Source organism: Centroberyx gerrardi, chromosome 1 (assembly GCF_048128805.1).
Source record: "Centroberyx gerrardi isolate f3 chromosome 1, fCenGer3.hap1.cur.20231027, whole genome shotgun sequence".
NCBI lineage: Eukaryota > Metazoa > Chordata > Actinopteri > Beryciformes > Berycidae > Centroberyx > Centroberyx gerrardi.
The window spans coordinates 7,533,554-7,659,115 of record NC_135997.1 but is presented as its reverse complement, the minus strand read 5'-3'; the positions used below and the strand labels follow the sequence as shown (position 1 = coordinate 7,659,115).

Here is a 125,562-nt window from a genome sequence, read left to right as displayed (position 1 = left end):
CAGCTTTATACGTCAATACTGTTTAATATAATTACAATTATAACAATAATGGATGAGTCCACAGAAAAAGCGTCATGTCAAAATTATCGACATGATCTTTGTGTGATAAAGATGGAGCTTTCTCGCACTGGGACCCCAAGGCTCTTTTCTCTTTATTTCCCATCCATAGAGGTGTGCATTAAGCTAAATGAAATGGCTGTAAGTCCCGCTTAATTTGGATTAATCCTCAGCCTACTAGTTAGTCTATTTATGTTCAAGGTAAGACTGTGAGTGTTTTGACGTTTTAATAATGTAATGTTGCCAATAAGCTGGCCTTGACCAAGATGAAAAATGCACACCCCAAGTGAATTGCCAAATGTCAGGGGAGAGCTATCAACCAACCCCCCACCCAAAACCACACACATACACACACATCACATACAACTGTCCCACAATCCTTCCCTCCTTCTGTTTTTCCCTCTGTTTTGTTCTCAGCAGGCGCTAATCGTGGGGGGGTTATTAACTAATAGCTGATGTTGTTTGATGAGGAAGTGTTTTCAGCAGGGGGGCACTAAGCTTACCTGAAAGACTCTGCAAGTCTCAAGTTCTGCACATTTCAGTGTGTTCAGCAGCATTTGTCCATCTATGTCTATACACATGTACTCAGTGGCACTAAGATGCTGGCAATGGAAAGGCATGTATACCCTGTTATACATACATGCATACATACATACATACTGTACATACATACATACATACGTACAGTACACACTGTACATACTGTACATGCATGTAGCTCCACAGACACTGTTGTAGGCCCAGTATAGACTCAGGCTCCTCCAATAATTTTGTGAGTAGTTTTTATGGCTCGGAATCAGAAAAAATAAAGGGACAAGAACATATTACTGAGGAACGCCAATTTTTATACTGAATTCGTCGTATACGTCTTAACCCTAATTGTGGAAGGGTTTGGCACTGGTCAGTAACTATTCCTTTCTCTTTACACAGTTGGCGCTAGGCATGTTCCCCTATCCACAGGTGAGTCATTTTCTATGTTGCAGTGTATATATGGTTTATTTTGCATTGCATTATGTATATAATGCAAATAAATAATAGTGGAGGTAAAAGTAGAGGTTTCAGAGTTTTGTAATAATGGCAGATTGTCATTTAAAGTTGAGAAGGTGAAGTTCCCCACTGCAGTAGAAATTACATTGTATTGTTTTAATTGATCAATATTATGTTTGTTTTAACCATGGCATTTCTTAAGAGTTTCTTTTGTTCTAAATGTGTGGCTACCATTGACCTCTGTTTGACTTGTTTTGAGGGGATTTTGTCAATTTTGTTACTGTTACATGACTTAGCAACACTCAACAAGTCATTACTTCGGCATTTTGTCTCAAGTGTAAGTGCAAGATAAAAGTTTTTTTTTTCGTTTCATAAAATGTGAATAAATGCTCAAACCATCTCAGATTATTAGATAACATACTAGATAAGTATTCTCTTACTAATTTGGCTGCCTTCTCTGCCCTGACATTGCTAGCAACATCTTGGCACTGATGAGTGAGACTGGCAGATAGTTTTGGAGTACTGCCAGATGACATTGAAAATCTGAGTGTGCACTGTCTGAAGGTTTCAGTTTGACACAAAGGCAGTGAATGAATGACCACATTCAAACATTCAGGCTAAGTGGCCACTTTGGCAGATACAGAGATAATGATAAGTTTGAGCTTGGGCCAATCTTAAAGATATAAAACCAGATGAAATCAGGTCCCTTCAATGCATCTTAATGAGTTTTTAGGTGCTGAATGGACCCTGCTTCATAACTCACACAATACTCACACACAGCCCGGAATATGTGGTTAAGTATGGGTGTCAAAGTTGAAATCATGGGAACTCATGGGAAAATATTCATCACCATCCTCTCTAAACTAAATCCCTAATAGGATTAACTCACTGAAAATGTGTCATGTTATTTTTATGGATTATTGTAGACTTCTCTAACTAATACTTGCTGACTTGGCACTAACAACACAGCACATAAAGGAATATTGGAGACTATAATTTGTTTTCATCTAGATTCGTTTTTTGGTAAAGATACACAATTTTGAAATGTATGAGGCCTATTTACTATTTGGATTCATATTTTTTCCATCTGTTGCTGCTTATCCATTCCATGTTTACATGAAGTTAAATCCTGCTCAAATGTAATTGCTGACCATAGAAGTGACTTCCCAATCCCATCAACTCTTAATTAGGCCTTTAAAACAGCTAATCTCACTAATCCCTAATTGAGCAATCCGAATCCGGTTACCTCAGTTTACCCTCCTGGCTGCCTGCCTTCATGGGATGTGATGGGACAGATTTTATCCCACCAAGAGTTTTGTTCTTGGCAACAAGCTACAGTGAGCTTGTGAGATATCATGCTTTGAAAATGTTCTTATACCATGGAAAAAGATGATGGATGTGTGGAAGTGTTTTAGTTTGCTGTACTTACTGGAGCATGCCACTTTTACATGTCAACCATGGATGCTAGCTGCAGCCTTCCACATATAAAGCTAGATAAAAAACATAGTAAGGTGTTGACGCGGTGTTTTGCATATTACTCGTTTACACTTGTAATCATTTTCAGTGTAAGTTTAATGCAACATTAATCTGATGCAACAGCAAACACTTGTACAGCTCTCTCAATCAGATGAAACTTCATCGTAGTTGATTAAAGGAGCAGAGTGTGATGTAACCACGGCACTATCTGCCCAGGGATTGCTTAAGTGACTGCTTTCTTTCAGGATGCCAATTACCCTTTCTGGGAAAGAGGGAGCCAGTTTACTGAACATTAGTCAAGGCTGTCGTCAGTGAGTTGCGTGTCCTCCGTGTGACACTTTAAATTCCAAGCAATACGCACTATAATTTTGTCTTTGGACCACAGTTGTTTTGTACTGTCTTTTACTATAGTACTGTGCAGCTGAAGATGGCATCCTGTTATCTGCGAAGTACAGTGAGAAACCCAAATGTGTATTCACAGTAATTAATGAGTAACACTGAGTTGCCTTTCTTTAAGGGCTTCCACAGTGAATCGCTGTCTCTGAGACAGATTACGATCATGACAAAGCCCTCTGGTAATTTCTGTTGTTGATCATTGCTCCTTAAGACATGAAAAAATGGAAATGCAAACCTGTCTGCAAGGGAGCAAGCATGAGTGTTTGTACAACACTTAAAGTAATTGTTCAGTGTTGTGCTGTTCACACAATGGTCATTCTTTGTGTGTGTGTGTGTGTGTGTGTGTGCGCGTGTGACTACAGCCCAGGGCATGTCTCATTTTAGAGCGCAGTCCCTTCCCTCCAGCAGCATCTATTAACACATTCATTATCATGTTAATTGTCAGTGTATGATCGCTAATGAATGGTACACAGAATCGGCACTGGGCTCTTCCTCACCATCACTCTTGTATTTTTTACAATCTTGTGTGAGTGTGAATTCATGAGACAAACATTTCTTTCTTGTCCATCATCCATTACTTTTTCTTCCTAGTCTACTGTTAGACCTGTTTGAAAATGTAAAAAAAAATATATATACTGTATATATTAGGGTTGATCGAGCTGGCTTAGCACAAAAAAAAAATCTTGTATTTAGATATGTGTTCGTGTGCAACACTTTGAAACAAACAAGAAAAATAAGTCTTCTAGTACTTTATACATATTTTGCTCATCTTTATAATTTCTCCAATATTATCCATAATGGCACTACTTCAGACCAGCCTATATGATGCGTATGTGTGACATAGATAATTCAAAGTCACATTACCTTCTGCTTCTCTAACGGTTTCATTCAGTTTGAAAGCCGACCATGAGTCTCATTGAAAGGTATCCTTCTCAGTCCAAAGAGTAAGAAGCTACGTATTTCTGTATTTCTCTTTGTATTTAACTTTGACTGTTGAATGATGAGCTCAGCAGGGAGAGTGCGTGCACGTAGTATCTGAAAGTTTTATTTACAGTGACCCCGCTATTTGGCCCCAAATCCTTGTTTTGTAGCGCTGATCAGTGATGTCAGCAAGAGCATTTTCCTTTAACTCCAAATCAGATAAACAAACAGGCTTAAATAAGAAGAGATTTGAATTATGGAAGATAAATATTCCTGATTCTTAATATTTTCAGCCAGTTGAGCCACATGCATTGTGCTGGAGAATTAAATCTTTTCTTACACCAGTTATTTGTTATCTTCATCCTTCTCCATCACTTTCCGTTTTACCATTTTCCCATTTTCATTTTCTCCATCTTTTATCCTCAGTCCTCTCCAGTCTTCTTTATATTTAATCTGACACTGCGTATATATATTATAGAGGGATAAAGTGAAGTAAAAAAGGTTTGGACTCCCCACTGCCACAGCTCTTTCCATCTCAGTGTTAATTTTCCCCTGCCTCCATATGGTGTCGCAGACAGTTCACCTGCAGGCTGTAGCAGAGCGGTGTGGCGATAGCGCTCGGATCCAGCTCGCCAGGCGCAGCCAGCCAAAGTCCTCGGGCCTAAGCTGTCATTTTTGCAGACGCCCGCACAGCTGTCTGCGCCAAACCCCCTGCTACACTTCACACAGAACATTTTAGTACGGGCTGAGGGAGAAGTTGTGGGGGGAATAAAGGAGGGCGAGATTGGGGAAAAAATTGGTGTCACCTGAGATTGTACACCAAAGACTAGCTTAAGATAAGGGATCTGTTAAAGAGGATTTTGGCTTTGAGGGCGTTGCACTTTGCAACGGGCCGGTGTAGCGCCATTAGGGGTCTTTGTACTCACCCCTTCCATTCAGAGCAAGTGTGTGTGCTTGTCATTTGCTTTCATGCGGAGATGTTGTTTAGTCAATGGGTTGTCTTGCATTCATTTATTTGTGTGCATGCACACAGCGCAGTCATCATCTCATGTTTGTCATTGATTAGAGATGGTCCCTTTAATTCCACTTCACCACATGTCGTGATTCATTTGCATTCTTTGTCAGGAGTTAATGGAGTTTTTGCACGGCTCGCTCTGAAAGTCTTTGAAGACACCAGACCTGATGTGATGTGTATACAGCCGCCAGCACTATTGCTTCTGATTGATTTGTTGCCTTTTTTGTTTGCTCTCTGGTTGTTTTTGTTTCTCTTCATTTTGTCATATTTTCTCAAATTTGAATGGATTTCTGGATGAAAAAGCATGTCAGTTCTTTGAGTGTAATGTGTGTTTGTTTGAATAGCTTCCATTACACATCAGTACATCCATCAAACAACACAGACTTTCTTTCTTTGTTACTTTCTTTATTTCAAATGAAATTGACTTTGATATTAGTACGGACATGACCATAGTACTATACATGTGTGTTGTAATTTTTCGTTGCAATGAGAAAACTAGATTTTAGATGTCCATCACGTCCATCCTTTTAGAGATAAAATCTTCATTTCAGTATTCATGTTAGGTTCTTCTTTTAGCCTAAATTTAGTCCATAAATGATACGAAGGAAAGATTGCTGCCGACTCTGCCCACTCAGGCAATTATCTGTTCCAGAAACTTTCCTCCAGGAAACGATAATGACTCAAGATCAGGACCGCCCGTCACCCCAGCAGCTTGTAAAACATGCTTGTGTTACTATTTATTACCATGCTATTTATTATTACTCAAGCATTTTTTAACAGATTACAATGTCCGCACAACCTTGTACTGTATATTTAAGACTTTGCACACGTGTGCCCTAGGCTGCCCTATGCAGCCGCAAACGTGGACAGCACAAATGATTTTGAAGGAATGATATTTTTACTTGCAAGAGCCTTCTCTGTTTTACATGCGCGTCCTATATGGGACCTTAAGTATAGGCAAACAGGTGTTGAAAATCTGAATTCATACCATATAGGTAATAGATGCGGAGCAGTATTTATTGGTACTGAAGCTCAGAAATATATCCCAAGGATGAAAAGTTGTCAATTTGGAAGACAACCTTAACCTCAGAGATGAGCCGCAGAGTGTTTGGGTGATTTATCTTATAATTTCAGGGCAGCACATCTCAGACCAGGAGAGTGACTTGGTTGCTGTTGACCTAACAATAAAGAAAGGAATGGAAAAGAAGACCTCCCAGTCTTATTCCCCCTACTTATGGTTATATCTCCATGGTGACAGAGAGGGACTGCCCTTGCCCACAACCAAGACATGCCTCTTCGTCTTTGTTGGAATTGAAGGTTTTGATCAAACAAGGAATCTTTTGTCAGAGAGTTGTCTGATTCCTTACCCTTGAAGAAATCTCTTTGAAAATCCTGAAGAAGGGAAACTGCCAACTGATCTCTCACAAGTGTTTATTGAGCTGCTCTTGATGGCAACAGAAATCATTTGACATCTAAAAATTGATCTTCTTATTTTCATGCTGATCCTAGTGAGATATTTTTAAATGGGAAAATGTTTGATGTGCTAAGATTAGCTATCAGAATCAACAAATGCCTCCGTGGGGGAAACCTTGTTTAAGTATGAACATCATATTAAACAATGTTTACCCTCAGGACGAACATGCAGATAATGATATGTTAACCAGATAATCAGTCTGCAGTGTTCAGAGTCTATGTTAAGAGGGAAAGATAGGACGGGATTATTAAACCTCACTTTTTTGATGTCTGGTCAAACTACCTAGTACAAGAAGAATAAGTGCTCAATTATGCTTGAATAAGTTAGTCTCCCACTATCCAATTTCAACCCCTGGAGCAGCATGCAATTTTGTCCTAGTAATTATTTCTGAACAAATTAGTTTTCCATAGTCGCCTTTAATGTGTCTGAATCAGGCAAAACTGGATATAGAGGCAGTTTAGGAGTCTCTTGGTATTTACAAAGTGTGAAAACCTGTATTTAATTGAGTGAATCGATAAGTGCTCTAATGCACTGTCAAAAGACCCACAGAAATGAGCAATTCATTTACTGAACATAATCAGGCATTTAGCCAAGCTAAAAAGACCTAGAATGATTCAGCCTGTACGCTGAATTTGTAAATCTGTGTTTCTGGAAGTTAAGAACGAATGTGTGTGTGCTGCTAAATTTGGCCATGGCTATTTTAAAGAGGGAACTTAAATAATTGATATTTTGCATCCTTGCGTTGTCATATCTTTTAAGGCAATGACTCAATAGTGTGATGTGTAATGAATAGTGTGATGGATAGTGTAATGAATTGATAGTGTCTGCATCTATAAAATGAGGAGTTCCTGTTCTAGCTTAGATATAATATTTTCCTGCTTCATTCCCTTTGTATGTTCTGATTGTGATAACACCAGACAGACTGCAATGAGACAAATATGTCCTGCATCTCCTTTTCAGATTTTCCTAGTTTACCTAATCCAGGAAAAGGCTAGTTTTAAGCCTACTGTCATCGTGTTGTATCATGGCAATTTACTACACTCTGTCCCGGCCTGTTCATTGTCTCTGTTGCACCTGTGAATTAGATGAATTGAACACACTCGTTGCAAAGCTTGCAAAAGCTGTTTGCAACAATTATTCTACATCCCAGCACATCTAGATAACCTGGAGGGCAGGAATAAAGTACTACTCTGAAAATTAGCATTATTGGATCTTTTCCCCTCATCTCCACAAATGAGAGCAAGGCCATTAACATTTGTGTGTTTTCATTATGTAAATGGTGTTAACGCATACTCACAAATTGCCACCAGGAAAGCAATAATTTTCTCCCAGTGATCATAATGTGTCCAAGTGCATCGTTTTGATTATGACACGCTAATTACATATTGCCTCTTCTCCTCTTTCCCTCTCTGTCTTGCCCTGCAGATTCAGAAAAACCAAGGATCTTTAATGGTAAGCTTTATGGCGTTAGTATAAAATAAAATAAAATAGAGGTCCCCCCCTCTCCACACACACACACTCTAGTGTGTCACTCTTGATTGGCTCTCTCATTTGAAAATTCACTCAAATTGCATCTTTGCAATGAAATATTAGATCATGCTTTAACTGCTAGTATTACATTAGGTGCCATTACGGAATAATAAAAACATTCAGGAGCTGAATGATTGCTTCGCCAGAGCTCGCTGCATTTGATTAATCTAAGTAGATACTTTTTATTACACTATTGATTTTCCCTATTGCCAAGACATTTCATGTAGGCTAACATGTTTTTTTTTTTCATCTCTCTGTCTCCCTCCCATCTTCCAGCCTCTCCAGTTACTGCAATGCATCGTTGATGAGGTGAGTCGTCGTCTTATGTGCTTTTGCATCTAAAGTCAGTCCTAATGGCCCGGAAAGCTTATATTTTGTTTCCTAATGAAGCAAGCCACTCAGGCGGCTTTGCTCCCCGCTCACTCAACCCTCCACCCTGTGCAACTGCCTCAAGCTATTCACATATGCACACGCACATTACTGTAGAGGTTGGACCTGCCATGAGTGACACTGTGTACCAAAACCAAACCAGACTGAAAAAGGGATTTAACCAGGATTATCTTGGTGACTGTACTGAATACATTTTACTTTCAACACTGACACACAAACGCATACACCAACAAACATACCAGTAACTATACATGACCGCCCAAGGCCACAGAGAGTACTTGGCTGTCTAATAGGTGACATAAACCTTCACCTCTGACTCTCACATGCACCTTAAAATGTCTCCCTCCCTCCCCTAACAGACAAACACAGTTTATCAGTTGAAATGAAAACCAGGCCACCGCATACTACCACTAAAGAGCTGTTTGTCACCGTTTTGACCTGGCTCTTTGTTTGTTCATACTGAACTGTATGCCAATTGGTCTTTGTTTCTCGTTCCCAGATGTGTGCACACACAACTTTCGCTGTATCTGTGCACATGTATGTGCATGCTCACACTATTTGTCTGTATTTTCAGCACAAGCACCAATCTCGACTGGGGACCTTTCCCTTATCCCCGCTCTCCTTTCTACCTCAGTTCTTTGCTGACATGCACTAATAGCAAACATGCCGCGACACCTCACTAGCCTAACCCAGTCCTCCAAAACCCCCAACACCATCCGAGCCGCACATTAAACATAGCATGCCACTTGTCCTTAAGTGCCTATAGATTGGCCGTAATTAATAATTAAACGCTTTCGGTTGTAATGGGTTGACCCCAGCTGAACTGTTCATTAGTCAGCTAGACGGAGGCATCACTCAAACTATTTTTCCTGTGCCCTTTACCGTCTCCCCTTGAGGCGAGAGAACGCTCCCTGTTTGTCCCAGGCGAGCCAGCACCGCCTTGCTGTCCCAGCCAACCCAGGGCTTCTGATAGGGAGAGGAAAAGAGAGACGAGGATAACCACTCTTTGGATAGATGAAGTCACTCAAGAGAATGCAAAGGTTGAGGACTGCATTGTAGATCGAGGAATATACCCATCAGTGAACCATAGGACACCCATAGAAGTGCTGTAGCTTATAATGCCGCTCTTATGTTGCCACCCAAGTAAGACCGATATCAGCAACTCTGCTTATCACTACTAATATGATTCAGTGGCATCATGGAACCTGGAAAGAAAAGCAGTGGAGGACAGTTTTATCATGTGGAAACCAAACTGGTTGTACATCACAAGTAGTGCCAGGTTATGACATATTAGAGAGCATTTGCGTTCTCAATGTACGTGTCGTATCACAACCTGTGGTACCCCGTGACGATATTGTCCTCTTCTGCTCTTCCTGAGATAAAACCAGTGATATTATCCATCCACTGCTGCTGCTTTGTAAGTTCCCCCCTTCAGTTGGGTTTTAATTGTTCTTTTTGAAAATACCTTGTAGCATAGCTCGGATGGGCTAACTCTGATCCCATGGGCCGATTACTTTAATGGTACGCTATTTTTAAGTGGGCTAGACATGGTTTTATATAAAGCGACGCATCAAAATCATGTCAGGTGTGATAAATTATAACTGACTCTCTGACATTTTGTAAATATGGTCCATTAGTATGTAGATGTGATCCGAATACTTTTTGTTTTCTTTGCTTGTGTAGGTTTGATATTGTGTGTGACTTATCCACTGGGGATCTGAAAGTTGCATTAATGTTTGTGTGAGAAATATGTTCTTGTGAGTGGATCATTAATATTATTGTAGCTAGAGGTGTGTTTGGTGGGGGGTGGAGTGTGGCATTCTGCCCCTCGCTCGCTTGCTCTCTCTCTCTCACACACACACAGTGAGGCATTGCCATGGGATTGCAGAGATAAATAAGAATAGAGAGCAAATATATAAGGAGATAAACATGGATGTAGTCAAACTTCTTCCAAGGCTTCCCCAGTCACCAGAGCTAAACATCATTGAACCTTTATGGGAAGGTTTGGAGCACAGATTGGGAAGTAGATTTCCACCTCCTTCATCCCTCAAATAACTGGAGGCTTTGCTTCTTGAAGAATGGTCCAGTATCTTTCTACACACAGTTCAGGACTTGTATGACAGCAATCATAAGAGGATTTAAGTTGTTCTGAAAGCAAAGGGTGGCTCTACTACTTATTAGGTACTTGATATTCCTATATTGTTAGGTTTTTGTGTTATTTTGTCTACCCCTATTAAGTGCATATAAGTGCATTTACACCCCACCCCTTTCACTTTCTCACTCTCCATCCCACTATCCAGTACTTCCTTTTAAATAGTATTGGGGCAAAGAAGAGAACATTTGTGCCTTATTGAGCTTATAGGTCTTGAACGAGAAGTTCTCTGTCACAGTTGTTCCTGCCATCTGTCCTCTGTCCATCCTCATTAATGTGCCTCCCTCCTCTCCTGTTGAATAGCAAGTGGCTCCACTAATAAAGAACTCCCGCTTCATTTTCAAGCCTGTAATTACTGATCTAATTTTGCCTAATAATTGCTTTATGCCAATGACATTTATATTTACTCGTACCCTTGTACCCTCGTAGTGTGTGTTCTGTCTCAGAGTGGAGGGCATTGACAACCAGAAGAATAATTCACCCAGACTAGCCACTTTCATCAGCCTGCTTGTCTTTTTGCACCATCGCCTGCCGCCACATCAAAGCCACAGCAGCGTTCCTCTCAGCTGGAGATATGAATACATGCATGAATGTGTGTGTGTGTGTGTGTGTGTGTTTGTCTCTGCAAAATGTGCATGCAAATATGTTAGGACTGTGCGGAAGAGAGAGAGAGAGAGACATTTTGGATCAGAATCAGCCTATACAACACAAAAATAGGTTGTGTAGCCAATATTTTCCAGGATCTATGTGTCCAGTTGATCCTGTTTTTCCGTATGTGTGTCTCTATGTGTCTGTGTGTGCTTATTTATTTGTGTGTGCGTGCACCATAGCCCAGTGGGGGGAAATTGTTTGATACTCTCCCTCTAAACGGAGTGTACACTGAGGCGTATGGCTTGCAGTGCTCGAGGGCGTTTGTGTGTGTGTGTGTGTGTGTGTGTGTGTGTGTGTGTGTTCGCACGCGCTATGATATATTGCTCATCCAAGCGGCGGCAACACTCTGAAGCACAGCGAGATTAGAAGGAGCCCATTCCTTTGTTAATTTAAATGGGTGCATGCATCATGCTTTGCAGGAGCCCGCCGATCAGAGCATTAAGGAATGGGGAATACTGCCCAGAGGTGTTTTTAATAGCACAGCAGGGCTCCTAATGTAAAGAGGTTTAATCCCCCTGCGTTTGACTGAACGGCTGTTTCTGGACCCAGGCTTTGTGCTTTCTGTGTGTGTGTGTGTGTGTGTGTGTGTATTTTTGTGCATATCTTTGGATGTCGCTGCTGTGCATATTCTGTGCATGTCTGTTAATATTTCAACTAACTTTAAAATATATACAGTATATATATATATACTATTAAGAATAAAGCAAGGTCTTCTTTTAGTATGATATACAGTATATTATGCTATTATGCATTCTTGCACTGTCTTCCTCATTTCATTATTTTGAATTTATCAAACTACATGTCCATTATCCTCTTTCTTCCATATCATCAAAACAGGTTGGCAGTTTTCTGACTCATTTGAGAACTAGAAAGATTTTTTTCAACACCAGAAAGCATAGAAAACGCTCGGCCTTTTGCCTTTCATACACAGTCCCATAGATGACTCTTTATTGTCTTGAGAGAGAAAGAGAGAGAGAGAGAGATGATGGATGTTGATTTAATATTGCTATTGCTACACAGTGGTCAAGTTTGTACCTTCAAGGATACAGAGGGCGAAAATGAATTTAAATGTTCAGAGCTTTTCATACCGACAGTCAAGGGTAGGAAAGGAAGGAGAGAGCGAGAGTGGAGAAAGGGTGGGAGAGATGGAGTAATGAGGGGAGGGGCAGTAATAGAGGGTCAGTCTGGCACAGCTGTTCTACATGACATGGCTCATAGAATCTCAATTGACAACATGTACCAAGCCTGAACACACACACACACACACACACACACACACACACACACACACAAGCACACACACAGGGGCTCACACTGACAGTGGCCAAAAAGACATTTGCCATGAGACTAACCATTGGTAATAAAACACTTAAACACACAATGTTGTTTCCCTCCTCCGTACACATGAATTCTTGTCTCCTTTGTGTGAGAAGATGCAAACGCACACAGTTCACAAGTGCCGTGTTATGGGCACGCAGATGGCATGTACCTCAAGGACTGGGAGAAAGCCCCAGTCAGTGTACACATTCATCATGTAGTTTGTAAATGTAAACATTGACTGGTTGATGTACAGTATGCGCCAAAACATTTCGCAATTAGGCCTATCACTTTAAAGGATCTACCAAAACTACCATAACTAAAACCAATGAACTGTTACCAAGTCTGTATTCTGTCAACACACAGTCAATATATTAATATAATTCAGTCATTCATCAAAAGACCTTAAAGCTGGAATCTGGGACTTGTTTCCACTAATAAATGGTTATTTTATCCATTTGGACCGTGGAGTCAGGTTACCAGTTTGCAGTATTACTATGGTTGGAGACGCTCTCCATAGACCGCTACTGAAATTTTTGACCGGGTAGGACGAAAGTCTGCTAACTATCCAAACAATGTTAGCCAACACAGGTTACCTGAGCTGGGTAGCAGAGTGCTGCTAGCTAACCAGCATACTAGCCTACCCAAAGAGCTTATTAATCATGAGTGATGTTATTACCTAATTTCATTACAGAAGTTGCAATCATTGAAAGTCAAATTACCTGGTCTGGGAATGCCATTTTTAGGGTTTGAACTGTTTACTGGTGAGCTGACAGCACACAAGCAACACTGGCTGGTACACCTTCTTTGATAATATACAGTAATACTTCTGTGGTCCGGACATCGTTTCAAATACTCTTCACCACCAGAGCGGGAGACAAAAGGGGGAAATCTCTCGGATTTCAGCTTTAAGGTGCAGAGCCACAGGGCTGTAGACGCACACTCGATGTTCAGTTACTGTGCCATCAGTGCACAGGCGGCACGCAGCTCTAGAGAGCCTTGCACCGCTGTGATTAGGTTTCCACCTGGTTGGTCATTATTGACCAGGTAGTGTAGGTTTTGCCACCTTCAACAGAACATGGAGATATAGAAATTGGGATACCTCTTTGAAGTTTTCTTTGTATGTGCAGCAATTTTTCTTCCATTCAAGCTTTCATCGTTTGAATCACTGGATTTGTTGACCCAAGGAGACTCACTTTATCACCCAGCAGGTGTCGTCTGAGGTTAACTTGACAGTCAATTAGCGCTCAATGCTACCACAAAAGCGAGGGCAAAGAGTGCAGAATGTTGCCTTGAGGTCTTTATGCAGACGTTAAAGTCTTCATACAAGAAAGGTGCTTAACGTTTGACCTCACTGAACCCTGGCTCTTCAAAATAATGTACTTTTGAACATAAGTTGTAAAGGCAGTTGTATAATGTCATTTCATTTTGTTGATATCAGAAGTGAGCAAGTAGCTAAAAGTTGCCACTTGCTCTTATCCAATGAACACACCTTTCAGGTTTAAATTTTCACATCTACATTGATTCCAATTTCCATTGTTGCTCTGTGAGATGCTGCTTAAATTAACAGGCTAAAGGCTAAATAACAGGCTTAAGAATTTCGTTCTACAACCTTGTAATGAACGGTGCAATATTTTTGCTTGGTAGCAGTGATGTAGCTCTCAAGACCTTTCTTGGTTTCATCCCAAGTCCCCTTTTTTGTCTTTTTTTTTTTATGTATTCCCTCTCCTGCCAATGATTACCTGAATATCTCAAAAACCTGACCAGATGGGAATTGGTTGAAGATTTTTTTTCTTTCATAGAAGTAGGCTGGCAACTTTTGATGGCATGAGCCATGTATTAGGCTACTTTTACTGAATTAGGCTGTGTCAAGGAAAGGAAATAATAATATCTGCCTGAGAAAAGATTTGTTCTAATCTTGGTTTCAGTCTATGTAGCCTTTATTCCAGATCATGACTTAATCTAGGACAGGTTTTTGTCTTATTCCCATGACCCGTGTTGTATGTCACGCTGTCTCTGTCTTTTACTTTACTTTCCATAACCTGTCACAAAAAGCATAAATTACATTGATTCATTAGTCATCCACATGTTCATGTACCCACAGTTGATAATTTCACGTTTTCTTTTTCTCTTCTCCTCTGTTTCTCTGACTCCCCTCTTCTGTCTTCTTGCTCTTGTCTGTGCTTCTTGCCCATGGCCTTGATATCCTCTTCGTTTGTCCTTTCCATTGTCCTGTTCTCTATACGCGTGCATACAAGGTGATGATGCTCTAAAACAGTTCTGAATCATCATTCCCGAAGTATGAACTTGCAAGGACGTTAATGAGTTTGCACATAACTTTGACGAACTGACCAAGAATTCCTTCATTGTCCTATCACCTGTGTACTTTTAACACTTTTAGTACACATCAAGGTGTCATTCAAGGGCAATAAAAAGGTCCCATTCCAGAAGACTGTTTTTATCCAAATCAAATTTATTTTCAGCCAGTATTCACTAAATGTTGAGTTTTTAGTTGTTTTTTTTAAAGCAATTGACCCAGCCTATCACACTTGTTTCTATCTCCAAGCCTGCCCCCATATTGAAACTAGCAGTTATTTTGTCTTGTGTCATTGTGTCCCTCCAATAAAAGGTTCAGGTGCACTTCCTTAACCGAGGAGACTGTACAATCTTCTTTTGCATGCCTAAAATCCCCTCATCAAGGTCGGCTTTTCTTACCAAATACATCGCTGAATGACCAATTTTTTTATTTATTTTTTTATTTTTTTTGTTTCAGTTTTCTGGTATATGTTCTTGTTACAGAGTTCACTGGTTTTATTTAGGGATTCTTTGTCATCTGTGTAATTGAAGGAATTAATGTGTTATTAGTATTATTTGTTCTATCAGTGGATTGTCTTTTTTGCAGAGTAAAATCTAACTGTTCCCCTCTTCCTTTCCAGGATCCTCCTGTTCTTCCTGTCGGTCAGTTCAGTGAGAAGTTTGTTCACCTCGTCACTCAGTGGTGAGTCTGTTGCCATTACAATGCAGTACTCAATACACGTTGTTTCAAAGAGACAGACACCAAACTGATTTCAAATAAAAAATCACCTTTGATGGATTTTGAGTGTAGGTTTTATCTTTCTTCATCGTTTACTTTCTAGAGCAATTGTTTGCAGTTCTAGCATTACTAGCTTAACATGGTCAGCACATCCAACCATCTGAGCCCCACAGAGCCAGAGCAAACAATTAGAAAGGCCACACACTACATTTGACATAGATGAATCACATTATTCTAGATGAATTAAGGGTATTATGGTACACAATGGGATGGATTAAAGTCTGCATTTATTTGCTTGTGCGTGTGTGTGTGTGTGTGTGTGTGTGTGTGTTAATGGACTGTGGTTGCAATGGTTTTAGCTGTGATGTTCAGCGCTGCTCAGAGTGAATAAAAAGCAATTCTTTTTGCGGCTGATTTATCTACTGCAACAGAACAAAGACAATGTTTACCCTGCCTTTGGCCCTGATTAGTTAGCCTCTTGTAACCTATACAGTTACACAAACATCTGCATATACACACCCAAAACACATGCAAGTGTGGTGTATGTGTGTGTGTGTGCGTGAGTCAGTGTGTGTGAATGCAGCGAGTGCTCACTAGCTGACTATGCCAGCTGTTGTTTACCCCACATCCCTGCCTTATTTACTCAAGCAGGGCACCTCTCTCTCAGGACAGAGTGAGGTACGGTGCCCTGCCCAGCCTGGCGCAGGGCCGGCACTGGCATCTCCCAGGCTATTCTTAGAGGGTCATGCCCCACTCGCTGTGATACATCACCCAGTAACATGACTAACTCCAGACGGGCCCCAGCACTAATCCCTCAAAGTCCCCTATGTAGGTCGTTTTGACAGATAGTGCACATATACACTCCATGGAGGAGACGCACGCACGCGCACACACACAAAGACACACACAGACGCATAAATCCACCTGGTGATCTCTGTAGGCAACTGATGCATTTTTAGCGAAGAAGAAATGAGAGATATGAATTAAATGATGCTGTGTGAAGTTGTGGCACTGTGTGTAGTTGGATGCTGTTCTAAACTGTGATATTGCTGGAGTTTGTTGTCCATCAAGGCTTCTCTTCTCTGAGATTTTTTGGCATGAAAGGAGTTGTTGTAAACCTCCTCTTGAATACTTAATTGTAAATGAAAATTATGCCATTGAAATGGTAGTTTTTATAAACGCATCTCTTGTGCATTTAAAAACACTGAATAGTGGCTGGATAAAGACTGCTTGTATCTCTTTTTTTCAGTATGAGGCGGCACCCAAAAGAGAGGCCTGCCCCTAATAACCTCATGGTAAGTTAAACCAAGGCTTCCCTTAAAAAGTTCCAAGGACCACAAAGTAAGAATTTTGAATAACTGTGTACAGAGGGTGATCATATTCATGCATTCCAATAAAAATTCCAATTAAAGATCATTTTATTATCTCCGTAGCCCTTGGAATATGCGATTGTATTTTTTCAAAATGATTGAGGTTTTTTCGGGTCATGGACCCTCAAAGTTGGCATTGCAACGTGGAAACAACAGTAATGAACTTGTTGCTACCAATGAAAGATGTCAGAGAAAGGTCAGACAGAAACCTTGAGGTAGGATTGAGACCTACTTCAGCTCTCTAATTCATTGCATTGGTGCCAATCTGAATGAATCTGAATGTATAAGAGTCAAAGAATTCTGGTTCACAAGTTTTAAAGACTAATGAAAATTTAAGCAAGGGACAAAGGAAATCATTATTTTGTGTGTGTGCGTGTCTGTCTGTCTGTCTGTCTGTCTGTGTGTGTGTCTGTCTGTCTGTCTGTCTGTGTGCATGGGTATGAACATGTGTGCCCAACACCATATGGACTTGTGATTTTCACATCTTAAGTGCATTTTATACTTTAATGAAAATAGCGTCTCTGCACGTAAAATGACGCTATTTGCGTACCTGCCCAAGAATCCCAACTGTCTCTCGAGTCTACGCGGAGTCGCGCACTCTGATTGGCTGATCATGGGCGATCATGACGGCATCCAACTCCAACACAAACCATTCCGCTCCAGGTGCATTGCTATAGTCGGGTCCATGTTTGTTTTTACCGGTGATTATCATCACGTCTGCTTCCCGTTCTTCTCTTCTTCTATGTTTTGTTTTGGTGCGATATGATTTTTTTTTTAAACACTGCCACCCTAAAAGTGCGGGATTTCAACGACATACTACGCACACATCAACGCAGAAGTAGAAAAACCTAAATGTAAGCGCCGCTGCATTGTTTACATTCTTGCTTTACATTATGTTTCCATTATGTTCGACTACAAAATGCGCTTTAATCTACAGAACATAGTTTGTTCTTAAAGAAAACACCTGTAGTTTGGCTCCACCTAAACAACCTAGTGTCTTGTCTACAAAGTGGAGAGACATAGACATTATTCATGAAACTCACTTGAAGGTTTAGTGTTACATTATGGGCATCATGGTGTTTTTTTATTCATAAATATGAATTACTGGGTCAGTTTAACCATTTGCTTTTTTGTGGCACCACCAATCCCTTTTGGTAATTTGCATGTTCCCTATGAGCAATTCAAAAAAGCAGGTGCAGCAATTTTTTTTTTACCCGCAAGCATTAAGTAACATTCAAAGATTAAGATAATACTGTATCCAGATAATTCAATTTTATTTACAAAAAACTCTGAACCTTATAATTCCAAGGTCATGATTTTTTTAGTTTTATAAAGAACAGAAGTGAAAATAAAGAATGCATTCAAGGAGGACTCTGTGTCCTATATCCATTTCACAGATATATTAAAGAGAAAATCCACCCTAAAACAGTGATTGTTGATGTACCTTGCAGTCCACAAAGTTCCAGCTCTCCCCTTCACCACATGCCTTCTTCCCAGTGTGGACTTGATGGTTTTCTCTGATCTGGTGTTAGCACACAAGGCCACAGCAATTTGCACAAGCTGCCTTTTAAGAGTTGCAACACACTCTGGTTTCTGTATCAGGACCAAGGACAGCGACAGTTAGGTCCACAGAGAGAGGAGGGGTGTGGGTGTCTGTGTGTGTGTTGTGGGGAGGGAGGGATGGAGGGTGTAAATGCAGAGCTGCTAACAGATTGTATGTTCTCAGTCTCACACCAGAAAGGAGGAGTGAAGGGAAAAGTTAGCTGGACAGTTAAAGGGAATTCATGCCTCCAAAAAAAAAAAAAAAATGTGGTTCACTTGAGGGAAAAGAACATCCACTATTTCTTTTTGGGCCATTCAGTACGTTGGGTTTTTTGATGGTTTGCTGCTAAAAAAAAATTTGTGACTTGTTCACCCTTCTTTGAACACAACTTGACACCAACCGTTCGTACCTGTTCAAGACTAGTCTATTCAACTGTTGCAGTGGAACGGAAATTCGATTTAGTGTAATACAGGATTCTATTGTACATCCATTTCCCAGCAAACGGACAAACGTCTGAATGCCCAATCAACACATTTTGTAGACTGCTCACGTATTATTCATGCCCTGAAGGAGAAAAAGTATGAATAGTTAAAGAGAGCGAATCGTGTTTTTTTTTTTTTTATTATTTTGACGATCAACTTTGCCAGGAAGCATCAATGTAGCCATGATCTTGCTTTCCTTTTATCAATATATTTATCCCCCTCTCTTTTCACCCGCATACTGCTTTTCTCTCTTTCCTCTCTACTGTTTTTGATGGAAACGACCGGGGTCATCTGAGCTCGCATGGTGCCATTTTTCAGCTTTGTTCCTGATCATCGCTGATCTCTTTTGTTTCTTTTTCCTCATCTTCCTTCACTTTCCTTCTCTTTCTCAAACTCTCTAATGCTCTCTCACTCTTTCTACCTCTTTCTCTTCTCTCTCCATCCATCTTATCATTCCTCCACTTGTGTTTTTGGTTTCGCTCTTCCTGTAGGACCTTTCATTTTCGTCTTTGCCCATGATGAGCTGAGATATAAGGTCATGGACGCCTGGCTTTGTGGCACCAGCCTACTGATTGTCTTTCTGTCTCCTCCTCCTCCTCCTCGTTCCCTCATCCCTCCCTACCTCTTTCTCTCTCTCTCCACCTCCCCATTCCCCCAGCCTCCTGCGTACATATTAAAAGTCTGTACCTATTCTATCTGTATGTTAATACACCTAGCCACAGCTGGAAATCCCTCCCCCCTTTCTTTTCCCTCTCCCTCTGCTTCGCCGAAAGTGCCACCAATGCTAATAGTTTTTATCTTTGCAACTCATTCCTCCTGGAAAGTAATGCTGGAAACTACACACTCAAGTAGACGCTGAGCAAATTATGTTATTTTACGACCGTACCCCCCTCACCCTCTAGCTCACTGGTTAGCTCATCAGGTTTCAGCGTGTGGTTTCTCTAATCATTGGTATGGCTTTTATTGACGTCATTATTGTCACTGGGGTTTGATCCTATTAGACGTTCTTTTAGGTCTGCTGGGATACCCGATGCCCGTTTGATTGCATGTGTGCTCTTGATACGTTCCGACTCTGAAGCTTAACACAATGCGTTACACGTACTTGTACTGAATGTTTTGCTCATACTATTAATATTTTATCCTATTTAATTCAACTTTATTGTCATTCCACCTTACAAACGTGCACAGTGAAGTGAAAACCTTTTTCTTGGGGTCAAGGTATTTTTTTTATTTTCCAGACAAGAATAAAAGGAGAGCAGCATGGACAATAAAAACAAAAACAGTGGAAGCATGGACAGAACAGTGCATGCATGGATAGTGCAAGACAAAACAATGCTAAGAAAACAAAACAGTACAATGCAGTGTTAACAAAAGTAGTATAGAATTGTCTGGAGCATAAAATTAAAGCATAAAGGCTCAAACATATCACACTTCAAACAGGAGACCCTGGCACTGGCATTTGCCAGTGTCACAATGGGTGACATATTTTATTGTCACATAAGTTCTGTAACCTGGTATATAGCCTCTTTAGTCTCCTTAATTTTATAAATTTATAGTTTATAGTCATACATTACAGTATGTTTTTAGATTTTGTTAATTTGTTTTTCCTCATCCATATCTTGGCGACTCGTCAAGTCAGGTTTGTGAGGTTTCTCAGACTAGTCTGATGTCAATCACAGGTGTCAAGAAATAATGGAAGGACAATCCCAGTGGCCTGAACACCTGTTGAGAAGCCTAGTTTAACATCATAAACATATCAGGATTCTCCATCCATCAGTTTTAGACTAGCTTGATAAAACTTTACAAGCTAGTGGACTTGACAAGCTGCCAATGGGTGCTAATTAACAAAATCCAAAAATGCCTCCTAATATATGACTGCAAATTAGGAATTTATCAAAAAAAATATGCATAAAAACACGGACATTCCTATCAAGACAATTATAAAGTCGAGAATTCTGTCTTTGCAGTGTTAACAGTCCAGGACGTAGGTATAAAGGGACCAGTGCAGAGAATTTACGTGTTGCAGTTTTAACTGTAGTAATGTAATATGTGAATTAGTCTGAAGAAAAATAATGAAACAGAAAATTCCTCCTTGCCCCCTGTCCTTTCCACTGCATTCCACTGTACAATGAGCATGCCCTGGAGACACCCTTTCTCCTGCCATTAAATACCACAGTCAAATAGTTTTCTGGCTTCGTAAATCACACGGATGGACTAATTTGATTCATTTCCCCCCAGTTTTGCACTCTGCAACTGACACATCTCAAATATATTTTAAGTGCAAAAAGTCTGCGCCCCAGTTCCACCTATATTTTAAGCGGTAAAATGTTTGTGTATTATCAGTGTGTCTTATCAATACGTATCAATGTACAGGCCACTAATTTACTGTTGTTACAGCTCATAAACCTGACATTTTATTTCTAATCTCACATTAAGGACACAGTAAATGTCTACAATAAATAAAGCTAAGGAAACTAGGATATTAGGATATCTTAGTAACTTTGTTTACTAGGAATTACTGAAGTTTACTTGTAAAGAAACTTAAATGAGAGTGGATAGTTTGTGTCAGAAGGCAGTTCAATAATTCAATAATTTCTAAGTGCTTACTGGTTTGTTATTCTGAAACCATGCTGTATGGAGACATAAAGAATTGATTTAGTGTCATAATATTGTAGGTTATTCATATATATTACCAGTCAGTATTGGTATATTTGTCTATAAGGAAACAATTTATGATAGTGAAGTTACAAACCTGAAAGCATTCCTGTCAACTCTTTGGAAGTTCATCCCTGAAAAAGCCAGAGACCAGACACACTGGCTGATCGTCATAGCTGGGGGGCATAATCATACAGAAACCTCATCGTACTTGTGTAAAAACTTAATTATATCATTATATAAAATTTGATGTATAACTTTGGGAATCCGTCATATTGTTTCTTGTCACAGCTGCTCATTCAGTCCTCGTAAGCACTGAATCCTCAGATATAGCCTGCAGTCAGTCCTGAACATCAAATACATCAGTTTGACTGTTGGACTCGCTCCTCAACACAGAACGGAATAAAATTACTAAAGGGGAAATAGGCCTACTTACCTGTAAATATCTGAATAATCTACAATATTTTTGACACCAACTAATAGATCCTTTATGTCTCCTTACAGTTTCAGAATAACAAACCAATAAGGACTTAGATTATTGAGTAATTGATTATTATAACTGCCCTCTGATGCTGAATGATGAACACATCCACTCCTTATTGTCTCATTTAAGTTTCTTTACGTGCAAACAAATCAGTAATTCCTAGTAAACTAAAGTTATTTACTATAATATCTGTTTCCTTACCTTTATTTATTGCACATGACTGTGCCCGTATTGTGAGGTTAGTGATAAATTTCAGGTTAATGAGCCGTAACGACGGTAAATTAGTGGTGTGTAAATTGATACCTTCCCAAAAACCCTTAACACCCATGGAAACATTCAGTTGATCTGAGCCCAGATGGTTTACACTATGACTCATATCTGTCAATCACTTTGTTGTCCACTAATCAATAAGAACAAAGATCTAGCTGAGCTCTACATTGTCCATTTCACATATATCAATAATATATCTTTCCTCTTCGCTTCCCATTCCTACAAGTCCCCACTCCCTTTGTAAAGAATGACATGATGATCCATCACATAGGAAAGTGACAGTGTGTTTTTCTCTCCCCGTACTACTAATGCATCTTTTATTGTGGACACCCTATCCTGTCATCATAAGCTAATGACGTTGGTCAGTTCAGGAGACTTTCCATTGGCCTGTTCCCAGGACGTTAGCTGCAGGTATTTGGTGATGACCTATCCTGTCTGAGGTTTCTTGCTTTTGATTCGATATAGGCTGTTGTTTTCCTTCTCCGCCTCCTTGACAACAAGGCCAGGTCTGTCTGCAATTAATTGTCTGCACACATAAGTTTATTTCTAAGGCTTTAGGGCAATAAAGGAAGAAAATATTGTCTTTGTGGTCCATTGCACCATGCCTAATTTTAGTTGATATGTAGGATCAAATGCCATTGGTATACCATTATTTGGTATGTGTGTGCATGCACATGCACTTTTGTGGGTGTATGGGAGAGAGAGGAAGAGAGAGAGTGATGATCCCACACCCTTCCATTCTTTGATTGTGATTTGATGGACATTTCAGCCTCCCCTCCCCCCTCCCCTCTTCATCCCCTATTCCCTATCCAACGGCCTTCACACAGCCTTTTAGCACCTTTGTTAATGCAGGCCCCCCTTCTGCCTTTCTATTCATATGCACACATACACGCACATGCGCTCCCTAGCCCCTTTCCAACCCCAGAGGCACCAGATGAGCCCCTCAGTCTCTCACAAAGGAGCCGCTCCTGTCTCCGACTGTCCCCAAATCTAGCTGCGACCTACACACATGCACAAACACACACACACACACACTCACACACAATGCACAGATGGAAACTGGATAACACAGGGCAGCGTTGTACATTCCAACCACACACACCACCTATCCATAACCGCTGTCAACAGAGGATCTTAGATATCAACAAGCCAGTCAACACTATCAGCCGAACACCTCCTCCTGTACAGTTCTGCAGCATCAACCAAATAATCACACTCTATTGGTCCATCTACAATCTCAACATTCTGACTAGCAGAAAAGTCCTAACTGATTTATAGTACATCTGTTACAATCCAAGCCAACATAATAACCCATGACCCTCACCACCTACACTGTTCCTTGATTTAATACTTTAATGTACTAATTCCATTCACTTGCGATAAGACAATATGCTTAACAGTACACTTGGGTAAAAGCTTTATCCCACTCACCATCACCATCATAGTTTTCCAAAACATGTATACCCAATGTGATATTTTTCCAGCTTAGTTATATGGATTTTTGTTTATTGTGTGATGCCTTATGTGGGTGATGTCTTGTACGATTTTTATTTGTTATGCATGTCAGGCTGTAGAAAGTATTTTACTCTCTGAGGATAGTGAAGAGCTACATTTCTATTTATATTGCTACTTGTGCAAAAAGGATTCTCAGATGCATGCTTATTTATCATTGCACCTCTTTCTTGGCTCTCTTCCTCACATCTTCTCTGTCTCCTCCTCCCCAAACTTTTTCTGTCAGCACCTTCACTTTGAATTTGTTTTTTTTTGTTTTTTTCACTTTTCACCCCTGGGTCTTTGTTGACATGAAGCCCTTTCACACATGCAGTCTTCTCTGTTACTGTGGCAGAACTTTTACATCTATTTGTCATTGTAAATGATAGCTGGAGTCCAAATTACAAAAAAATAAAAAGTGTTTTTTAGTGTTAGACCATGTACCATTTCTTAAGCATTGAAAGTGTTGTATTATTGTTAAAAATGTCTTCAGATTGGACGGTGCAAAAATACGATTTCCTCAGTGTTCTGGTATAAGAAGAAATTTGCTGGCAACTGTCAGAAATGGTTAGGCAGCAATCAGACTTAAAACATATGTAGAAATACAAGAGCTATCTTCTGTTCTCTTCTTCACTGACTTAATTTGGTGCCAAATCATGCATGTGTGTTCTGCTCATTGTGAGAAGTTTGTTGTCCACTGCTGTGTCAAGTGACACATGTTATCAAGGACTCTGCTATCACACTAAGAAAATTCAAAAGTGACTTGAATTTCAGTTCATCCTGCACTACCACTGTCTCCTTTGTTCCAGAAAAAATCTCAAGACATCTGTTGCACTTTTGTATACCTGATAGAGCCATTAGGCCCTGAAGCTGATGGTGCTCTTGCATGCCTTACTGCCTTTTTTTTTTTTTTTTTACCTTTTTCCATTTTGGTGGCTAACATTTAGTGTTCTGTGCTCTTTGATTGGTGGGATATCTGGAGGAAGCCCTGCCTCACTACGGGTGATTATCAAATCCAAGAATGCCAAGTCGCTACTTGTGACCTTGTGGAGAATGTTCTTCCCAAGTCGTCTTGGAGAGAACGATCTTCTCATGAAAGTGAGCACAGAGACGCTTCCTTACAGTTTGAGATGGGCTGTGTGCTTGATGTCGCTCGCACAATCAATTAAGACACACAGCTGTTCGTTTTCCCATCTGTTTAGAATGGCTCTGTACTAAAGACTATAGTGCTGCTCAGACGTGATGCGTCGTTCATGCAGTGAATGTTGGAGCTTCCCATTTGTTCTCGGCGGTTAAGTCACCATTTGATGCATCCTTGGCTGGCAAGTAAATTTCCGGGATCTTTATCCCCCATCCTTGCGTTCTTTTGTTTTGGAATGGTGGTTTCGGCGGTTATATATTGTGTAAAACACATCATGGAGGACACAAGAACTCATATTGAGAAAGAGCCTAGGTCTTTCTGTGGCAAACAGTTTCGAAAATATGCTTGGATCAGCAAGTTTAGAGGGGGAACAAGATTGTAACATTCATAAGTGGAGATTTCCCCCATTCCCTACGCACTAAGATTGGCCAAAGTGCAGACATACACACACACATACAGTATATGCATACACACACCAACCAATGCCAGCCAGTTTCCAGAGGGAGCTAGTGATTAGCATGCAAATCTGTAAAGACCTAGTTATTCTACCTACCTCTTCACCTCTCTCTCTCTCTCTCTCTCTCTCTCTCTCTTTCTCTCTCTCTCTCTCTCTCACTCTCTCTCTCTCTCTCTCGCTCTCTCTCTCACACACACTGACACACACATCATGTTCCTTCCAACACTATTCTAATGAGGTGATGACCAGTCTCTTGTTATAATTGCCTCCAACTCCTTTTAATTTCTTCTGAGCTTATTAATCATACATAGAGTTATTTAAAATCGCATAAATTAATCTTCGATTAAAAAGACCCATCAAAGGCTCCAAACAATTAAAGAGTTAGGTAGAATTTCCCCTGGGTTTAGGCCATTTCTATTTGAGCAGAGCATTCAGGTGATTATCCCGTTTTGATGTGGCCAGACGGTGATTAATGTAGCCATACTTTTAAATGAGTCCCTCCCCCATCTCACCTCTATCCACGCACTGCTACAGCAGTAAGCCAGAACACCTTTAATGACCTAACTAAGGAGTATTTATTCACTGTAACTCTTTCCTTACACTTTTCATGCTTAATTTAGGTTGCAGGTAATTTAATTATTTGAGGATTATGTTGTTCATGGTGTGTATGTTTGTGTGTGTGTGTGTGTGTGTGTGTGAGAGCGTGTGTCAGAGAGAGAGAGAGATGTATTGGTATTGTAGTCAATGTCAGGTTGTGTGTGTGTGTGCCTGTTTGTGTATCTGAACCAGAACAACACTTGAGGCAGCTTGTGTCTATGATCAACGGGGAGTCTGCAGATAACTTTGTCCAAGTTAATCTTGTGTTTCTACAGTGTTTTGGCGTGTGTGTGTGTGTGTGTGTGTGTGTGTGTGTGTGTGTGTGTGTGTGTGTGTGTGTGTAGTATGACAAGCCAAAGCCATGCACCCTCATCCGGGTCAAATTCCATCAGACATGGCTGGTGTGTCAGGGTTAGTTTCTGGAGCAGAGGTGGAGAGCTGGATATTAAAGACATCACTCTGGACTTCCCTCTTTATTTGTGTCTCTCCCTCCCTCACTCCCTCTGTACTAAGGCAAGGGGGAATGATTGATGAGATGGGTATTCAGCGCATAGGGGCACCCAGGAGCGTCCACTCCACCCCTCTCATACTGACACAGACGTACACTGATATGAGAGTAATTAACCTCAGACTGTGTTAACCCCAGCTGCCCATTAGAAGGACAACAGGATTGATGGGGCTCCCCCCAGTCCTTCACAATCTCTACAGTCTGGGCAGGATTAGAGCACACTGAAATGTATTACCATTTTCTTTTGCAATATAAACTACACCGGGCTAATCATGCAGTGCTTGAATGCTTGCAGTTAAGAGTAATACCTTGCCACATTCGAGGTGTGGATGGATGGTTGACCCCGAAGGGCAAAGGAAGGATAGAAGTTAGGCAGCATTCAAACATTCTGATTTTGGTGATCTTAAGTGAGAATCACAGTGCTACAGTAACACTATATACACCTTTTGTGTGATTTTGTGTCTCCCCTACCTGCTGCATTGCAGTGTAAGTTATACACAGCCTTTACTTTAACATATTTGCCTGTCTAGCTACAAACAGACAAGGAGAACCCAAGGAGGAAAAAGTGGACATTAACTGCCAGTCTGTCCTAGTTTGTTACTCATCTTACAGTACATTGTCTGTACCAGTTTGGGCGTTGCCAAGGGATTTGTCACGTTCTGCTGTGTCACTTTCTGCGTCAGATCTTAAGGAGTCAAACTAATAATGCCACCTTCATAGATGGACTTTGTCCCTCTTGAAGTTTTAGATATTGACAACATGTGCTTATTTGTAAGCAAATAATTTGCAGGGCTGCCAAGCATAGTAACATAGTTGGAAAATGTGTTTGGGAATTGTAATAGTGTACAACAAAATAGTTCTCTGTGGTGTTGTGAGCATGTGTTGCAAAATGATGTGCTGATCTATCGATGCACCTAGACACCTACCTGCTTGCACTTACCTGTAAGCCTTTGTTCCAGTCTTGAACTGTATAATGTATTAGGAAATTACTAATAGAGCAAAAGCCTTTGTCCACAACGTCTTCTTTTGTGAGTCAACTTCTTAGTTAGGACTCCCATTAACAATGTGCTACTGTGGTAGTTTCTCTTTGTGAAGAACAGATATCATCGAAATCAGTGCTGACAAGTCCATTTACACAGGCTGGCCACAGCGTTGTTTATCTAATTGTACCTCTAGACACGACAAATGGAATTCATGGGTCAGCCTCAGTTGACGTGTCTCATTTACAACCTCTTCCACTCTGATCTCTGACCTCTGGGACCTGGCTCAAGTCTAGAATCTGGTCCCCCAGATGAGGCTCGGTGTTGGGACTCTTGTCATTGAGATATCACGTGTGACATCTCTGTTTCAATCCGCAGCCTTAGTGTTGCTCTGCCTGGAATTGTAACAAGTGAGCACTGCCAATATTTGGTAAACCTGATGAGCTTCCAATCAGCACAGACTAGACAAGTCTTTGTGTATTGTCTACAGTTTATTTATTGGCACCATTGATAAAAATCAGTCAAACGTTGCAACATAAATAGCACAAGGAATTGACCGTATTCTTTGCTCAAAATTTGGAGAAAATTATATTATTTAATTAAAAAGACATTGTTTAGTAAACTAGGTTATTTTTAATGAGTGACAAACAATCATTATTGCTGGTACCTTTTGTTGCACAGCTCATTTTACCTCCTGCTTAGTTTCAGTAGATTGGCACTTATACTCAGTGTAACAGCTTCATATATGACTAGGGATGGGAATTGATAAGATTTTATTGATACCAATGCCATTATCGATTCTGCTTATCGGTCCGGTTCTTTATCGATTCCCTTATCGATTCCCGATCAATTTTCTGTGTGAAAAAAAAGTAGGCCTACTCAGGTTTTCAGCGTCAACGCAGCTGTTTTATTATCTCGAGTCTGAACACAGTGTAGAATGTCTGCCTAATAACATTTGAACATGTTAAAATAAATTACAATGGTCCTTTTCTTAAAATTATATAACTTGGAAAACAAATAAGATCTTTAGATGGTTACCCTAAGATGTTTCAACATATTGCTGGTGTTTCCACCCTTAAGGCTGCGTTCACACACAGCGTTTTTTCCCCAACCACCAGCGCCCTTTTCTCATTAAAAGCAATGGGAAGCGGCCGCAAGGCGCACAAAAGGCGGCCGCTCCCAAAAAGCGCTGCAGCGGCGTTTTTTTCGTCAGAGTGGAGCGCTTTCAAAAGTTGAGAAATGTTCAACTTTTCAGAATAGCGCCGGGTGACGTGAACCGCTTTTTCCCAGCCGACCAATCACGATGACAGAGACGCTGGCCGTTTCCCATAGCAACAACAAATATGGAGAAAGTGAAAGTGCCGGTGGAGAAATTGGAAGTTGTAATAAGTGAATTTCCGTTACCGCAACAGCGATCTTGAACCAGCTGGTTAGTGAGCTAGCAGCTGCTCAGCTAACGTCAGGTGACGTTGCCGTGATCCGCTTCTTATTTCTCCTCACAAAAAGCGCTCCAGGTAGCGCTTTTTCCACATCAAAAAACGCTATGTGTGAACACAGAAATGATAATTTTACAGACGTTACAAGTAGCACTGTTGTCATCTTTCTTCGTGAAATGAAGCCCGCTTTGGACCGTGTATTCCTCTCCGCCATGACTCCTTGTTGCAAGTTTCCAGCAGCGTAGATGCAGAGTTTGACGTCATGACGCATGAGTTTTTGCAATGCGCATGCGCAACTGTCAGAAAAACATGCCGGCATCGATAAAAGGAATTGATAACCTCGGAGGCATACGATTCCGATGGATCAGACAATTTGGAACCGGTTCTCAACTGGAACCGGTTCTCGATTCCCATCCCTATATATGACCCATGTAGGACATGAAACATTTGTTTGAAATGGTTTGACAAGCTGTTACAGAAACTTCTTGCATTTGAACACAAATCTGTGGTGCTTTCACATTTGAGAGCATAGATGCTACTGACCCAGGGTGTGGGTTGAGCTGAGTTCCTCATGGTTTTATGATTATTTCATTACTGTCATGATCTAGAATAGTTACATAAGTGGGATTAAACAACAAATTTTCAAAGACTTTCAAAGGCTGCCAACAGTGAACAGCCCGCCCCACTGTTCACTTTGTCAGCCACAATCCATGTGGCACTGTGCCTCTCCTCAGTCTATGATCAGGCCTTATAGAGTGGGGCGGACCCACTGTTGGCAGGTTGGGAGGAGATGGCCGCCTTCCAGTCAAAACTCAGGGAATTAAAGTCCCTTGTACCTTGATCCCCAATGAAATGATCCCCAATAAGATTATTCTGATCCTGATGTGTGTCTCAGGAAGTTCAATCTGAATTATGAAAAATTCACCTCGATTTTCACATTTCAAATTAACCTCTTTTCATATCTATGTATATTTCTACAAAACCAAAGGAATTAATCCATATCAAGATGGCAATCACCTTCAACTTTTGCATTTTTTCTCAATTCAAATGACATAACACTTACATTCTATTGTATGTCTCTCTTTCTTTCCTCAGGATCATTCCTTCATCATGCAGTATAATGATGGCAATGCGGAGGTGGTGTCAATGTGGGTTTGTCGCTGTCTGGAGGAGAGGAGAGCACAGCAGGCCCAGGGACGCATGTGACCCCCCGTTTCAGCTTTTCACCCCGACCCTCGAACACTCACCGAGGGCTTTGGGGTCAAGTATGTCCATACGCACCGTACCATTGACTTGATGTGGATGGACAAACATCACCAGACATTCATTTAGATAGTTAATGGCCTGTGAGAAATTCTTCCCTTCCAAGCGCTCTTAAGCCAAGACAGTGGAGAGCTTGTATCCTTTGAGCTGTTGTTTGTTGAAATGTTCACCTGTGCCCCCAACACTCGGACAGACGTCTGCATATACTTTCCAGTGAGCGTCTCCAGCCCCAAATTTACCCCCACGTTGTTTAGGAGTGCTACAGGTGTGCAGTGAGCATCCCGCTCTGATTCATGGTGACAGTCCTGATTGACAGGATCAGTTATAATAAATAACTTCAAAACATATAATTGCATTACACTGAAAAAGTAGTGCTCTGTTTCCAAGATGGTTTCTCAAATAACCCTCAGGTGAAAACCTTGTATCGCCAAAATGTAAACTTTTCAGGAACTCAGAAAAACAGCCTTGTTTTTAGCTTGGCCGCCATTTATTTTTGAGTTTGTGTTCTGGGCTTTGAAAGGGTTTCATGAGACGAAGAGGTCAGAGAATTTTCTCAACCCCTAGAGGATCATGAAATCCTTCAGTTGAAGTGAAAATTTGAGTTTTTGACACAACAACAGCGTTGTGCTTTGCTGTTGACAGCTCTCTAACGAATGTTAAGGTTTTAGCCTGTGTGTAACTGCCCATGTGTGTGCCTGTTTATTACCTCATCAAACAGTTTTCACAGTAATTGCAAGGGATTGACATTTTTCCCACAATTTACCCATTTTTTTCAGTACTTAGACTGTAATTGTAGTCTCCCGGTATTCCCTAACCTTGTGAGCCAGGCTGTCTTGCGAGTTTATCACAACATATAGAGCACTGTCCATTAGGAGGCTGGAATAAAAGGCCTGAAGAAAACTCTCTGGGTCCGATCAGCTTTGGAGACTGATCTCCAGGAGTATTTCTGTTTCTGCCTGCAGCCGCCCAGCAGAGTCGTAAACAAACAGCAACAAGGAGCACTCCAGTGTTCGTTGTGTCACTGCAGTCATAACAACTGTTACACAGTGAATTGAGGTGGAATAAGATACTGCCAAACATCTCTTGAGATTGGCAAGGTTACTGTCTTTAGGGTTAGGGTTAGGGTTAGACAGTACATCTCAAGGAGCTGGGCTTTTCTTTCAGTTTAAAACTTTTTTTTACTCTATTGCACATCTTTTGTTTCCATTTGTGCAGCCGTTCCTGATGTTGAATGCTATTGAATGAACTGTTGGAGAGGGAATTTTGCTGAAGCTTTCATTCAGTACCTGCTATTATTTGTTTAACACATTTTTTTTGTTTGTTTTTTGAGACCATGAAGGATGAGAGGATGCATTCACACATGACTGCAGAATACCTTTTCTTCATTCCAAATTTTGTGTTTTGCCCACATTGTTGCCAATAAATCCTTACTTTACTAAGATCTGTCATGGATGATGTAGAAATAATAGAATTTTATTGGAAGATCAGTAGGTTTCCTGTAGAGGGCATTTCATTAATGCAGTGCACTTAACGCCAAAGCAAACCTTGACAAGCCAAATGGTGATCGATATGGATTTCATAAGATAAGGCAAAGATAGAAGGTTATGTGACTAAAGTAAAAGGATATAAATCAGTCGCTTTGAGAAGGTCTTTGATATTTCCTTCAAATAGCCTTTAGTTGAATGGAAAACCTGGACTTTTTGTTATCATGGGCAGCTGATGGAATGAGTGGCTCAAGTGCAATTAAATGCAGTTACTTGGTGCAAACTGTGCGAGGATCGGGGGGAAATTTAAAGAATGTAATGACGGTGCACCAGTGCAATACAAAAGGATTAATGCACCTTTTTAGGTGAGGAAAACTGTCCCTAAAATTTCAGTCACTGGCCTTGTGCTTTAAATCATAGAGTTGAAAATACACTTGGTGTGTGTAGCACAATCAAACTTGTGCACCATTACCATCTTTATGGTTTGGGAACTGTGTACCAATTACTTTGACCTAGTTTTACATGAGAGAGGCTAAAGTGTGTTTATGTATCTGTTTCATTTTCCAGCGTCTTGTTTTCAGAGTGGGATATTGATTTGGCATCTTTTGCTCAATAGATTTATGTAACATTTACTTTCCGGTGTAACTGACCCTACTGCTGGGCAGACGATGGAGAAAGTATGGGTGGGAAATCCCAGGCTGCAATGCGAGAGGGAAAGTCATCACAGCGCCCTCTATTGGTTGTGCTCAGAGGCGAATTTGATATATGATTTCATTACAGACGACACAAAATTAAACTTTACATGGATTTTTTTCCAATGTACTTTGTTCTGTGTCTGTTACGACAGTTATGGTAAAGTTGGTGCAGTTAATCACTGATGGTAAATTGTTGTGCTTGTTAATGGCATTGAGCGAATTGGGATTTTTCTCAGGAATGAATGCAACCAGCAGGGGCGCTATAGTTGTCACTTTCCCTCTCCTTATGAACAAATCTGTGGGTGCCATGAATTGTCTCTCTTTGAAACCTGTAAATGATGCACAACTTATTCACTTTTATTTTTATATATGTATATATATATATCCTGTTACCTTAATGTTGGGAAGCACTTGTGTACAAGATGCTACCAACCTTCAAGAAAATGAGTTCGGTATTACTTTGATAATTAGCGCAACTCAGAAATTGATGTTATTTGGATTGATAAGATGTTCCAATAACTGAAATACATCAACATGTAATTTCCAACTTTGGTGAATATAATGATTTTTTTTTTTTTTTTTTTGCATTATGCCACATATTTTGTTCATTATGCTCAGTTGGCTAATTGTCAGTTTGGATACGTGAAATTCTACTATATTCTAATTCCAACTGTGGGACTTTTATCCATCTTACATAAAGTTTAGGCCTTAAATGTAATTACTTCTGTAAATACTTTGCTCTTTGGTAAAACTATTAAATTAGAGTGGAAAATCATGAGAGTATCATAATGCCCGATGGCTATTGATAAACACTTTGTTTAAGTATTTCCGTAAGTCAAATGAAACAAGGAAAATTATACATTTATTGCACAACTGCTAAATTTCTGTGAACAGATGTGCTGTGAACTCCAAAAGTTTTTCAGACAGACATCTTTGACTGTGATTTTAAAGATGGATATATGTAATATCAGTGGAAATATTTATTATTTTTTACTTTCAGCCTGCTTACAACAGAGATCGCCTCAACTCTTGGAAGTGACTGTCACCCAGTTATTTTTGCTATTATCACCTGTTTTTGCCTAAACCATGAACAATGAAGTCTGTGATGGGATCCAGCAGAAATATCAGTGTTCGGATATCATTTGGCTGATAATTGCCTTTCCCATAGTTATCTGTGTTGGCACATACAACCATAATGCACAAATAAAATTAAAGGTATTTGACTATAATTACTTAAGAGTAAATTTTGAGACTTTCTGGTTCACATTTACAATCTTGAGGTGGCTAAAACCATACTGGTCATTTTTTAATATGTTGATATTTGGATGTCTTAGCATGGAATAACCCAAGCAGAAGCATCTTGATATCTTAAGTCTGGTTCCAAGCCAGTATTGACACTGTTTTGAATTTCCCAATGAATCTTAGTTAATCCTTTAATTAACAATGCCCCTTTTCCTGGGCATTCATTTCAGCATCAGCCTGTGAAAAAGTGCTGCAGGTGCACCATATCACTGTGCTAAGACTTGATGAATATTGTGCTTACATTGTGTTGTTATACCACCGTAAGCATGTTGTGTAGGAGGGAGATTTCCATCAGGGTCTTACAGAGTGTTATTGGACACTTACAACACTTTTCCATAGGTTAATACACTGGAGTAAGACCAAAGTAAAGTGTAATCGGCTTTTATTACTCTGATACCTTTGTTGAACACAAACCATCGGCTCCTGATGCTGAGGTTCATTATCATAAAAGCACACAATGCATACATTTACCAGTCATTGGCTATTAGAGTTCATTAGAAGAGTTAGTAGAGAAGAACTAAAGTGATGAGTGCTCATCGTGAGGCTCCACAGCAGCAGGATTGATGCCTTAAACCCTTGTTTACTTGACTTGCCGTCAGCTAACCAATCACGCCGTCTGTCCGTCCTTTACCACACTGATTTCACAAGCAAGACGAGACCCCACAAACTGATTCTGCTGACAACTGTTAATTCCCCAGGGATTGTTTGAATGTAATACAAAGACATTGTATTTAGTTCTTATAATGATGTTATTCCTTGCCTACCACAGCATCTCATGAGTCTGGCTTTTTCCAGGTTTAAGGCCTTTATAAAAAGCTTTGAATGTTAACAATTTCTGGGGAAAAATTACTTGAATGTAATCTTAAATTGGAAATGGAAGACTGTGTACAAAAAGCGCTCTGTGATTTCACAACTGCCATAATACAACACAGAGCCCAAATATGAAAAAAATGTTTCATCATTCAACTACTTTCAGAGCTCAGTGTATGCTGTTTTTGTAGTAATTACTTTTTATCGAACAATTTAAAGCCTAATGTGACTGGATGACATGAGGTGTAAATTTATGCAAAAACTCTAAACTAAAAAATGAATACTTTGTGCTACTGTGGATTCTCAAGTAGGAACCTAGTCTTTGTTTATCAATGTCCGTATTTTATCAGTGAAATTTACATATTTGGATTTCTTGTCTTTAACCTTATGGCTCACACAGGACTTTTCCCCCAATCAAAAACATCTTAAAACATTATTATTGTTGATTAGTGTTATTTGTGTGTTTCTGTGTAGGTCTGCTGTTTTTAGTTCATGTTGAATAATGAGCTAAAGCACATTTGAGTTAATCAAATTCGATCTAGTTATATTCTGGGATGCGCCTTACAAAATGATGATTTGAACTTCTGCGACTCCCAGTTTTGGCTCTTTGCTCATTATGTGTAGGTGGAATGACAGTGAAACCACATCAGTGTCATCAAAACGATTGCAAGCACTAGCAATTTACAGTTTGATAGACGTCTTTAGCTTGTTAATTTTATTACCTATCAATTCAGCCTACAATATGGAGAGTTACATAAAGCTTTAAATGTTATGTAAGGTAAATTCAGTGTAAGGTAAAAGTGATTTGGTGTCTCTCCATTAAAAAATAGAAGTAGTATGAAAGAGTTATAGCTTGAGGAATCTCACTATTCTGTATATTAGGAAGTTGTGTTGCACATTGGAGTTAAACAGGTAAACATTTTTCACTTCAGGGGGTTTTAACCTTCAACTGAGTGATAGATGTGAAGCTTAATGAATAACGTGCACAGAATTGCTATATCTTCCTGGTTTGATATCATTAAATTTTCTATGCTCATCCCCTCAGTGTCAAACAACCTGCAAGTCATGACCAGATCTCCCGCCTTTGTTGCCTGTCAGTCAACTGGTGGTGATGTCATTGTCATGGCAGTCTGCGTTCTTTCATCAGATTGAGACATTGTGTAAACTGCTGTGAGAAACTTCATAGAACTTTCTGTCTGAATGCAAATCCTAGCTCTGCACAAATCTATTGACATGCCAGCATGATGTACAATCCAAAACTGGCATGAGAGTGCGAACCTTAAGTCGACACGTGTTTCTTCTCTAACGAAAATAACTCACACTGATTCCTCTTCTGAATGAAAGCAAATGTGGGTTTATTGATCCGCGTTGCCTATACAAAGTAAACTTGCTCAAAAATAAAAAATCGAATAGATAAATACAGCCTTGTATCCATATATTCCACAACATGGTCGGAAAACTGTGCGGCTCCACCCTTGTCACGCGAGCTACTCACTATATTCCTGTAGCCTGGTAAGACCATCCTGATCACGTGACCTCACATTCTATTTCGCTCCACAGATCAGTCTGGACTTCCAGCCGCCCACATCGATTTCAGTGGGCGGGAGAACTTGCCTTGACAGACAAACTCCTTCAGCCAATCAGCGAATCCAAATTCAAATCCAGTCGGAAGAACGGCGAAAACGTCTTTTCCGCCGAGAAACTCCGCTAGTGCATACTCTTGTTCTTGTTTAATTGTTGTTATTGAGTCTATTTCTGCAATAACTGCACTTATAGCTGTGTTTACTCTACAAACGTTAACGTTAACGCTCGTTGCTTCGGGAGACGCCATTACTGTTTTGGCAGCGGCAGCCTGTATTTCACGTCATCAACTACGACGCAGTCCCTGATTGGCCCGGTTACGTCATCAACTATGACGCAGTCCCTGATTGGCCCGGTTACATTGTAATTTCAAGAAATCGATGTGGGCGGCTGGAAGTCCAGACTGATCCGTGGAGCGAAACAGAATGTGAGGTCACGTGAGCAGGATGGTCTTACCAGGCTAATATTCCTGTGCCTGTGTCTATAGCAAAATTGGCCGGTCTGCTCTTAAAGAGACATGAACAAATTTCTCTCAATGAGTTTACTACTAATAACACACATGCATAAAATGTAAATAGTTAACACTACTAATTACTCTAATTGTACAGATTAATGTGCATTATACATAAGATATAGTAATTATAAACAAATATAAAGACATATGTAAATACTATGTGACTGTAAAATATGAATTTGGCCCCTACACATGATTTAATATGCAGCTCTACATCACAGAGCCATAGAGAGATTTCTGGACCCCTGACACTGACACACACACACACGCACACACACACACAAACAAAAGGAACATGCAGTCATTCACTGGATTGTATATAATACCATCTTTTAAAATACCGCGAAAGAAATTTGAGAGCAGACGGAAAAACAGGGTGATTTGTAATTTCATATCACCTGATTCTGCAGGAATTCTTTCACCGCTTTATTTGATCTTTAAAAGCAAGTGAGCTTAAGGAAATCACTCTTGTGGTTGAAGTGACCTTCATTGATAGTCAGGATGTGCCGGATACTGTACGCGCTATTTGCCCCCCTTAAGCTGCACTGTAAGCACCAATTACTCTTTTGAGACAGAGGAAGAGCAATAATACACTGAATATTAAGTATGTGGCAGAATACTCCTTGTCCTTGTTTCTTTTTTTCTCCCATAAGAATCTCCCTTCTAGTGCTTCTGCACGCAGAAAAGAATATGGGCCCTTGTGCCACCCATGTCCCTGAAAACCCTGTTTCACGTCTGAGAAAGTTAATTGGAAGTTGATGCAGGGTCGACTCTATAATATACAGGGCCTGCCAGGAGCACCAGCCCTTCACTGAGGGAAATCCTGATGCAGTGTCAACTCATTTGAAAATAAATTCAATATGCATTTGATATTGCTAGAAAGGACTAAACGTCTCCTTTCTTTTAATTTAGCCTGCTTGATTTCCAGCTATTCTTGCCCGTGAAGCCACATTGTATTTTCGAACTTGACTTGTGTGCACATTGCAGTACTTAAATTTAACCGTGAGATGGTTCACCAGTCAAGGTGCAATACAACTATTCTACAAGCTAAGTAGTTTTCTGCGACTTTAAATCATTAGATGGAGATGATTTTACAGATTTTTTTTTCTTTTTCCCTTTGTTCAGCGGAAAATAGTGGAATGTTAGCTAAACCCAAGATTATCCAACTTCTCTTTCAGGTCTTGGGGTTCATCTTGTGATTTTTAATATGAATAATGACTGTTTTAGCTTATTTTTCTTTTGTGACATTTACTGTTAAATCTTTAAAAGATTACCTTGGGTGCCTGCTGCTGGGGCTGCATGTATGATGGATCATTAAAGGAATAGTTCACCCAAAAATGAAAATTCTGTCATCATCTACTCACCCTCATGCCAAATGAAACACAGGTGAAATTTGTTAGTCCATATAACACACAGGGAGGTTGCCAGCACAACTTCGTAGCAGCCTTCTCCAAAACAACTGAAGTCAATGGGGACCAGTTCTTTAGAGTTCCAAAACAAAAACAGCCAATCAATCACACTGTGAATAGAAAGACCTATACACCATTATTTGTTGCAAATCAATCAGCTGTAGTTAAGATTTGCACTAAATTATGGTGTAAATATACTGTAGGTGTTTTTGGAACTCTGAAGAACTGGTCCCCACTGACTTCAGTTGTTTTAAAGAAGGCTGCTATATGGAGTTGTGCTGGCAACCTCCCTGTGTGTTATATAGACAAACTTCACCTGTGTTTCAACTGGCATGAGGGTGAGTAGATGATGACAGAATTTTCATTTTTGGGTGAACTATTCCTTTAAAAGAGCTCTCAAAGCTTTACACTCCTATTATGTAGCGATCACCAATAGCCTGTAAGTTACAGTAAGGTGCATTAGCTTAATTCCTCTGTGGAACTCCCACTGTCCAGTGGCAGAGATTCTCTTCTATACTCTTTGAAAAGGTGTGTCAACTTCAACATGTCTGTGTGCCTGATTTGGCTGAATTTGTGTTACTTTTCAACATATACTGTATATTGTTATGAATAAGCATATACCCAGAAGTTCTCAACGGAAATAATATTAATATATTATTACTTCAAAACATGAGTTAACTGCTGCATTTAAATTGGAAGTTGACTGGAATAGTAGTGAATAGTTAGGTCAAAGTTCATTAGTTGTTCTAATGTTGTAATATTGACTGAATGAACTGAAGACAGTCAGTTCAATCAGTAAATGTCATGTTGATAAGTGTTCATCAGTTGAATCCACTAATTGATGAACTGCTTTCCAGTGTTATTTATTCTTTCATTAGTGAGGCAGCCTTTAGTGTCAGTAGTTCATGTGTCACCAACTTGTTCCACCATAAGTGAGCAGCAGACTCTGAACTGATGCAACCACAAGAGGCGGAGACTACTTGCAATGTCAGACAGAGAATGACAATTTATATCTTGTAAAATGTCTAAAAACTGTAGAGAGGCAGAGACAGAACTAGATACTCATTTTCATCATGGTTATTAGTTTTATTTATTTTTTATCAGAAATTAATCTATGCTTCACCTAACATACATACACAACAAATCTCTGTACTGAAACTTTATCCATACAAGAAGAAGGGAGAGTTTCTGGTGGGTTAACTAAAATGCAATGCATGCTGGGAACTATGGTACCGCGCTAACAATGCTTCCTTTTGAACTTTCTTTGGATCAGTTTAGTGATAGCTTATGGTAAACTGTTCAGTAAACTCATAATTTAAAGACACGTGACATGAACTTATGTTATAAAGCTGATAAGTTGAAACTGACCAACACATCTGTAATCACCGAGTTAATGATTGAAGTTGTGTTGGTGTCACTGAACTGCACCGTGAGTATTTACAGTGAAACAGGGTGATGAGGATGGAGCGGCTCTGCAGCAGCTCGTGATGATATTATAATTCCTGCAGCCTGCAGTGTTTTGGTCTCTCTGCCCGCCAGCAGAGGAAGATGAAATGTTTGCTGTTGCATGTAAATTGTTGCTGAGATCAGATCAGGCTGATCAGATGATCTATGACTGTGCTACATGTGACCTATAGTGATAATATGTCTGGGATGAAAATGTGGATCCTCGGTCTCATCTCGCGGGATATTGACCGCGTATTGTTTGGAGATGCGTCTTCATTTCGCGCAGTCCGGAGCCTCATATTCCCATATTCCCACCGAGCCGCGTCTCTCCATTGTATCGGCCGATGACCTTTTTCCACAGCAGTCCAAGTTGATTAGCACATCAGGCGGGACAATGAGCGGCCGCCCTGTACACAGCCATTACCCAGATCCCTTTATCAATGTCCTGTAATTAAAATGTCACCGTTTAATTTTCGAGCCATTGCTTTTCCTCTCGGCGCAATCTTTTCCCCAATAAAAAGTGCAATCGAAATGCTCCTTTCACTGGAAACAAAAAAGGATACGGGGAAACCGTTTAAGTGCGCCGAGCAGCGAGGGGATCAATAGGCCTATAGCCCAAGAACAGGATTGATTGGTCTCTAAAATGGAATTTATAGGGGTCATGGTTTTATAGGGTGCTGATACAACTGTTAATTATAAAACATTTGGCTTCAATTGCTGCTGTTATTAAACCTGTCCTGATTTAGACGGGCTTGATTTATCTTCCTATATAATATGACAGAATGCAAGTGGCTGGGAAATACACCTTTAAAAACACGCATGAACTGTTCCTGCGTGCTTCTGTCCAGCAAATATCACACTGCTATCAGTGTTGTAGACCTGCACTTAAAAGAACGACGGCATATTGTAATCTAATACAATTAAAGATCGGTGTTTAATTGGAAACAGACGCTCCTATTGGCTCTAATCGCTGACGGAAGAGTTGTTATTCACCACTGTGGGTTAAAGCCCCTTTTCTCATGGACACACACCTTTTCCAGCCCCTCTCTCCCCTTCAGTGAGCCTGTGTGCTTAACATAGACCCAACAAGCAGCCACAAACCTATAACAGCTTAATTTCGATGACGTCATATTATTGGACAATAATCAGTAATGCGGTGGTAAATAAAAGCTTGGTAAACTATGGTCTCTCATAAGGCAAACAACCTCCAGTATAAACAAAAAGCAATTAAATCTTCAGAAAAACATTAATTTCTGCCTTTTTCCCCCTTAAAGGATCCTATGACTTACATCACTTTGATACTACTTGATTTTGTCTATATACCTACTGTTCCATCATTAAAATACTGTAGGCTATGTCGGACCAAAAAGGTGAGTAAACTGAATTTATGGGTTTGCCCTCCATTCCTGACAATAAAACATTGCCAAAACGTATTTTTTAAAGAGAAAAGCTTGTCCCTGGATATATGGACCAATGTCCCAATATTAACAGAAAAATTGGCTGCATTACATTTTTTTTTAATGTATCGATTATTGTATGAAAGAACAAAAATATACTGCTGCAATAGGCCTGTAAACGCGACGTGTAAATTATAAATTAAACGTTTCTTAAAAGTTATTTCCAAAACAGCCGTCCGTCCCCATCTACTCGCGTGTTAAATAATCCATCAGGCCTGCATGGCTTCACCTCATGAGTTGGGAATCCTAATGACTTAAACCTGAAACACATTAATATTTTAGGGGAAAGGTTTGTTTAAACAATTGGACGCATATAAATGAGGCTCAGGTAATTTGCTCTTTGAAAAAAAAAGAAAAAAAGAAAAGAAGACCTGCATTGATGTGTATCCAACAGTAATAAAGAGCCCGCCTAAAATTACCGCTGAAATGTCTAATTAAAAACTCAGCGCTGATCCAGGAGCTGCCAGCCACGTCAGCTCACGTTTCCCCCGGAATAAGCAGCGACAATGACGCATTCAGTCGGTGGTCTAAATAATTAAAAAGAGAGGAATAATTACAGTATAAAATTGTAATTATTGCCGGGCTGGAGGGAAGCCTCTTGATGGTGAAAGAGGAGAGGATGCGCTTATATCAGGTTCAGCTATAAGGCTCGGGCTGCCTGCTCCATCAATATTGCAGGGAGGTAAAGCTGGTGGAGCAGCAGGCGACCTGAGCCTCCGCAGCCCAGGCTCATGTTCAGACTGAAGGGGCTGCATGAGGCGGGACACCGGCAGTCTTAAAAAGTGATGCGTCCCGGTGAGGCAGGTGTGATCAGCATCATAGGCCTGCACTATCGCTTCACTTTGAGAAAATTACACGCAAAATAGTAAAGTCAGTCATTTGTTTTGTTTTGGCTCGCTTCTTGCAGCTTAATGACAGCCAGTTAACCAAAATCGTAACATTCAGTCAATTTTGATATAGGCAATTTTAATATAATTACATTAAATTCATCCTAAATGTCCAATTTTGTACCCCTGTCAGTCACCCCATGGCTTGCTTATATGTAAAACACACTATACCAAGTTTATATCTGCTTTGCATGGATGATAATGAATATTTTCTTTCTTTTCTTTTTTTCCCCCCATTCTCATTTCATGCATGATCCAAAATTTTGCGACTGCAGACTATTCGTCTTTAAAAAAAAAAAAAAAATTGGCTCTACGCTGCATCTGCCTCGACTCATCACTCCACTGGTTTCCACGCCTCTTCTCAGCGTTCATTCCCCTCCAAAAGTGTCCGTCAGTCCGCCTGCAGCCTCCCGTCCCTCCACCTGCTGCAGGCGCGGACAGGCAGGCCAGGCTGCACCGGACGGGACTTGAGCGGGGTTAACCGATGAGCCATCGATCCGGTTATTAATAATGGATCCGGTCTTAACGGCAGCCAATCGGGCCGAGTGGCCTCAGACTGTCGCTGTTTACATCACTGACTGGAATCTGCATGGCCTCCTTATGTGAAGCCCGACTCAACATTTTTCTACATTTACAGATTATTGGGGCTCCTGTACTGCTGAGGGAGAAGCGTGTGTGTGTGTGTGTGTGTGTGTGTGTGTGTGTGTGTGTGTGTGTGTGTGTGTGGTGCAGCTGACAGTCTCGCCTGAGGCATATTATCAGCTCATCTTAGATTCGGCCCGTTTTCATTGCGAAGTGTCTGAGCAGAAAACGCGCAGTGTTTGATTTAAAACGTGTCCAATTATTTGACACACGAACAAAAGCAGCCGAGCCTCAAAATTGAAGGCGTCTTTTTTTTTTTCTTTCTTTTTTTTTTTTTCACCGAGGCCTCAAATTGATTTGCGTGGCCACTAGAAGCCTAACAGATGGTCCTGTAACTTGATAAATGAGCCTGGACTCTCTGTCATTTCGCTGCCCTCTGTGTGATATTCACTCTGCCTCTGTTTGTCAGTTTGTTCATGCTGGAAATATGTGAATTATTAAAACTGAACGCTGCCCGATTGATGCTCAATACACTCGATGCATGATCAATTAGGCCGGTGCTTCCCAATGTGCGGTCCGGGGGCCCCCAAGGGGTCCTTGAGCGGGTCCAAGGGGTCCTCAGTGAAATTAAAGATTTAATATCATTGTTATTATTCATTTCATTCAGTCTAACTGTGAGAATGTATAAGAATGGCTATTTTGACTAGAAGCATCTCTCTCCACACTGATATTTCCTCAACTATGCAATTCTTTCCTAAATCATATCCAACAACAAAAATCTTCTTAAATGGGGATCCCAGGACCAAAATGTTCTCCAATTTGGGGTCCGCAGGGGCCTAATGGGGCGCATCGTTGACATGAAAATGATTGGAACTACCTATATTACCCCGTCGCAAATTAGGCTATCCCTCCCTCCCATTTTCCCTTCTGATCTGCATGTCCGTTTGAAAAGTGTGAATGATCAAATCTGATTTAATAGCTCAGGACGCTGTCATCTATGTGTCTGATCAATTAGGCCGGTGCTAGTCTATATTGTCACGCGGCCCAAACGGGGCTGCCGCTGCCGCCGGTCCCGGACACAAAGTGGTTAAACAGCTAGTGAACATTAAGTGGGTGTGCCTTGCTGTTAGTTTGTACTTGTGCAGAGGAGAGGGGAGAGTCTCTGGGCTGGAGACAGACGGGAGAGAGCTGCCATGTGCTTCCTGTCTGCCAGTCACCTCCCCGGGATCCAAGAGGATGGAGGTCCTGCCTGCGCTCCCTCTGAAATAAACACTCCGCTCGGTTTCTAGTGTCAGTCCGGCTCCGCTCCGTCCTCAACCGGACTCACCAGGCCTGCGTTTCCACTCATTCGTTCACAGTATTTTTTTTTTCCCCGTGAAAACTTGCCATATCGAAAACCCTGTTGGAGTATATCGTCTTTTTTCCCGGAGAGAAAAGGTAAATGTCTATTTTTTTATTATTATTAATTATATCATGATTTCACTGTTGGTCGGCCTTTCTTTTAGGTTATTTTTTTTCTGTTTTATTTAGTCCAATATTTTATTTCGCATGCAACATTTTAGCACAACTTGTCAAAGGTTGATTTTTCCTTTGCTCTAAAATATTTATTACTCATATCATGTCAACTATTTCATAAAATTATTTGCATTAGAGCAGTTGCATAATATTCAGATCTATTTTATTGGCCCACATATTGCAATGACAGTGAAAAGTAAATACGTCCGATTTGCAGGTGAGCGTGAGATAGGCCTGCTTCAACCTAATTTCAAGCAACAGACTAAGGCTAATCTGTGTAGAAGCTTTAATTATATATAGGGCTAGTCTTTTATTAACAAAGCAAAGACGCACGGGTGGATCTGTGTAATTACCAGGAAAGCAGCTTATAGTTGTTCTTTTCCTCTCTGCTAAGCGCATTGGCGCAGCTCAGCGTGTATTTTCCTTCTGTCCTTATCCGTATATAAGGATCTTATGTGGCTCTTAAGTAGTTGCCCTATAACTGCTGAGCCGATTTTAAGATAAGAGGAGCAGGTCCACATCCATGCAGGCAGCCGGAGAACCAGAGTGGAGAGAGAGCCTGTCATAATCAACGAGAAATTAAGGAATAAAACGTTAAAAATAATAATTACACAAGAAGACTATTAATTTCACTTTATTTGTGTGGTGTATAGCCTGCATAGGCCTAATGTAGTTTTATTTGGTCGGCCTTCATTAAATACTCTCATATTGTATTCATGATTATCATTGTTCTTCTTATTTTTTATTATTATTGAAACAAAATGCCCATAATAATAAAAACATATATATATAATAATAATAATAATAATAATAATAATAATAATATGTTGTCGACTGTTATCTCTTTTCACCTGATTTTTATATGGATTCAAAAGTGATACTTTCTCATATTATACAGGCTAAGTGTGGCCTACATGTAATTCTATTGTTAATTTATCAGTTATTGGCAAAATTTGCATTCTTCTTCTAAATATTTTGAGGAGGTCACGTAACGTAACGCAGTGATAATAGTGTGTTTTTAGGCCTTCCTTTAAAGTCAGTTTGCACTTTGATTGACAGGCTTCCAGGGATGGAGTCGATGCCCGGCCAGCTTCCAGCGGGACGAGACGCCAGCTCTTCCCCCAGCTCAAAGCAGGACGCACAAAGCTTCACCAGCCCCAGCTCGCTCAAACCAAACCAAGTCAGTGAGACTTCTCTGTACGGGGTTCCCATCGTGTCTTTGGTCATAGATGGTCAGGAGAGACTCTGCCTGGCGCAGATCTCCAACACCTTGCTGAAGAACTACAGCTACAACGAGATCCACAACCGCCGGGTCGCGCTGGGCATCACCTGCGTCCAGTGCACTCCTGTCCAGCTGGAGATCCTGCGGCGCGCCGGGGCCATGCCCATCTCCTCCAGGCGCTGTGGCATGATCACCAAGCGGGAGGCCGAGAGGCTCTGCAAGTCATTCCTGGGCGCGCACAACCCCCCAAAGCTACCGGAGAATTTCGCTTTTGACGTCTCTCACGAATGCGCCTGGGGCAGCAGAGGCAACTTCATCCCCGCTAGATACAACAGCTCCAGAGCCAAGTGCATCAAGTGCAGCTTTTGCAACATGTATTTCTCCCCGAATAAATTCATTTTCCACTCCCATCGCACTCCAGAGTCCAAGTACACGCAGCCGGACGCGGCAAACTTCAATTCGTGGAGACGCCATCTGAAACTGTCGGACAAAAACTCATCTGACGACGTTAACCACGCGTGGGAGGATGTTAAGGCCATGTTCAACGGGGGGAGCAGAAAGAGGACGCTGCCTATGAGCGGGTCGGAAATGTCCTCTTCGATGAAATCTCAGGCGTCATCCAGCCTCGCCCAGACCAGCTCCCCCGAGATCCCCCACAAAACTTTGCGGTGCGACGAGGACCGGGTGAATAATAACCTCAGTTTGGCGAACGGCGCGCGGAGCTACCCAGTGATCCCAGTGCCCAGTAAGAGTTTTGGCATGCTTCAGAAAATCCCCCCGCCCCTGTTCCCCCATCATCCCTATGGCTTCCCCGGGTTTGGCTTGTGTCAGAAGAAGGACGACGGCGTGGCGGAGCCGAACAAAACCAACGTGTCCGGTGTGTTTTGGCCTGGCGCGAAGGACACCATCTACCCGGCTTTCCCCATGTTCTGGCCCACAGCTGGCGGCCTCCCCATGCCGCCCTACCCGGGCTCCCCGCCCAAACCTCCCGCAGAGCTGCTCGGCGTCCGGCAGGGTGAGCTCGATTTATCGGACCAAAGCGACCGGGGCGCAAACACACCCAAAGACAGCAGCCACCACCAGCAGCACCAGCAGCAGCAGGACGGAGAGCGCTGCCCCAGCTCCCAGTCCACCAGGAACGACGAGGACAAGTCCGGGGACGAGACTTCCCCGAGGAAGATCAGCTACATCTCGGCCTTCAGACCCGTGGTCAAAGACGCAGAGAGCATCGCCAAGCTCTACGGCAACCGGGACACCTACAGCGTGCGGCCCGGCTACCTGTCCCCGGATTTTGTCAGCGAAAGCTCCAGTTACAGGTCGATATCTCCGGACAGGGACAGCGTGGTGGATGACGATGACCCCGACGTGGACGTGGAGACGAACCGGGGACAGGACGAGGAAGAAGAGGACTCAATCCGGATCTCGGCAGGAGGAGACCGTCGCGGCTCCCCCGTGCCGGACCAGGTGCCTTCCGGTGCCGAAGAGAGCCAGGAACAGCCCGCGCCCAGTCCCAGAGCGGCTTCACCTTCAGCAGAAGAGCTGCATGCTGGGTCTTCAGATGAGGACCGGCAGATCCGCAATGGCTCGCCGCTTTATGAAGTAAGATTAGATTAGATGAAGTTTTAATGATACAAGTAGAGAAATCGAGTTGCAGAGATTAGGATAAGAATAAGACAAATAAGAGAGTATTGAAGACAGCAGAACAACCTAATTGAGAGAAAACAGAAGGCCTGTAACAAGTAGCCTAATAATAATAATATGATCAATAGGCCTGTAATTTCGCCAGGAATCCACTTTAAGATGTCTGTTAAACTTATTTTCTTTTCACATTATTATTAAGAATATGGTTCAGGGCAGAAACGGGCGGACTGTATTGGTTAGTTACTGCCGAAGTGCCCATGAGCAAGACAGCGAGTCTCTACCAGTCTGAGCCGACCTTGACCTCTGACCTCCTACTGGAGTTCAAGAGAAGAACGAATCAGTAAAGAGTCACCTTATTATTTAAACTGATGTATCACTTATCATTTTGGCGTCCTCATTTCGCTCATTTTACTATGTTACAGTTTGTTACCAATAGGCTGCCTTTAATTTAGCCCAGGCTATATTTAGGCCTACACATAATTTTTTCATTCTTAAATATGTGTGTTCTTAGTATTCTTCATAAGTCATTTTACTCCAGACTGCAATATGAATAGCCTACTTTCTATGCAAACGCTATGAAACCCCTTTTCATCATTTGAGGGCGCGTGTTTCTTTTTGGAGGCATTTCAGCATCTTCACCAAATTGCGGGGCTCTTGGTTTTTTCAAGACGGGCCTCAATTATGTGAAGGATGATTGTTGGAGCCGCGAGACGGCGGACCTGCCCACCCGGAGAATAGGTGGAGAAACAGGAAATTACATATAATTGGGGCTTCGTATTAAACATAATTGTCTGGTTAATTTCGCAGGTGTACACCCATGAAAAGGACGCGCACGCGCTTCTGAACGAGCCCTCGTCGTTTGGGTCGAAACAATCGAGCAGCCCACGCCGATCCAATGGTAATTATTGGTCCAATTTATGGTATGGTTTTAATGCAAATTGGAATTTTTTATTATTATTATTATTATTTTTTTACTGAAAATCTTCACTTATTTATGTATAGGTGTGCTTCATGTCTCGGAACAACACAGTCAACGCAATCCCACATCCTATCAGGACCAAAAGGACAGACAAGGTGTGTGCGTTTATTTTATTTTATTATTTTTTTTATTTTATTTTATTTTATTGGGTTATTTTATTTTAAAGGTCCCCCATGTGCTCATTCCATCTTTCTAATTGGATATTATATTTTTCATAGAATAAGCCTTTCACAACTTTGTCATAGCTTGTTTGTAAAATAAATGTTTCAATATTGGTTTTACTGTTTTATGCAGCCGACGGAGCTTTACGCATCGATATCAGCGTCCATGAAAAGGATCTGGAGAACATGGCTAAAGGTAAGGATGCCGTCAGGGCCAAAAGGGAAAACAGGGCAGAAAAGCAAATTAGGTGAATGAATTATCATCAGCAAATACCTGTTTGGATTGTTATTGAGTGTATAGCCTATACAAATTCACTTATTTAATATTTATGTAGCAGTCCAACGTTGCCGACAGGGCCTGGCCACCACGATCAATTAGGACACAACATAATTGATTAACACGGATATTCATTTATCATCTTTATTGTTTAAATATACTAAAATTAAAGAGATATCATTAGCTAGCCTAATGATATGCCTATAGCCTAAGTGTGAGATTTTTAAAACCATAAATAACCGTTTAGCCGGTGCTATTTTTTATAGCCTATGCCTAGTATATATATTTATTAAAATTGATTTAAATTGCATTAAAACAGTGAATTCCGCCCTCAATTTAAATTCATCTGCCTATAAACCAAAGGTAGCTATAGCTTACTAAAGATGACGGGCAAAATTTTAATTTTGAATTTACATGTTGTAGGCCTTGAGTGTTTCCTCGTTGTTAACCACTTAATCACGAGACACGGAGTTTGACTTATTATTGTAAGAGGAAATCGTTTAGAGGCTATTAATATTTTAACGAACAGAGCCATAACCCCGAGGCAAGCCAGCTAATTATTTTACAACGCTTGGAAAAACCCTGGGACTCCATTATTATCGTCTCAGGCTTCAGGCAATGCATGGCAATTACTTTGGCAGCGAGCAAAAGAAACCAATGAAATGGTTGTTATCAGGGATGTAAACCCACCTGAAGTCAGTTTACCAGGCTGACATGAATCTTTATGCTGTGAAATTCATAATAAAGCAGAGGAAGTTCTATCAAACTGATGTGAGTTATATGAGGATAAGGTCTTATGAGGGGAAAAAACACATTTATGCTTTTTGAAACATAGTGATATTGGTGGTTGTTTGCCTTATTATGATCATAGTTTACTCACCTACTTATTCACCAATACATCACTGCTTGTTATTCAGAAGTAGGTGTCACACAGAGGACGTTTTGTGGATGAATAATGAAATTTGGTCCTATAGCAGATGAAAAATATTCTGAGATGATGCTGAAATTGATGCAAAGCCTTTTTGGGGTTTGCAGAGGAACTGCAGAAGCAGCTTGTGGAACAAGTGGAGCTGAGGAAAAAGTTGGAGAGAGAATTTCAAAATTTGAAAGGTAGGCCAAATGTAAGTCTCACTGTATTTTGCGAGGAGATCAAAGCCACAAGACTCGATAAATGTATTTTCTTTTTAAATCTTGGGAATATTAAACTCTGTGTTTGTAGCCTAAATGTTAGAGGGAGAGCCTTTATTTACTCTTGGATTTAGGACTGTATCTTCAAATTTATGTCCACAATGTCAGAAAGTTTCCCTCTGATGTGGCCTGTCGTACTCTTCAGATAATTTTCAGGATCAAATGAAGCGTGAGCTGTCCTACAGAGAGGAAATGGTCCAGCAGCTGCAGATTGTTAGAGGTTGGTGCCTCCATAGATTATCAGTCTAAACCGGATGTAGATCAATGCTCTTTAAGTTTATGGGGAAATGTTGAACCACAAAAAGAAGTTTAAGTAACATAGGCCGTATCAATCAATCCGAACCAGCTGTGCTCTAAACCTAAAAAGGAAAAGTGACACTTGCATATTGAAATATTGGCAATTTGTGTCCAGCCTTTTTCCTGTAAACTCGATCCATTTTTTCTACTGCAGTTGAGTAAATTCTTATGATATCAAAGGGAGAAATTGAAACCCCATTGTTTTGTTTGCAAAGGTTATTTTCTCCTAAATCATGCTCTGGAAAATTGAATGGACAGACCATTATGTAGTGCTGTATCGGTTACATGCAGTAGACAGCAACTAATGCCACCCTTTAAAGGATTGGTTTCATGTTACAGCAACACAGTAGTTTAAATACAGGGTTCAAGTACAGAGAGGGGTCACTCTAAATACCATAGGGGCAAACAGCATACATTACAGTCATCCACTTCAGATGTTATGTAGCAGCTCATATTTTCTTTTTTTCCTTTTTATTCCTTTTTTTCCCCCACATTTTTTATTTTTATTCATTTTTTTTTTCATGTTTTGCTAGACACATTGTGCAGCGAGTTGGACCAAGAGAGAAAGGCTCGTTATGCAATACAGCAGAAGCTAAAAGGTAATTTTATACGGTCCAAAAAAGGAGCAATTGAACTTGAATAAATGTCATTATTGCCCAACCATAAATATGCAAGTGCTACTTTTTTTGAGGCTCTCCAATGATCAGTGTGATCAGTTTGTTAGACAAGTGAGATTTATGAAATATACTGAACAAAAATATGAATGCAACATGCCACAATTTCAAAGATTTAAGTTAAAGTTCATATCAGAAAATCATTTGATTGAGAGAAATCATGGATGTAAACTAAATTTGTGCACAAGATTTGAGAGAAATAAGCTTTCTGTGGATGGAATATTTTATTTTAGCGAATGAAACATGGGACCAAAACTTTACATGTTGCATTTATATTTTTGTTATAGATTGCATGTAAGAAAAACATTAGAAAAAACAACTTACACATGATTATTTGAACAAGAATTGATGTTCAGATCGTGTTAAAACCAGCTGTGTAATTCCCCCCCACATGTTCTCATTGATGGACCCCTTCCTCCCTAGAAGCTCATGACGCCCTTCACCATTTCTCCTGCAAGATGCTGACCCCCCGCCACTGTACCGGAGCCTGCACCTTCAAGCCCCCTCTACTGCCACCCTAGTGGACGCCCGCCGCACCCTCCACCTGACCCCAGATCAGCTCATTTTACGCCAGCCAAAAAACAGTTCCACCTCAAGAGTTCTCCTGTATTCACTTACCACCTGTAACCCAAGGATTACCGACCCGCAGATACACTATCGATTTTAGCACTTAAGTGAATACGCCGAGACTTGCATCGAGCTGAACTCTCGAGTTAGGAGATCAGGATGTACCTAAAAAAAAACATGGAGTTCATTTTATGTTATGATGAAAACACTGGATTGTTGATGTGAAGCTGCAAAGCTGTTGAGAGACGCCCAAACCAAGGAGTCTGTTTGAATCAAAATCGTCTGCTCTTTAGATATCCTGAAAAAAAAACCACAAAAAAAAACAAACCCAACCCTATTAATATACATATATATATCATGTGACGATGTGCAATGACTTGTATAATTGTGATATTAAGTTCAAATGTATCTCATTATTTAGCTTTCGTTGCTTGTTTGACCATATTATGTGTTTTTACATATATTTGTTATTTATTCTGTGTCTTGGATTTAATTTATTTGTTTAGATTATTTGTAACACTGTATGTTGTTGACGTTAAGCACTTTAAATGGGCTAACATTTCTGAATTGGACCATGCTGTAACCCCCAATACCAAATTCTTTTATCAAAAATATAAGGATCTTTATGTTTTAATAGAGCACATTATTATGAGCACTTACTTTAAACAGCCCTTCAGGTTTGAGATAATACAATAAAGGGTTTTCTTTCACTGAGGCGTGTCATACTAACAACGCGTTGATACTTTGCAGTGTACAGTTACAGTATGTTCAGTCGATATCCAAAAAAACTGTCTTGAGCCATTTATAGATATCATGTACAGTATAGACTGCATCTCTTTGTGATCAGCAGAAGACTTCAACAACAAAACCTGTCCCATAATGCTCTCTGTTTCAGGGTTTTTTCTATCATTATATGCATCTGTGAATCCCATCACTGACAGACGAAACCAAATCTATTTCCTAGTTGGACTATTCATGCTCTCTTATGCCATTACTATCATCACATGGCTGTTTGTTTTTTTTGTTGTTGTTTTTTGTGGAAGAAGGACACTGTATGAAATATGTTTAAACTGCCATTCATTCAACTGCATTTTCATTTTATTCAATTTGTTGAACTTGTTTTTTTGTTTGTGATGAAAACCCTCAGCAGTTGTGAGCGAAAACTGATGCCGGTATGTTCCACAATCTATCCACGATATTCCCATTCATGTATGTATATCCATGTCAATATTATTAAAATGTGAAAGCCACTTTTCTGCTCTATAGCCTGTCTCTTTATTATTTATTTTGTATCCAGTGTGAGCCTGACACCTGCTGGCCTCCACACAGAACAACACTTCATGAGATGGGATCATGTTTCCTCTTATTGTATTTGAGTCCAACATGATCTCTTTCATTAGACAACTGCATGACATGTCCAGTCAGCTTATGATGTTTGACGTTGAGTCGGGGGAGCAGCCTGATCTAATAGTGAAATCTAATTCTTCTGATGGGAGGGCTAATAGGTATTGATTACATGGCTGCTAAGATGGCTCTCGGTCCCTGGATGCTCCATACTGAGACAGATACTGGCATAATGTCAGTGACGCGCAATGAATGTTAATTTTCTGAGGGTGTAATTGCCCTGCATGGCAAAGCCCGTTCCCTTTGAATACTAACCAGGCGTGTGTGCATTAGTACCTGCTGAAAAAACTGAACAGGACTGAACCGCTGTGGGATTATTAAGGATCATTTTGATCACTTGGCTCTTTTACCGCAGGTTATTATTTATGATTGGAAAACGCTTCAACATCAATTCAACATTCACCTTTCAGGAAATCCTGGTTTTGTTTGATGCATTGTGATGAGTTTGGGGAGCGGGTTTGTTTACAGCAGATTTCTTCCTGACACCAAAGTCTTTCTTATCGTTGTGATTTCAGGCTAAAAGTTCTGCTGTAGACAGTCAGGACTGCATGTGTTGCTTTTGACACATTTCTGAGATAAACTGCATGAGTGTGTCTGTTGTGCATTTGAGAGAGAGAGAGAGAGAGAGAGAGAGAGAGAGACACTGAAAACTACTGGCCTGATAAACACAATGATTCATGATAAATTCATTATTATGCAATTTTAAAGTTTAAATTAGGACTTTAGGGACTCACTTCAAAATGTGTGTCATATTTTAGAAATGTTTAAATATGAAAATACACAAATGACACATTTCTGTAGGTTTACCCTGATTTATTGTTTATTTTTATTGTTGAACTGTAGAGCTAAAAATGTAGATTCTATAATATCAATATAAATACTAAATATAATATAAATACATGCAGTCAAGTACCAATTAACAAAGGACTTCCAATGTTCCATATTTTTTTCATTTCATAAATGATAAAACATATAGTTTAATAAATACATAAATAAATAGATAAACAAATACATAACTGAATAAATAATCAGTCAAATAAAATGAAAAGGGGAAGGAGTGGTGGAAAATAAGTTTAAAAAAAAGAAAGAAAGAAAGCAACAGCATCATACACAACATTTCAATACAGAGTAATACACAGTAATACAGGGTAATATGTATATTTATATATACAGTATATATTGTTTTACAGGAACAGAGACATCCTCCCAGACTAATCAGATCTGTCTTCATTGTTATTTGCTCAGTGTACACTCCAGTTTCCAGTTTCTACATGCAGTGTGTTTACACAAGCCATTAACTTTGGGCTTGACTCCAGAAATCCATACGCTGTAATATCAGCAGTTCTAAAAGGAGGATAATGTTTTATCCACCTATTGGGCATTGTATCTTAGGGTCTTTGCCATTGTGTTTCTCTGTCTGTGGTATTGGTATTGATTAATTATTTGCTTGTACAAATATCCATATAAGGCCGGCCTGCACCTGCCCCATCAGTTAGGCCATCAACAATATAACAGATGGCAGAGATTCATAATAATATAATAGAAACCTCTGTACTTGCCTTTGTACGAACCCAGCTAGTTGTCAATAGATTCTTTGTATGAACCTTGAGGGAGCAAGCAATTTTTTTTTTTTGATAATGGATTTGGGCATAAAGCCTAATGTGTTTTGTATGATGTATGATTTTCCAGTATGAAAGTATAAAACTATTATCCTAAGAATAGACATCAAAGCTTGGGAATAAACAGACTGTATGGGCTGTCATGCAGGACAAAATACTGGGAGAGGAGGGACGATGTGTGGTTTGGATTAGCTGAAACATCACTGAACGTCCGGGACTCAACTCTGTTTCAGATGATAGGACGCCACCTACTGGCCTCTCTGCACAAGCTCATCCTGTCAAAGTCTCAAACCTTGACTGAACCTTGTGTCTGGTTTAGGCATTTTTACTGAAAACAGTTCAGAAAGCAGTAGCATCATGCACTGAATTGTTAAGTATTGCTTGTCTCCAAATATCCAAGCTACAGATGTCTTCATTTTGTTCTGTATTCTGAAGTTCAGGGGTTTGTACACTTCGTCTTATCATTAGAATAGACAAGCAAGAGGGAAATGAATGAGAAACTGAACAGTATGAATGCTTTTTTCTTAACAAACGGACAACTGATCAAAGAACATGAGTGGTATTTTTTTGTTAACAGAGTTCATATTTGGGTTGGCTATAGCAAGAGATTTATATGCCATTGTCATCAAGGTAATGGTAAAATAAACCAGATTGAAATGTATTCAATAATCAGAACCGTTTTGTATTTGCTGATGGTTTGAATGAGTTTCACCTATCAGCAAGAATCATTGCACAAGAATGTAGTTTCTGGTGCTCTGTCCCCTGAAGAATCATCCAACTTTGATGGAGTCAGAGGCCCCAAAGCATCATTTATCACCACAAAGAGACGCAGCAGGCACAGGTGAACGCACCCCAAATTTTTTGAGGGGACACAAATTCACATGTTCACAATGACTCTCAATAGAGAACATAGATATTGATATCATCATTACCATTCTGCTGATAGTTGCATGTTCAAATACAGCTGTCTTTGGTGATGCCAACTTATTTATGGAAATTGAAAAATATGTGTGTGTGTGTGGGGGGGGGGGGTTGATTTATGACAGAATCTGAATCATCCTGACAAATGAAAAGCATCAAAAATCCCTGTTTATTTATGTATCAAACACCTGAGGAGGTTCGAACCCCTCAGTTTGAACGGACATGATGATGCAAGTGAGGGAAGGAATGTGATGGAGGGCGAACTCACTTTGACTCAGCTTTTGAGTTTGTAAATTATAGTTTTAACAATCATAAACCTCTATAATCTGAATTAATAATGCACTAAATAGAATCAGCCAGTATCAAGTTTCATGAAGTTGCGGTCCACACAAGAAAATAAAACAGTTGTGTGTGATACTTTATTGATTCTCATGTAGGGAAACTTGTTCTTTTGGCTTGTCTCCCTCCAGGGAGGTCAAAGGTCAGGCTCAGTTGCAGAACAGCACCCTTGAAGCAGGAAGAGATCCAGTGTTTCGCTCCAGGACTCTTCAGCAGGTCAGATGCTTCCTGACATGAGGAGTTGAACCAGGTCCTTCAGATAAATGATGGTTTCCTTACTAAAAATCATTCATATTATTCAGCAAATATCTTTTTTGTGTCTTTATGTAGATGACTGAAATATTTTGGCTGTCAACTGAAGATGATCTTATATTTTACCACCATATCTGCACTGTGCACTATGGAGATTTACATAGATCATCACATAGTTGGTATAATGCCAATAAAAAACTAGCCTCTGCTGCACAATGTTGGGGCAATATAACTGAATTTGGAATCAAAACATGCTCAAAATCTGAAAGTTTCAAAACAAATGTTCAAGGTTACTGTGTGTTAAATATAAGCACCACTCTTATGCAATTTTGTTTTTATTAACAATTTAAATGTTCAAGGGCACACATCTTTTAAAAAGTTTTTATCGCCCTCTCCTTAAACCCAGCATGAATCAGTGAATACATGCTCCTCTTCTATTTAGGTTTTAAACCGCTTGGGACCCTGAAAAATATCCCATTGTGGGAAATTTTTGTCTGTGGTTTTCCTGACTCAAATAAGCGAGAAAAGGCAAGAAGGCAAGAATAGGTGAAAATAAGAGAACAGTGAATTCTAAGCTCCACAAACACAAAATATTGTTTTCAAACAAACCAAATGTGTATATATTAGAGGTTATACGTATGCATATCAGGGCCCCAAAACAGCCAAACAAGGCCTATTCTATTCTCTTCTATTCTATTCTAATTCAAATTTGCTTTATTGGCATGACAAGTATTCTCATATTGCCAAAGCATCAAATTGTGTAATAATACTGTATTGTTATTACATATAATTACATATAAACATTAATTATATACATATATAATTAGCCTACATATATTACATATAATATATATAATATTATTCTATTCTATTCTATTCTATTCTATTCAATGTGCTTTATTGGCATGACAGTTTACAAACAACCAAAGTATGTAACAAGAAATTAATCATCAATTAACCAACATTTCAGAAAAATAATCACATCCCCTCCCATTCTATTCTATTCTATTCTATTCTATTCTATTCTATTCTATTCTATTCTATTCTATTCCATTCTATTCTGCAGCCTTTTTCCCTACACGAAACGTTTTGTCATCTTGAACGCACCCCTGTCGCTCTGTGTGCGCGTTCACGCAGCGTTCTGCGCGTCCCAGTCATGTGACAACACCTCATCACGCTTGCGCAAAGAAATACAAGATGGCGGAGAGTGCGGAACTGAAGGTAAGGCGCAGCTTGAAATCATTATAAATTTACTCGGTTGCCAAGCGTTTGAATGCCAAGTCGCATTGTGCTTCAGTAATTAAAGCTTCGGAGGACTGAGATCTTGTCACATTTCGTATTTTTCGCACAAACACAACTGGAACTTTATTGAATCCACGAGCGCCAAAGCCTGCACGAGCATGTTTTTGTTGATATTGAGACCCGCTTGTTCGCGTTAACTGACCGTTTTCTTCTATACACAAGCTACTGGCAAAGCATTACTGACTTTCTGCCATTCTTTGTACTTTATTTCATCATGCAGCCAGTGGTTCACTTCATGACATGATAACTGTTTTATAGTAGGATTTGATAGAGATGAGATGGTTTTATTTCGGGAGAAGTGGCGAGCATTTTCGCGCGGACCTGCTCCAGACTGTCAAAAAAAAAGAAGAAAGGTTTTGCATATGACAGCAGCAGCATGCATGTTAGTTCAGGTTTGAAGACATGCCGCACAGAGAGGTTATATTTGACAGGTGGATAATTATTTCAGTTCATGTCGATATCGCACATCACGTCCCGGCAGAGCTTGAGAGATGTTGTTGCCTGTTTGGAGCCGGTTGGAGCAAAGTAGCCTATCCTTGCTCAATATAACGCGTGTGATCTTCACTTTACCTGTTGATACATGCGTTTCAAAAACACACCGGTTTACATTGGTAGATAATTAACCCGGCGACAGGTCAAGATCAGGAAAACACTGGGTTGCTAATTTCCCAACCGTCCAGACATCAGACATGCGACTTGCTCTTTGATGTACCTGGCTTCCAAATTTCCTTTTTGCTTGTTACAACATTGAAAACCACTTTTTAAAGCTAAATGAGTAAATCGGGGTTAGATAATTTATTCAGCAGTTATTGATCTGAGTAGTTGGCTATTTTTAGCCAATTCCCAGGTGTGTTTCTATTGCCTGCTTGGACATAGTGAATCCATAGATGCTCTTTGGTGCCAGCTTTTGTTTAGCCCATGGTCTGGGACAGTAAGATCCCCACCTACAACTACGCTTAAATTCCCGTGATACTGGCTAGACAAGTTTTTTTGTAAACCTTTTGAAGCTGAACTGTTTCTAGCTAAATCTAAGACAGGCTCTGCCTCTCAGCAAGATTCATGAAAAGTCAATATTGCCATAATGTGAACCAGCATCAGTGTGTTATGGACTTTGCCATGGTTAGTGACAAGACAATAAAATGCACCCCTGCATGAAGGACTGTGTTAGCTAAAGATCATTGGTTTGACTGCCCAAATTTATTGGTAGCTGCTATTCCAAGTAATTAAAAATGTTGAAGATTCCTTCTCTGTACAAACAGAGGGAAGTGATCAGGCTGGCCTAGTGTTAACCTAATGCACTGCTATTTACTGTAATGATGGACCACTGATGATAATTCACATACTCTAATTTGAGGAGAACTTGCATTGCATAGATAGTTAATTTCAATAAAATATTTACAGCATCACCTCACCACTGGGGCGGATCTGTCTATGTCAAAAAACTGATCTGATGGCTATAGCGTCCTCAGTTTGGAAAGCACAAATAAATAAGTAATGTTTGGTTTTATGATGGTGACTGGCAAACTACAGGCAAATAGCTAAACCACAAACTGGCTATGGTGGAACTGGGTGAATTAACATATCGGCATTCACTGTTTGAATTGGCACACATACACCAGAGAAAATAAGCCTGCAAGCCATAACTTTTGGTTCTTATTAAGGACAGCAAGTTAGCTGTGTGTGTGTGTGTGTGTATGTGTGTGTGTGTGTGTGTGTGTGTGTGTGTGTGTGCAGCCAGCAGCCAAACTAACTTGCAGTAGTCTTCTTCGCTCGCTGGTTAATTCAGAAATGCCATTTCCAACTCCGGAAAAGGTCAGTGAATACATGTAAATGATTAAGCGCTTAAACTAATGGCTAGTTCTGCTGATGTGAAGATTTTTTTTTGTTTTTTTTTTGTACAGTGGTTGAAGTTGACTTTATTCAGTCCCAAATGAGCGGAGCTGTTAAACCTCTGTTCATGTCTCTGTTCATGTGTAAGACTGATCCATGGGCTATACAGAGAACAGTTCACCTGTGTAAAATGCTAGCATGGACTTTACTTCTCGTTGGAGTAGATGTGTCAACTGTAACATCTTTGAAATAACCTTTTTGTTAGTTGGAGGTGGAGAAGTGTTCAACCTGAGCTTGATGTAACTCCTCCGAAATTCAATGTTTGTTTTGGAAATATACATTTATAAGCCTTTTATCTACTGGATACGTGAAACTGCTAAAATCGGACAGTTAACATGATCATTTTACACAAAAATACTAATATTCCACCAAGTGTAGTGAGCTGAGAGCCCAGAAACAAGACTTGTACTGACTTGAGTTTTCCATCCCGAGCATTTGCCATACTTTATGATTGTCTTTGATACTTTTAAAATTGTTGCTCTCACCTTTAAAAGACAAAAACAGCATAACAGTGATACTGTGAATAAGGCATACACACATGCTCCTGTATCTCTTGCCCAGTGTCTTGTTTATAAGCCTTTTGGATTGATTGACTTGGAATTAATCCAAGCTTGACCAGTCAGTTGTGGCCAGTCAGGGGTTGATGACAACTTTTCCAGGTTGCATTAGTGCATTAGTGCATTTAGACCAGGCAATTAAGTATAAAGGAGTCTATGAATGTGGTTTGAAAGTGTATATGATTTCCTGACTTGACACTGTTTAAGGTTAATCTAGATCCCTAGATGCATCAATGTATAATGGTCACAAGACCAACAACAATGGCACAGGACCCACATTTCAACATTCGTGTCAGTTCCCTTTAAAAATAAAGGATAAAAAGTGAAGCAAGTGTTCTTTCCCCTCAACTTCAGCCGCCCCCATATTTTCCCATTTTATCTCCTTTATACATGACGCAATCTTATATTTTTGCAGATTTATTTTCCCTACTGACTAACAGAGGCCATATTTGAAGGAAGATCACACCGTCAGGATCCACATTACCTCCTCGAGTTGATAGGATGTGAGGAGGCTCTTAGTTACAGTTCAGGTTAATCTACAATAGTTAAACGTTCACTATTAATCATTATTGTGGTATGAGGTGTCCCGAAGTTCATCTGTGGTTGCATGGGCGATCGTGTGATCCATCAAATCAAACTCATGCCTGTTCAGTATAGTTAAAAGTCAATGATCCTGTTTGTTGTTTTGGCTGAAAGCTGTGTTTATCCTCCAGAATGGAGCTTGGGGGAATAATTATTTAAATACAGTACATATTCCAAAAACACGTGTAATTGTGCAGAATAGATTAACGTATAGGTTTGCATCGCCGCCTGTTTTGTTCATGATTGTCTGAGGCTCAGATAAACAATGCTCCTTGTGATGGCAGCTTATACAGTGAATTGATGCACGAATCTGCAGCTTGATGTGAAGCCTTGCAGTCATCTCAGTCTTAATGTTGGCCTGTGGTAACCGCTGTTGGTGCTAGACTCCCAAATTGTCTCTGGTTTGCATTGTGTTTTGTAGGAACCCCGATCTGCCACAGCTTCTTTGAACCATCTTTTCTGTAGCTGCTGCAGCAGCAACCTGGCAATAGGAATAACTGTCTGTGCGCTGGCGGTTTATAGGTGGAGACAGTCTATTTGTAGAGCCTGTGGCTAGGTTAATCCCTAATGATACAGGCCCTCTTCTCTACTCCCTTCCATCCTTTCAGCACCTGCCTATTTCTCTCATTGCCATTGTCATTATCACCACAGTTGATTTTTAGTTTTAAGAGTGTAAGACGTCTGCACAGAAATCGGTAAAGTGACTGATGACTGTTTTCATCTCTTGGTGTATATTTAAAGTGTGTGTATGTGTGTGCTGACATGCACGTGTGTGTTACGGTCGGTGTGTGTTTTAAGCTCAAACTGGTCATTAGAGTTAGGTTGTTAGATTGTTCATAGCATCCATCTGAGACACAACATGTCTGGGCATGTATAAATCAGATTGATAGGTGGATTTATATTTGATATATCATTGCACACAGCAGAATATCTGGATCTCACACAACATGATATTGGCGTTGCATGACTTCTCTCTTGCAGACTTCAGAGGTTTTTTTTTTTTTTTAGAGTAGAAGCAGCTTCAGAACTTCACTCTGCTAATTACTGTAAAGAGGCCTGGAACAAACTGTTGGAGAGTGTTAATCGCCTTGCTATCTTGTTCTTAATATTTAGTCAAGTTTATCAATTAGGCTGCAGGATCAAAATCACAGTATGATTTGTCACTTGAGCCTACATGATATAGGTTTAGCCTAGGCAAGCCAACACTGAGCCGTATTATTGTGACGTCTTTGTGCCCCGTGAGAACACATGTTGTCTGCAGCCATCGACTTCTGCAAGATGGAGCTTTTCCTTCACTCCTGGGGTGATTTTGAAGGACTGCATTGTTGCCGTGGAAACATGTCACAGTTAGGATGGACGTGGTAGCAGTTCGGAGCTCCATCATGTATTTCTAACTGAAAGGCGCAGGCTTTTCACCAAGCACACACACACACACCTGGCATGTAAAGGTTTGTTAGGTTTTGTAAGAGTTTAAGTATTGAAACAGCGGTAACATTTATCATGAATCAAGAGGGATAAATAAATGAATCTGTCCTGTGAGAAGCCGATCATCATAGAATACTTCTTTACCCTGCAGCAGGCTGTCAGACCCTCGCCTTGAAGTTCATAAATCTCTCTCCCAGATGTACGTAGCTTTGTGCAACTTGTGTGCAGAGCTTAAAGTATCGCCGCTCTACTGTCACTTTCGTAAGTTGTGACTCATAATTCACTTATGATTTTTACCCATCTGCCTACTGGTAATTGCCTGCTGGTAATTACGTGGCAAATGCATCAAGATCAGTTGCTCTTTGTCTAATAAAGCTTGAGCCTGAGTTGTGGTACACCGTTTTTATGTCCCACCACCTCAGTACATGGTATGCAGGACATTATGTTGTCATGGTGTCTGTCTGTCTGTCTGTCTGTCTGTCTGTCTGTCTGTCTGTCTGTCTGTAGACACATTCTTGCGAACACAATAACTCGCATGATAGAAACTTCACACTTACACAACAGGTTCCCCCTATAGAGAAGATGATCTGATTACATTTTGGAGTACCTTGCTGAATAAATTTGCATATTAATGAGGAAAAACTGATTTTCTTGAAACTACTATAGCTCCTTAATGTTTTGAGATACAGAGTTCATATTAATACCACCCATGTGTTATGTGAAGACAAGTGTGTTGACATAGAAATGTTTGCTAAATAATACATTAATTAGCTTAATTAATTACCTTATTCGCATAACTGGTTATGTTTGATATATCATAGTGATTATAGTGGGACATTAGGCAGCTCAAGTGCCTCTTGCTAGTGTAGATATATGATACTAACGTTTGTGCTCATTTCTGGGGTGTGTTTGGATGTGAGTGCCTTCCTATAGCCCATTATAGTGGGGTCATGTGGTAACATCCTCTTTGCGACAGGAAGCAACAGGGGTATAAGGGAAATGTGATCTTAATTTTGAGAAACACAAAATGCTACACGTAACACCTTTTAAATTTCTGTCATTTTTTTTCTGAGTTTCCAAGATGAAGGAAAATTCAAGTTATTGATATCAGCAGACCATCATCAAATTACAGTGCCTGAAAAGAAAAGCAGTTCTGTTCATCCCTGGTTACTGTCTTTCTTAGGCAAATAGTTTCGTATCACTCAAGTCCTTGTAATGTTGCATCATGACACTGCCGACCCTACAGCCTTTACTGTCCCAGGTGATCAAGGATTATGAGATTTCTTTGGGAGAGTGACACCAAAAGGTAGAGAAGGTGCTCAGTGACTGTCTGTCTGTACAGTCAGTTAAAAGGGTTAATGGCTAATAATAGAAGTGAGCACATATGCACTAGCCTCTCCAGTGACCTGTAACCCGAGGGACCGCAGCTTAAGACACCGATCAACTCAACGCTTTTCATTCTCTAGGAACTAGAGAAAGGAGAACTACTGAAAGGAAAATTCCAGTGCATTTTCAAGAAGACACGTTTTCCTGCCCTTTTCTTGATGGAAATAAAACATAAAGGTATAGACTTGATGATCCAGTAGATCACTTCCTTAAAAATGTGGAAAATATTCCACACCTAATACATTTGCCCATCTCCAATAACCAGTTTACTGGAAACTAGTGATAACCAGTATTGAATAATGTGTGATACCAGCAGGCATTTCTCGCTACAAGGTCTCTATAGGAAACCAAGCTGAGGATTGCAGTGGATTTCACAATGATCTGGTGCATGATGAAGGCCAGCCTGCGAAGGCAAGGCAGAGTGGAGCAGGGCTGCACTGCAAAAACATAGGAGGTGGTAGCAGTAGTAGTAATATTAGTAATGTACTAACAGTGTTATAACAGTGGGCTTTAAAAACAAATACAACTTAATAAGCCCAGTAAGCATTAACAATGTGACATTAATTAAAAACAGGATAACATGAGAATAAAGCAGCCAACTCGGCAAGAATATGATAGGTACAAACAAATAATCGATAATGCTTTCTGTAAAAATGCATTTTTTGAAGTGATTTAGACGATGACACTGCAGCTCATAAAGGGTTAAAAAATCTGAGATGCAGCTCAGAGCCAAACCAAACCTAGCATTAGAATTGATTTTAGGATTTTACTGACAGACAGCCAGTGCACTGAAGACAGAATAGGAGAAATATGATCCTATGACATGTGTTTAGTCTTCCTCAATAACCTGGCAATAGACATCATTAGTAATATTGACTGCTGCAATTTCCAAATTGCCAAAGGCTATAATTTTAACATCCGAGGGAAAGATATTGCAGACGGCTTCTGTAACAAGGTGTTCTGGTGTTGTGTATCATCTGTGGCCTGCAAATCAAAATGCGTGCCAGATGCATAGTGGAGGAAATCATTCATACAAATTAAAACTGATCGAATCATAAACATTTCCACCTCCCCCCTCCTTTTTTTTTCTTTCTTTTTTAACATGTAGAAACAGAAATGATGTTGAAATAGCTGTGTCTGCAGTGCATCACGTCGTAGTTGTGATGTGCAGCACAAACAATTGCAACATGGTTTCTCCCCACCATGCAGCCCCAGAGTGGAGGGAAGCAGAGCTGAGATTGGATTCTGCACCGACCAGCCTCATGTGCCGGTGCAGGCTGCCCTCTCCCTCTGATTGAAGCGCAGGACTGGACCACAGTAATGCAATTGCAGTCCCCAGGCGGTCGTAAGATGTAGCCTAACATCAGAGGGGCTCCTCTAATGATACAAGGGCATCCGTGCTCTCTGCTCTCCTGCAACATGCTTTGTGCTCAGCCTGCATTCTCAGGCCAATTCCCCTTCATCTTGGTGTCTGCCGCCGACCTCTACCGGCTCCGTAAGATTAAAGGGGCGGCGAGGGCGAGTGCAAGTCATCGCTCTCTTCCTACCCTTCTCTGCTTTCTAGATCCGCTGGGATTTTGGTGCCGGGTTCCTTTGTACTCGTCGCCTTTTGTCTTCCTTTCATCCCTTCTTTCTTTACCCTTCCTGGTGACTAACCACAGCCAACACAGGGGTGAGCTCAGTGATAATCCAACAGGTGGCTTCCTGTTTGGCCGCGGTTTATTGTGGGTAGGACATTGCCATCCCAGCTTTTGCTCCGTTTCCTCCTGCCAACTGTGTTTTTGTGCACACACAGCAGCAGCAAAACTGTGGCATTTGGTTGCTACCAGCAGCGTCTACCTCCACTGTTTTGGCACCAGATCACAAACCCCTGGTGGTTGTCATCAAAACTTTGCGCAGTTCGGCAACCGAGGGGACGGGTTTCAGATTCACTCTCTGCCTGTGGTAAGCTGGGACTAGACCTCTGCAGCCTGAGGCGAGGTGGCACAGCATTTGACGTTCTTCAGATGAAAAAGAAATGTTCTGAACACAGGCCAGTTGGTTTGGGTGTTCTGGGCTTGCTTGGGGAAGAATGGGCCAGGTCCATGTTTTGCTTCCAAACTCTGTCTTTTGTTGGAACTATAGTTTGCTCTTATATGATTTTGATACCATAGAGACAGAGAGGGAGAGAGAGAGAGGCAGTGAGTGAAAGAAAACAACAGGAGGAGGTATTTCAGAGTTAAGCCTGAGTCAGAGAAGCTGGAAGGCTAAGAGGTGGGGGGATGGGAGGATAGAGAGGGGAGGAGGATGGGGAGGGAGCTGGCACACAGAACAGAGCCCTCTAGCCGAGAGTAGGAGCTTTATATAATGGCCAGGTAGTGTGCAACCCCCCCCATCCGCCCACACACCCCCACACACCCACACACATACACACAAACACACACATTCTGCAGAACCTTTGCAGAAACTGCTTGGCACAACATTATTAGCCTCACCATCTCCCAGTCCGTTGGGACTTAAAAGAACTGCATTACTGTTCCCCCCTTAAAAACCAAGTAAAGTGCAGCAGATTTTTTTTTTAACCAAAAAGGAATTTGCTGGTAGTTCCCAATCCCTAGAGATTGTCTTGCAGAGTTGGACTTGGACATTTGGTTATAGGTGATCGGGATTTGAATCCCGGAAAACAGCAACGCCCTAAATAATGGAATAGACAGAACAAAACCATAGCAGCGTGGGGGTTTCACTGCTCTGTGACATGGCGGCCTAGGCATTTATGACTAATCTGTTAAAGTTTACATGTTAAATTTTGTTGGTGCTAAAGGCTGCCAGTTAGCGTCAGAATCACAGTCTGGTCTAGAGACTCCTGATTCACCAGATTATTTCCCTTTGTTGTCATGAGAGAAGAAAATGTTTATCGTGTACGGTGTCGCCTCAGGCAATGGAAAAAAAATTAGCCTAAATTTGTCTTACTAAGCAGGCTAAATTTGTACCAGACCATTTAAAACTTTCCAATTGATTGCAGCCTAGGTTTTCTCTGAGCATAGGTGGGGTTGATCATTAGGAAATACAGTTTTTTTCCCCCTTTTTCTCCATCAGCCTATATGATCTATGAATAGGAAGAGGCAGTTTCAATTTCAGCTTCATTCTCTTTCTGCATGTTTTGAGCAAGTTTGTTTTCAGTCTTTTCAGAATTATTCACAAACACGTGTAGAAAGCGTTGCTGCATGTGTCATATGGTCATATGACGGTCATATGACAGAACGGTACATTTGAGGTCTTGCACACACCAGGCATTCGGCCGGCGCATGCGTTGTGAGACTAGCGGTCTCGTGTTGTGCGTGTATCCTCATGCTTTGTGTGTGAACACGCTTTCTCTTTTTGCATGCGTACTCTTTGTGTGCCAGTTCTGTGGCATGCATGCACCTTTTGTGTGAGCGCTGCCCTCTGCGTGTCTGCTCCTTTTGAGGGAAGCACCAACCATGATAACCATGAAATATTTGTTGTACATGCGTGTGCATTCTAGATTTGTGAATTTCCTGTTTGCATTTTGGTTGTGTGCCTTTGTGTTTAAGTGTGTCCTTGTGTGTGTGTGTTTTCGTGTAGGTTTATTTGCACAACCATAAAACATAGCAGCTGAGTGATAAGAAAAACAACAAAACATCGATAAAATACAATAATAAAAAGCATAGAAAGAAGAGATGCAATCAATAATCTTTTGCAGGTGAGATAAAAAACCCTAGAGGCTTGTAAACCAGCTCAGCTCAAACAAACACAACAACAAAAAAAGATCAGGATGACAAGCCAAGACATAACTGCAAACAGAATCTAACAGAATGACGACAGAAACAACATGATGAAAAATAGCAGAACATCAATAAGATCCGTAAAATGACAAGGGAAATCAAAATAAAGTAAAACGACCCTAATGCTGGAAGATAAATCACAGGACAGGTGAGAGTGTGTGTGTTTCTAAGAGACAGAGAGAGAGAGAGAGAGAGAGAGAGAGAGAGAAAGAGAGAGTGAGCCAGTGCTGGTGACCTGCGCTGGTGACTTCTTTCTCGGTGTAAAGAAACCGGAGCTCATCGCCATCCAGCCAGTCAACAGTGGTGTAGGTCAGTGTTTCTCCTGACAGATAAAACGGCCCATTCAAGGCGGCTCGGCCACAGGCCAGCTCCAACCTGTCTCGCTCCATCAAACGCTCCGTCTTGCTGCCTGTTTCCTTTCATTACGGCCTCACTGTAGTCGAACCGGGCTGAGCTGCGGCACGGCAGAGCTAACAGGTGTGTGTCCGCGTTTGCGGTGGATGCGAGGGTTGGTTTTGAGAGTGTGTGTGTGTGTGTGTGTGTGTGTGTGTGTGTGTGTGAGGGAGAGAGACAGAGCGAATGCATGAGCTGGTTTGTGTGGTGTGTGTGTGGCTGCCTCAGTAGGCTCAGTGTGTACAGGAGTGTTTTAATAACATCTAAGCTTCTGACAGATGCAATAATGTGTCACTCTCAATCTCTCTCTCTCTCTCTCTCTCTCTCTCTCTCTCCCTCTCTCTCTAGCCTGCACAGCTCTCCACTGATAACTGGTGTACTGTGTTCAGAAAGCAAACTGTCTTCAGTAGCGCTCTGTTTTCTTTAAATATGACATTTCTCTCTTACCCATTTCAGCCGATTTACAGCCAGTCAGCCATGATTGCCACTTGTTTAGGTATGTTGTTGTTATACGTCTGGGTGTGCTATTACATATTTTTTCGACATATTGGACAGATTGTGATGCTCACGTCTTCACCTGCCCTGCAACATTTATTTGTTTGTAATTATTAAAGCTTATAAATACGAGGTGGTGTGTTGTTAGTTCAAGCCTGCTGTAAGTAAGCCTGCTGTGTAGCATTTGCTGCCTGAACAACACAGAAGGTTCCAGTAGGGCTGTGTGTGTGTGTGTGTGTGTGTGTGTGTGTGTGAGAGAGTGAGTGAGTGAGTTACCATTATTCTTATTGTTTGTTTTGATTTTATTGGACGTTTTTTTTAATCATCATTATTAATGTTATCATGATTGATTACTGCTAAAGCTTTGGCAATAATGAATTTATACTTCATGCTAATAAAGCTCATTGAATTGAATTGAGAGAGAGAGAGAGAGAAGAGACGACCTGACCAGTGTGAGAACGTTCCGGTAGATCTTTTACCTCTCAGATAATGTGTCCATCTAAGCTGCCACCTCCAGTGCCGCCCCCTCCTCTCTTCCTCCTCCTCTCCTCCTCCTCCTCCTCCCTCCATGTACGCTCCCGCCCGCCTGTGTTTTCACTGGAGCTGTGGAGAATTTCATTTGGTTTGGAGGCTCAGCTGCTCTCTCTCTCTCTCTCTCTCTCTCTCTCTCTCTCTCTCTCTCTCTCTCTCTCTCTCTCTCTCTCTCTCTCTCTCTCTCACTCACTCAGTTACACTCTCTCTCTCTCTCTCTCTCTGTCTCTCCCCATCCCCCTTCCCCTCATCCCTCCATCCCTCACTCTCACAACCTGGACACAGGGAATTAATGCCCTACGCACTACACACCACTTCCCCCAGTCCAAGGAAAATGTACCAAACACATAGAGTGAGCATCCTCGGATAAACGTACTGTTTTCTATCATCAATCTCTAATGTTCAGTGAATTCCAGGAGATATTTTGTTGTAATTTACCTTTTTGTTGTACCCACTTTCCTCAACCTGCGTCGTCTACTTCTGCTTCAGTTAATGATTTCCTACATTTCCCAGAATGCCTTGACAACCCCCAGAGAACGTGCCTGAACTTGTTTCATTCAGTACATGAAGGCTAGGTGGAGAGAGCAATACTGATAGTAAAAGCAAGACTGCAAGTCTGCAAGTAGACCGCAAGTTTTTCCAGTAGAGAAAGGTTGAGAGTCGTGCCCCTTACTCAAAACGCTGCATGTCTTGCAGCTGCATTGCATTCTGGTCTATTGAGGGTCCTATCTGTGGGGAAATTGGTATCTCTGCCTCTTCTTCGATGGCTTTCTCCCTGTATGATTGTTGAGCGTTCATTCTGTTTACCATTGATGTTTAAAATTGCTGAAAAATTTGCTGTCAAACTTGTACTGGAAATATGTCAGCGTGATCTCACATGGTCTGTGTTTGGCTAGTCATTTCCGGGAATAAGAAACATTTGATTTGATTTGATTTGATTTGATTTATTAGACACTTAAGACAGAGCATGGGAAAACCATGTACAGTTTTCAGAAATTGTCATGGATAACACAATAAAGCTGGTAAGCTTGTTTCCATTGTGGTCCTTGATGGAAAGGGGTAAACACACACCAACAAACAACAAATTCGGTCCATAAATGCAATGTATATCGCCAATAGCTGTTTTTTTTTCAGTGTTGGAGTGTTTTAGGGTGTATTTTTCCCTGAAGGATCAGCAGAGATGTAAATCTATTCTCTGGAGATCTGTATTATTCTCTTCAACATCCAATTAATGCATAGGATTTTGAATAATAATACATACAAGTTTGAGGACCATTACATACTATACACAGGTGTAATCCCTTAAATTGTTTGTACTGCTGGGGATAAAATAATGAAAGGTGGACTAGGTGGAGAAAAACGTAAGAAAAGTCAGAAAAGCGGTCTCAAGGTTTTGCTCAAGGCCTCGTCTTCTTCACTTGTACTTTATGAATCTCACTTGCCCGGCCAGTACAGCAGTGTGTATTCAGTTGCTAGGTGAAAGCAGCAAAAGAGCATCATCACATGCACCCAAACACAAAATGCAAGCACACACATGCCAACACTGCACCAAATACTGGGGCGAGTTAGGTGAGAGGGATGGCGGTATCAGCAGTGTTATCGGTGTGTTTACATGGCTCATTGGTCTTCATTTGGATTTATGACTTGAAATTCTTTTGGTGTGCGCTTACAGGCTTATCATGCTGCCTCATGTAGGCCGAGGCCGCGCTCAGATAAAAAGGCACACAAGCTCTCTGCACTCCGAAAATAGGATGACGAGCGCACACACACACACACACACACACACACACACACATAATGAGTGAAAGAGTAAAGAGGGCGTAATGATGGGTTGTAATTATTTCTCTCTTTTTGTCTCTTTCTCTCTGTCAATTTTAATTTTCAATTTCACTTATTGCTTTATTTCTAAGACTGTTAAACAGAAACAATATTGCCAAAGCGGTGTACAAGATGTAACATTTCATCACAGTCTATGTATTCAAACAATATTGAACTAGGAGATTATTTTAAAGCTATCTAGAATCAAATATATACAATATACACTCACTGGCCAAAATAATTGGAACACCAGTTTTCCATAAAACATAACAGAGCTGTCACATGTTTGTTAAGCAAAACCTGCAGCTTGTTCTTAATCTGATATCTACGCTGTTTTGTGACTTTCAATTAATGTGCAACTTTTAGATTATGGCTCTGTGTTTTGATGAGCATAACAGTTAATCATAATTCACTGGTAGTCATATTATTATCAAATAATAATAATTTCTGAATCAAATGCTGATATTTTGCCAATAATAAGTGAGTATACTCTCCAGCTAATCTAGGACAAAACTAGCAAACTCTTTGGTCCCCAGTGACTGGAGCTGTGCAGTGAACCTCTGCTCCATATGGAGTCCAGTGAGTGAGAGGAGATAAACTGAACTAAAAAAAGATAATTGAAATTGAGCATGAAATGTTTGTGACTCATGTCATGTGCAAGTGTTGGATCATGGCCCGATTATTACCATCTTTTATGTTATTGTTTAGTTGCCCACTCCACTCGGGGGAATCCGTACTGACATGATAGCAACATTTGATTCACAAATGATTATGTGATAATAATTTGATTACTAGTCAATTATGATTAACTGCTCATCAAAACACAGAGCCATAATCTAAAAGTTGTACATGAATTGAAAGTCACAAAACAGCGTAGATATCAGATTAAGAACAGGCTGCAGGTTTTGCTTAACAAAAATGTGTGACAGCTCTTCTATGTTTTATGGGAAATCGGTGTTCCAATTATTTTGGGTGTAAAATAGTTATATCAATCATTATGTATAACATTATATACCAAATATAATCCAAAATATGTAATACTCGAAAATCTGTAGACTGTAGTAACCACTTGGTGTGTGTTTGTATGCTTGTGCACTGTTCATCAGATTTAGAAAACGATTTTTGTAGATTAACTCTGGTGGGATGGGTCACCCTGCCTGAAGGAACTGCCAACCCACCTAAAAGAATTTAATTTCAGAGGCTTTTCTACCCAGCCACAGATAAAATTCTGGGGGAGTCACTGAATACTTGTCATTTTCTGGCACAAAAATGGTCAAATGTAAATCTGCTATCGGGAGTTTCCATGCAGAAATCTCAGTATCGGTTTTCAAAAACCCATATTGCTCAAATGTACATGCTGTGTGTGTGTGTTTTTGTTTGTGTGTGTGTCTTTCTCCCCAGTAACAATTCTCCTGTTACCACTAGCTATTCTCTTTATCTTGTATCCTCTCTCTCTCTTTCACCCTCCTTCCTTTGCTGCTGCTTCCCTTTGCACCCACATGTCAAGTTGTTTCAGTAAAAGAGAATAAAATAGAGCACATTCTCAAAACCTCCTTTGTTAGAAGCTACCCATTCAGTGCAGCTGGGTAGCTGTGATGGTGAGATGCTCATTTATTGTTTGCAGTGTTAAATACACATCTAATTGCTTAAAATGAACACTTAAAAAGCAAAATTTAAATGATTTTATGTTGATAAAACCTTTTGTTAAAAAAAGCACAGGATATTTAGAGCTTCTGTGATGAGAAAGGAAAAAAAAAATATATATATACAGTATGTTTTCCTTTGTGAAGAAAATCCTGTGTGAAAAGGATTTTTTCCTGGAGTTCAGCAGTTTGCATAAAGAAATAAAAATGAACTGAAAATGCTTAAAATTGTTTTATGTTGATAAAACCTTTTGTACTTCTCTTTTCCACTTGTTCTGTCCATGAAGTGCAGGATTTGCCCCAGCATGACTATACAATTTGACCATAACTAATAATCAAATAATGCCTCTTTTATACCTTTGTTATAATAATAGTTTCTAGTCCTTTGGTGTGACACATAATTTGTAGTTACGCAAATAATTGGTAAGATTTCAGAATGGTTTCATCAAAGATAGTGAAAACGTCCCAATGAATTCAAATGGAAGACTTTCTGACTCAAAGCTAAGACTAAAATTGATTATTCATCCAGAGTTTAGTTTAGGGCTCCAGAGCGCAAACATTTTGACACATTTTCGTGACGCTCTTTTTTTTTTTTTAGTGTGTGTCGCAGAATTTTTTAATAGACCCTTTTCACAAACATGGCTGATGTACTTCTGCTTCGTCTTATATAGATCGGTTCTCATTGCCAGCAATGTTCAGAAGCCAACTTTCTCTCACCTCCGACTCTGTCTGTGATCACTTATTTTGTGTTTCAACATGGCGTATAACGCAATACAGGTGTTACCATTGGCATATCTTTCTGTTTCTGTTGTCAGACGACCGTTTCTGTTTCTTTCCCAGTAACCGGCTATAAGGCTAACAGTCATTTCTGGGCTCTTAGCGTTGTGTGACTCTCGATCAAATCACTTTTCTCAGAACAGAAACGGAACGCCAGAAATGCGGATTGGGAAGATAGAAGACTTTAGGGCCTGTGAAGGAGAATGATGGACTGATGGAGAAGAGGAAAGCAGAGAGAGAGAGAAAAGGGGGCGAGAGCTGTGTTCATCTGTCTATCTGCCTGTCTCTCTCTCTCTCTCCTCCACCAGCTCCAGTGTTTTCTCTCCTCTATTTGTTTTCCCTCTCTCTTTTTCAAGCCAGAGGAATGTTACACATCCACAGTGTGGTGGAAGAGCGTGTGTGTGTCTGTTTGTGTGTGTGTGTGTGTGTGTGTGTGTCCTTTGTTTTTTGTGTGTGTCTCTGGTTTATGTGAGCCAGTATTTGTGCTTGTGTGTATTTATCTCTCCCTTTTGTGTGTGTTTGCTTTGTAGAGAAGGGAGGTAGGGGTTTGTGTGTGTGTGTGTGTGTGTGTGTGTGTGTGTGTGCGTGTGTGTGAAATGGTGGGCAGCCACTGTCATCATCTTTTTTTCACGTCCCCCACCTCTCTACCACATGCATATTTCATGGAACTGGTCATTTATGTCGCCAGCAGGAGAATTCCTTGGCCAAAGGAACATACTGTATATATGTGTGTGTGTGTGCACGTGTGCCTGTGTGTGTGTGTGTGTGTGTGTGTGTGTGTGTGTGTGTGTGTGTGTGCGTGCATGCTTCTCTGTGTGCTACCCAAGTACTGAAATACCAAACCCGTAAAATACTATAAAACCAAAGATCCTGAGGTATCAAAATTCATGTTATGTTCATGTTCTTGTAATTAATGTTCTCTATTAAAAAAAAGATGCATCAAAATGTCCAAAGTTTTGATGATACAATAACAAACTAGAAACAGATGGCTGCTGTCTGCATGCAGCATCTGTGTTTGAGCAGCCTGGTCGTGCTTGAAGACCTGTCTGTGTTTTTGACCGGTGTGTTTTTATATGCGGTGTGTTTCAGACCCAAGGCATCAGAGTGGCATTCACACATCTCCGTCTGCCATGTGTTTTTTTTTTTTCCTCTGTTGTGTATCTGTTTGGGCGTTTGCTGTATGTCTGTAGCAAAAAAAGGGACAAGGAAAGGTCTATGTCCTGACCGGTAATTGCTTCTAGTTTTTGTATACGTCTGTTTGTTAGTATCTATGGGTTTGTGTGTGTGTGTGTGTGTGTGTGTGTGTGCACATGGCTATGCGTATGTGGCTAGGGTACACAAGGTGCTGTGTTTGGCCTGTAAACAGTGGCAGCCTCTGCACTTACTGTCACTTTGTGCAGACTGGAGCTTGGTTGGAGCGCAGGCTGTCTGGAGGGCTTAACACCGAAAATCCGGATCTTCATGTGGGAATGAACTTGGGTAACTTCGGAAATGATGTTTCGATTAATTTATGCATAGTTACTTCTGCATGAATTGTTGTGATTCTGATGCCAAATCGTGAAAACTGCAAGTTTTTCTGCATTGGAAATACAGTGCTGTTTTTAATCCTGACCTTGTAGCTGTAGAAGCGCTTGCTGCTTCTCTACAATCTGAAGATCTAAATCTTTTGCCTAACACATACACTCTCTCCCTCTCTCTCTCTCTCTCTCTCTCTCTCTCTCTCTCTCTCTCTCTCTCTCTTTCTCACCTTTCAACAACTCCCTCCACTGTCAGTTGGACACATGCAGGCACATCATTGGACACACAGGCAAGCAGTCAAGCTTAAAACGCTGCATTTATGATTAAACCCTGCACATAAATGAAGGCCTAGGCAGCCACAGTTTTTGATGAACCAATGCAACTGAAGTTAGCCTACCTATTTATTTGTTTAGTTTTTAGCTTTGTCTGATTAACGCAGCACAGCATCCTCAACCTGGAATTTGCTCTAGTAACGTTATCTGGACCTTAACACATCATTCAGTCCACAAATGTGGCAAATGAGAAAAGTAAAAAAAAAAGTTGACAAATACTTCCATTTTCTCACTTAGAGAAGGGGAATAGATGTGGTGGCTGGGAAGGCCCAAGAAATTCTAGTTCAATTTGTAGGCTTTGCCCAATCATTTATAGTTAAAAGCAGTAGGCAGGCTAAGTCTAGAAAGACCTTGGCTACAAGGCAACAGTCAGGGCGCACTGGTCTGATACAGATATCAGAAAATGTAAACATTATTATGCAATCTCTTCCATTGATGTAAATCGATTTATGCAGATATGCCATAAACACAAGTTGAAATATCAAAATTTGTTATTACATCTTTTTCTAATGAGACTGGATAGTTCACTCGTCTTTAGTGTTTCTTTTTATTTACTCTGACAGCTGGTAAACTGTGAGGTAGACGGAGGAGGGGAGGCACAGGAGAGACAGTTCTGTATTCGAGTTCGAAGTTCGATCCAAGTCCAGTAGAGGCTGGAATGGATAATGCAGAATAATAGCTTGAACTTATTTATTACCTTTAGTCAGATAAAAAGCAAAGTCCTGGCTAAAATACTCCAGTTAACGGCCGCTTTTTAAAGTATTTGTGCTTAATAATTTTGACCATTGGTGTGTGTGATGCAGTCAGGTGGGTAGAAACTGACTGATTTGTATGACAAGGTCATTGAACCAGAGCAGCTGCCGATGAGCATGGATGATGGAGAGCACCACACAATTTATTAACACCTTTTTTGGGTGACTACTAAATGAAATGAACTTAACTTAAACAAGCCATGCATCCACTCCAGTAGCAGCAGAGGAATGAAAACCTTTTCAAGAGCCTTGGTGTCCTTGTTAAACAGCACCTTGCCATTCCTGCCACCTCCATGCCCACAGAGTGTTTTCCACTGCTGGGTAAGTAGTTAACTGACTCTGTTAGCGCCTCGCCCCAGAACATGTGGATGTGCTTGTTTCCCTTCACAAGAACTAGGCTCAGACATAATGAGTTAGACTTGGGAGTTTTTTCCTTTTAAAATCTGATCAGGCCTATTTTTGTTGAGATTGTTTTTAGCCGTTGCCTAATTCAGATGGATCGTTAATGGATAGCATATAACTTCCCCAAATTGTGAGTAATCAGGTTAGAAAGTGTTTATTTCCAGTATTCAGTTTGGCTCTAAAATGTCACTATTCGATTTGTGGGGAAACAATTTAATATGCCCATCCCTCATTCTTTCATAATGTTGGTTATGGTTATGAAAACCTCTATCACTGTGTTTTGCACACATCACATTTCCTATCTTCAAATTGCATAAAAACATAACACTAAAATGAAGGCTACATTATTGTAGAAGCTTATTTTCTTACATTGAGGTTAGTTTTGCTGCAGTTTTTTTTTGATTCAGACAGTGATAGATGGTCCATGTACTCTCGTGTTGCTTTGCTGAATTTCCAAGCATTGCATGGTAGCTGTGCAAAAGTGGAATAGGTCCTACAGTGCAACACTTTTGTAGTTTCAGTTCCCTTCAAAAGTACGATCAATTTTTAATGTTTTTTTTTTCATGGAACAGTATAGCGCAGTGGTTTGACCAAAGTGAAAGGTTTCGGTCACACCTGCGTCACCCACATAAAAAAATGTATGTACTTGTACGCATGTAGGTGCTGTCATGGACCTGTTTTTGCATATAGATATAGAGGAAAAGAAATAAAACGAGCTAAGGAGAGAGGTAGAAGGTATTTTTTCCCCAAATAGCATACGCTAAATGGCATATGGAAACAAAGTGTATTGGCTGCATCATTGGATTTTTATGCATTAATGTCATTATTTTGTCTCAGTTTTGATTCCACTCATACAAGTGAATTATTATAAACAGTTTTGCAGTTATTAAAGGAGAAAAAAATGAGAGTGTATAGGATCAGTGCTCAGTATCGGCAAAGTTGTTTACTTGAAATTTGTACCGGCAATGAAAAAGTGTCATCGGTGCATCGTTAGGTTTTTGTTTCTCAAGTCTGAAAAGCAGCTCCTTTGGGTCGGCCACAGAAATAGCCTCCGCCCAGTCGTATATCATTTAAAATGTCAGTTGAATGTAAAAAATCCCGGGGTAACCCAAGAAGAACGTGTTTCATTACAGGGAATAGAAAAATAATAATTTTGGAAAAGTATAAGGCTTAATCCCTCATATGGACCCAGCACAGCACACGTGTACAAACATCTCACGCTAATGTGTATGGATTTGATAGATAAACTGATTAGCCTAATCGAGCTCAACATATTGGCCAGAACTGTATGTATTCTTTGTCATTTAGGTCGAACTGGATGTGGTTAGTGTGTGTGTGTATGTGTGTGTGTGTGTGTGTGTGCAGCCATATGTGAGCAGCTCCGGGGAGGTACAGTTTGTTAAACCACTGCTTTTTTATCTCTGCTCTGTCATTAAAGGGGATGATGGGAGGAGGTTAGTCCAAGACATACTTACACATCTACTCACTAGGTGTGGGTGTTACTTACAAAAAAAAGCCAGAGCTGATTCCAGTGTACGTATGTGTGTGTGTGTGTGTGTGTGCATATTTATAGCCTATAGGCGATGCAGTTAAGACTGTGCTTGGTTATAATTTGCCATATATTGTCCATGCGGTTATTTGATGCTAGTTAACGATGCTAGTTTTCACGAGCACTGCTGAGCTTTCATTTGAACTCTCAGCTCTCCACCCACTCACACTGTGTGATAAAAAGCTTGTGCCCTGTACCAATTATTAAGCCTTATGCTTATATCATTCTGTTCTATTCTATTCTGTTCTATTCTATTCTATTCTATTCTATTGCTTCAGTCAAATCACAAAGGAAACAAGTCGAGCAGGACTGCATAGAGACTAGAAAATGTAAAATTGAAGAAAATGTTGGTTTGGCTTTCTTTGTTCGATATCTGGAGCCTTAAACATGAAAACTGAAGTGGCTAGTCGATCACAATCAAACTATTGATGAAGCCTTTTTTCCTCAGAAAATATATATCAACTTTTAACTTTGGTAAGTCATGTGTTTCAAAATTCAGTTCCATCCTGGTTAAAACTGAATCATCTGAAAACACCTCAGATTTTTCCTGCTCACATAGTTGTAAGAGGCTTTTTTTTTTTAAAACTGTTGTTTAGCCAAGGGAGGTTTTCTGTGCATAAAAACTCTTAAACACTGCTGGCAGCTGCCTAGCGCCATCAGTCTGCTGTTGGCCAATAAACATCTATACTGGAGCAACCAGGGGTGAAGTGCCTTGCTCGGAGGGAACTTATAGATATTGATGAGCCATGGAGTTTTGTTGCATTTTTACTGGTAACACTTGGCAACTTTTGACGTAGGTTAAATTTACTCAAACAGAAACACACACAAACATGCACACAAAAACTAATTGTATCCAGTACACGGACTACTGTTTCCTAGTATCGATATAGGATCTATAGGCGCCGATCCAGCTCACAAGTCGAAGCTGTCCCAATACTAGAACTTTAATGACATGCACTTCAGCGCAGTAAAATGCTTTTCCGGCAGGAGGAAAACTGTCTGCAGTGTGGCGATTCTCTGAGGTCAGTGAAGCAAGCTGTGGCAAGCCAAGGTGTCTCAGTGTAGAGAGAGGCTGTTCATATTGTGCAGGAGAGACAAAGCATCTGCATCAAGCACCTAGAGACAGCCAGAATAATACTGCAAGCCAGGCAATTCTGCTCTCAAAATTATAGTGTGAAATTTGTCACTGTCACTTTTGGAAACAAAGAATTATATAATATATGCTGTGAACAGGACTTTTTGGGGAAAAAAACAAAACAGTTGTATTTGCGTTCATTCGTTCCCCCTAAATTATATTCTTTATTTTGACTTTGGTGCTTTGTATCACTCAAAAAACTTTACAACATATGCTTATCAATAAGGGTTGACAGGAAGTCCTGTTTTTCCGACTGTCTTGACGCTGGTAGATGAAACCGACTGAGGTGAAAATGCTGAAATGCTGTGGTTTGTGAAAAAGAACTTTGCACTAACTTTCACATCTGTACTCTAGATCATGTTATGTAACATATTTTCTGTTATGATTTATTTTATTTGATTAAACATTGTTATACAATGGTCAGTGTATATTTTGATCAAATGAATCAATTAATGCAATTGATGCACTTGTTCCTGTAATTGTTTTATAATAGACCTCTAGTTGGCAGCATGAATGACTAGGGTTAGTACTGAGTACTCAATAAAGTACTCAGTATTCGTATCAGCTCTGAAACATTGGTATTGGTGCACCTCTACACTTAATTAATTTACCGCCTTTTCCCCCCTCCGTCTCTCTCCTCTCCGTCTCAGCAAATGGTGATGAGCCTGCGGGTGTCGGAGCTGCAGGTCCTGCTGGGCTACGCTGGGCGCAACAAACACGGACGCAAGCATGAGCTGCTGACCAAGGCCCTGCACCTGCTGAAGGCCGGCTGCAGCCCCGCCGTGCACATGAAGATCAAGGAGCTCTACCGACGACGCTTCCCTGCCAAGATGGTCTCTCCCTCGGAGCTGGCCCTGCCCGGACCGCACCACCCGGCCTCCGGAGGGGTGGCCGGGGGAGGGGGCGCCGCGCTGCCCGCCGGCCTGACCCAGCTGGCGTACGAGGGTCACGCGGGTCACGGCGGAGCGCCGTCACCGGCCGCCCTGCTGCCCTTATCGTTGCTCGGCCCCGGGAAACACGAGTTGAGCGGGCTGACGCACCACCTGCCCACCTCGGCCACGCTGCACCCGGTCCACCCAGATGTCAAGCTCCAGAGGCTGCCCTTCTACGACATGCTGGACGAGCTCATCAAGCCCACCAGTCTAGGTGAGGGTGTGTGTGTGTGTGAGAGGCAGTGTTGAGTTTGTGGGGAATTGTGGCAGATGGATCTATTTATTGTAGCAGTGTGTGCACTGTACACCACACTGCAAGGTATAACAAAGTGTTGAATGGAGTGTCTGTCAGCTTCACCAGCAAACAGCATTGTCCTGTGAGTCAGAATTGCCTTGGACCAGGAAAGTTGTTTTTTAGCTTTTTGACAGGATAGCAGCCCATTTTTAATTTTTGGGTTGGTGGTTAACATGTAGGACTCTGGTGTGCTGGCTTTTTGTAAATCCACAAAACCAAAATTCTCATGGCAGTTGGGCTGGCCTTGTTCTGAGCTGCAGGTATTTTGATAGAAATGCAAGAAAAGTTTCTGGATATTGTTATTGATATTTTGAGTTTCTCTCACATACCCATCATGCCATGTTATGAAACAGCTCACCACCAGCGTTAGTCTTTTGCTGCCTGTCACTGTGCTGACAGGATATCGTGACGTTGCAATATACCTCAAAAATACCACTTGCACATTCCACAGAAGAGTTAAGAGTAGACGAAGGCTACTGCTGGTTCCCAGGCAGTGAAAATAAAAACATTGTTTGGTTGCATTACTGTTTCATAGATTTCCAATAAAAGATGAAGAATCTGCCTGTCTGCTTCAACAACCGAAACACCCAGCATTTTTCAAAAAAGGCCCAGTTATTAAACCAGGATGAAAAGCTGCATCATGTATTTAGTTTTTCCTGGAGAGTTTTATATAGATGTGGGGGCTGAGGGTAATTTTGGTTCTGAGACCCAGGTCCACTCCTGAACCCATTCCAACATGCAGGCGTTAAAGATGAAGAATGGCTATTATTTGGATATTTATATCATGATATATGGACAGTTATGCTGCTATTGTAATTTGTTTTGGGTGGGCTGAGCAACAATACCAGATGATGAATTGTCATGAATTGTATTTTCATCATGCGGCCGGGCCGATTGGCCAGACAGCCTATTGTTTTTGTACGTGCCCTTTCTTTCTGTCTTCCTTTCTTCTGACTAAAACTGCCTTCCCACGAATGAAAACGCAAGAAACTTTGCACAATAGTCCAGTCTGGTTCGAAACGATGCATACTGTAATATGGGGCCAATCTTCCTGATGCTGCCGCTATAGCAACCGTACAAAGTTTAAAACTTCAACAATTCATTAATAGTCAGCCATATGTGCTACAGGTGAGGAATTTCAGAGGATGTAGGCCGATGTGAGAGGAATCTTTTGTACACTTTGACCAAGTGGAAATTATGAATTTCATCACTGTTTGTTTCATAAACTTTAAAACTAATTAAGTCAAACAGAATTTATGTACACTTAAGTGTACAAAGTTTATGAAAATAAAGTGGCATACTCTACAGGTTACGAAGGTGCCGTGCACTAATGTTCAGCAAGTTATCTCAAAAAATGAATGTTTGAATTGTTTTGTCTCTAACCAATTGCAGTCAATGGGAATCTGGGGATATTTGAAGACATGATATTTAAAAGCATTCACATTTGTCCAGATGAACAACATTATCAGAATTATGTTATAATTGAAACAGTTAATTAAAAAATCTGTTCTCATTATTTGTGAAAGTCCTCATGTTCTGCCCCTTGTGGTTAGTTTCCAAACTCTTGTTCATGACGCTAAACAGCCTGAAGGGCGACTGATTCTCAAATGGCAGATTCAGTTCATGGTCTGCTTATTTTCCTATAACCAGCTACTGTAAACTCTCACTTATTACTCAGTTTTCATGGACTTATTCTTCCTCCTCCTCATCTTCTTCCTCTTCTTCCTCCTTCCACCTTTCGTTTGTTTACTTTTTTCTCCTCCCTTTTTCCTCTCATGGCTCAGCTATTTGTGGAAAGTGTTGCTACATTGCTGCTAGTAGGTGAACTTTTCTAGTTTACCAGCCATTGGCAGATGAGCCAAAACATACATTTTGGACCCTGATCATATGTGAGAGAAACTTAAAATATAGGTCTAAATATCCTAAATCTTCTCTTGAATAAATCTTGTCTCATTTCATGAAGGTCCAGCATTCCAGCAGTATATAATAAAACTCACCAGCAGGGTTAACGACGTGTTAGTGGCTAAGACCGTGGCAGTAGGCATTTTCCCTGTTGATAAACAGGGTTTACCACAGCGCTGCTCTGGCAAGGCGGTATAGTTTCAACTTATCTATGTTAAAAAAACTTTAAGTAATAAACAAAATATCTCTAAAAGCTATGTTTTGTCATTGTGTTTCAGTGCTGTCCTTGGAAACAGGTATTTCTGGTTAATAATTTTTGCATTGTGTGACACAAACTCTTCTCTTAATATACAGAGTTCTGCTGGCGAGAACTTTGGCTTTCTTGGCCTTCCCGACATCTAGTTTGCGATCCATTGTGTTTGCACATTGCCATTGATGTCCAGGGGGTGTTTAATATGCAACGCTTCATTTACATATTGATTTTCATTGGCTTTCTCCTGGCCTCCGTGGACAGTAACGCCACAGTAAAGTGTCTCCACAGTGTTAGCCACTGTAACTTCATGAATCACCTCAGATTACTGCGCCGCAGATTTTGCACCGCGCAACACTATTACCGCTGAGTTTTATGAATAAGGGCCATTGTCTTGTATCCAGTCTGCTCTTTAATTCACAACTTAAGAGACTTTTAATCTTGGCGCTATTTTGGTCAGATTTGTAGTTATATTAGGTGTGCATCCAATGCCCAGCCAGCATTTTGCATAATAAAGCTCCTTGGGCTCTGGGATATATTGCAAATATATGGAAATGTCTACATTTTCCTACATTAGCATTTTAATGGAGTAAGAGACCATCTCGTGATTAATTTGCCTGCGGATGCATGTACAAACACACTGCCTGCAGCCCTGTCATCACACCATCTTTCTCTCCTTCCCTCTTCCATTCTCACTCTATCCATCTCCTGCACATGTTCCCTCCCTCTCTGCTTCCCGTCTCTCCCTCTGTCTTGCTTCCTTACTCCCCTCCATTGCCGTCCTCAGTAAGAATTTGCATGCAAAGTGATGAAATCGTACAGGCATACACCTGTGCCCGCAGAACACACCCTCCCTTCATTTGAATTTGAATCACACATTCACATCATATTCGCACGCGTGCTGTAACACACATGCACACAACTGACGCACAAACGCACTCGTCTGCACGCAGTTGCAAAACCCAACGCAAACCCAAACATGTACTTTCAAATAAATAATGCATGTTGATCGCATTATTGTTCTCAGAGAAACAGAGAGAGTGAGAGAGAGAGAGAGAGAAAGAGAGGATGAGATAGAGGAGAAAAAAACCCTGAGGAAGATGATGCAGCTCATTTCAGGAGGCTGAAGATTTGAATTGGCTGCAAATGAATGATACTCAGCTGCAGCTTTGAGAAGATGACCCTCTTTATCCTAATAATAATGGAGGACAGTAATGAAGCAGCTTGATTAATTGTAATTCACCCTCCCAGGCAGACTCTCTCTCTCTCTCTCTCTCTCTCTCTCCTCTGTCTGAGATCTCCATCCTCTCCCTATTTCTTGATCACACTCTTTCACATACTCTTTCTCTTCCCTGCTTGTTTGCTTCTCTCACCTTCTGATTAGTACTCAATCCCTCCCTCCCTCCTTCACTTCCTCTCTCTCTCTTTCTCTCTCTCTCTCTCTCTCACTCTCTCTCACCCAATCAATCTCTCCCTCACTCATTCACTCGCCTGTGTTCTCTCTTGTAAACAGCTTTCCTTCCCCCACCCTCATTCCCTTGCTCGCTCACTCATTCTCTCTCTCTCTCTCTCTCTCCCCACCCTCTTCCCTCTCTCTCTTTCTCTCTCTCTCTCCCATTATTGTTAGTGCTCCTGTTGCCTTGCCTCCTGTTTCCGTCTCTCTCATTCATTTTCTCTGGCTCCCCTCCCCCCACTTGCTTGCTCTCCTAGTTTGTCATTATCTCTCTTACCCCATCATCCTCTCTATCTCTCTCTCTCTCTCTCTCTCTCCCTGTCTGTCTTATCAACCCCCTCCCTCCTGTGCAGTAGTGTGGTCTCTGCTGAGTCTTATCAGGCAGTGGGATAAAGGTTAGCTGACCCAGGGTTAGCCCTGCCAGCCTTATTAAACAAACTGGTCAACGGTCTCGGCTGCACCAGCTCTTCTTTTATTACCATGGCGACCTTAATGGTTGTTGAACTGCCATCTCATCTCTGTAGAGAACTATGCCTCTGTATTCATTATGGATATCATTGTGGTGTGCATGCATTATACATGATTTAATCACCATATCTTCGAGAAAGAACGTGAGCCCATTTCAGGTTTGATGAGCGTTTCATGCATAATGAGTTGTCACATTTGAATGTTTCCGTGACATTCATACAATGGAGGAAAAGCATGTAAAAAAAAAATGTGCAGGCTGATCAACCGTTATGGATTTGGATCTTATGTTCTGTTGCTCAAAAGATGAGTGTTTCTGTGATTTTTGTTTTAGTTTTTTTGATTCTTGAAAAAAAGACGTCAGAGTTCAGCGGTAAGAATGTTTTTCCTGCCCATTTGGGCCAGTAGGTCAGTTATATTTGCCCCTAGTATATTTTCACTGCCTCAGCAAGCAAAATGAAAATAATCTCTTTTTATGTCCCGCCACAATGGTACATGGTGTGCAGGACATTGTATCGTTATGGTGGCGTCTGTCTGTCTGTGTCTGTCTGTCAGTCTGTCTGTCTGTCTCCCTGTCTGTCTCCCTGTCTGTCTGTCAGTCTGTCTGTCTCCCTGTCAGTCTGTCTGTCTGTCTCCCTGTCAGTCTGTGTGTGTGTGTGTGTGTGTGTGTGTAGACACATTCTTGTACGCACAGTAGCTCAAGAACAATACATGATAGAAACTTCATATTTGCACCACACTTTTCCCCCTATAGAGTAGATAATCTGATTAGATTTTGAAGCACCTTGCTGCATAAATTTGCATATTAATGAGGAAAAACTGATTTTCTTGAAACTACTATAACTCCTTAATGCTTTAAGATGGAGAGTTCATATTAATACTGCCCATATGTTATGTGAAGACAGGTATGTTGACATGAAATAGTTGCTAATCAATGCATTAATTGGCTTAATTAATGATCTCATTTGACCACATATCATGGTGATTATGGTGGGAGATCAGGCAGCTCAAGTGCGTCTTGTTAGATTTACGTAATTTATTACTATCAAATCTATGACATTTACAGTTCATAATATACAACTGCGAAATGACTGAAAAAGAAACACAACGAAAGTCAATAATTTATTGTGAATAAATTTGAAATCATGATTTTTAACAACTCTGTTCAATTCCAAAGAATAAATTGACCCTCTTTGTACTTGTTGCATTCATAGATGGGCCCCATAACTAACTGATTGAAGCTTTTTCGTAAATGTAACCAGCAGTAACATGAAAAAAAAAACATAACCAGAGGGGAAAATCATTCAGCTCGTAAGTCTCTCTGTTCATCCGTCTTGCCAATACATAAATCAGACCTGATAAGGGGTTGTCAGCTAGCTGCTTTGTCAACATACAGGCTAGGTGCTGCCGGCTGTTGTTGTGGGCACTGAGTAGGTGTTTGCGGTAATTGTTGGTGAATGAGCAAGCTCGATCCGCCTTACTCTAAAAACCACTAACGGTACGAAATGTTTCAGGGATTGATTCATCATTTTCAACCCAAGGAAACTGTTGCTTCCTATTTCCTTTTGGTTTAGTACTTTGACGTACCTGCTGCCATGTCCGCTCCCACGTAGCTCTCTAACTCTGAGCTGGCGTCCGATCTGATTGGTCAGAAAAAGCACAACAGAGAGGCGAGTGGGCTAATGGCAGAGCTGAGAGGCAAAGCTAACAGGCTCATCACCGGGTGAGACCAGAAACTTTATTTCTGTATTGGCAAAGCAAAACCCAGGGACTCATGTCAGAGTCAAGAGGCAGTAAGCAGTGCTCGTGTTGTTTTCATTGGCTTCACAAACATACAACTGTAACAACAACGAGGATGATACATTTTGCCAAACTGCAGGCATTTTTTTGAATGAGGCTTATCTAATTAAAACTGAAAATTAAATGCAAACCTTTCCACTGTGCTGCAACTCATTACTCCCTACAATGCACACCAGTGAAAATAGAAACCATGTGTCAGTTTTGTTGAGAAAGTGCAGCGGTAATTTGATCTCCTGGCGCCTGTTATCATTCAGAAAGAAAAATAGATATTTTTCACAATGGGAATCTGATTTTGCAAGTAGGCCTGATATTGTGTTACTGCAGCGGAAGGATAAGTTACATCATCACAGTGTTTTTTTTTTCTTTTTTCTTCAAGCATTTGTTCTGAAGTTAGAAAATAAAGTGACAGCCCTAACTCGGCCCTAACACACACACACACACCTCAGCATTTCGCATTTACCTAAGCCACACTGATGCACATATTTGCAAAACCACAAACCTTCTAAGCCGGTCTTTAGTCATTCCTGTAGCTTAAATAATGCTTACTGAACCACTGTAACACATGCTCTGGAAATCACGCCAACACCCATCCACAACACAAAGCACATAAGGTTCACAGGCTCCACACTAGCCAATACACAACTAACTTTCATCCTTCACACACACTCTCATGCAGTGTAGTGTACACTACCAGGCGAAGGTTTGGACACACCTGATTGAATGTACTTAATGTTTTTCATTATCTTAAAGCCATTTTGATCTAAAGGCTTTTGCTTAAATGCTTAAAATTTGTTTTTTAGATGTTTTTTAGACCATTACAGTTTGACACAGCCTCTTTTCCCTCCCATATAATTGCCATGTGTAATGTGAGCTTATCACAAGGAGGTCTGCTCAAGCCTGTAAATACTGTAGCTGAATATGTCTTATAAATACCGTAGCTCTAATCAACCTTTCCGCCTGTCTGCCACCCAAGAGCAACTAGGCAACAGTAACCATCACATTCCTCAAGAATAATGCAGTCCCCTTCTGGGTCAATGAGTAACAAATATGTCACTTTGTTTTGACCTGTAATTGTATCGCCAATCAGTGTAATTTTGAAAACGCAGAGCGCATCGATGAGATGCATCATTCCAAGTTTTGTCAAAATCCAATATGTGGTGTCTGAAATATTGAGTGTGACAGACGGATGGGGAAACAAACAAGCAATGATTTCATGGTGGGGGGCAGTGAAACAAACTAGTATTATTTAGCAGGGTGAGAAGTTGTGCCGCAGGGTGTTGTATTGATAAGGACACAGCAAGTATCCGCCCAGCTGGAGTGTCCTTGAGCAAGGCACTGAATCCCTACGAGTGCGCTCTTCTGTAGCTCCCCGTGGAGGAGAGGCGAGCGATAACACAAATTCCTCCTTCAGGGAATCAATAAAGATAGTATATCGCAGCATTATCAACTAAAAAGGTCACGGCGGTAACGTTCCCAAACATCTACAGCGCAGAAACCAGTAAACCACCTCCTCACTCACCATCAAAACACAACCTGACATTTACCAGCCCGTACCCTGACCCCCGCATGATCCCAAACAAAATCTTTATCTCACTCTAAACAAGCCAGCCTTCTCACAACAAAAGAACATCAACAAAGTAGCTCTAGCTGCACTCAACTATAAACACACTGCACAAAATGGCTTCCCTCTCTCCCAGCCTATAAAGCCATGCTATAAAGACATTATGAAATGCCCGCTCCATACATTGTTACAGATACCAGGGCTAACTGCCAGACTGGGAAACCTTAATGCCAACCATAGCAAGCATGCAAGCACACAGGAATGTCTTAATGAGCACTATCAATATGGGACGGTGCAGCAGCCTTATGCAGATAATAAAGGCTAATCACTGCTGTTGGGGAAGAGGAAGTAAGACTGCTCTGGAAGGTTTTCAGTGGTCAGTGTGTGGGTGTGTTAGTGTGTTAGTGTAGCATCCAGATTGACCTTTTTGTTGTGGATCCTTCTAGCATTGTAGTTTTGAATGTGAGTGATGGTGAAAGGGTTTTGCATTTGCGTTGTTCTGCCTGTGAATGTTACTCTATGTGTGCCTGTGTTTTATGGGTGTGTATGTATGCATGGCGGTATGTGTGTGTGTGTGTGTCTGTGGTGTACCAAACAGAGAAAAAGTAGCAAAGCCACTAACAAGTTAATAAACTCCAGCTGGGCTTTGCTCTACTGAAGACTGGCTAGAGTTGAGCACATTCTCTCTAGCTTAGCTCACACATCTCCTCTTCAAACCAGACACATCCATACTCTTACCCATAACTGTGTGTGTGTGTGTGTGTGTGTGTGTGTGTGTGAGTGTGAGGTGGGGTCCAAATTAACATTGTTTACATTAAAAAAAAAAAAAAAAAATAGGTACTGCTAGACACAAGCTAACTTACTGATAGTGTTTCCCACTGGTTTCTCGAAGAAATACTGTAATACAATGCTAACAGCTTGGTTTCAGTGCGGCTGCATGACAAAACATAGAAATCTTTTCCCTATAGCCTAATGTGATAAGTGCCTCGGGACCAGCTGTGATTAAGTTGAAACTTAACCTAGTTCCAGGGTACAAAGTCTTGATTTATCCATTACTTACGCAGGGTTTTTCCTGTGTAGAGAATGTTGTTGGCGGTTGTCAAAGCATAATTGCTGAACAGAACGGAAAAATGATAATTTGGTGCTGAAAAATGTGATTTAGAGCTGTTTTCAGTGAAATTTTCCCATGTTCTATTGTTGGGTGCTATACAGTACTCCAGCCAGCAGGGCGGCGGTCATGGGTGCTGTTGTACCCACTCTCTAATGTAGAAGTAGTCGAGTGAAAGCAGCAAGCAGTGTTCAGTGAGATGTGAAACTACTGCTTCAAAACGAGATGCGAGCAAGTGTGTGAGAGAGAGAGACAGAGTGAGTGAGACAGGTGAAACAGACAAAAACAAAGGTTAGGCTCATTAGAGCATCTGAATAAGACATTTACCTATAAAACTTAAATGCTGGGGACATCAAACATCATCGTTTCTGGTCGCCAGCTTCTAACCAGCACAAACTTTATTTAGCCACAGGCTTTTGGTTTGCTAAAAATAATAATAATTATAATTGGTTGTAATAATCAGCGCTATTCTGGTAATATGAATTATAGGCTATAAATTAAATTATACAAGCCTTCAAGACATCATTTCAACTAAACATAAAATACCCCCCTTTTAATGAGTGATCATGATGATTTTCGATGTAGTTGTCCACTCAACCAAATCAATCACAAAGCATTGTAATCAATCTCCTTTCTGATAGGCTTGTTCTCAGACAATGTCCCTGTCCACCATTATCCACTTACTTTTATGCACTGCTTAAGTGAAGGTCTGTCTTTATTATGTGAATAGGCACTATCTTATAAGAGAACCATTCCATTCAAAACCCTAGTAAGCTGTAATTCTACTGGGGTCTATCTTAAAACACAGTGTAAACAGCCTTTGCTTTGACTGAGGAGGAGTGGACCGTCTACCAGTCTTTCTGTTGGCTCATGTGTCAGGGGAGTGATAGTTTAATTTAAGGGCTGGCAAGCTACATGGCAAGTTGACTCAGAATCATTAGTCAATTCAGTAAACACACACAGTCGATAGCTTTTCAGGGTTCTCCTTTTTCATTTGTATGATGAATTAAAAAAAGAAACCCACTCAAATCATTCATCATTTTCAGTTTTGTACTAGTATCACAGTCTGTCCTACAGTGAATATCAAAAGCTGGTGCATCTGTGTGTGTGTGTATGCATCCTAAGAACACTAACAATGTGTGACTCTCTTGGAAATACAGGCTCATACAAGCCGGTCTTATGTGTGTGTGTGTGTGTGTGTGTGTGTCTGTCTGGGCGAGTGAATGAGTGAGTGAGATAGAAAGAGAGAGAGAGAAAGAGACGTCAAAGCTCCTTTCAGCCCTTCTTCCATCCCTCCTAACCACACGCATTGTAACACCAGAGACAAATCCGCTGCCAGAGAGAGAGTGAGTTATAGAGTGATGGAGGGGGGGGGGAGAGTGAGAGAGATGGGAGAGAGAGAGAGAGAGAGAAAGAGAGAGAGGAAGGGAGAGACAGAGCAAGCGAGGACAGAGAGTGAGAGAGCACTTTCTATTTATAGCCCATGTGCCCAGAGAAGAAGACTGTTGTTAGGAAGCACACTCGAGGTGCATATGATTTTGTTCTGCAGTACACAGGCAGCCGCAAATACTCAAAATATAAACGACACACACCGCGCAAATTGTAAACCATGTGGTAGGTGAGATAGGGCATTATTGGGATTGGGGGGGAAATTATTGGCTGCCTGAAAGCCTGATGAGAGGAGGAACTTGATTGGTCTGATAATCATCTAGGGAAGCTGTGTACCTCTTCCCCCGCAAACCCCTAAATGGAACAAAATTACCTCTAGAAACCATGCGGTGTGTGTGTGTAAGTGTGTGTGTGGCTACGTGAGCATGCATGCACGCACACACACGGCTGATTCTGTGCATGTGTTTTAAGCTGTCACTTATTCAAAGCCTAAGATTCTTTTAAGTAATTAAGGCAACAATAATAGTTTTATGAAGAAAATTCAAATTTGATAGGTAATTTCTTCCCCCCTCGCTTACACAGCCTTCAGGCCAAAAGATTCCCACTGAGATCCAGCAATTATGTCTTACAAAATATAGCTGATGTAGACACAAAGGGGGGGGAAAAAATATCCCGGTATTTCAACAATGCTGATGTTGGCCTGTAATGCTTATTCGTCGGTGTTCGCAGCATTCTTGTGGTGAATGCAAAAAGCTTTTGCTCAGTGCAAAAGATTTTGCTTGTTGGTTTCACTTTTAAATCAAAATACAGTTTGTTTCCTGCAAATAGGGAGCACATACATCCAGCTTCTTGACGTTGGTAAGAAAAATATTCTTTCAGGAACTGTTTCTTTGGACACCAAGTCAATCAGTCAGGGACGCCAACAACGCTCAGTGTGACACTCAGTTATTATATGTGAATATTATTGAACTGCTGTTGCAAGTTTGCCAATAAAATGAAGTGACGTGTGAATGATTGAAAAGATGTGTGTGTGTGTGCATGTATATGTTATGCCACATGTCCTGTTGGCTTCTGCTTAGGTCCTGTCTGTATTTTTGTGGACTTAGGACTTGCGCCCTCTATTGGATTGGATTGTCTAAACTCAAGAGTTTACCTGCAGTTAGACAAAAAGTCAGTGTGTGTGTTTCCTGTATAATCATTATATTTGGCCGGCCCGCTCAGGTAAATCAACAGCTGCCCAAGTAAATCTTTGTTTTATTTATCATAAGGCAGCAGACCCGCCGCCTCGGTCAATATTTTACGGAAACAAACATATATACATTCACCTAATGCACACATATTGTCGACAGCGGAGCCCTTCTGTCATGTCGATACTTTTCCCAATCCCAAGTCATTTGACCCTTCCTTATATAGATTTTAAGCCTTGAAATATAGCTAGAGAAAAACCTACCGGCTGAAGAGTGGAAGTACGTCCAACGCATCGCAGAGGATTACATTGTCAAATTAAATGTACCCCATAATACTAGAGGGTCGTTCTATTATAATGTGAAAACACCCTCTGAGTGCCATCCTAGTTTGATTTTTTTGTATTCCCACCAAAATATCTGTCCAATAGGTCCACTTGATATGAGGTAATGTGAAACGAACCGGACCAATGCAATGTAACAACCTAGCAAACTCTGGTTTTGGCTTTAAAAGGACTAATACAGTGTGAAAACACCCTAAAGCTACATTATCTAACCTTTTCATGGTTAAATACTGCCTCATTCAAACCTAGCCTGCGTGAGAAATGTCCTTTATTCTTCAATTCAGTGAATTCACATAATAATGAACCTAATATTGTATGTTGAGGATATAACCTAATTGTAATTTGCTGTATGTTTGCTTCACAAAGCTAGTCAGCTAAGGTTGCAGTAGCAAGTTAGCCAATGGTTGCCTCATTTCACAGAGTAAGAGGCTTTAGTGCCTGAACAAAGATAAGACACTGAGCTCGTTAAATGAAATGTCAATAAAAATGCAGCCAAAACACACAACTGAAAAAATCAACAGTCCATCATTTGAATAGATTGAGGAATAAAGAACGTTTCAAACACAGGGGAGTGACTCTGCTCCTCTGACTGGAGTGGGAAGATCATTCCACCATAATGGAGGCAGCAGAGAGGAGAGTCGGGTTGGGGGTATAGGGGTGTAGGTCTGGACCAAATGCTGGAGGTATAGGGGTGTAGGGCTGGACCACATCCTGGAGGTATAGGGGTGTAGGGCTGGACCACAGCCTGGAGGTATAGGGGTGTAGGGCTGGACCACAGCCTGGAGGTATAGGGGTGTAGGTCTGGACCACAGCCTGGAGGTATAGGGGTGTGGGGCTGGACCTCATCCTGGAGGTATAGGGGTGTAGGTCTGGACCACAGCCTGGAGGTATAGGGGTGTAGGGCTGGACCACATCCTGGAGGTATAGGGGTGTAGGGCTGGACCACATGCTGGAGGTATAGGGGTGTAGGGCTGGACCACAGCCTGGAGGTATAGGGGTGTAGGGCTGGACCACAGCCTGGAGGTATAGGGGTGTAGGGCTGGACCACATGCTGGAGGTATAGGGGTGTAGGGCTGGACCACATGCTGGAGGTATAGGGGTGTAGGGCTGGACCACATGCTGGAGGTATAGGGGTGCAGGTCAGGTCCCTGAACAACCGTATATGCCAGCACCAAGGTTTTGAATTTGAGGCAAGAACCCATGGGCAGCCAGTGGGCGGATTGTAGGAAATGGAAGCATAAATGGGAATCAATGTAGAAACTGATTTACTGACACAATAGATCAGCTTTTGAACATTTTACCAACAAGTCATGATCCATTATGTTTTCCAACTGTCAACATGCTCCGCTCTTAGCTGTAGTGTTAGGCAAGACCGCTTTTATATAATAGCGGTAACTCACCATTGTAATGAAAAAAACACGAATGCTCAGTCAACCATTTATTTTTAATCTATAGTAATTGGATAAAAGTAATTGAGTTATTTTCCCACCAAACAATATAGTTCTTCAACAGCAGCTAAACAATGTGGTTGCTAAGCGACAAATAAGTAGCAGCATGAGTGGAGGTTTTCAATTAGCACACTGATGTTTAAAGTAACTGTTATGTGGTCACAGGTGTGTATTTATCGAGTATTTTACAATGTTTATCTGATATATTATGTATATGTATGAAGGTATGAATTCTCGATCTTTACTTCAAATAGAAAACATGCATGCACACACACACATACATTCATAATGTGTGCACACACACATTATGAAATGCTCTGTACAGTCTCCTGTGTAGTATAAATGCTCCTAGGTGCTTGGGTTATTCCAACATCATTCTAGCAAATACACACGCAGTCAACTGTGGCAGCTTTCTGACCTTGCTTTCTTAACCTGCTGTCTCTTTAATAGAGCCTGGGCTAGTAGGACCAGTTATTTCCAGCACCTGTGGGTGGGCCTATAAATAGAGCCCCCCCCCCCCTTCCTCACCCCTGCCTGAGGTGGTCTGGTTGTGACTCCCAGGAGCTCTTTAGTTTTTGTTAATTTCATGCACCATGCAACACCTACCCATACATACCATTGTTCATGCATGCAACACCCTTCACCCCACTGATATACTGATGTACACATCCCATCTTTTTTATGGTTTATTTTCATTTTTACATTAAAACAGATGTTAATCGTACTTTACTGCGTGGTCTCCCATTCTTGTTGCAGCTTTAAAGGGGACAGAAACAGTCAAACATGTTTTTTGATATTTACTAGGTGTTGTTTGAGATGGAAGACAGTAATACTAGGCATTACCTCCAAGTGCATATGTAGAACTGCTGATGTTTAGGTGCTAAATCAACAATTCTGTTTTATCCAGGGTAAAAAAAATCAAAAGGCAAACATAATTGGATGTTTCGTAGTGTCTTACTTTAGATTTGATAGCCACTGGGTCCTTGGGCTGGTCGTTTTCTGTTGTTTGCATGCTTTATGGTAAGATGTGGTTTTAAAAGTCTGTCAAAATGTGTAACAACTGGCCAACGTATTGTCACTGTTAAAAACTAGGTGTGGAGAATGTAGTGGAGTGATACCTTTTTTTTCTCTTTTAGCTCTATGCTTTTCCATTACACTCATCCAATTTTAATTCTCTCTCTCTCTCCCTCTCTCTCCCTCTCTCTCTCCCACCACTCAATGCAGCATCAGACAACAGCCAGCGGTTTCAGGAGACATGTTTCGCCTTTGCATTAACACCACAGCAAGTCCAGCAGATCAGCAGCTCGATGTAAGACAAACTGAAGACCTTGAGATTACAGCCACTTTATCTGTGCCAGATGCTGAGTAGTTCATGAATAATTCATTAATATACATTGTTTCTTAAGATCTATGTTAATAGCTCTGTTTCTGTCCTTGCAGGGACATCTCGGGGACCAAATGCGACTTCTCAGTTCAGGTTCAGTTGCGGTTTTGCCTGTCGGAGACAAGTTGTCCTCAGGAAGACCATTTTCCGCCTAACCTGTGTGTGAAAGTCAATGGGAAGCCATGCAACCTGCCGGTGAGAAGCACTGAAGACACTACATAAACACCCAGCCAAACATGCCATCATTTTTCAGCCACCATATAACCATGAGAGCAGTCGGATGTAAAGAGTGACAGGCATCCATTTCACTATTTCCACTTTTCTCCCTTCTCTATCTCGTTAGCATCCATCCCATTTCCAAACATTCCTTGATGAGGATTAGAATTTCACTGGTTAAGATTCACAACAAAATGCTGATTTGCTCTTTCTCCTTCTGACATTCGTCTCTCTTATGCAGGGTTATCTTCCTCCAACCAAAAACGGTGTGGAGCCCAAGCGGCCCAGCCGGCCCATCAACATTACCTCACTGGTCAGATTGTCCACCACGGTCCCCAATACCATTGTGGTTTCGTGGACCGCTGAGATTGGAAGGGTAAGAACTAAAACCTGTCACAGCTTCTAACAATTAGCACTTTAGCTGCCTAATGTCCCGTCATAATCACCATGATATATTAAACCAGTTATGCTAATGAGTCCATGAATTAAGCTAATTAATGAATTAATTAGCAAAAATTTCTAAGTCCACATACTTCAAATAACACATGGGCGGTATTAATATGGACTCTGTATCTTAAAGCATGAAGGAGTTTTAGTAATTTAAAGAAAATCGCCTTGTCCTCATTAATATACAAATTTACTCAGCAAGGTGCTCCAAAATCTAATCAGATCATCTACTCTATAAGCTGTACCTGTGATGTAAGTGTGAAGTTTGAGTGCACATGTGTGTGTCTGCACCAGACTGGCTGGTAGCGGCCGGTTTGAAGCCTAGGAAGTGGGATTTTCTACTATAAATCCTTGTAGAAAAAAAATATTGACTATATTTCCACAAAGAAGATGGGTATTCGTCCCATTGACTTATATTGAGGTGGACAGAGTTTTAAGTTGTTCTGCAGCCAGCCAGTAGAGGGCAATAGAGGAACCATCTCTCCAATGACTTCTCTATTGGCTTCAAACTCCTCTGTTTTGGCCTCTTGGTTGGCGCACGTTCTTCTCTCCCTCCCTGCCTCCTCGCACACAGCTGTGTGTATATTTGTCCCAGGGTAGCAGAGCAGCGTAGAGATTAGGCAGACTGTCCTTCAACTGGATGAACCCGGTTCAAGCCTCCGTGGCACCAAGCATCTTCCCTTCCTGTGTGTCCTTGAGCAACACACTGAATCCCGACCAGCTCCAGGGGCGTTTTCCTGTAACTGTGACCCAGTACTCTGACCTCCCTCTGGAGGAGGGAGTGAAGTATCACTTTATCACATTATGTCATGCATACGTGTGTGTCCACAGAGCTACTCCATGGCAGTGTACTTGGTGAAGCAGCAGTCGTCCACAGTGCTGCTACAGAGACTACGGTCCAAAGGCATCAGAAACCCGGACCACTCCAGAGCGCTCAGTAAGAACCGTCAACTTAACATACCAAGCTAATGCTCTGTTACAGTGAACCTGTGTATCTATGGCTAAATAAATCCAACTCAGATATTAGCTGGGTAACTTTTGAGCGCACAGCATGCTGGCTGTTAGTCTACTGTAATTGCTACATACATGTCCATGTTTCCTGCTAAATGTTTCATGTAGTTACATGGCCGAGTTGTCCCCCCTTTGAGATAAGGGAACATTGTATTATGAATCACTGTAATCCATATAGGCAAGATGTGATATAAGAAGAGATCATGATGCAGAGTTGGCTCAATCACTCACACAGCATGAGTAGCTCTTGAATTAATTTACACAATGCCGGCTTCTCTCCTGACCGTGGATTTGAAACAAGTGGTAAATGGGTTGTTGTTTAAGAGTGCAGTCTGAAATGAGCGACAGAGCACATTTGCAGGAAGTGGTCCTGCTGTTTGGTTCTCAGTCACTCATGAGTGTATGTGTGTGTTTGTGTGTTTTATCTCTCTCCTGCAGTCAAAGAGAAGTTAACAGCAGACCCAGACAGTGAAATAGCCACCACCAGCCTACGAGTGTCGCTACTTTGCCCGGTAAACAACATGCTTTAAACATGCTGCTGGTGATTTTTAAGGCAGTGTTTTGTATGAAGATTCAGTCACGTCAAGACTTATCCGCCTTTCTTTTCATCTTCTTTCTTTTCCTTTTCTTTATGTGTGTGTGTGTGTGTGTACTCCTTATGTCCTGACTGCATGTGTGTGCACTGTGCAGCTTGGGAAGATGCGCCTGATGATCCCATGCCGGGCGCTGACATGCTCCCACCTGCAGTGCTTTGACGCCACACTCTACATCCAAATGAACGAGAAGAAGCCCACCTGGGTGTGTCCTGTCTGTGACAAGAAGGCCCCCTATGAGCACCTCATCATCGACGGGTAGGTCACCCAACCCCCATCTTACCATCTTACTGATGACCTGAGAGATCCACAAAGCGATGTCCAAACTGAACAGTGTCTGTCAGTAAAGACCCAGATTGGTGACTTTAAATTCAGCTTGTGCTGTTGGCAAATCACCTTAAACGTGCAATAAATTCACTAAAAGCATCTTTGCCTCAAAAAATACTGGTTTTATGCACCCACATTTTCACTACATCTAGCGCCTGTCTCGATAACTGTGGGTGTATCCTTTCCGCTCACAAAAGAGCTTTGATTGACAAGTTGGCAGCAAATCACACACTGGAGGTGACCATGTAAATTGCCAACTGTGTTTGACGTGTTGGACAGACGTTGGCATATGAAAGCTAACGTTACCTATGAATAAAAAGCAGTGGCACTTGCAGATTGTTTCTTATTTGAGTTGACTGAAGGAATGGCATGATGTGTCAACCTGGCAAACATGGAGAGCACACAGAGTGCTGCAAAATTGAGAATGAATCTGAACGGAGCAGTCCAATACTTGCCATTGAAATAGCCAAGCTCACCATAAATTTTCCTCCTGAGCCTGGTGCAGGTTGACATCCTAAGATTATACAATGACAACTATCTGCCATGTTTGATTAGCGGTTGTGGCAGTGCACAAAACAATTAGCTTCTCAAAAGTAACTATCTAGCTTGCAGGCACAGCAGACGGTTACACTCCCACAGTGAGAAGGAGGGTGGTGTGTTTGCTGGGACTAGGAAAGGTGGGACAAAAAATGCAACCGATGATATTTCCTGTAAAATACATCAAGAATTTTACCAAATTCTAAGCCGATTTTAAAACCATGAGGAGCAAGTCGAGGTTTTGGTCACACAATGTTTATTTAAAATATGACAAACCCAGATTTTCAATATTTTTTCGCACCAATTTATAGCCCAAATGCCTCATAGCCATGTAGAGAGCTGGAAAATTGTGTTTTTCAGTGGAATGGGCCTTTAACCTAAAGAGGCACAAACTAATCAGTGAAATCACCTGCTGTAGTCTTTGGTTGGAATGAAAACCTGCAGACTCTTGGCTTTGCATGGCACGATTCCCATCCCTGAACTAAACTGTCAACCGGTCGACTGTCTTTCAGTTTTAACCTTCGCTAATTTCAAAAGATTGGATAATTAATATTGCCTAATTGCACTCCAGGATTTAAGACTGTTACCATTGCATCTGTCATGAATTAAGTCCATGACTGTTTTTGTTCAGTTAAGAATTTTGTGTTTTGAGAAGAGAGGAGACAGTCAGTTGTTTCAATCACATCCCTATTCCCACCTGTTAGTAAAATCTACAACTTTGTGCAAATCCCATAATTTGTGGCCTTTTACCTTTCTTATGTATTTTACTTGGAGTTGTCATCAGCCTGTTCAGTGAATTCACTCCAAACTGAAATGTCTCTTCATATGCATCATGTATATGCACTTGGCCTTTGTTCAAGAAAGACCTCTGTTGTCTGTGTGTGTCTGTGGGTTTGCATGGATGGGTTTGTGTGTGGTTTTCCTATCCACCCAGGCTTTTCATGGAGATCCTGAACAGCTGCATGGACTGCGATGAGATCCAGTTTAAGGAGGACGGCAGCTGGGCCCCCATGAGGTCCAAGAAGGAAGTGCAGGAGGTCTCCTCTGCCTCCTACAACAACGGACTGGATGGTGAGACAGGCCGATATAAATGAGTGGGGGGATGGGGGGATGGGGGGATGGGGAGGGGGGGGGGGTGTAAACAAAAGAGAGGGTTACACTCACATAAAGGCAGTGGGAGGAGAGTGGAAGTAAAGAAGGGGGGGTAAAAGAGATGTGGTAAGAAAAGAGAGAATGAGATTTCACTTTCCCTCCCTTCTTTGTTTATGCGCTGTCAGTTTTAATTTGGCGAAGGCTCGATCATAATGCCATGGAGTATACTGCCCGTCTCCATAGTAACAAACATATCTCATATGAGTGTCGGAGAAATGCCACAATCTGTGTGTGCATGTGGAATTGTTTGCATGCACCCACACTCGTATTCAACTGTGTTTTTGCACTCGTGTGTCTTTGTTTTATTCTATGTGCTCTCACAAGACTGCACTTCAGATCATATACGTGCACACACACACACACACACGCACGCACGCACACACACACACATACAAACTAGCCTGTCCCTGCCGCTCTCCAGGTTCGTGTCGGACATCTGCGGGTACAGACCAGCGGAGCTCCTCGTCGTCCAGCCACAGCGGCAGTAACAGCAGCAGCAGCAACAGCAAGAAGGTGGAGGTGATCGACCTGACGCTGGACAGCTCCTCGGAGGACGAAGGACAGGATTCGCCGCCGCCTCCGCCGCCGCCGCTGCCTCCCCCAGCCAAACGGGCCTGCCCCTCCATGTCCCCCACCTCGCCGCCCGTAATCAACAAAGGGTCAGTCCGACACCCACGTTTGCGGTTTCATCTTCACACACAGTTTCGATTTTGTTAAATGTGGGAATTAGGCTCATTTTAGTGGCTTAAATGGGCAGCTGAGTATTTGGATGTGAACGTATGTGAGTTTTGTATGGGAACACAGAAGTATCTCTTACATTTTCACATGAATAACACTCACAGTAGAGACCCAAGAGTGCTCATCGGAAGTTTTAATGCATTTGAACTCTTGGATGTCCTCCTAAATAAAGTTGATTTATAGACCTAGAGCTTTGATTTTGGAGATGGATGTTTTTTTCCAAATAAAACTGGTTAAATTTGTCCACTTTTCTGTCCACTTAAAAAGCACATAAGCATCATGAATAGAGAATTAAATGTTTGTTAATTTTAATTTTCAAATGTTTCTCTTTAATGATGATAAAGTATATTTGATTGATTGACATTCCTCTTGAGAACGGGGTGTTTCAGGAGGGGGGATAGGGTTAAATTAACAAAGTATAATTTATTCAGGATTTGAACCCAGGCCTTCTGAAACTACTTTGAGGTTGGATTTTCTGTTGAACTACTATTAATGAAGTGCATCAGCAACAAAATCTTAATAGAATAGGGTTAGGGTTAGGGAAAACACTTCAGGCGTAGAAACTGCTACTGCTGCATTTGACTTTAATTAAGCCAGCGACTATTACTGTTCAGTTCAGAAGTTTGTGTTTGAGCGGAGTGGAGACAGCAGACAGTTTGCCCTATGACTTCTTGGGTTAATATGACATGAAATGGGCGCCTAATTTTAAATGAATGGGCTACTTGGTAAACTTGTAGTGCACTACATCATTTTGGTGCATGCTTTTACAGGTCCGTTCAATTAGAGAATGCATTAGATTAGCGTGTCTGAAAGCTTTCCATTTTGTTGCTCATGTTCATGCACACTCACTGTCTGTTTTATTACTTCCTCTTTCTCCATATCCGTCCTCAGAGTGTTGAACCTGCACCACCAGGCATCTCCTGTGAGCCGGACTCCCAGCATGCCAGCCGTGGACACCAACTACATCCCCCCTGTCCCGCCCCTTATCCAGGACTATAGACCCTACTACCACACCCCCAATGACCTGTCAGGTAATGCACACTCACACACACACACACACACACACACATTCACATTGCACACACACTCCCACACATGCGTGCGATGTGGGAGTAGTGATGCTCTTAATACACGTTTTTTTTAATCCTCCTCTACTCATCTTATGTTTTTTAACTGTTCATCCTTTGAACCAAAGCTGACCTTAGAATGATTTTGTAGTGATATTAACTTAAATATCAAATTAGTTTAGTTCAATTTAATAGGAAAAGGCTTTTTAAAACTAATATTTCAAAAACATCTGTCCAGGGGAGTGTGCCCTTGGATCCCCCAGCTATAATGTGTCTTCATGAACCATAATGTGTTTTTCATCCCTGATAATGATTTTTGTTGATACTCAACGTTGCCTCTGTCTGTACTTGATTTCCAGATTTGAATTTCTTCTCCTTTCTTCAAGGCGACAATCATCAGGTACGTCCCACAGTGCCCTCACGTTAAGTGGAAATGCTTAGAGATACTGATTTTTACCAGCAGGAACACTGTTGGTATTAGCTGCAATGCCAGTCAAACGCTTTGCAACAAATTACAGTCAGGATCCGCTCAGCTGGCACAGAAACACTGGAAAATCAGGAAAGGAGCGTTTGACCTTGGCTCAGCTTAAAATAATGAATGGGTTCCAACTGGGCATTTCTCCAAAGCTGCTACTTGCACTTAAAAGATAGCAAAGCAAAAGCCATGCACTTCATCTCTCTTCATGTGCCCAGATTACAAACTTCCTCTCTGCACTATCAATATAGTAATATCTTAAGCATTGCATACACTTAAGATAAGATTTTCTTTTCTGCTACTGTTACTGGATTCCAGTGGGTTTCATTGATTTTTAAAGACCCCATGAAATGTCATCCTTACTTCCTTGATTTGATGTATTTCCTGTTGAAACAGGATGTTGGGGTGGGACATAATGCAGTGAGGGATCATTCAAAAGTCAACCAATGGAATATCAGTCAGGGAGAGAAAGGCAGTTTGATTTGATTGGAGGGGCGGGATTGTTCAAAATTTTCATTTTCAAGTTTCATTGGTTGGAATTTATATTTATGTCTACTAGTGCAGCATGAAGTCACCATGAAAGATACTGTGTTTTCCAGGAAGTAAAACTAATGGGAGTTCACCTCATGGGGACTGACCAATGTTCCTCATGTCCAAATGTCCAGTATTTCGTAAATTGTGAACCTGACCAATGAGCAGCCTCTAAATGCAAGCTCCCACCTGACAGCCTCCGCTCACTTGTGTTTCTCCCACCGTTCAGCATTACAACATGGTGATGGCGGCAGCGGCAGCCGCCTCGGCCTCGGACGACCACGAGCTGCTGCTCAACCGCTTCCTGCCCTACGGCACCGCCTCCTCCACCTCCTCCTCCCAGCTGTTCCTGGACCAATCGGGAGCCTCGTCGGCCACTTCGCTGGCCGCGCCGACCAACGGCGGCAGCAGCTCGGGCAGCAGCAGCAGCCTGGTCTCCTCCAGCAGCCTCCGGGACACTCACTCCTCCACGCACTCGTCCTCGCACTCCGGCACTCACTCCTCACACACGCACCCCGGGGTGGTGGCGGGCCGGAGCAGCACTGAAGCGGCGGCGGCAGCTATTTACGGCGGGATTCCCGACGTCATATCGTTGGACTGACTGACCAGGAGCGGCGCTAAGGACTTCCCGTTGGGTCCAACTGCGATCCGATGACGAACCCGTTGACAAACGCTTTGACTGCAGGGTAAAGTTGTGATCCAGAGACTAGAACGGCCCGAGTCGTCAAACTCAGAACGCGGGTGAGTTTGTGGAGTGGTATGACAAGACTGCCTCAAGAAGAAGAGCACTATATATTGACGGTGGGTAACGGACCCGGGGGTTCCTCGACTAGACTGACCTGAGAACAGTATATAGTCACTTTTAAGTATGTCAGTTTTGGACATTTGTGTTTGTATACTGACTTGAGATCAGAAACCTGTCCATGGTATGAGGCTTTATCTACGAAGTTGCGTACCGAAGGCTGAACCCACATCACTGCTATACTGGTACCAACCTGGCACAAACAGCAAAGACGCTACCTGAGCAAAAATACAAAGGAGGAAGGCTCTTTTATAAGAAAATGAGAAGCGGCGCTGTGTACAGAGAACAAAATATATTTTCCTCTCTTACTTTTGTATATTAATTCGGGACATTTTTCAGTCTAGTGAGTTGCTTCAATTGCTGTTTTGAAGTGGAGGACTGAGGTTTGTTTTTTTTCCCCACGCAGCTTATACATATGCCTACGTTGCCACGTACAACTTTGAGAACTTTTTTTCTCTTTTAGCTCTATCCTGTTTAAATTTTCCATTGCATTACTCCTTCAGTATGAACTACATTTTAATTCTTTCATCTTTCTCTCTTTCTCGCTTTTCTGTTTTAAATTCATGATGTAGTATTTCTTTTTCCAATGACAAGAACTTTTCAGAGCTTGACTGTACTGTTTATTCATGTACTAATAATTTTATTATGCTTTTAAATTATGTATGATATTTAAACAGTTGTGTATGCATTCCCTTAGACCTTCAGGTTGATGCTATGGGGAGTGTGTAGATGGAAATTAGCCATTTCTGGTTTTGATTTCTTTTCACTCTTTGATTCCCAACCCCTTAAAAAAAAATCTCTTCTGCCGGCATACAGCATTTACCGAATTTTGAGACTCTATTTTTCATTTTGAGCTTCAAACCATTTATACTTGCCAATTTAGAGTTTTGAGCTGGAAGAATAATGTTTTTTTCTTTTTTGCACAATGCCAAAAATAACATATGGTACCTATGAAAACTATAACAATATTCTGAGTGCAGTTGAATCTGTGTGCCACAGCGTTTTCAGTCAAGTGTCCACTTCTTCACTTTCGGTTAGTGGTTATTCAAAAACTTCGACTGCGTCCTTTTTGGAAGTGTCTCTAGTTGTCTAAGTTTCTATTCATCTTTTTGCTTGACTGTTAAATGGAATTGACAATTCTTGATGAAGGTGTAGCTGTTGTGGCAGCGGTGGGCTCTTAAGGAGACAGGCTTCCAGGAGATACGCCACAGCGATATGCTGGGGCTAGTGACCAAGTTAAACTAGTGCCTGTTTGTGTGCATGCTACAGCGTGTTTGAAATGGATAAGCAAATGTGTTTTCAAAGTCAAAAAGAATGTCTTAAGTGGTCAGCCACAACCTTCGCCCTCTTTCTGGTACATCAATCATTTACTTCTTTATCTAAGCTTGTTCTGAAGACTTGACCTGCAAAGGATATCTTTGATTGTCTGGGATCTGGGGGGGTTATCTTTGGGATTAACCTGTGGAAAAGTGGAAGCAGGCTAGTCGGTGCCACTGTGAAAGGTGGAGGCTTTAGCGTGAAAGGTGGCGGTCTTATCTGCCAACTTAGACTGGGCACAAATCCAGCAGGTTAAAAATCCATCACCTGTCTGTCTCTCCCTATGAGTTAGCTGCTCTGTTCCTTGGAAGTGTCGAAGTGAGGTTTGAGATTTCGGGGTAGCTCGATGCTGTAGCTGTCGTTCAGTTGTATGAAAAGTGGAAAACGCAGGGTCTGCTCATACTGAATGTATTGTAGAGTTTGAGGACTCGGATAACGGCCACAGTTTTGGTCACGGTTTTCAAAATCACAGAAGCGTGTTGAAGTCTGTGTATAGATCCGGTGTGGGCTGGGTCAACCCACCCTTCCACCACAGTGACCGTGAAACTTTTCCATTAAGGCGCTCTTATCAGTCTCTCCAAGGTGTTCCACTTCCAGAAGTCCAAGACAGGCAGCTCACTGCAAAGACTAATTAGTCTCCACATTGAGATAATCACTTCCGACAGCAGCCCCAGTCACCCGACATCCCCTATCATGTCCTGCAGCTAGTAACTGGGAGACTGTAGCCACCCCAAAAAAACCCCTGCTTGTCTACCTTTCCTCTAATGCATTGCCCCTCCATCTGTCTCCCTCTCTCTCTATACACCCCCCACTTTCCTCTTGGCATCTTTAACTTCATCCCCTGTCCTCATCAGGGGAACCAACCCCAGCTTTTACATCGGCTTCTATAACATAAAACTTGTCGGAACCAGTCTCTGTGTATTTCCTATGTTGTGCAGTATTTTATTTATTTTGTAATCTATCTCTATATATTATATTTTTACACTTGTTTGATTTCCATGGACGAGTGCGCGAGTCACTGTCACTCGAGAGCTGTTGTGATACAATTTTATTTAATGTGCATTTTGTTTCGTGTTTTCGCCAACCGCACGTTTTGTTTCCACAAGGTATCGTTTAGTCGCTCATACTAGTCGTGGAAATGCGTATTTGTAATTTGTTGGGAGGTGTCTTGCTACATCGATGGGGACGTGATCATAAAGTCCCCATAACCCTGTCAGTTTTAATATTAATCACCAGTATTTGGATACTTGACTAGGTGGTCACAGTTTATGAGTACGTTTGATCACGATTTTATTTATTTGAACTTCTTTTCTTTCCTCATATTTGTCATGACACAGTGCAACAGACTACAGCTGTGCACCTCCATGTGACGGTCACAGATGAAGTGAGAGAGCAGACCGTGTTGAATGTGTTTCTGTTGAAGTGCTCTACACACTGGGGGGGTCTACATGGGTGGCCCTGCTTCACAGCATTACAGTGTCCACAGCGCCCCCTTTTGGTTCAATATCGTTAGTTTTCCAAGGCAGAAGCAGCCTCTTTAATCTAGTTGGCTCTTCTTCCTTTCACTCCCATTCTCTAACAATTGGGTTTTTGTGAGAAAATGTCAGATTATATGAAGAGATGACAAAATCTTCTTACTGTCAGGCTGCATTGGAGTGTTAGCATTATGATAGTTAGATAAGCACAGGCCTGCTGCCATCTCATCCCCTCTCCAACCTTACCCTACCTACATATACAGGTGTGGACACGTGCAAATACACAGCAGTGTGCAGTAGCATATGTGTTTTGAGCTGTGTGAGACACTCATGGACCGTAAAGGAGACACTGGGCCAAAGCCGTTGTCCGCTCAAGATAAAGTGAAAGGAATTGGGCCACTATTATCAGTAATTACTTCAACAGTGTGTTCAAAAGCTCCACAGGCAATGTTGACAAAAGCAGCTCAGCTCTGTTCGGCAGATGCCAGCGTCACGATGCCTCACCTTAGATAAAGGGAACTGTCGACAATGTGTATATTGTGTCTGTATGGAAAACTGAAATTCAAATCCAAATGTGGGAGTTTGATGTCCGTTTGTATACTTTTTGTGTGTCCATTCAGAGCGAGAGAATAAATTAATTTATATATTTTTAGAAAATGAAAGCTGTACTATAAAAAAAAAAGGACTTTGGCCATGAAAGAGTCCCATTTTACTGAAATAATCTCAAAGTCAGACTCAAGTCGACATCTGCACTCACTGCCTTAAATTCACAGGTTCTGTTTTCATAGCTCCAACCCGAGAAAATCAAAAGGCTTTTCAAGGAGGGCAAGGATAAGACGGTGTACAGTAGACCATTGTCAGTTTGTATAAATATACTAAGTGAAAAAAAAATATTTATTACCTGCATTGGAAGAAATTGTTTACTTATTGAATGTTACCTGTTTATGTAGAAAAGTTTAGATGTAATAAAATGCATTCTGTTATTTCTGTCAGTGTCTTCTCCTTTGTTTGGAAATTCTTATCAGCTCTTAAGATGTTTTGCTGGATTGATGAGGATCATGTTGCAGTGTAGCATTGCTGCCATTCATGTTAAGAGCCTCTCCTACTTTGTTGAAGCAAACACTGGGTGGCAGTAGAGAGTCGCTCTGGTGAACCCCTGCCTGAAATGGAACCAGAGCAATTACGCGCGCCGCATCTCCAAACAGTATGGTGCGTCAATGTGGTGACTGCGACAAAATCTTTGATTAATGTCAAGATTTTAAAATGCATGTTTACAAAACAAAGGGAATTGTACTCTTTAAGTAAAACTTGTTGCGAAGTAAGCGTTGCATCGCGCTCCAATAAGCAAACCCAAACGCACAGCACGAATTGACGCGTCAACCCTAATTACAGCTGCTCATCTGTGTGTCAATCAAACATTGTCAAGACTTCACATGCATTGTGGGTGGGTGTGATGGGGGCGCGATTCCTGTCACAGTGCCCGCTGAAAAATGTTATATTCCATGATTACGCATCTTGGAGAGGAGCGGAGTGGGAGGGGGAGGGGGAGGGGAGGAGAGGGGATAGAGGGGAGAGGGGAGGGGATGTCGTGCTCTTATCACTCATATAGTGGCACTCCGTGCATCTGCTTTATTTGGAGAGAGATGAATCTGCCTGCACCCAGTCAAAGTACAGATTGCACGACTGGCACCTAGAGACCTGGAGGTTAAGAGAGTCTGCAGGCTCCCTGGTGCCGCTATGAATGAAGAGAATGAAAGCAGCTTGTTGAACCGGTCCTGGACCGACCTGGACCGCTTCAGTAACCTGGAGGACATCGACGTGACAGCGGACGGGAGCCCGCTCTTGAGATTCGTCATTTGCCTCGTTTATTCTGTAGTCTGCGCAGCGGGTTTGGTGGGCAACTTACTGGTCCTCTTCCTTACCAGAGTCAAACAGGAGAGGAAGAAGTCCAGAGTCAACTTCTTCGTGCTCAACCTGGCAGTGACGGACTTCCAGTTCGTGCTGACTCTGCCCTTCTGGGCCGTGGACACCGCGCTAGACTTCAGCTGGCCGTTTGGAGACGCCATGTGCAAAATCATCCTCTCGGTCACCGTGATGAACATGTATGCCAGCGTGTTTTTTCTGACTGCAATGAGCGTGACCCGGTACTGGTCTGTCGCCTCGGCTCTGAAGAGCCGGACCAGGCTGAAGTCTTGTTCCTCCAAATGGGTCTGCGCCGTTATTTGGACACTTGCGACCGTGGCAACGGCACCCACGTCCATTTTCTCAACCGTCACCAACGTAACGGGAGAAAAACTCTGTCTGTTGAGATTCCCGGGTGGACAGTACTGGTTAGCAGTTTACCACATACAGAAAATACTTGTCGGTTTTGTGTTGCCCATGTCTATCGTCTCCTTCAGCTACATCATGCTGCTGCGTTTCATTCGCAATCGGAGTATGAAAAGCAGCAACCCCAAACGGAGCTCCAAGGTCACCAAGTCTGTCACCATCGTCGTGCTGTCCTTCTTCCTGTGCTGGATGCCGAACCACGCCATCACCTTGTGGAGCGTGCTGGTCAAACTGAACGCTGCAAACTGGGATAAGGCGTACTACATAGTCCACACTTATGTGTTCCCAGTGACCGTCTGCCTTGCGCACACCAACAGCTGCTTAAACCCGATCATTTACTGCCTCATGAGAAAGGAGTTTAGAAACAAGTTGAGGGGCTTGTTATACCGGGGATAGCATTTTGATATAAGTTTGATGAATGATTAAACTTGCCACTAACACACATAGCCATGACGCACCGGGGGCGCACCGCAAGTATGCACGGAACAAAGAAGGAAACCTGTCCAAAAGCACAGTCATGTAAAAAAAAAAAAAAAAAAAAACATTATTTTGAAGGGATATACTCGATTCGATTAGATGTTGCTCTCATCCACGCTTTTTGTCACTAAATCTTCTGTGTAGTGGCCAATTTCTATAGAGAAAATCCGAGTTATTCTGGGTTAGCTGGCTCAGATTTATGCATATGAGTCGTTTACTTTTGTGGAAAAAAACGTATGACCATTACGGCTTTGCATGCTGAATTATCATTGTGAATAATATATCCCTTGTCCACGAAATGTAATTGGCTGCGTGCGTAATTGCGCATGACAATTCGTATTAACGTGCAGTAAGTGTGATTGCATGAATAATTGCACAGGTGAAAACTAGCTGAGCGCTCGTTACATCCCTGCCAGCTGCGAGCGTCGTGGCAAATAATGTAATCTTGTTTTTCTGTGACAGTCATGACTGCAGACGGCACCTTTAATCTTTTAGCAAGCCGTCGAGACCACAAAGGGTTTGGAGTGGGAAGGATATTACAAGTCATTTGTTTACAGTCTTGAATAACATCATGACTACTGAGTGGCCAGATGAATGACGAGAACAACAAAACGTATTGATATTTATATGTTATGATTATTGTAAATAAGACAAATAAAATAGGCCTTTATGTGTATCCACACTGTGTGATAATAAAGTGTGCTTGTTGCATGGGTCAATCTTGCTCAAAGTATTTTAATAACTGATTTTGTATAGCAGGTGAGACTTAATGAGGCTGCAACAGGTTTGAGTATCTTCTGATTAATTTGAATAGCAGAGTGTAACATAAGCAATTATATTTAGAATTCTGTGGTATTTTGTAATTATTTTACTTGGAGTTTGGATTTTTTTTTCCTAAATAAGGATGTAATCCATTATTTTGAGGCATCAACATTTGTACGCAATCATTGTAAATGTGGTGGTATATATATATGCTTTCATAATGTGTGTGATCAAGCCAACACTTGCCGCTAGCCATAGACCCATTTAGTTGATTTTACTAGATTGCATTGTTTTATTTCGTTTAATTAGCCTTTCACACGGTAGATTCCCTAATCAAGTTTTGCTTTAGATTAAAAAAAAACTGTGTGAGTTATCAGTGCATTACTGACAACGACAACGCAAGGTGTCATTGTTAGTAGACTACTGAGAGTTAATGGGCTCCACTGTTGTCATCTGTCATCATGCAGACTGGAGGGCTGTTATAGACTTTATAACGGATCTGTATTGCTAAACAGAAAATACACTAACGCTATTTAAGTTATTATGAGCGCACATCTATCTATTTGCAAGCTGTTTATGCAATTGGAGCACACACGCACACAATTGCATGTGCGCATGTAGGGTATTTCATATCACGAACTAGGCTACAGTTTCCCCATGGCCACTCCCAGCCTCTGCTGACCTCAACGGTCATTACCACACACATTTCAGACAAGGACCAAATGAAAACCTTAGACACATCAGCATGTTGATCTCTTTTCTGGCAAGCATACAATAAAGTTTAACTGTGTCCATTAAAAAGCCTTTAGATCTTTTTTCCCTCAAAAATGCTTTTTCCAAAATAAACATCTTTCACTCCTTGCAACTGGTTTTGTGCTTTGGGGGATATCATGCAGTCAAAATCTTTATCTTATCTGAATGCAAGACTTCTTAAGTCATTATTTAAGCCTGCCTATATAATTCAGGTAAAAATCCCCTATTGAGCTTTTCTAAAATAAGGAATTTAGAAAGAAAACATTTTTTTTAACATGTTCTGGTCATATAGCATCATTTGATTTACAGTACAGAGGATGAAGTGGATGACTCATATATGAATCATCCACCACTGTGTGTGTGTGTGTGTGTGTGTGTGTGTGTGTGTGTGTGTGTGTGTGTGTGTGTGTGTGTGTGAGGAAGAAATTTTCAACAGGTGCAGAGTCCAGGTGAACTGAAACTATTAGCTGGTGGATGACTGGGATCTCTCTCTCTCTCTCTCTCCTCTCTCTCTCTCTCTCTCTCTCTCTCTCTCTCTCTCTCTCTCTCTCTCTCTCTCACTCACACACACACACACACACACACACACACACACGTAAGCACTGATGTAGATAAATGGTGGGTGAACTATGAACTCCAGTCAGCGACCACAACATCCACCAACATAAACAAAATATACACCAAAAACAATGATGTTTTAACTACAGTAATGGTTGTATTCTCCTGAAAAGACACACATTGTCATTTAACCTTCATCAGTCTGTTAACTGCCAATACTGAGCAAACTGCATCACAAATTAAAAGGTGGGTAAAGTGAGTTTGGGTGGGTTTAACTTCCTCTACATCCCAGCTAAAGTTGGGTGTTACAGGCTGGAGACTCAATATATCCAGGACTGGATCCCAAAGCTCCAAAAATCACTCCTCCTCTCCTCCACTACCTCCTCTTTTCCTCCCTTACCTCCTCCTTTCCTCCTCTACCCCCTGTTTTCCTCCACTACCTCCTCTTTTCCTCCCTTACCTCCTCCTTTCCTCCACTACCTCTTCCTTTCCTCAGTGACCCAGAGCTAATGTTGGTGCCTCCATGTTTCTTGCTGTCCCAATAGCAGAGGTGTCAACTTTACTCGAGTTCCAAGTCAGTCTGAAGTCTTGAGGCACAAGTCTCAAGTCTAAATGTAGAACACCAAGCCAAGTCAGAACAAATCAAGAGTCCAGTATCAATTTAATATCGTAAACAAAACTAAATATCTAGGACTTTTCAATGCAATATGGTTTTAATAGGATACAAACTTGGTAAGAGCATCATGAGTTTGATTTCTACAATCAATTTCAACTTCAATAAATTCAATCATTCCATACAAATTCAGAAAACAGAATTTAAATTCAGTCGTCTGGTGGAACAAATCTCATCACTTTCAATCTGAGTCATTTACACAAACACAAGATCTTTTGTCAACACTTTAGAAACCTTTTCAAGTCATCAAAATACAAGTCAAAGTCAAGTCCCAGGTCACCAGAACCCAAGTCAAGTCTTCTCTTCATGCATCAAGTCAAGTCTCATGCAACTGTGACTGGAGTCCAAGTCATGTGACTCGAGTCTCCACCTCTGCCCAATAGTGGAGGAGACAAGGCAAGTCACTCCTGAAGGATGCACAGGTGTTTCCTCCCCAGGAAGTCTTTTCAATTTTGGGGGGAAGTGACCTCACTGTGAGCCATGCAGAATATGACATCACTGACAAAACCTGAAAAAACATGGAAGGGGAATTACCAGCTCATAAATGTGAGAACAACATACTTACAGTTACTGTTACAGTCAGTGCTATTTTCTAACTTATAATCTTACTTGTTAATGTCAAACTTTGATAGTTTGTTATGGTTGATAGAGTCATTTCATCAGTAGCAGACGTCCATTTTCAATGATGGAGTAGCAAATAAACTGTCACAAACTGCCTCCACTTTCCCTCGCTCCCTCCTCTCCTCTCCTCCACTCCATTCCTCCACTTGTCTTGTGCTTTGGGATGCAGCCACGGTCCAGAGTAACCACTTCATCAGGCCTACATGTTAAGTAGATCTCCAAACAGTGGTGCACTCAAAGCCAGAGAAAGACTTAGAATATACACATCTACCTCTGTATCTATAGGCTTCTGCACACTGTGAAAGATATATCATTTTATTCTATAGTATAGATATAGCTTAGATATAGTTTAGATATAGTGTAAATATAGTTTAGATATAGCTTAGATATAGTTTAGATATAGCTTAGATATAGTTTAGATATAGCTTAGATATAGCTTCGATATAGTTTAAATATAGCTTAGATATAGTTTAGATATAGCTTAGATATAGTTTAAATATAGCTTAGATATAGTTTAGATATAGCAGATATAGTTTAGATATAGCTTAGATATAGCTTAGATATAGCTTAGATATAGTTTAGATATAGTTTAGATATAGCTTAGATATAGTTTAGATATAGTTTAGATATAGTTTAAATATAGCTTAGATATAGTTTAGATATAGTGTAGATATAGTTTAGATATAGCTTAGATATAGTTTAGATATAGCTTAGATATAGTTTAGATATAGCTTAGATATAGCTTCGATATAGTTTAAATATAGCTTAGATATAGTTTAGATATAGCTTAGATATAGTTTAAATATAGCTTAGATATAGTTTAGATATAGCAGATATAGTTTAGATATAGCTTAGATATAGCTTAGATATAGCTTAGATATAGTTTAGATATAGTTTAGATATAGCTTAGATATAGTTTAGATATAGTTTAGATATAGTTTAAATATAGTTTAGATATAGTTTAGATATAGTTTAGATATAGCTTAGATATAGCTTAGATATAGTTTAGATATAGTGTAGATATAGTTTAGATATAGCTTAGATATAGTTTAGATATAGTTTAGATATAGTTTAAATATAGTTTAGATATAGCAGATATAGTTTAGATATAGTTTAGACATAGCTTAGATATAGTTTAGATATAGTTTAGATATAGTTTAAATATAGTTTAGATATAGCAGATATAGTTTAGATATAGTTTAGACATAGCTTAGATATAGTTTAGATATAGTTTAGATATAGCAGATATAGCTTAGATATAGTTTAGATATAGTTTAGATATACAGTAGTTTAGATATAGTTTAGATATAGCTTAATTCTTTACCAAAGCCTTGAGAAAAATCAAACAATTAACAATCTGACATTTTGGTAAGTGTCTTAGTGATTTGAACCTTCTGAAGCCTGTCGCTGGGTGCTTTAATGTTGAGGAAGCGGGTCCTGAAAGGTCAGCTCCCTGGGCTGCAGGCTGACAACACTGTTGACATTCTCCATTCCTTGATGAAAGATTTCCAGATGTGAAGGAGCGCATGAAAGGGAAGGTTCACGGTTTTTAGCAGCGCCGATCACTAATCAAGCTCCCTCTTCATTCAGATAGTTTTCATACTGAACTTGAACCTGAACCTGAGAAAGTGATACAGCTTCCTGTTCTGCTTGATTAGCAACACTTTTCAAGACGAGGACTGAAGACATTACTGTAGAAATTGCACACAAGTCAACTGGCACTTTTCTATTGTTTATTCCTATTAGCTATGGAAATCTGAATGGAATGGGTCAATTGCATGCCACATTGAGAAAATTTCTTTTCATTTGGCCCATTGAATTGCACAAGCATTGCTAATAAATACTAACAAGAAATAGACAAAAACAGAATGGAAGGATGCAGCGGGACAAAAAGGCGAAGGTAGACACCATGTAAGGAAGCCAGTGTTTAACTGTATCTTTTCTGTCTGTTCCCATTGAAGCTGTCATAACTCTTCTTGTATTGTGACAATAAATATCACATCTTTATCTTATTCTCTGTCACATATTTTGATGTTATTTTTGAGAGACAAATGCACTGGTCTTAAAATTAAAAACTAAAATGCTAACTACAAGTAAAGCTGATTGCATAAGCCTATTGAAATGTAAACATACTGGATGTTAACCTTAGCTATTGTTTTCTCTTTTAGATGTCACAACCCTGCACCATAATTTCTGGCCTGTTAGCATTTTGTGACCCTGAATCACCACACTTCACCGCAATCACCGCTAATGAGTCTCCATCAGTAGCCATGTGTCCTGCACAAGTGTCCTTGAACAACACACTGAACCCTGGTTATACATGATAAGTAGCTCGGAATAAGAGCGCCAGCTGAAATATAAAATGTAAATGTGGATAAGGGAGCCATGCATGCATTTAAATATTCATTGGTTTGTGGAATAATGACAATTTGAGGCTAATCCGTAATCACTCCATGATTATTCCATAACATTTTGATTTTGCATTTTAGTCAGAAGGACTGGAGTAAAATCAAGAAAGATTTAAATTATTTTTTGATCCGCAAAGGGGAAATTCATCACGATGCTGCACTCTGTCTGCCCTCCAGAGAGGTCAGAGGTCAGAGGTCGGGTCTGGAGCTGGTAGGGATTCAACGTCTGGCTCAAGGACTCTCCAGCCCGTCTGACTTCACCCAACCTGCTCATTTTCTTTTTGTTCTGGTTTCATGAAAATGTTCGTTGTGCTCAATCTTTAGTCAGCCATTCATTGTATAGTGACACCATAAAAACAACCTAAGTTAACTAAAGATACGTGATAGGCTACTCTGAATTTTGGAAACCTTTGTAAATCAACTATCAACTAGATGGCTACTTAGTGGCTGGCAAGTAGTGGCAGAGTTTTTTTCTTTTTAACAGTGCATGAACATGAGTATGTAGCATTGTGGCAGCACCTTACACAAAATATCAAGTGTCCCCTGGAGTCAAGTCAGTTGGGGAAACTTTGTTGTTCTTTACACCACCACTGTTAAAGTTGCATTCATGCATCTGACCAAGTTGTATAAAGTTGGGCTACATATCCTATTACACATTTTTTTTTTTTTATTATACTGATCATCTTTAGTGGTGGAAAAATTCTGAACACAATTTTATGAAACAACATTACCTACTGACCTGCTGCCCATAGTTTTGGTGGAAATTTGATCAAACAATATGCATCAAGACAGTGGAATAATATTCTACCTTAGATCTCCATGGTCCATGGACCAAACAGTGCTGGCCTGAGTGCTTTGCCCTTGTATAGACTTTCTGTATACATTTTTGTGATAATATTTCCAGTTTCTAAGGCTTACGAGGAGCACCCGAATGCACCATGCCTCTGTTATCTTGAATTCGAATTTAAGGCGAAGCGAGAGGTTTCACTTGTACCTACTTCCGTTGTCACTTGAATTCCGTTATGCAAACTGCACACCGTTTCCTTATTTGATTTAGCCAAACAGCATAACATTTAAGGTATTAGTAAACTACCGATACTGTGAGACCAAGACATCCGAGTGAAGAACATTTTTGATCTCTGATGTCAATAATGAATGTTCTTGAATTAATTTGCTGCTGTAGCCTATGCATTGTCTACCTATCCTGCTAGGTGACTAATCATTAATATTCTTTATTGTCCACATGTGCAAAAAGATGTCTTGCGCTGTGTTGTGACAAAACATTTTGTAATAAAATTGTGTTTCCCCTGGCGTGTCTTCGCCTCGATTTCACGCCAGGGAGGATAATTTCAAAATCATTTTATTTTTTGTGGATTGTTATGAAAGTAGCCTACTGAAGATAATCTACCCAGTTGCCCCATAGTGAATGGAGATCATGCTTGTTTGTGATCTTTTTAAGCGTCTCTTAAAATAAGTTGTCAGTTATTAGTGTCAGGCCTACTTGTAGTTTATTAAGTGCATTTCCCTCATGATACTTTCCTTGTACAGTGGCAAGACAACAACACACAGAAGACACATAGCCAGGGGAAACACAGTTTTGAGGGGATATATATTTTGAAAAACAGAATTCTAGCAGACAAGGGTTTTCATAGGCTGGAACAGGATGTGAACTAGGGTGTTTGGTCTAAATCTACGTGATGAAATGTGTTTTTACGAGTTGTACAAAGAACACTCGAACGCACCATGGCTCTTTTGCATTCGGTCAGGTGACGCAGCCAGGCAGCGTCGCCCTAATGCCGGAGGTGGTACTGATCCCTCAGTGTTTGTGTGTGGAAGAAATGGACTCTGGCAATGCATGAATTTGATCATTCAGAGATCCGATCAGTTGAGTCTGTGAATGGCGCCAAAACAGGACCCTAAACCTAAATTTCAAGAAGGTTGGTATATAAAAAAAACCTAAGACAGAAGGAGCCCTGTTGTCTCGGAGGGGGCGGGTTTGTTGTTGTCGACAATAGTGGCCTCTGTTTACAATACAGTGCCAGAGAGCGTATAATATTAGCCATATTAACGGCGAATTAATCTCTAATTTACCATACATTGACTTATATGTATTCTTATCAACTCAAAATAAAGGTGAAGGTTCAAGAGGAGACTAACGTTAACCGTATATCATGTAGTTAACTGGCTAACCGTTAGCTAGCCTGATATGCTAAGTCTCAGCTAGCTAACCCTGCCTTGGTTAGACTGTCACTGGATCACACAGAAAGAGAGGAAAACCGCCTAAATTATAATATATTATGCCACTGAAACCTAGCCGGTTCAAAACTTGCACAATATTGCATCAAAATCTAGCTGAATGTCTTTACGGCAGTGTAACAGCTCTGAAACTAGAACATATCGGGTCAACAGTGAGGTCAAGCAGGGCGAGTTTGGTTCCCAGGCTTCATGTTTGCCCTTCTCTCCTTTCAGGTGAAAGAGTCCTGTGTTTTCATGGGCCATTGCTCTATGAGGCTAAGGTTTGTTACAGTATGTGTATTATTATTTTTATTATTATTAACAACAAAACAAATTGCAGTCAATGAATGATGCGTGTGTATGTGATTTCCTGTTTTACAGTGTGTGAAGATCAATATAAAGGATAAGCAGATAAAGTACTTCATTCATTACAGCGGATGGAACAAAAAGTGAGCTGTTTGATTTGGATACAGTTCAGTTTTTCTGTTTAGTTTTCCTTTTGTGCTGAATGCTATCCTCAAGACCAGTGTGTTTTGCTTGGTGTTATGGTGTTTTTGGTAAATCAGTGAGGCTGTTTTATTTTCTGTAGCACTGAGTTTCAAGGATTGAAATATTTCTCTTTTTCAGCTGGGATGAATGGGTTCCTGAAAGCAGAGTTCTCAAATATGTGGACAGCAACCTTGCGAAACAAAAAGAGCTTCAAAAGGCCAATCAGTAAGTTTGTATTTTCATGGACAGGGTTCAAATTTAAGAGGATTTTATGGAATGCACGTATTACTGCATCAACAACAAGCATACAAATGCAACCTGCTAGAATGACATTAAAAATATGATACTTTGTAAATCAGTGTCTTCCAAATACCACTAAAGATGACTCAATGAAGGCAAAACATAAATTGCACTTAGTAAATTATAGTTTCATTTGGGATTCATTATCATATTATGGGTTGTAAATAATCATTGAAGCATGTTACTCTTGACAGTAAGTCTTAAAAAGTAAAAAGCAGAACTACCTACAAGCAGAAAACATTGCATTAAATGTAGGCCTTATACTGGAATGTGCTAAAATATTAGTAAACATGATTGTAAACATTTTTTGTTGATTAAATTGTTGATCTTTTTGTTTGATTTATTTTTCACAGGGATCATTATGTTGAGGGAAAGATGAGGGGTATAGCACCAAGCAAGAAGATTGCTGCTGTGCAGCAGAAAAATGTTGATCTGTAAGTGCCTACCCTGTTTTTCCATCTCTAATAATCTAACATGGTGTGAACTGTTTCTCTAATTTGACATAATATTGGCCTCACAAATCTACTAAATGTTTTATCTTTGCATTCTAGGAAAGCGAAAAAGACAAAACAGAAGAGTAAGTCAAATCTTTATGAACTAAATGTCATTTTAGTTGCAGATTTAGTTGTGTTTTGCAGATACTGTGTAACAACATCTAAAATGTGAAACCTAAAATGAAAATGTGCCATGATCCCAGGCTGTTTTAGCCATTAGACTCAATCCAAAATAGACAGAAAAGAGAGGTACGTTAGAATGATGGGTACATGTGTTGACAATATTAGATGATTTTTATTTGCCATTTTGGCTATTGAGGCATATACAGTGAGCCTAGTAAGTATTTTAGCAGTGGTTATGAGGTTAAAGTGCAGACCAGCACCTTTAAAATTTGATAATGTTTTCATCCATATCAGATGAGCATGTAACAATCTACAGCCCTTTTTCTATATGGTCTTATTTCAGGGTAATACATTTATTAATTCAGTAGTTTGAGTGTATTTCACATTCAAGGCTGTTTTGATAATTCAAACGATTGTTTATTCTTTGCTAACCATGTGCCCCATGCTGTTTTAGAGTAAGTATACAGCAGCTCAGTTCACATGGAGGCACATTGAAATGAAAAAAAGGTCTGTGAAAATCACCAAAAAGGTATCAAGAGATTGGTGATTTTCATGGTTTGAAGTCCTCTAGTAGTCATTGTACATTTTGACTAAATAGATAAATGACTCCCTACACAAAGCTGTTTACCTGCTCATCCATTATGGCTGAAAATGCCCTCAAATTGAAGCGGACTGTCTGCAACCGAGATATACGATTATTGAGCAAAAACATTGTTGATGTGCCGCTGTCCATATTCTGGGAACATGGCTGTGGATGAATATCATATGAGAAGAGCCATTGACTTGATAACAAATTTACAAGACTTTTATTATTAAGGTCCCCTTTACAACTATGTAATGTTGCTAGCGGTCTAGACAACACACAGGGAGACATACGTTTTGTATAAACTGTAATATTAGTGTATAATTATTATATAATGGGTGTCTTGTTTAGCCCCAGGGGCTGGTGAAGGTACTAGCAGCGGAGAAATGCCGCAAGGACCACGGAAGAAGAGGGCTCGGGTCGATCCCACTGTGGAAAGTGTATGTATCATCTATTCTTCTATTCATGTAGCCATACGGACCAACATGTAAACATACCAACCTCACTATATGGCTGAACATGTCAGAACTCTTAATCTTCCCCACCACTGTGTATTCCAAAATAACCCTTACCCCTCGATCACACTTAATGTGTTGAATGCATCGCGTTCACACAAACACATGCTTTTGTTTCAAATGAGAAAACCCATTACCACTGCAGCATTCTTTTGCATTGCGTTGCACTTCTTCTTACTTAGACACTGATTTGCATGGCCTGTTTTTTGCTAGCTTTCTGTGATGCTTCGTAATGAAAACCGTGCTGTAGTACTATAATCATGAGGTGTGTGCTGGGTCAGAAATGAACGGGGCAAAATTAAAAGTGAGGTGTCAAAAAATGTCCCCGATAATTAGGAGTGCATTTTTTTGCATTTCACCCTGTTCACTTTCTATTTATAAAGGTGTCAAATATTTGTGCGAGAATGCAACTGATTCCTGGGAGCCTTTGACCACATGAGTGATGAGTGTGTTTGGGATGAGAAAAACAGTCGTTTTTCATCAGAAAACAAGCGTGAAGTTGTAGAAAATGCTGTGACTACGCACTGCAGCCAGTAGTAGAAGAAAGTACCACTGCGTCAACAAAAAATAACCAATATCTTAAAAAACGCAACAATCGAGGGGTGAAAGATGGACTGGTTCAGTGACAGAGAGCGGGGAAAATGGCAAAATGGGGAAACTGGTGAATTTCCAGCAGTGGGAAAGAAGTGTGTGACGTGTGGTATATTATGATTTAAACTGAAACAAATCTTAGTGGGACAAATTGAGTGTGTATTTGCCAATATGCAGTGCTAATGTATTATTTCATAGTTCAAAATTTCCCTAAAAAGGAACAAAATGCCCCAAAACATCAGATCAAGGGGTCAAAAAATGTCTTGTGAATAAAATTTGATTTCTTCTTATCCGGTGTGTGTGTGGGTGTGTGTGTGTGTCTGTCCAGGAGGAGATGTTCACCAACCGTGTGGAGGTGAAGGTAAAGATCCCCGAGGAGCTGAAACCCTGGCTGGTGGACGACTGGGACCTCATCACTCGACAGAAACAGGTGAACACACACACATGCGCGCACACACACACACACACAGACTATAACAAGGTCAAGTGTTTCCTGTACATTCATTCTAGCTGTGGTGAGCCTGGTGGTTGGAAAATTGCCCCCACACCTCGGAAATTGTAAATACAATGAAAATTCATTATGGTCATTCTACCATACACACACACACACACACACAAATCTACGAAAGAATTTGACAGGAAACACTGAATATACTCAAAATGCAGGTTTGTCTAATTTTTATGAAGTAGGATTTGTTGTGCTCCTGAAAGCTTTTTAAGTTTTTCTTAAAAATGATACAGCTTGTATTAATATAATGCTGTTAAATGTGTTGAAATGACATTTTGTAACAAAGAAATAAACACAATTGACTCTGTCAAAACCGGTAGCTGCAAGGATGGGAGATAATGAATTATGCAGTTTGCATTAGGTGTAGAATTTAGTGCTGATGGTTGTTATCACAGTTAAATTGATAATTATATATTTAGAGACAATCCTACATGGAATTATCTTCAAAGTGAGTCCTGTGGTGATGTTTTCTAATTTTGTAAATGAGTGCATGATTAAATGAAAGCTTTGGATAAAGAGAAGAATTTGCTATTGCTTACAGTTGTTTCATCTGCCGGCTAAGAAGAACGTAGAGACCGTCTTGGAGGACTATGCAAACTATAAGAAATCAAAAGGGAACTCGGACAACAAGTAAGAACAATACCTTACCTTCCTTTAGAGGAAGTCTTACAGTAAAAGTAGAGAGACTCTTCATGCTGTCTGTCTCCAAATTGAGATAAAATAATAATAATTTACAAAAGTGTTGCACTGCATGCATGCTTCTCCATCAGTGTTTTCCTTCCTTTCCATTTCTATGGAATTTCAACCACCATCACCTTCAGTTTACCTAGCATGATAAAACGTAAGCGCATTGTGTACCATCTGTCTCAGCCATAATTGGACATCCTGCCAGATTTTGAAGTCTTAAAAGCTGCCACTTGAACCTTTACCTTACCTCTCTTAGCTACATCCGTGAAAGCGGCCGCCTCTCTGGAGAGGACGTTGTGATTTTTTTCTCTCCACTCCACTTAGGGAGTATGCGGTGAACGAAGTGGTGGCGGGGATTAGGGAGTACTTCAACGTCATGCTGGGCACCCAGCTGCTCTACAAGTTTGAGAGGCCGCAGTATGCTGAGATCCTGGCAGACCACCCTGACACGCCAATGTCCCAGGTCTACGGGGCGCCGCACTTGCTGCGCCTTTTTGGTAGGGAACATGGGCACAGTGTGACACACTCAAACACACTAGCCGCTGACCACAGCCACAGGAGATCAATGCAGTTCACACACACAAAGGCAAATACTAAGTCATTACTACAAGCTGAGTGAGGGAATCGATTTTCAGCATTGTGCAGGAACTGAAGTGCCTCTCCTTGCTGTTGTGAGCTTTTGAAAAGTATTTAATTTGATTCTTGTAGAAGTAAAGGGATAGAAACCTTTCAGTTTTGTGATAAGATGTTGCCTGTATCTTTGTGAAATTTGTAAGAAATGTGCTGCATAGAAATGTGAACACTATAGAGACTAAGGAGGGGCATTGCTTCCAAACACCCATTGAAGTAATCACCTTGCTTAACAACAGTATCTTAGAACCAGTATCTAATAGATTGAACTCAGTAGCTTGAATACATCAAGCCAGTGCTCACATGTTCAGGCTTGTGACATTGTCGGAGACTATCTTACCTTTATATTATGGGAGTGGGCTAAATAAGCCCCACACTGGATGCAGCGAATTAGTCCTAGACCTAGATATCATACCAATACAGTAGTGATAGTAGAGATTACAATAATAATGTTAAAACAATACTTTGATAATGATAATATGTAAGCAACATAAAGTATGCATGTGTATAGCTACGTGTTCTTTTCCATGCAGAAATAAGATAACTCTGCAGTAAACATGAAGTCAACTGTGGTTAGTTCCAATTACGTTAATAGTCATGCGTCCATTTAGGTTTTTACCGAGGTGAGGTTGAACTTCTCACACCCCAGATGTTACAATGACTCGTCGTCTGGCTAATCTTATTCGATTAATAATCCTAATGCACACCACTAACTTCACAAATGCACAATCGTCTAACTTTAGTCTAGCTTAAAACAACAGCTTGCCAAATAATGGATAACTGTCATTTGAGTTGAAACTTTCATTTTAGGTGCAATTCTTCTCGGTGGCACAATAATGTGAGAGTCTCACCACATGCGTCGAGTTATCAACCCCGCATGCAATGGTATGAGGCACAATGAAGAGCAGTACAAACAAATTGTCAGTTATTTTTTCAGATTTCACAAACAATTGCACAAATGGATCTTTCCAAGAATACTTGTGTCCATTCAGGTGAGCTGATCACCCCCTGTCTGCCCTGTCATTCCCACTCTGGTTTTAAGGATTTCAATTTTTTGGTTTATAATTCAAGTCCACCGTCCACAGCATTCAAGTCATGTCATTTCCAGTCATGAATAAACTCTAGAAGTTGCCAAAACCTCAGAGATCATAAGGAAAATTGTATCCTCCAAATAAGAGTTGCACTGAATCTTTCTTTCCTCAATACTTTCCTTTGATACCCAATCAGATCATCATATCTTTACTGTTGAATTTATTATAATCAGATGTGACCATTATGACTTCTATGTATGTATGTCTTCTTTGTAGGAAGTGGCAAATACAGTTGTAGTGGCTGATATGTCAAATGGCACTTAACAAGAATTGAAATAAACACCAAATACACATGCATGCAAGGAGAAAATAATGGCCTGGGTATATGTTAAACTACTGTGCACCAATTAAATAATTTCTTAGCAAACACAAGTCACAAGCTTTCAGTTTCCTTATCCAGCAAAGCCAGCGATATCACTAAAATCACAAGGATTTGGATTGAGATTGAACCAGTATTATCAGGGGACCTCTGTCTTAGCAAAAAAGGCATTCATTTTCAGTGGAATTCTTACCTTATAAGTTATTAATACAGCAGGTTTACACAACAGTAAAATCATTCATTATCATAAATTGTGCTGCAGGTAATATTGGTTGCAAAAACTTAAGCTGAAAAAGGTCGCAAAAAAGGTCTTATTCTCCAATCAAGAATGTGAGGTTTTGCACAGCAGTGTAAATAAAAATGTAATCTGAGGTGGCTTATGTTATCCTTCCGCCTTGATCCTTACATTTGGTGTCTTTTAACAGTTCGTATCGGAGCCATGCTGGCCTACACTCCCCTGGATGAGAAGAGTCTGGCTCTGCTGCTCAATTACCTCCAGGATTTCCTCAAGTAAGATTCATCCCGTACCACACCAGAGACTCAATGACAAGTTTGGCTGATTCTCAAATGTCATGTTACATCCGCTTTCATATTAGTCCAGTCAGGCTTACTGCAAATCCTTAAAAAAAATACTTAAGCCATGAAATTGATTTTCTGCAACGATTGATTGTACACTCTGCTACACTTGGTGACAGATAAGATATAACATTTTGCAGTTCTGGCTAGAATATGTATTTAAAACATTGCATTTATGAACTTTCTCATGGCCATGTGGTATGACTCATATGTTACTAGAAACATGGTGCAAAATGCAGCAAAACTAAGTTTTGTAGTAATGGCTGGGGATCAGTGTGGGTTACAATCAAGAGCTTGTGAGCTGTAGATTATTACTATCACGGTTAATAATTCTGCTACTGCACATCAGAACAGACCACAATGACCAATTATTCATGTGTGCTATCAAAGCTTTTACCAAAAGACCAGATAATCATCATGAATGGAGCTGATGGGCACTAATGTCATCTCTCCCTTATGTGCTATGTTGGGTAACTCTGCTCTCTCTGCGCATACTGTATATTTAGAGAACAGAATACAAAAGGCAGCATAAAACTACACCAAATATAAGTCGTCCATTCATAATTTCTCAGCAACTAAACTTAGCCACAGCTAGCATAACAGATGAACAGCCTATAACGTTAGAAATGGAATGGAAACGCATAACGAACCGACTGGGCTTTGCCTTCATCAGACTCGGCTCTGCACACCACACAGCTTGGTTCTGAATAATGGAAATGAGGTATTAGCTCTAGTTAGTAGGGGTAGACTAGTTTCCCCAATAGCAATCATCCAAATAACAAACGTTAGATAATGTAAATTGCGCTGATCTGTCTAGAAGAAAAACAGCCAACTCTGCACCAGTTTTCATTCCTTTGGTCAGCCTCAGGTTCCTCTTTCTTTCAATACCAATAGATTAGAGTTCAACCCTCCACCATATCGTGTGATCTACTGACAAGATTGTAGTTTAGATTAAAGTGAAAATCTATAGACTTCCTTTCAGTTTAGCACATTAGCTCATTACAGATGCTCTGGTTTGGTAATGCACACGGTAACTTTCAAATTTATCCAAGCAAGCACAAGATACTGCTCAGTTTAATTTGCTCCATCTGTTTGTTTTCTAACCATCCGCTCTCCAGTGGATTGCTCAGTGTGAATCCAGGAGCAAATTGATTGTGAATTTCCTGTGGACGCTTTCCTTATCTTGTTGCCTCTGATGTTTATCTGGACAAACCTTATTTTAACATCCAACTAGACGAGACTCCTACCGGCGCTGTAATTTGGCAGGATGGACAAGCGTGTGATGATTTTGCATTCTTCTGAAACCTGTCATGCACATCCTCCTGAAGCCAGACAGTCTCCGCTATCTTTAGGAAACTTCTGGTCAATTTGCTGTTCTTGATAATTGGATAGTAAGCTGTACGCAGCTACTGTTGAGGGACAAATGACCTTTTATGTTGAAACTACAACTTTCTGCAACATAACCATTTTAGTCTGTCTCCGTAATGATAAACGATCTTGCCTCCGTCTCAGGTATCTGGTGAAGAATTCGTCCACCCTGTTCAGTGCCACTGACTACGAGGTTGCGCCCCCAGAGTACCACCGGAAGGCTGTGTGAGAGCTCTCAGCACATGGCCTGGCACGCCATCCCTCCTCCCAGACCACATGTAAAATAACCGTTACTGCCCTTCTGAGTGGAGAGCTGGATGAAATTTTTCACTTGAACTCATCTACTTCCTCCACGAAGGTCTCAGGAGCTTGTCACAGTTCTAAGAAGTAAAAATTTGAAGTACCTTTTTTGTCTTTTTTTTTTTTAGCCATTTCTTTCTCTCTCTCATTTTTCTCTTTCTCTGGCCATTTTCTTTTTCTTCCTGTCATTGAAAAGAAACAGGAAAAATATGTTTTTTCTGTCAACAAGTTACTATTTTCACAAGCAGCTCTTTGGTGTTTTTGTGCATTCCATCTGATGGATGTTCTTTGTTACTTACTTGTTGCATGTGTGTATTTATAAGTGTTTCCTGCCACATGAGGTGCAATTTTATGCTGAACCATAAAGTGTGGTCAGCAGTCAAATGTTTTTGTACCCGGATCCTGTGTATTTGTTAGTTATCAATTTGTAATAAAGATGTTTCTACACGATCTCTGCATGGTTTCATGTCTTTTACTGATCTTCTTCAAGTCTGTCTCAGTTGAAGTATTTTGTGGTGAAACTAACCAGTTGCTTTTTTAAAGTTGCCTTTTGCCAAGTGTCACTCAGAAAAACACCTTCAACACCAAGGGTAGGGTGTGTTTCAGAGTTCATATGACAAGTTACTGAAGAAAAACACATCTTTCTTCTATCATTCACACATGCTCAGGCCATGAAACAATTATGCCAGATGGATGAGAGGCAATCATGGCAACTCTCAACATCAACCTTGAAAATGTAAGATGTCCACAACCATAGATGTGTTTGATAGATGTGTTTGTCCCGGCACCTGTTGCATCTTCGTCTGTCCTGGAGGGGGGGGGGGGGTCCCTCTTTGATTCTTCCATTGTTTTTTTCCTAATACGGTTTTCCTTGGGAGTTTTTCCTTGTCTTCACTGAGGGTTTAAGGTTTGTTGGTGCTGGGTATAGGCTAGGCTCAGCTGGGGAAGATAGGTAGGCTTGTTATGTCTTTCCAACACGTGTCTTGTGCTTTGTTTTGTTCTCTTATGTTCTGTTTTGTTGCATACTGTAGGCCTATTACACCATTTTGTTTTGTGATTGTTGATTAGCTAGATCTAGGTAGGTTTGCTCTCTGTAAAGTCCTTTGAGACTGGCTTGTGATGAAGAGCTATATAAATAGACCTGACTTGGAAAAAAAACACCTGTTGCAGCCTTTGGCACAGCAGCAGCTCTATATGGATGCAGTGCGGTTGTGTTCAGCTGAGATAAGTAAATAATCCTTGACATTTAGTGGTGCTGCGAACCCTGTTCAAACCTCTGGGCTGTACAAAGTCTTTAAATTAGACAAGCCTCCTCAGTTGAGTATTTCCTTGTGTTTCTATACCCAGATGTGCGTAATAGCACTGGCAGTGAGGACTCCATGGTAACGCTGTTGCTATGGAGTCCTAGAGAGACAAAGGGACACATGTCAGTGTAGGCAGCTTTCGGTGAAATATTCCCTGAATGTTAAGGATGTGATGTGGGATTAAAGACAGCGGGAGTCCAAGGGCAATGGAGAAGCAAGGCGTTGCTGGGAAAGAGCATCTGTCTTCAGCTAACCTACGCTGGATAAATAAAAGTTAAATAAAACTAAATAAAGTGAGGACTCCTTTCTCAGCAGTTCCATGGCATTTCACCCCTTTGTTGTGGAATTAACAAAAACAGTATAGTTAATCCGTTTGGGGAGATAAAGGCTATTGATGATGACTTAAGCCTAACAGAGAGAACATAAGGTGCAATGTCTTTGTAAATTTTAATCCAGGGCTCCTCTCCTCACAGGGAAAAATCACTAAAATATTCCTATTGGGATTTAAAGCGTGTCTACTCATTAGTGAGTTTAGTGACCTCATCTTACTTTATGGCTTTTTTTTTTTTTTTAATCTCCTATGGTATCACTGTAAGGATATTACATACAGTTCATGGATTTACTGAGATATGTGGATGTGTCATTCTCAAGTTTATTATAGTACTTTTACTATAGTATTTTTGTGGAGAAAAAGTTCTTGCTATGCGAGATTACCCCCCCACCCCCACATGAATAGAGACCACAAGGGGGCAGCATTTTCCTCCTCCTCTTTATTGGACCTCAAACTAGCCCATTAACATGTCATGTGTACCTTTTGTTTCTGCTTTCCTGATGATTTATATTTCAGGGGGATACTATTTTATGTGGAGTTTCAACTAACTTGAATCACTAAAATATACCAGATCACAAATAAGATGCCTCAAAACAAAAGACAGTAAGAAGAAAACAAGCAGAGGTAGCTGTTCTGTTGTTGTTGTTGTTGTTGTTGTTGTTATGGTTGTTATGGTGATGGTCATGGTGGTTTGTGCATGTTGTGCTGCCACAGTATTCTAATGTTTGCATATCCTGTCTCAGTGTTTCCCAAAAGAAAATCCATC

The 125,562-nt window shown here is 40.8% G+C and overlaps 5 protein-coding genes across 6 annotated transcripts in view; all 5 read left to right on the top strand.

Moving 5' to 3' along the window:
• The window catches only part of map2k5 (mitogen-activated protein kinase kinase 5), a 65,726-nt gene extending 32,241 nt beyond the window's left edge, over positions 1–33,485 (top strand). Inside the window, exons 17-22 of the mRNA XM_078282858.1 lie at positions 988–1,017; positions 7,752–7,778; positions 8,133–8,165; positions 15,303–15,364; positions 16,650–16,695; positions 29,910–33,485. Of these exons, the coding sequence (XP_078138984.1) occupies positions 988–1,017; positions 7,752–7,778; positions 8,133–8,165; positions 15,303–15,364; positions 16,650–16,695; positions 29,910–30,020 (309 nt within the window). The 3' untranslated portion in view covers positions 30,021–33,485. The remainder of the gene's footprint in view (positions 1–987; positions 1,018–7,751; positions 7,779–8,132; positions 8,166–15,302; positions 15,365–16,649; positions 16,696–29,909) is intronic.
• Positions 33,486–44,828: 11,343 nt separating this feature from the next.
• LOC139924615 (SKI family transcriptional corepressor 1 homolog-B-like) lies at positions 44,829–50,758 on the top strand. Its single transcript, XM_071915705.2, has 8 exons — positions 44,829–46,580; positions 47,430–47,520; positions 47,625–47,696; positions 47,896–47,958; positions 49,075–49,149; positions 49,373–49,447; positions 50,058–50,123; positions 50,622–50,758. Exons 1-8 carry the CDS (start codon positions 44,829–44,831, stop codon positions 50,717–50,719), a joined length of 2,292 nt encoding a protein of 763 aa, XP_071771806.2. The 3' UTR covers positions 50,720–50,758.
• Positions 50,759–56,508: 5,750 nt separating this feature from the next.
• On the top strand, positions 56,509–102,523 carry LOC139924609 (E3 SUMO-protein ligase PIAS1-like). The gene is made up of 13 exons (XM_071915699.2): positions 56,509–56,521; positions 78,220–78,715; positions 92,925–93,009; positions 93,141–93,279; positions 93,542–93,676; positions 94,579–94,684; positions 95,197–95,270; positions 95,449–95,609; positions 97,150–97,286; positions 97,816–98,026; positions 98,997–99,136; positions 99,532–99,572; positions 100,408–102,523. Exons 2-13 carry the CDS (start codon positions 78,223–78,225, stop codon positions 100,777–100,779), a joined length of 2,094 nt encoding a protein of 697 aa, XP_071771800.1. The 5' UTR covers positions 56,509–56,521; positions 78,220–78,222; the 3' UTR covers positions 100,780–102,523.
• A 2,986-nt stretch (positions 102,524–105,509) lies between these two features.
• rxfp3.3a1 (relaxin family peptide receptor 3.3a1) lies at positions 105,510–106,496 on the top strand. Its single transcript, XM_071915704.1, has one exon. It carries the CDS (start codon positions 105,510–105,512, stop codon positions 106,494–106,496), a length of 987 nt encoding a protein of 328 aa, XP_071771805.1.
• A 7,648-nt stretch (positions 106,497–114,144) lies between these two features.
• LOC139924611 (mortality factor 4-like protein 1) lies at positions 114,145–123,617 on the top strand. Of its 2 annotated transcripts, none has more exons than XM_071915702.2 (12): positions 114,145–114,289; positions 114,822–114,868; positions 114,969–115,036; positions 115,215–115,301; positions 115,730–115,810; positions 115,928–115,953; positions 116,928–117,016; positions 118,011–118,112; positions 118,732–118,820; positions 119,202–119,374; positions 121,343–121,427; positions 123,006–123,617. In XM_071915702.2, exons 1-12 carry the CDS (start codon positions 114,250–114,252, stop codon positions 123,088–123,090), a joined length of 972 nt encoding a protein of 323 aa, XP_071771803.1. In that variant the 5' UTR covers positions 114,145–114,249; the 3' UTR covers positions 123,091–123,617. The 2 variants fall into 2 exon arrangements, with proteins under 2 accessions (XP_071771803.1, XP_078139250.1); XM_078283124.1 differs by having other exon boundaries at positions 114,207–114,289; positions 114,822–114,878.
• Positions 123,618–125,562: the final 1,945 nt, after the last annotated feature.

Excerpts from the sequence above, each read along its gene's own strand:
- LOC139924609 (XM_071915699.2), top strand. The coding sequence starts at position 78,223 with ATGGTGATGAGCCTGCGGGTGTCGGAGCTGCAGGTCCTGCTGGGCTAC. Across the intron at positions 97,287-97,815 it reads CTACAACAACGGACTGGATG|ACCAGCGGAGCTCCTCGTCG; the intron begins GTGAGACAGGCC and ends CTGCGGGTACAG. Across the intron at positions 99,137-99,531 it reads CACCCCCAATGACCTGTCAG|ATTTGAATTTCTTCTCCTTT; the intron begins GTAATGCACACT and ends CTTGATTTCCAG.
- LOC139924611 (XM_071915702.2), top strand. The coding sequence starts at position 114,250 with ATGGCGCCAAAACAGGACCCTAAACCTAAATTTCAAGAAG. Across the intron at positions 115,037-115,214 it reads TACAGCGGATGGAACAAAAA|CTGGGATGAATGGGTTCCTG; the intron begins GTGAGCTGTTTG and ends TCTCTTTTTCAG. Across the intron at positions 119,375-121,342 it reads GCACTTGCTGCGCCTTTTTG|TTCGTATCGGAGCCATGCTG; the intron begins GTAGGGAACATG and ends GTCTTTTAACAG.
- rxfp3.3a1 (XM_071915704.1), top strand. The coding sequence starts at position 105,510 with ATGAATGAAGAGAATGAAAGCAGCTTGTTGAACCGGTCCTGGACCGAC.
- LOC139924615 (XM_071915705.2), top strand. The coding sequence starts at position 44,829 with ATGGAGTCGATGCCCGGCCAGCTTCCAGCGGGACGAGACGCCAGCTCT. Across the intron at positions 47,697-47,895 it reads GGACCAAAAGGACAGACAAG|CCGACGGAGCTTTACGCATC; the intron begins GTGTGTGCGTTT and ends TGTTTTATGCAG. Across the intron at positions 47,959-49,074 it reads TCTGGAGAACATGGCTAAAG|AGGAACTGCAGAAGCAGCTT; the intron begins GTAAGGATGCCG and ends TGGGGTTTGCAG.